This window comes from Haliotis rufescens, unplaced genomic scaffold (assembly GCF_023055435.1).
Source record: "Haliotis rufescens isolate VD_foot unplaced genomic scaffold, xgHalRufe1.0.p SCAF_6, whole genome shotgun sequence".
Taxonomy (NCBI): Eukaryota; Metazoa; Mollusca; class Gastropoda; order Lepetellida; family Haliotidae; genus Haliotis; species Haliotis rufescens.
The window spans coordinates 49,481,366-49,605,247 of record NW_025964334.1 but is presented as its reverse complement, the minus strand read 5'-3'; the positions used below and the strand labels follow the sequence as shown (position 1 = coordinate 49,605,247).

The window sequence follows — 123,882 nt, the reverse complement described above, 5'->3', positions numbered from 1 at the left end:
GGGCTGAAAAGGATAAAGAAATAAGTGGTAATAAAGAGATTATTACACTCGCATGGGTATCATACTGATTTTACGAAATTACCTCGAACACGCTAAATATATTGATGTGTGTCATACTGATTTTACGAAACGAGTGTCATCATTCTTGTATTTCCCGAGCGTGTTCTAGGTAGTTTCGTGTGTATGTGTATATATATATGCAAAATACTTGCTCAGATGTCATTGTGATCCTAAATCCTGAGAGCCTGCTTGTGCTTGTTATGAATGTATTAATAATATGTGATTCATTCATACAATTCTGTTTTCCGTTTTGCTTTTTACGCAAAAATCGATTTTACATTTAATTTCATCGCGAATGTTAAATTGTAATTAGGACGCTTAACATAAATACCTAAAACATTGGAAGAAGGAAAGACGGGGGATCTAGTCTGACATGTATAAGTGCGTATCAGAAATTGTGTCATCTATGTTTATCTTTCATCCCGATCATGTTTTACTGATGTAAATCCCGATCAAACAGTATGTTTTACTGATGTCAATCCCTATCAAACAGTATGTTTTAGTGATGTAAACATGCCCTGGTCAAGAACGAAACACTTAGTAAAAGTATTGTATTTGCCTGTATATTACATTAACACATTAACAAAACGAACTTGTACTATATATGTTGCGGTCATATCAGGCAGCCTCCACAAAACAACAGAACAAACGGTTGTAATCATGACTACATATATATATATATATATATATATATATATATATATATATATATATATATATATATATATATATATATATATATAAATGTGGGTGTGGGGGTGGGTGTGTGTGGGGGTGTGTGTGGGTGGGTGTGGGGGTGTGGGTGTGGGGGTGTGGGTGTGGGTGTTTGTGGGTGTGGGTGTGGGTGTGTGGGTGTGGGTGTGGGTGTGGGTGTGTTGCTAGCCAGAATTTAAGTTTAAATTTAGTTTGTTCATCCTATGTGACTTAATGTTCTGAGAATCGCAATGAAATATGGATAAAGTTTCTTTTGCTTTTAAGTATATATTGAAATCTCGTTCATCAGTACCCCCTTGAAGTTGGAGACCTCCTGTAGTGGCATCTGTATTGATGCAAGCCTCATTTGTAGTGTGCACCTATGGAAGCACATCAACACCATCCTGTTCAACTATATACGATTTTAAAGCAGTGTCCTGGTTGCTTTGTATAGTGTAATCTCGGATGCTGAAATAAAGAATTATTCTTCAAATTCAAATTTGTTTCCACAATTTCTGTATTTGTTTGTAACGCCGCACTCTGAAATGTTCCAGCTGGATCACCGCGGACTGCGAAAAATCCAGCCTCGGCCGGACATTCCAGTGATTGATATTATGAACAATAATCCACGCTGTCTAATGCGGATCGTAGCTCATGGTGTTAGTCAGTGATCTAGATTGTTGTATTTACAGACCCTATCATACACCTGAATTATTGTTGCCAATGGTGTAAAACATCATTCACTCGCTGTCAGACACTATCACGGCCCAGAATATTTGTCTTGTCTGAAAAACATCACTCCTTAAATTGTCGTATACAGAAAACGTTTCCATGTGCCACGCTCATAAACTGAAGCGGAAGAAAAATCGCAACACGATACACGGTATAGGGTTCTTAGGCAAGGGAGATCACTCGTGTCACCACAGCGGCCAGAACATCACCTGTGGTTACCAACTTGTCAATACCGGTTGACTATGAATGATGATACGACTTGCAATTTGGTGATAAGTGTATTATACTACTTCATGATCAGGTGCATGTATATCTGAGTACATCGAAATATTTTGTTATTAGCTTATTGTTAATTACTCCTCTGTATACTCAAGAGAAATTTCTCGTAAAGATTTTTTAAAATATTATGCCCAAAGTTATTTCTTAATTGCAAAGTGGGGAATTTCTTAGTTTCCAAGAATATTGCCAAGTTTTGATTATTTTGTTTGCTTGTAGTGTGATGTTTGTTGTTTAAATCGGTGATTGAAATTGAGCATTGATCCGCGCGATGTACAGATCGAACCCGAATCTTAGGCGTGACCAGACAATCCGCTTTAGTCGCTCTTACCTCCAGCAGTAGAGAGCAACAGTTATATATCCCAGCTTTATCACAGGCGTCACACGTTGAACCCACGTGAGAATTCGAACCCGAATCTTAGGCGTGAATCCTTAAAGCAACAGGCTACCAGCATACACCTCAATCCACGTAGCCGTCGCACACGCAGTGCAGATGACTGTGCGTGCGTGTGTGTGTGTGTGTGTGTGTGTTAAAATGCATTACTGCGGGGCTTTTTTTAGTATTTGCAATTCGAAACATTTCAAGAAGGGTGTTTGTAAATATTTTATGTCCGCTTCACTTACTTTGTCAGCCGGCGACACATTGGTCTGCGATGGTCAAACCAGTGCGTACGAGAGTACCGCTGTTAGCAATATTCGAGCAGTTACACATTCAGCGCTAACATTGAGTCGGTACAGAATCTGGGAAGTCCGCTTGGAACGGACCAAAAAGAGTCAGCAAAGACCTCGTGATGACGCCGTCGCCCTGAACGTGACCCGACTGCTGTTCCTATTTGTCTTTGTCACAGAGTTCGCGATTGTCTGTTTTTGTTAATGATGGACTTCTATTAAACTTATTTGTTACGTAGAGCAAGAATATGACATCTTAGTTACGACGAGGGAGAGTTGCTTGAGGTGTCTTTGTAAATTCTAGACATTATGGGGGAGGATGTCAAATTGGGGCTACACTTCATAATCTGCCAGGGGCGGTCGGGTAGCCTAGTGGTTTAAGCGTAAGTTCGTCACGCCGAAGACCCGGGTTCGATTCCCGACATGGGCACAATGTGTGAAGCCCATTTCTGGTGTCCCCCGCCGTGATATTGCTGGAATATTGCTAAAAGCGGCGTAAAACCATACTCACTCACTCACTCACTCATAATCTGCCAGCAATCCGTTAATCGTGACTACTGGGTCCCGCGAGGTAACTGTATGTGCATTAACCATGCATCAAGGTAAATTAGGGCCAAGGCATTTTTCTGTTGCTGAATATATGAACATGAATATATCAGTGCAGCCAGTCGGTAAAAATCAAAAATTGTCTGTAGCGAATGTATTTCTGACTCTTGTGATGTAGCAGTGAACTTCACTATGTTTGGATTTCGTCACATCATAAATAAATTAATCCCTGTTTGAACCATTGTACGATTCCGACTAGAGAATGCGCATGTGTGAATTACTATCAAATAGTGTGAGTGAGTTAGTTGGGTTTAACGCCGCTTTTAACAGTATTCCAGTTATATCACGGTGTGTCAGCTAAATGTAGGAGGAAAGCCCGAAGTGATGTAGGTCTCAGACGTTTACCACTTCGGTGAAACCCACGAGCACGGGTATGGTGCTGACAAACCTAGAAGTATAATCGGGGCGAACCGGGATTCGAACTCACAATCATATATTTCTGCCGTGCCAAAGGGACGCAACTCTGCACAGCGAATCGTGTCGCCTTTGACGACTGGGCCACCCGTGCCCCCTATCAAATAGTGATGACACCAGGTGTTCGCGTAAGGGGAGCGTTTCCTGCCAAGCCGGTGCAAGTAATGTAATTATTCTCTCATACAAGAAACACGGCATCCTAGACATGACCAGTAAGCCGTGTCACCAAGTGATTACTTGTGTGAGCGGGTTTAGGTTAATACCGCTTTGAAGAGTTCTTCAGCAGTATCACGACGTGTCAGATTGATGTGGGGGGGAAAGCCCGAAGTGGTGCAGGTCTCAGACGTTTACCACTTTAGTGAAACCCACGAGCACGGGTATAGTGCTGACAGACAAAATTAGGTTTAATCTTTGCGGTACTCAACACAGTTTTAATTGTATTTTAGTTGTCAGAAATGTGTCAGTTTATTATGTGAATGTACAACGTGACGTTCAGTTATTTGGTGAGTCACGTCCACTGTTATCATGGGATACAACAAAGGTCTTAATGGGGACGAATACAGGATTAGACCCGCGAAAATATGGGTTAGAATGGGTCTTCAGCAACCCATGCTTGCCGTAAAAGGTGACTGTGCTTCTCTTAAGAGGCGACTAACGGGATCGGGTGGTCAGGCTCGCTGACTTGATGCATGTCATCGTATCCCAGTGACGTGGATCGATGCTCATGATGTCAATCACTGGACTTTCTGGTCCAGACTCGATTATCTACAGATTCGACCACAGAATTTTAACAGGTAGGGGACGTAACTCTGTTATCGAGTGAATGAACTATTTCGGGCGTTAGTTCCCAAATCATGACAATAAACAGAGAATCTCACGCGAGAGTTGATAGAAATTACAATATAGGAGGCTTACCGAGGATATTTTTCCTTTTATCAACGAGTATTGATATATATGAGCTTGTAGATCTAGACACGGGGGTTCTTCCATCGTTTTCAGTTTGTGAACAGCTGTAAAACGGTATGAACCAGAGTCTTGTTTGCGACTAAAATTTAGTACAGCTAAACAGCTTCAGTAGCAGAAAGATTAATGATGTTATTTGGTTGTGACGTCATGGTAACGATGACGTATCAAAGTCTGCAAATTATTGTGATGAACCGTAGCGATATCTTCTAGGAGATACTCCTTGATCTTACCGAAGTGATATCTCCTGTGTGAGTCACGTTTGGATGATAAAAATCAAAACTTGGAGAAGCGGCGTTAAACTCCCTCTCTAGGGCACGTGTCCGGGTGGATATACGAACGTTTCACTGGTTTGATTGGGTTCATTTGTGTTTGTGTCCCAATAATTGGAGTTTCAGAAACAAATTGAACATACAAAATCATAACATGGGCTAGGTTTAACCACACAAAGATACAACTATTTGTCTTTATATATTTTGTGAATCGAAGCATTCAGTTCAAACAACAACTTGATAGATGAAGCTGTATACACAAGCGGACAGCGCTTAAAGGATAGAGCGTCTGCCCGGAGAGGGATAGAACTGTCACACACATACACACATGCGTGCACGTTGCTATACAAGTGCAATAATCTAAACGGGTGAGTGAGTGAGTTTTTACGCCGCTATTGGCAATATTCCAGAAATATCACTATCAACCCTACCCATGTGACCAACAAACGAAAGGGGGTTTGAACTTGGTTGAAGTAGCGATAAAGCTTGCCTTGCAAGAATAGCTCTCTAAATTCTTCTGTAGCTTAATTAATTGATCATGGTTTAAGTAAATGAGTGGATTTTGATTTTTAAAATGGTATTGATCTTTCACAAACTAAATCCATCGTAAGTCTAGTTTTCTATAGCTTCTCCTTTAAGCTAGCTATTTTTGTTTAACATTTCTGTGTATTGTATTTCAGTTTAATCGCCGAGTTTTAGCTTAATGTCGGAGGGTAAGGCTTGGGTGGGATTTTTTACCTTGATTAAAACCCATGCACACGGACATGGCAAAGCCAAACCCAGAATGCGAATACACGATCACTTAACGTCACACTCGCATGAATCTTGGATTCGAACCCCGACCAGTGACGCAACTATACGCAGCGAGCTCCGGCGCCTTAGCGGGCCATCTGCCCTTTAAGATTAAGGACGTCAATTAAATTTTAGTAGTATTGCAATCGCTTAAAATAGTTGGGGCCTCGTGCTCGTCACGTCGAAGACCCGGGTTCGACTGCCCACATTGGTACAATGTGTGGAGCTCATTTCATCTTCATGTAATACAGTTCATGTTCATGAAATACAGTTCATGTTCGAGAAATACAGTCCATGTTCATGTAATACAGTTCATGTTCAAGTAATACAGTTCATGATCATGTAATGTTCATCTTCATGTAATACAGTTCATGAAATACAGTTCATGTCCATGTAATACAGTTCATGTTCATGAAATACAGTTCATGTTCCAGAAATACAGTTCATGTTCATGTAATACAGTTCATGTTCACGTAATACAGTTCATGTTCATGTAATGTTCATCTTCATGTAATAAGATTCATGTAACACAGTTCATGTTCATGTAATGTTCATCTTCATGTAATACAGTTCATGTTCATGTAGTGTTCATACTTCATGCAATACAGTTCATGTTCATGTAATGTTCATCTTCATGCAATACAGTTCATGTTCATGTAATGTTCATCTTCATGCAATACAGTTCATGTTCATGTAATGTTCATCTTCGTGTAATACAGTTTATGTAATACAGTTCATGTTCATGTAATGTTAATCTTCATGTAATACAGTTCATGTTCATTTAAGACAGTTCATGTTCATTAAATACTGTTCATGTTCATGTAATACAGTTCATGTTAAAGAAGTACAGTTCATGTTCATTTAATACAGTTCATGTTCATTAAATACTGTTCATGTTCATGTAATACAGTTCATGTTCAAGAAGTACAGTTCATGTTCATTTAATACAGTTCGTGTTCATGTAATACAGTTCATGTTCATGTAGTAGTTCATGTTCATGTAATACAGTTCATGTTCATGAAATACAGTTCATGTCCATGTGATACAGTTCATGTTAATGAAATACAGTTCATGTTCATTTAATACAGTTCGTGTTCATATAATACAGTTCCAGTTCATGAAATACAGTTCATGTTCAAGTTCATTTAATAAATTCCATGTTCATGTAATTCAGTTCATGTTCATAAAATACAGTTCATGTTCATGTAATACAGTTCATGTTCATGTTATACAGTTCATGTTCATGTTATACAGTTCATGTTCATTAAATACAGTTCATGTCATGAAGTACAGTTCATGTCACTTAATACAATTCATGTTCATGAACTACAGTTCATGTTCATGTATTACAGTTCATATTCATGAAATACAGTTCACGTTCATGAAATACAGTTCATGTTCAAGAAATAGTTTATGTTCATTTAATACAGTTCGCGTTTATTTAATACAGTTCATGTTCATGCAATACAGTTCATGTTCATGAAATACAGTTCATGTTCATGTTCATTTATTACAATTCATGTTCATGTAATAGTTCATGTTCATGTAATACAGTTCATGTCCACGTGATACAGTTCATGTCCATGTGATACAGTTCATGTTCATGAAATACAGTTCATGTTCATTTAATTCAATTCATGTTCATGCAATACAGTTCATGTTCATTTAATACAGTTCATGTTTAGAAAAAAAGTTCATGTTCATGTAATACGGTTCATGTTCATGTATAGTTCATGTTCATGAAATACAGTTCATGTTCATGTTCATTTAATACAATTCATGTTCATGTAATACAGTTCATGTCCATGTTCATTTAATACAATTCATGTTCATTTAATACAGTTCATGTTCATGAAATACAGTTCATGTTCATGTTCATTTAATTCAATTCATGTTCATGCAATACAGTTCATGTTCATTTAATACAGTTCATGTTTAGAAAAAAGTTCATGTTCATGTAATACGGTTCATGTTCATGTATAGTTCATGTTCATGAAATACAGTTCATGTTCATGTTCATTTAATACAATTCATGTTCATGTAATACAGTTCATGTCCATGTTCATTTAATACAGTTCATGTTCATTTAATACAGTTCATGTTCATGAAATACAGTTCATGTTCATGTTCATTTAATACAATTCATGTTCATGTAATACAGTTCATGTATATTTAATACAGTTCATGTTCATGTATATTTAATACAATTCATGTTCATTTAATACAGTTCATGTTTAGATATACAGTTCATGTTCATGTAATACAGTCCATGTTCATGTAATACAGTTTATGTTCAGGTTATAGTTCATGTTCATTTAATACAGTTCATGTTCATGAAATACAGTTATGTTCATGAAATACAGTTCATGTTCATGTAATACAGTTCATGTAATACAGTTCATGTTCATGTAATGTTCATATAATACAGTTAATGAAATACAGTTCATGTCCATGTAATACGGTTCATATTCATATGATACAGTTCATGTTCATGTAATACAGATCATATTCATATAATACAATTCATGTTCATGTAATACAGTTCATGCTCATTTAATACAGTTCATGTTATGAAATACAGTTCATTTTCTTGAAATACAGTTCATGTTCATGTAATACAGTTCATGTTCAAGAAATACAGTTCATGTAATACAGTTCATGTTCAAGAAATACAGTTCATGTAATACAGTTCATGTTCATGAAATACAGTTCATGTCACTATATCCACAACCAATGGTTGCACTCTTAGTCATCCTACTTCCCTTAGTTTTAATTAAAGTTTACATGATACTCCCCGTGGAGTGTTCGGTGTTTCCTTCCAAGAAGCTGACCATTGGACAACTGATGTGGTCTCACTCTTCATACGGTTCTCAAAAGATCAATGGCCGAATTTGATCATGTTTCACCCCTTCAAGAAATGTCAATTCGTGTTAAGTATCCTTGTTCCACACTTATTAGTATTACCTAAATTGTAAAGAGGCATAGAGGCGTCACCACGACCTGACCCTACAGCTTTACAGACAATCCCCAACAGATATAGTAATACACTGCCAAAATACAATTCTTATTAACTTTGATGTCCAAGAAGAAGGATTGCCATCTCAAACTGTCTGACATGCAAGACTTTGTACTGAAAGCAATTATCTTCATGTTAATGATTACAACGAACCATTTTGGTAAACCACTGTAAGTTTCAAGCATCATTAACAAACTGCTCCTATTTCTTCGCGAAGGAGCGTTGTCAGTTACGTGTAGTCATTACGGCACCAGCACTGGACACATGTTAACATTGCCTTAACATGTAAAGCGCTGAGGTAGTAATTGCCTTTCAATACACTATAGGCGCTTGCTGTATAAACATTGTTTAAGAAATTACTAAGAATAGAAGCACCACGTGGCACCATGTCCTGACGTCCTAAGAGGTATCTTAAGCTTTACCTCTCCTCTAAATCAAAATTATTTATTGAAATGCACCAAAGAACGGTAATGCTGTATTTACCTACAAGATTTGAGGCAAGTGAAAGTACAGCAAGATGTCAAATATGATGTATAGCTTCATCAGGGAGTAATTCAAACGTCGACCCTTTGCTACAAAACAGTCGCAAATCAATGTTTAGCTGACACAAATTGTCTATCTTACTGATAGTCGTTTTAGATTGTGTGAATGTGAAAGCAACTTTATTAAACAAAGTCCAGCATGAAGTGAAATGTCAAAGATTAGGACATCTTGCCCATCGTTGTTCTGAGAACATGTACAATTATGGTCATCTGTAGATTTGCTTCAGTCAGTTTGTCAGCATCAAGACTATACTTCATAATTCAAAGAAACAGGGGTAATAATAGCTCCAATTTTGGGCCCGAATTGCCCAGGCGGATATAGAATTACGCCAAAAATGTATGGGAACTTTGTCTGGATGGCTAGAATTAGCCAAATGATTTCTTCATATTACTTGGCCGATGTCGATAGACTTGGCGGTAGGAATCGCTCTGGCACTTTGTACCGCCAAAAGTCATTTGATTTCTACATGTTATTGATTGGTACGTGGCTCTTTATTCGAGGCAAAACATGGATGACGGTGAACCTTCATTAGCCGGTGATTGAAGCTTGAGTGGTGAATACCTTCCCCCACCCGCTCAACCGTTGTCTTTCATACGTCTGCCACCACATTAGATCTGATGCAGTTTTAAGTAGCTTAGACTTTTTGAAAATTCGCAATTAAGAACAAAAAGGGAGAGAAGACCTAAGGGGGGTAACTCGTGAATTCCCCTCAAGAAACAAAGAAGCGGAGATCGTTAACCGGTAATTCGATGATGCCCTTTTGCGATAAGAGTGTCTTATTGTCGTAGGTGAACAAGGATAGGACGTAGATGCTTTACATACCGACGGTTTCATATCTAGTCTCTGTACATGTATTTGCTATGCTTGGTTAGTTCAGCGATGATAGCGCACTCCTAATGAACAGTACGAGCAGACGACACACCAATCAATACTTTCGACAGCTGCGGCGCGGGTCCCGCTCTACCCACGGTTTAATAAAGATTCCTCGCCCGGTCCAGAGGTTATTTCAACAGGGAAACCTGGTCGCCCAAGGGTGCCTAGCTCTCTGATTTGCCAAAAGAGAAAAGCCTTTTCAAAAGTCTAATCTCAGTTCCTTTGGATGGGTTATTGAATTGTTCCGTTGTGGCTACACAGAAGACCGCGGAGGTGGTTGTATGCTCAGAGAAGGATTTTATTGCATTGGCGGACAGTTCAGTAAACTTGTAGAGATACTTCAAAAGTTTGGAGCACGCTTTCACGGAGCGAGGCGACTATCACTCTCCCATTGGAAGTCTAAAAACAGTTGCACTGGCTCATGGATACTTGCGTTTTGAGCTGTCGCTACTTGAAGTGGAGTATGAACTAGGAGGAGACGTAAATGAGGCGAGAGAATGGATGTTTTGAACTTGGGACTTCTTATGACAGGTGGGTGGACGATGAAGAGCGTTGTGACTGTTAAAGAGCATTCCTCATTAACACGTCTCTCGAAAGTTTAATTGAGCGTAGACATTCCTCGTAAATAGTTTTTAATAAATTGTGCCAGGTTTTTTTTCGATTGCTTCATGAAAAATATATTTTGAATGATTAATTACTGTAACTGGTTTATCATTACGTGTGTCAATGACATTTATTTGCATTTCTGTACTGATATTTTCCGTTTCAAGTATTCTGTATGATGCAATCGGAGGGTGTCAGTTTTTAATCGTGAAGGTAAGATTAGACTGTTCAGTTTGGACATAACATGTATCATATTGGTTGAAACGAGAACGATTAGGATTTGATTATCAAACCTGGATAAGAAATGTATAGACATTAACCTTTAATGATTTTGAATTCGTATAGATGAGGATACGTATATCAGTCACTTCTATGACGATTCGAATTAGTGTCAAGTTATTTAGATCATATCAAATAACGCCATTTATTTTCCTACACATGGATTATTTATTACCTATAACTGAATAGACCTATATGTCTGTTGATAGTACGTTCGTACCTCAGTATGTTGACGTACATGTAGAAGAAAGGTTTCAAGTTCAACTTGCAACGGTATCGTAGTGAACACCTAGCTGTGATTCCGTGATTTCATTGAACATACTTATTATGAAAAGTACTGAACACAACGTGTATGATTACAAAATGCATTTCGTCAATATGTGTTGATCGTCAACCTTAAGCTAATTGGGCATTGTAAGCAGCGCTTATCTGACATCGATTTCGTCTACATTACCTCATTAAACATATACATGTCTAATTTGAAGACCAGAACTGATTACGGCAAGCCAAAAACTATCATGGGACTAGGACGGTTTCCGGCCCAGCTCTCGGGACTCATTAGCATCCATAGATCACCGTCAGTACCTGGCCAATTTACCAACGCCTGTCATCCTGATTTCTCTTTGAAGTAACGCCCTGTAATTCCCTTCTCCTTCTTCGATTCACTCCCACACTGATGTCGGTTCACTTAAAATCTTCTTTCTTGTAACAATCCTGTAAAGTTTTATAGTCATGCATTACATACTCCATATACTATTAATGGACGATACACGTTACGTACATTTTGTGTCATTGGAAATCCTGATGTCTTCATTTTGAGCAGTGGAAAGCAATGACGAATGAGATAAACTGAGAGGTGTCATCAAAGAAAGTATCAGGGTGTCCGAGCCAAGAGATATATGACAGAACATCTCTATATGGTTAAAACAAGTGGACGGAACGAGAATTTAAATGCCACAAGCGAACTGAATGTTTTGGTGAAGAGACAAAATACTTTCGGAGTGATTTTCGTGAAATGTGTGTATAGTATAGTAGCAAGGGTTTGTCGTTGATAGCTTCACGTGAAGGTAGAGTATAGAACGTTGGGACTATATGTAGAAGAACATAACTTCTATTCATCTGGTACATGTCACAATGTATGTGTGTATGTGTGTGTGTGTGTATGTGTGCGTGCGTGTGTGCGTGCGTGCGTGCGTGCGTGTGTGCATGCATGCGTGTGTGCGTGTGCGTGCGTGCGTGCGTGCGTGCGTGCGTGCGTGTGTGTGTGTGTGTGTGTGTGTGTGTGCTTCCATGGCAACGTGCACGTAACGTAGCCCTGCCTTGGCAATGTACGTGTAGTTCAGGCTTGGCAATGTACGTGTAGTTCAGCGTGGGTAATGTACGTGTAGTTCAGCCTTGGCAATGTGCGTGTAGTTCAGCCTTGGCAATGTACGTGTAGTTCAGCCTTGGCAATGTACTTGTTGTTCAGCCGTGGCAATGTACGTGTAGTTCAGGCTTGGCAATGTACGTGTAGTTCAGCGTGGGTAATGTACGTGTAGTTCAGCCATGGCAATGTGCGTGTAGTTCAGGTTTGGCCATGTACGTGTAGTTCAGCCTTGGCAATGAACGTGTAGTTCAGCCTTGGCAATGTACGTGTAGTTCAGGCTTGGCAATGAACGTGTAGTTCAGCCTTGGCAATGTACGTGTACTGCCTCAGCCACAGCGTTCCGATAATGCTTCTTAGTTTCTCAGATCCATAGTTGAAACGTCTAAGACCTGCAGCACTTATGGTTTTTCTCTTACTGTATGCTGACACGATGGAATATAAATCAAATACTGCTGATAGCGACAATGAACTCACTCACACAGTCTAACTCTATTATTGTTATGTTCAATGAACTTTAATATCACCATGATCAAGTAGGAAAAAAACGACACAAAATGTAACTGAAGATAATGCTGTACCATGCAATGGAAATATGTATTATTTTTATTATGACCTGCCTCGAACATCCTTATCTTTGCACATATTTCGTACCTTGTACCTTGTATATACTTCGTGTATCACATGTACCTTTCACCTACTTCGTGTATCACATATACCTTTTCACAAATTTCGTGTATCACATGTACCTTTCACATTTTCGTGTATCACATGTACCTTTCACATACCTCGTATATCACATATACCTTTCACCTACTTCGTGTATCACATGTACCTTTAACATACTTCGTGTATCACATGTACCTTTCACTTACTTCGTGTATCACATGTATCTTTCACATACTTCGTGTATCACATATACCTTTAACATACTTCGTGTATCACATGTATCTTACACATACTTCGTGTATCACATGTATCTTTCACATACTTCGTGTATCACATATACCTTTAACATACTTCGTGTATCACATGTATCTTTCACATACTTCGTGTATCACATGTATCTTACACATACTTCGTGTATCACATGTATCTTTCACATACTTCGTGTATCACATGTATCTTTCACATACTTCGTGTATCACATATACCTTTCACCTACTTCGTGTATCACATGTACCTTTCACCTACTTCGTGTATCACATGTATCTTTCACATACTTCGTGTTTCACATGTATCTTTCACATACTTCGTGTAACACATATACCTTTTACATACTTCGTGTATCACATATTCCTCGCACATACTTCGTGTGTATCACATGTACCTTGTATATATTTCGTGTATCACATGTGCCTTTCACATACATCGTGTATCACATATACCTTGAATTTATTTCGTGGATTGCATGTGCCTTTCACATACTTCGTGTATCACATATACCGTACACAAACATCGTATATCACATATACTTTGTATATACTTCGTGTATCACTTGTACCTTGCACATACTTTGTGTATTACATGTACCTTTTACATACTTCGTGTATTAAATGTATCCTTCACATACTTCGTGTATCACATGTACCTAACACATGCTTCGTGTATCACATATACCTTGTATATACTTTGTGTATCACAAATACCTTGTATATACTTCGTGTATCACATATACCTTGTATATACTATGTGTATCACATGTACCTTGTATATACTTCGTGTATCACATATACCTTAGACATACTTCGTGTATCACATATACCTCGCACATACTTCGTGTATCACATATACCTTACACATGCTTCGTGTATCACATATACCTCAGACATACTTCGTGTATCACATATACCTCGCACATACTGCGTGTATCACATACACCTTTCACCTACTTCGTGTATCATGAATACCTCGCACACACTTCGTGTATCACATACACCTTTCACCTCTCCGTGTATCACATATACCTTAAACATACTTTGTGTTTCACATGTACCTTTCACATATTTCGTGTATCACATGTACCTTTCACCTACTTCGTTTATCATAAATACCTCGCACACACTTCGTGTATCACATGTACCTTAAACATACTTCGTGTATCACATGTACCTTTCATCTACTTCGAATGTCATGAATACCTCGCACACACTTCGTGTATCACATGTACCTTAAACATACTTCGTGTATCACATGTACCTTAAACATACTTCGTGTATCACATGTACCTTAAACATACTTCGTGTATCACATGTACCTTAAAGATACTTCGTGTATCACATGTACCTTTCACAAACCTCGTGTATGACCTGTACCTTTCACATACTCGTGTATCACATGTACCTTTCACATACTTCGTGTAACACATGTATCTAACACATACTTCGTGTATCACATATATCTTGTACATACTTCGTGTATCACATGTACCTTTCATCTACTTCGTGTGTCATGAATACCTCGCACACACTTCGTGTATCACATGTACCTTAAACATACTTCGTGTATCACATGTACCTTAAACATACTTCGTGTATCACATGTACCTTAAACATACTTCGTGTATCACATGTACCTTAAAGATACTTCGTGTATCACATGTACCTTTCACAAACCTCGTGTATGACCTGTACCTTTCACATACTCGTGTATCACATGTACCTTTCACATACTTCGTGTAACACATGTATCTAACACATACTTCGTGTATCACATATATCTTGTACATACTTCGTGTATCATATATACCTTGTACATACTTCGTGTATCATATATACCTTGCACATACTTCGTGTGTCACATATACCTCGCACATACTTCGTGTATCACATATACCTTACACATGCTTCGTGTATCACATATACCTCAGACATACTTCGTGTATCACATATACCTCGCACATACTTCGTGTATCACATACACCTTTCACCTACTTCGTGTATCATGAATACCTCGCACACACTTCGTGTATCACATACACCTTTCACCTCTCCGTGTATCACATATACCTTAAACATACTTTGTGTTTCACATGTACCTTTCACATATTTCGTGTATCACATGTACCTTTCACCTACTTCGTTTATCATAAATACCTCGCACACACTTCGTGTATCACATGTACCTTAAACATACTTCGTGTATCACATGTACCTTTCATCTACTTCGTGTGTCATGAATACCTTGCACACACTTCGTGTATCACATGTACCTTAAACATACTTCTTGTATCACATGTACCTTAAACATACTTCGTGTATCACATGTACCTTAAACATACTTCGTGTATCACATGTACCTTAAACATACTTCGTGTATCACATGTACCTTTCACAAACCTCGTGTATGACCTGTACCTTTCACATACTCGTGTATCACATGTACCTTTCACATACTTCGTGTATCACATGTATCTAACACATACTTCGTGTATCACATATATCTTGTACATACTTCGTGTATCATATATACCTTGCACATACTTCGTGTGTCACATATACCTCGCACATACTTCGTGTATCACATATACCTTGTATATACTTCTTGTATCACATGTTCCTTTCACAAACATCGTGTATCACATATACCTTGTATTTACTTCGAGTATCATATATACCTTGCACATACGCCCCGTGTAGATCACTGTTGGTCGTTAGAGGAGACTTGACAGATCGGGTGTTCAGGGCCAGTGACCTGTACCTTTCACATACTCGTGTATCACATGTACCTTTCACATACTTCGTGTATCACATGTATCTAACACATACTTCGTGTATCACATATATCTTGTACATACTTCGTGTATCATATATACCTTGTACATACTTCGTGTATCATATATACCTTGCACATACTTCGTATGTCACATATACCTCGCACATACTTCGTGTATCACATATACCTTGTATATACTTCTTGTATCACATGTTCCTTTCACATACATCGTGTATCACATATACCTTGTATTTACTTCGAGTATCATATATACCTTGCACATACGCCCCGTGTAGATCACTGTTTGTCGTTAGAGGAGACTTGACAGATCGGGTGTTCAGGGCCAGTGACCTGTACCTTTCACATACTCGTGTATCACATGTACCTTTCACATACTTCGTGTATCACATGTATCTAACACATACTTCGTGTATCACATATATCTTGTACATACTTCGTGTATCATATATACCTTGTACATACTTCGTGTATCATATATACCTTGCACATACGCCCCGTGTAGATCACTGTTGGTCGTTAGAGGAGACTTGACAGATCGGGTGTTCAGGGCCAGTGACATGGTTTTTTGCATGTCATCGTCCCCTTATGGCGTGAATGGTTGCTCATATATATCACTGCATTATCTGGTCTAGCCTCTAATTTTTACAGACCGTCGTCATATAGTCAGAATTTTGGATTTGTTGAATTGCAGCAAAAACAAACACACACAAACCATTAAACAGATCCACAGTCTAACCCAAACCAGGGTTATGAAATTGAGACAGTATCAAACAGCAAAATTGCATTAATCGTTTTTCTGCCTTGCCATATCAACCATATTATCACATAAACATATACACAGTTTCCGTATAAATTCAATAACACGAATTAGAAAAAAAAACATCTGCAGTCATCGCCCTTTATATTTCTGTATTCGCTCAGCCAAGCATTAGAACAATGCATTAAGCTCTTGAAAAATCATTATCTGTATTTTTTATGTTTCTTTATTGTTATCCCTCGTTGTTCTGGGACTTGAGCCCATGCTGAGAGGATATCGGTTCACTTCAAACACACTGCAGCCCACTTCCTTGCTTCGCTATTAATGCTGGTTTTATGTCTTCACGTGGATTGTAAACTGTGGCCAATTTGAAAATCGAAAATCTTTGAAACACCTTTAAGTACAATTCTGTGTTTTGTTTGGAGGAACGTAGCTCTGTGTTTTCGGGAACATATCAGGTTTCTAATTTAAACCCGTAATAAGGGAAATACAGTATCGAAATATCGTTAGTTGCTTAATCATTATGGGGATAGCGTCCAATGATCGTCTTGATCACAATTACCAGCCATTGTAGTTTAACTTATACAGTGTTGGGGGATTTTCGCGTTATCTCTTTCCTTGCATCTAACAAAACATGTTCCTGTTGGATGTCCTTTCGGCGTGCATAATGTATAGTAATATATCCACCCAGTTAGACGCATTGTTCCGATATATTACTGATTTGTTGTATCCATGTATGCAAGAAGGATTAAATTCACCTTTGTCTCTAATGTCCTAATTATAATGCCATTAGAAAAATTTGATCAGTTAGAGCTCAATTCTCGATATAAACAAATCTCTATGGTGATATTCCATGCTCATTATTACCTAACATATTTATATTCAAAAGTCTGCAAAAATATATTGTCAACATGATTATGATTTATAATCATATACATCTCGTATTATACATGTGTTGTACCCTTTACAACATCTCACCAGATGACGTGTTTACGTCATTCATCACAGCAATAGTTTATGTAATTGTATTAATTACTGATGTGACTATTTCATGGAAGTATCGCACTTTGTGTGCACTGTATTCATTGCAATAGTTACCCGTGTCCGCTTTCTGTATAATCTTATGTTTATGGAAAGGTCTTTTTTAAGTTGGACAACGTTTAATCCATTTGACATTGTAATGTCGATAAAATATATCTAGAACAAAACAGGATTAACACCATACAATGAATACCATATTGAAGCATGTAGATAAATTCGCAAACTTCTACGTGTACAAATTGATAGCATTTATCATGACTATGTCAAATTGTACAAATTGGCATCCAAAGCAACATAAACTGTGTGCATGGGAATAATGATGACAGGTTACTAACCGATTGAATAGGTCAAATAAATACAAATTCCAAGAGGAAAAACCGGACATGTTGAAAAATCGAAGCAAGCATGTTCTTCAATGGGACTGTATCATTAAGCGAATCTTCAGTTGACAGTTTTTTCGGCTAACACACTCCATCTAAAAACAAGAAGACGACCACAATAGCTGCGACTTGTCTCTAACAACCAATGTCTCATCTTGTCGGTTCCTCTAATGTCAGCATGGACTTGGGAGAAGTTAGGAATTATTTTAACACGCTGTGTGGCTTCTCTCGATATTGTACGCTGCTGGCATTGAAGCACGTCGTAATTGAAAGGCGTGTTGTATTGTAGAAATTGCAGGAGACGTTTCCTGTGGACTATTTTGGAATGTGGAGCTCCATATAGAGCACGAGTGGCCTTATGGTTTAAGACGGTGCGAGTCGATATTTAGATTGTCTCCCTTAGTAATGCCAGGATCCGCTGGTTGTGGGTTCGAATCTCGATTTCAGACTAACGATACATGGATTAATATAGAGTTTCGGATAACAGATAAGCCAGGTTATAGAGAATTTAGAATAGTTCATGCAGATGGGTTCGTTATAGAGAATTTCAGATAAACGATACGCAGAGGGATAGATAGTTTCGGATAACAAATTTGCAACTTAATAGAGAATTAACAATAGTTTACGCGAATGGGTTCGTTTATAGGGAATTTCACATACGACGATTCGTGGAAAGTTTCGGATAACGGATTGCCAGACGGATAACGGATTATGGAGAATCACGCAGATGGGTATCTTTATAGAGACATTCAGTTTGACGATACGTAGATTCATAGTGCCCGACTACATGTGGTCGGGTTAAGGGAGTTCTTCAGATCAAAGACGCTGGTTTATAGAGAGTACACACGGAATAAGATTGGATGAGCATAACGCCCATCATTATTGAGAATCCCGTCCACTAATCCCTATTAATGTTACTTCACGTTGTTCTATTAATCGGCGCTCCAAAGAGAATCTTCACGCACACACTAAAATGTTGTCCACGTAAATGTAGGACTAATATCCAGCGCATGTTGTGTACATTTCAGATCTCATTATCCTTATTAAGTGTTAGTCCAACACCGACTCTTGGAGTAATTTGTAAATGGCAATTTACGCCGTGTTTAGCAGAATTGCAGCAACACCGCGCATGCGAATTCATACATACATGTACGTGCATACATATAAACGTATATACGTACGTAACATACGCACATAAAGATATACATATAAACATATATACGTACGTAACATACATACATACATACATATAAACATATATACGTACGTAACATACATACATACATATAAACGTATATACGTACGTAACATACACACATACATACATACATATAAACATATATACGTACGTAACATACATACATACATATAAACATATATACGTACGTAACATACATACATACATATAAACGTATATACGTACGTAACATACACACATAAAGACATACATATAAACATATATACGTACGTAACATACATACATACATATAAACATATATACGTACGTAACATACATACATACATACATACATACATACATACATACATACATACATACATACATACATACATACATACATACACAGCAGCGTTAAAGTTAGGGTTGCCCTCCCATACCACGCAGTGATGTTAAACTAAAATGGTGTTTAAAGCGGGGTTAAAGTTCCGGCTGTCCTCCCATTTTAGGCTGACAGACCGTGATGAATCTTAAATATTGTTCAAAACTCACTCACAAATTTGATTCATGGTCGGATTCGACTCCGGTTTTAATAGATCATGGATGAAGATAGCATTATATTGGTTAAGTTAATCTAGTTTCAAATAAACAAACACGATCTTCTTGCGCCATCCGAATGCCCCATCTTCTCCCCCTGCCTCCAAGAGCTTCCGCATCCCCATCCCACCTCTCATTACTTTCATCTCCCCTCACAGCGTCCTACCATGCAACATCCACGTGTCTCTCCAGAATCCAGATTAACCTTGCACCTTTCCCCGACTCGTTCAATAGCCAGTCAACTTATATTTTCATTGAAAAGACCATCAGATAGCCCTAGCTCAACGCTGACACAAATGAACAAATTGATTTGGCCACGGTGGCTGGCTATCTGAGCTTTTATCGTGAGTTGTCCGAGAGATACTGTCTTAAACCAGCAGGGCTCGTAGTTGGACTATGCTGAGTCTGACAGACTCGACAGCTTTAGTGCAGAGGTTTATATAACACGTCACTTTCAACTAGGCATTTGATTGCTAGCCAAACAACTACTGATATTTATTCCTGGTCGCTGTCAATTGCTACAGGAAGGAAAAGATTTCTGATCAATGGAAGTTGAGCCAATATTGTTATTTCATATTCGCCGCAGGAGAGTTACTTGTCTTTGATGGTAAAAGTCATATCACTTGCTTTGGGATGTTAGTCTCTCTCTCTCTCTCTCTCTCTCTCTCTCTCTCTCTCTCTCTCTCTCTCTCTCTCTCTCTCTCACTGTCTCTTTCTCGCTCTCACGCTCACTCTCTATCTCTCTATCATTCTGTTTCTCTCTCACTCTCTCTCTCCCTGTGTCTCTCTCTCGCTCTCACGCTCTCTCTCTCTATTTCTCTATCATTCTCTTTCTGTCTCTCTCTCTCTCTCAATCTTTAAGCCACAAACAATATGAACAATTCTTTAAAAAAACCATATGAAATATGGCCCTCTTTCTGGTACTTCCCTCAATTATCAAATCCTCGTATATTGCACTACAACCTCATCACAGACTGCCACAACCATGACATGCGTTATCTACAACAGTCGATTTACCATCTGTATCTGTCAGCTTGTGTGCCAGCTACACCGACCCTCCGTAACCTTACATGCTCTACAGACACAGTGTACTCTTGATCATGGAGCTAAGCTGTGGCTACCTATTCCTCAGCCGCATACAGAACTGTTTCCAACCCACATGATGTTTCTTTGGGAACAACAACTCCTTCAACAACCATGCCCATTGCTGGCCCAGTTGGGACTTTGACATTTTTTATACGTATTCTGACCCATTTCGATTTGTTTCTTACGGTATACACTGAAATTGTGAGGACGACACTCCAGTAACGTCTTAAATTGGTTTGCTTGTTTATTTGTTCGTGTGTTGTTTGATGCAACACTCAGCACCATTCCAGCTATATGATGGCGGCCTGTAGATAGTTGAGTTTGGACCAGACGATCCAGTGGTTGATATTATCAGCATCAACCAAGTCCCCGAGTGTGATCGACAGATCTATTAAGTCGCCTCCTACGACCCGCATAGTTTGCTGGGGGCCTATTCTAACCCGGATACCTGAATCAAATAGGTAGTAGTGATTTAGTGATAACACCTACAGACAGCATGTTTAGTTTGATACTTTAAGCCGCAGTCAACTAGTGTGTGTGTGTGTGTGTGTGTGTGTGTGTGTGTGTGTGTGTGTGTGTGTGTGTGTGTGTGTGTGTGTGTGTGTGTGTGTGTGTGTGTGTGTGTGTGTGTGTGTGTGTGTGTGTGCGTGCTTGGACTAATCCGGACTAATGCCGAATTACAGTGTCAGCCTACGAAGATACCATGCCGCAGTTTAACATGAATACCCCACTCTGACACAGTATACTGACTCCGAGCCGATCAGTCCTTGTTTTAGACCCTTAATGCCGATCTTTTAACGTCTTTTAGTATGACGCGGCCGGGGATCGAACCAAGGACCTTCCGGGCAGACGCACTAGACCACGGAGGCGGTCACCAACTGATGTGTGTGTGTGTTTCATATTAAAATACTGGCCCACTAAAATACAATGCCGCAGTTTTAACTTATACCCCGCTCAGACACTATACTGTCTCCGAGCCGACCAGTCCTTGTTTGAGCCCCTTAATGCCGAACACAAGGCAGGGTAACAACAATTACCACCTTTGAACGTCTTTAAGTATGACGTCTGAAATTATGAATCTGCCGCTCTCTCCACCTTGACTGCGGAGGCGGTCCTTACGACGAGAAATACATGTTGTTGACCTATGCATCCCCACGTAGTTCATCCTGCGTGTAGCAAAAAAAAGCGGACCATTAATATCTGGTCAATAATCAATTCAGTGTCAGGACAGAGTGAGTGGGTCGCTTTACGCGTTTTACCTATATTCTTGCCATATAACGGCGGGGGACACCAAGATTAGGCTTCGCTTATTATATCCATGTAGAGTATTGAAACCCGACGAGCCAACGCCTTAACATCTGGGCTAACCCACCTCACCTGTCAGTTAAGAGACTCGCACTCATTGTTGTTGTATTCAATTATATCGATGACTTATGAAGTCGTAGCTAGTATAAAATGAACTTGGATCCCGACGGTGACATCATCACATCTTATAATGGAGGCTGTCGGCAAGCCCAGTGGTTAAAGAGTTAACTCGTCACGCCGAAAATCCGGGTTCGATTTCCCACATTGGTTCAATTTTTGGAGCCCATTTCTGGTGATATTGCTGGAATATTGCAAAAAAGCGTTAAAAGAATTATGTCTCAGTGTACAGAGCTGTTAAAACATTTTATTTCGCGTGTTCCGAGATGCATTTATATAGCGCCATGACAGTCGGTATCATGGTGTCCTTTCATCGCTCCACGAGAAGAACTGAGCCAATAAGATGTTTAATCAAATATCGTCCATAAAATCAATTACATACATTTGAGACGATTTCAAATGCAGAATAAACATTGAGTCATTATTAAAGGACAAAGCTAATGGATTACATTTGCTAAGATCTTAATACCATGTTCTTTGCGCCAGTTCTATTTCGTTAATTTGATATCAGAGAAAACAGCACCAACTTTAGCAGGCATGGTTCATAATGACATGACGTCCGCAGTAATTCTGTCAAACGCTCAATAACAATTAATCTTTCAGAACTCTGATTTCAATGTTCTTGAGAAATTTCACTCAGGTCGATTGTAAAACTAAACCTTCAAGACGAACTATTTAAGTCTCAACGTGTGTGGGGCCTCTGTCTAGTGTTCACCGATCACCCATCACTAAAAGCATAGCGTAAAGGTATTTCCGTAAGTTTTCTCGTTGCTATGACAACGTGCGTAGCCTAGCATGTTCATGTAAATTAATCCACGCTTTTTAAGTGCCCAATCCTCTCAATGTTACATGTCCTACAACGACGTTTACATACGTTCAATTATATCCTTTTTGTATTATTACTGCCATTATACGAGTGTGGACCACCACTCGAGTTTTTGGAACGACCTGCCGTGGATCTTAATTCTGTGATCAGTGTTCAGAGTAAATCTATAAAGCATGAAGTGTCAATTTAAATCTCTGATTTTTATTCTTTCAAGCCTCTCGATAATCTGGAATAGATGTTGGCTTTACATCGTTATTGTTAGAGAAAGCTCAGTTAAATGACAATATTTTCCAGATGAAAGAAAGATAAATCCTTTAAAGTCAAGGGTTACATATTTTTTTTATCATTTTTTATTATTTTTATTATTTTATTTTGCGATTTTGTAATAAAGCAGGCAATGTGAATTGTTTAAAGGGACTAGGTTCAAGCCTCATTTCGCAATATTCCAGCTATACGACGGCGGTCTGTATTTAATCGAATCTGAACCTGACAATCCAGTGATTGACATAACGATAATCGATTTGCACAATTGGGATACGATGACATATAACGAATTATCTGTCCCTCGTGAAATAATTGAAGCTATTGAAGGGTTTCAATTTTTAAATTCGGTATTATATCAGTGGACCTAAACCTAGTAAACCTAATATATGTACGGAAAAATCGTCTTCGATGTGTTTCAATGTGACGCGTTGATGTTATTGGCTATTGTTATTTATAACAATTGTTATTTATACAAATGCAGATAATCCCTACTTTTTTAGTTTCAAGTAGGTTTTTCTATATATTCCTCAATGACATTATAAGAGAGAAAAAATGAAATGAATTGTCAACTGTGCAGAAAAACGTCAGTAATAGACAGCCTGTTGCACAGATGACGTAATGTAAACAATATGTGACGTCATGAACAAGTGATGACGTCATATGGTATTTCCTCAACAATAACGCACTGTGACGTCATATGGCTTCACTTAACCAATCAGCATTATGAATCGCTAAAATGCACATGTGAAAATATCGGAAAGTAAAACACCCGACCATTCTACCCTTTTGGGGGTAAAATAAGTTTAATCCTCAAGTGTGTAAAACCTGCACAATTATCCTCAAATGTTCTACTTACAGGCGAAATACTCCTCATACAGATGTTCATGTAACGGACAATTAAATCATGTTTTATGTGAAACAATATCGATTATTCGAAATGAGGAGGAATGAACCCATAGCGTGATCATACCCATTGTACGCGGATCCAAACGGATCCGTGTTATCACGTTAATGTCAGTGAACACAGGTCACTGCACCGGTTCATTTATTTTCCTCCAAACCCACCTCTTTATGGTTAAGCCTCTCTTGTTGTAAAAAGTACTTAATCGTGCTTAAACTACATGCCGATCCTCATGATCATTGACTGCAACATAGTTCATAACAAAAGTAGAAAATTTGACAAACGATGAATCATTTAATAACAGTGAGTGAGTTGGGTTTAACGCTGCTTTCAACAGTATTCCAGTTATATCACGGCGTGTCAGCTTAATGTGGGAGGAAAACCCGAAGTGATGCAGGTCTCAGACGTTTACCACTTCGGTGAAACCAACGAGCACGGGTATGGTGCTGACAAACCTAGAAACATAATCGGAACCGGGATTCGAACCCACAATCATAGGTTTCTGGCGTGCCCAAGGGACGCAACTCTGCACAGCGAATCGCGGCGCCTTAGACGACTGGGCCACCCGTGCCCCCCATTTAATAACAGTCCTACATGATGTTACTTGTCTTTGTTTGTTTGTTTGATTGATTGTGTGTTGAACGCCGCACTCAGTAATATTCCAGATACAGGACCGCGGCCGGTATATAATAGAGTCTATTTCAAACAATCCGGTGATTGATGTTATGAGCCACGATGATCCACGTCGTCGGGGTACGATGACACGCCGTCAGTCAAGTAACCGAGCCTGACCATCCGATGCATTAAGTCACTCATACGACCAGCACATACTGCAATTCCATCCCGAATCCTCAGTAATATAATTTCATGTTAATAACTTATGTGATGCAAGTACGTTGTGTATATTGCATGATCGCATTCATGGTATAGCCATCGTGGCGGTATTGGGTGTACTCTTTGCTATCTGTATATGAGTGTCATTAGGCATTGCTCAAAAGCTTCCTATTCAGGTTTGCAATGATTTCGTTCACATCCTTTGAGCTTTGTGAACTGGTCGTGTCATGATGACGAACCCATATTTCAACGTGTTAAGTTGGTTGGCTGGTTGGTTGTTTTACGCCGCACTCAGCAATATTCCAGCTATATGACGGCGGCCTGTAAATTATCGAGTCTAGACCAAACAATCAAGTGATTGACATCATGAACATCGATCCACGCAATTGGGATCGATGACATGCATCAACCAAGTTAGCGAGCCTGACCACCCGATCCCGTTAGTTGCCTGTTACGACAAGCATAGTCGCCTTGGGTTGCTGAAGACCTGTTCTACCCCGGATCTTCATGGGTCCCACATGTTCAGCTCTTTTGGCCCAACAAAATGTTTATACTCAATCTGACAACCATGCAACAAGTAGAAATATATGTATGTCGGTATGTGGAACTGAATATAGATTTAGATGTATGTCTGATCCAAGTGGGTCAAGCTCAAGGCCAACATACTGAGCATGACCAACACCACGTACTCCCATAAGATATACAGTCAACCTTCTAGGGACGTTATTTCTTTTGCTTCGGAATGATTTGCGAATTCAGCTGGTCTTTTCGGCGATTAAACTTACACGATGAAACCCAAAGCAATAAATATTTCCCAGTTTTCGGTCCGTCTCCTCTCCTCAATAATCATACCACAGGGAACAGTACAGGAGAATCACCAAACCCATTCTCACACAGTGTCTCAGATGTTTCAAGTGGCCAAGTGCTCTTTGTGAAGAGCTTCTTTCTGCATACGAGTATTTTCATATTTCACCGAGGTGAAGTACCATCGGGCTTTCAGGTCTATATCATCCCTTAATTGATTTTTTTCTATGGCGAAATACTGCAAAACGGCGAAGTGTCATGAAAAGGCTGAAATAGATCTTTGGTATAAAATTAGAACAGTATAGATCAATGTGATACATTAGCATCTACCACCCACAGCGTAGTACGCTCCCATAGAACACGAGTAATGAGTGTGTTCTACGTAACAAAACTAATACAAGTTGAAATGTCAAAGCCCTTCTACCATCATAGTACTCTTTCATTCCGCTTCAAGAACTCTTTACTGATGTTAATCGTCTGAAATATCTAATGTCATTGTGAATGAATTGATTTATTATCAAAAGAACACTCCCTTGGCGTTTGCCTTGGGATGGTCTAACGGGATCTTTGTCTGTATCCAACAATGGTTCTAACAGACCAAGACGCATTTATTCCATGCACGCATAATGGTTGTACAATATAATCATCCCTATCTGATAGTCCATACCAGGTCACCCATATGTCTGTGTAGAGACGGCTCATGATGTACACTTTTCTTTGATATACAGTATGCCGTTACAATGTAACGGTATTCTTCTGCCTGGTATCTTCCACCATCCAGCCTCTCTGAGTAAGGGGATCCGAGTATGGTCGATGAACACCCCGGGGCATACCTATAGCCATTCCGTGTACAAACACTCAGACTAGCCCGCTCTCCAGACACGAGGGAGGTGTAGAAGTGATGGATATTGAACAGTATTGATCACGCACCTGTTACAGTAACTTCAGGGTTGCACTTTGGGACTTAATTCCTGAAATAATTGTGGACTATCTAAATCATTTTCTCAAGTGATTTGTAATTTTGATTCCAATTCTGCTGCGATATCATGACAGTTCTCCGTTTGTTGGTTCAGATCATGTAGATGCAGAACCAAAATGTAATTGACCATAAACCAAACAACCCCGAAAAGTTAGTTATTTCGCCATAGCTTCGATTACAGGTTATCAACACGCTCCATCTGTTATGGTGGACTTGCATGAATACCGCATTAATCAGCTGTGACAAAACGTGGAGATAAATGGCCATATTTGATCGCCATTTAACCACTTCCGCCATCAAATGGCGTTTAATCTTGGAAGCCCAGAGGAACGTTGTCAGCATCCAGTGTGAGTTGACGTGACAGAACTTGTTCCGTTACACCTCATTGCGTCCATAAACCACGCCGATTTAGAGCCCATTGCGTAATTGTTATCTGGCATATGATGCCACGGACTGATAGCGTCTCATTTCATGATGCTTAATACAAGCATGTTGAAGAAGCCTTTAATTGCTGTAACAAGTGTGGGAGACAAGCATAGGCGTTGCCAGCATATTTGCTTGGAGTTGAGAGCAACGATTATACCTTATCACGTCATCTAGAACGCGTGTCATTTCGAATGCACTCAAAGGGCTATCGTTAGATGAATGGTTAACGTGTTAATTCGCAAGTTAACGCTCGATTGTGTCATTCTTATTCTCTCAATGGTTCATTTTCATTATTGCTGGAACGCTGAATAAGCACTGAGGGTCGGAACACTCTGATAAAGATATCGTCAGTGTTATTATAACTGAACTTTTCAACATCACAAGTCTGTACATGTGCATAGTTCTTGTAGTATTTCCATTACTTATCGTTTCATGACACCAAGGCTATCACCAAAAGCGTTCTTATGATACTGGGGTCGGCTTGGCCCAAAGTAACCTTTGCTTGTTAGAGTCGGCTAAAATGGATTGGGTGGTGACGTGACTGGTTAACGTGGTCATGCCATCGGTGACTGTTTTTTCTTGTCCACACCCGGGGAGGTGGGGTGGCCTAGTGGTTAAAGTGTTCGCTTGTTTCCGAAGGCCCGGTTTCGATTCCCCACAGGGGTAGTGTGTGAAGTTCATTTCTGATGTCCTCTGCCGTGATATTGCTGAAATATTGGTAAAAGCGACGTAAAGCCTAACTCACTCATTCATTTATCCATACTCGTCTATTGGCAGGCCGCTGTGATACAGCTTGCATATTGTTGTGGCCTTAAACATCATTCACTCACGTATTTAGAAGGTCAGTGTGCTTTGAAACCAAAGTGAATGATACAAGAGAAATATTTATATTATTCACACTGAAGGAAGAAATACAATGTGAAACAATAACCAAGATGGGAGTCTACTCAAAACACCAATCACCCGTTTCGCGAACACCTTGTGTCACTAATTATTAGCGATCCAATCATATAGTTTTCAATACCACGTTGCCTTTAACGCCCAATGGAATATGTTTCAGTGGATAATCGGACCCGTAAAGATCCGGGGTAGAATAGGTCTTCAGCAACCCATGCTTGCCGTAAAAGGCGACTATGCTTGTCGTAAAAGGCGACTAGCGGGATCGGGTGGTCAGGCTCGCTGACATGGTTGATGCATGTCATCGATCCTAATTGCGTGGATCGATGCTCATGATATCAATCACTGAATTGTCTGGTGCAGACTCGATTACTTACAGACCGCCGTCATATAGCTGGAATATTACATACAATAGTGTTTATCAACTATTAGTTAAGGAAATCTTCATCCCCAAAGTATATACAGCTACTATAAAACAATTTGTCTCATGACTTCTCTATTCATATACCGTCAAGGCTAGTCAAGCGAAATTCATTTGATGTTTACAAATTGGAAGTGATTTCACGGTTGTGTCCAGAAGAAGCGAGCTTGGTGAATGTTCTCTTTAGCAGTGGTAACTGTGAAATAAGAGAGCCTAACGAGGAACGAGTGAGTGTTCTCCAATACTCCCGTCACTCCACTGTGTACTTAGCAGGGAGAGAGACTCGGTGTAGATAATATTGTCCGGTGGCAGGACTAACAAGTCGTGTCATTCCACACCGACATGCGGTAAACTTGTTACTGATCTATAACCACTTATAGCCACAAACCAGGAATTCAATTAACCGATTGACAGAAAAATGGGATAATTGTGCGAAATGTATATTCGATCATTGATCTTTGCTCATAACTTTGGGATTTGTTTCGCCGTTGGTCAGCGATGTAAATGGAGCCAAATCTTAGGATGATTGGTGGCCGTGGCTCTCATTGGCTTTTAGAGAGGATTTACAATCTAATGAACTCAGTGGTCAAGCTTTGATAGAAAATCTTTAACAATCGTTAGTTGATGAATCCCTTACCCGCCATATCAGCCTTGGCGAAAGAGGGTCCACTTCATAGCTGACCAGAGGTTGTTATGGCTGAAATATGTCTGTGAACCATCTCCTGTCTGTACTAGTGACACAATATACTTGAACAGGCAAGTGGCGCCACAATTGGACTTCTTGTCAGTTTTGTATCTTTGAAAAGAAATGTTAAACATATTTTGTCGCATCATTCAATATGATATATTTAAATCAGTACACCGTTCACTGTCGCTAGTAATGTACGTAGCATCTGGATGTATAGAGAATCAAACCACAGTGTATTTTGATATAAGTGTATATATTAATTAAAACAAATCAAAATGTACATGTATATCTCATGTAGGTTATATGTTTTTTTCTCGAAATCATACAGCTTTTCTTATGAAACTAACATTTAACAAAAAAAACGCTGAATCATGACATCTAAGCTAAACCGAGGAACAAAAAATGAATGAAACTATATCTCTCGGTTGACTTTATCACGTTGGATTTTCAGTTGAAAATATCTTAAGTTTCTTAATAACTTAGGCGATATTTTATTTAAAACATTAACTGTACTGGCGCTTAGTCAGCATAGTAATATTCTTTTATATAATTTGATTTAAAACTTTTAAAAATAACAAAAGAATCGCATAATACACTGCTGATGGGTATCTCAGGCATCTTATCTTTGAAAAATATAAAAATATTATATTTACTTTTTTCGGCACAAAATTTACATTTCAAACATGGCAGGTGTCCTGCGGCTGCAAATTTACTTCTTACCCCAGGCTGAGTTCTTTAAATTTTCAAATATATATAAAAACACCTCGATATAAACATGTAGAAACTGAACAATAAACGCTCTCTGAAATACATACATAGTTCCTTTCGAAACTAAATAATAAACACTATGTTAAAGACATACTGCTTTCCTTACAAAACTAAACAATACCCATACCGCGTCATTGATTGATCTAAAAGACGTACCACCTTCCTTGCAAAACAAAACAGACCGATCATTTTTTAAGACATCCCACAAAAGAATGTACTTGTTTCTCCTGGCATCTTGAAACACGGCTATCAAACATTTTATTTCAAATAAAGTTTATTGCACTGTGAATTTGAATAATGTTTAAACAAAAGTACTCATGTATTTAATACAATATTGTAACAGTTTTATTTTGTTTGCATATTATGCTAATCTTTATGTTTAAAAAACACAGGGTTTACTAAAACCACCATTGCCCTCTGTTAATAAAGATTAAATGTACGCCAACTAATAAAATGCATAGATTTTTGTTAATATGATATCGAGTCCGACTAGACAGTTTATTTGTCAATCTACATGATTGAGTGACTGCAGAGTTGCGTCGTCTTCAACACATACCGAAACAGTAAATGGTAAAATACAGAAGAGATGAGGCACATTCCATTTTATCCCGTCGTTCGATATTCTATTAGTAATCATTCGGAATGGCTCTAAAATGGTTTAGTGGGTCTCCTTTGTACTGAATACATCACAGTTCCTTCTACCAATACTTTTTAGCAATTACATTTAAAGATCTCATTCTAAATGTATAAACTGTTTGAGTATATAGAAAGAAATGATATTTTATTCATTGAGTATGTTCCAATACCAAGAGATGAAGTTCCGAGACGGTGCACAGTTCATCATGGCACTGTTTCAATCGTCTTACCGCTTACTATATATCAGTGGTTTTATACATTTTAACATACATGGCTTGGAATGATTGACCAATTTGTCTGAGGCGGAAGCCACGGAAGAGGATACCTTAAAACCTACATCGTGCGTTATTTGCCCATGCATGCACTATGTACATCTTTCCAAATAATAATGTTGTCCCTAAGTTCTGTGGGCCTGCGGTGACTCGCATAAGCGAGGGCTATACTTTGATGTTTCAACGAGAAATGTAGCGTGTCTAGAGGTTGTGAACACGTTGTAGCATAAAAAGAATTCCCATGGTTACCGTTCTTTGATGCATGCATTTATGAAGGGAACAAGCCAAATCGGTCTCAGTAGTCAGAATACATCACAAGGCTATGTCTCACTGGCAGCATAAGCCGAATCGTCGAGTGAACCCATCATCCAATATGGACGAAATCACAAGTGTATCATTACACCATAGACTTACAACGGCCTGGACTTACATAACGCCACACAGCCAGCATGGAACATCTGTCATCTTTCAGCTGATGATACAAGGACAGGAATGGGCATGATGTTTAGTCTTCGAGTTACCCACTGGAAATCCAAGTTAGCTGCCAATTTTCTTGTTCAAGTACATTCGTTGCCTGAAAGTTAATTGTCATGCAAATTGTGACTGCTTTTAGTTTGAACGTTCATACTGGCTGCCACGCAGCGTTAATTCTGCTATGTAATGCTCTCATATATTAGACAATAAGGCGCTTACGTGTTCATTAAACAGTACGTGTGATTTGTATAGAATATGGCGTGTAGCACGGATTAAAAGGAATGCCCGGTAGAGATTACATTTCCGTTACCATTTCTTCTTAAGTCTGCTTGATGCGCAGAAATGGTTTTAATACATTATTCGTAATATGATAACCCAGTGCGTTGAACACGTTGGCTTTGACTATTCAAGGCCTATGTACTAGTTGCGTTACACGATCCAGCGGATCCTGGTAATTTAGATACTCAACTCTTCAAGGCTAGATGTAGTATATCAGATCACAAGGATACTCAAGCCTCCAAGATACCCAGATGACCAGATCCTGGATGGTTGGTTGGTTTGTTGTTTAACGCCGCACTCAGCAATATTCCATCTATAGGACGGCGATCTGTAAATAATCGAGTCTGGACCAGACAATCCAGTGATTGATATTATGAGCATCGATCCACGCATTTGGGATCGATGACATGCATCAACCAAGTCAGCGAGTAGCGGATCCTGGCATCCAAGAAATTCCGTGAAGAATACATTTAGGTCCCCACTACATCCATAATGTTAAAAGTCAAATACGGAGGATTGAGATTTTTGGTGTAGCCTGAGGGATTACATATCATATAACATGAACCATGTGTTTGCCCTCCGAGTGGATTGTTAACAAGCCGCTGTGATATATCAGGGATATATTTGGTGGCGAAAATAATAGTCTCTCAATAAATTAGATGGACTGGAAGTAGAGCAGCTCGTCAACAAGAGTGTATGACAAGAGGGAAGACTTTAACTTTCCAAGTCAGCTTTCCCTTTCAAAGTAGAGATAATTAATGGATAACAACTTCCTTTTTAAGTGTAAAGGCGACGTTCCGGTAAAGATCATCATACCGTTGTCTGTATACCGACCCTGTATACCTTGCTTGACAACGGTATGAGGATCTATACCGAAACGTCGCCTTCACTGTAAAAAAAGAAGTTGTTATACATAGATTATCTCTACTTTGTCATCAGTCAACTTCTAAGTAATGCTTATCAAAGAATTCAACTTTCCCTTTATGTCGAGCAATATTCCATCAGTTCTAGCCAATGGTGTCTACATTCCACAACATTCGAGGTACAATTGAGCAATGTACCCGTGAAGATCCGGGGTAGAATAGCTCTCCAGCAACCCATGCTTGCCGTGAAAAGCGATTATGCTTGTCGTAAGACTCGACTAACGGGATCGGGTGGTCAGGCTCGCTGACTTGGTTGATGCATGTCATCATATCCCAATTGCGGGAATCTATGCTCGTGATATCAATCACTAGATTGTCTGGTCTAGACTCGATTATTTATAGGCAGTCGTCATATAGCTGTAATATTGCTGAGTGCGGAGGCGGCAAACAGTTCATGAACAAAGAGCATACAACGTTAACTCTTCCTCAAAAGCAATTTGATCTGGCATACAGCATTAGTAAAACTTTCACAAATGTTTTATGGCAGGCATGTGGAGGAATTCCAAATTTGACCCATCAGTGACCAAAATGTTTGATTGTTTGTTGTTTAACGCCGAACTCAGCAATATGACCAAAATGATGTCCATTCCAGGATACGCTCACCTTTCATAACACACGTGCCTGTGATAAAGTCGAAATCCTTCTCTTGACTGCTTTTCTCAAAGATTTCTTATGATTATGGAAAGACTCTCTTATTTAGATATTCTGGATTGGCCTGGGGCCATGGAAAGAGATAACGGTGACTGAATTGAAGGACGAATCTGTTTATGAATCCAGGTTTGTCATCAAGGTAATCTACACACATCCAAACCAAGTGAGATACAGATATATATGACCTAAACGGATTGTTTCACCTGCATGGCGGAACCGCTACTAAAAAGTTTTCCAAGTGAACAAGGCAAAAGTTTACAACGTATGCTTAGCTGTGTTGCGTAATGAAGGTTGGGTCTAGAGAAGTGTTAGTATAGTCTTCTTCCATCCTGAAACAGGTGCCCGTTGATTCAACACGACACGGAATTGGAAGTAATACCATTACCGCTCTCCTTAAACACCCAGCTGAGGAAAAAAACATTCCCGACAATCGAGAGGAACCTCTTCAGTAGGTCCCGTGGAAGGCGGACAGACATGTTTTTCGATCGCTTTTCCCTAAGAGCTCTTTTCAAACCACTTGGAAATCGCCAAGATCGTTTTGGTCTCCTTCAGATTTAAATTGATGGAGTCACGTACCGACTCGTTGAAAAAGACATAATGATTGTCTCTTTTCTAGAAGTGTCTGTTTGTAAAAAGCAGATTGGGCTCACGGGGCTGTCAGTGAAAGAAGCAACCCTTCCTTCCCAGAAACACCCGTCAATGTGTTTAATCATCCACCATGAAATAAGTAGAAGCTGATTGAATTCGGAAACCACAAATAAATCCGAAGTTTATTGACGTACCATTTTAAAATAATAACCATGCATGGGTGGGATATTGGATGATGGTCGTCGTGATCCTCTGGCCATATTGAGAAGTTCAATGTACATGTAGTTTAATCATGGCAGATGTTGTAAATTTCCAAAACACTTTACATGCGTTACTGAATGAAATATTTGAGGAACAACGTTCAGCCTAAATTGGTCACAGAGGCTGTAGGGTAGCCTAGTGGCGATAGCGTTAGCTCGTCACGCCGAGTTCGATTCCCCACATGGGTTCGCAAAGTGGGAAGCCAATCAGTGGAGACGCCGCGATATTCTTGGACTGTGGCTTAAAGTGGCATAAAAGACTAGTCCCCAACTTACTTATTTGGATATAATGAATTCAATTTAATGAAACACTATTATAGCCATTTTCAGTGTGTCTATATTTACTCATGAAGTACGAGTTAACTGTTACATACCATGTTGAAATGTGATCACGTTGACAGCTCATATGGAAAACATTATCTGGCGTAAACAACATATTCTTGTTATTGTGTCAGTATACCAGACAAATACCGCACGTACTCGTCTGAACTCTGTCACCTTGCTATACATAATGTCAACAGAACGCCAGGGCAAAATAACATCTGATTGATTTCTTGCCTATCTGAATGTGTTTCGTAGTGTTTCAGTGTATGTAATTTATTTACACAAGCAGCAAAAGTCTTACTGAAAAACATAAAGTTGTGCATGTATTTGAAGTAAATATTGTATCGATGGTGATCAGATATACGCATAACACCCCTCTAATTTGTTTTGAAATAAATGTGTTGTTCAAGCCTTGGACAACCGTCAACCATTACCGTTTACACGTGACTTATGTTACCACCAGGGGTTGGGTGGGCGGGTTCGTTTCATACATTTCAAAACACGATTCCAAAGCCATTTAACAATTGGTCCAGCTTTGTGACGGCTGTCTGTAAATAATCGAGTCTGGACCAGTCAAACCAGTGATTGACATCATGACCATCGACCCACGTAATTGGGAATAATAACATGCATTAACCAAGTCAGCGAGCCTGATCACCCGATCCCGTTAGTCGCCCCATGTCAATCCACAATATCTAAATAAGAGAGTCTTTTCCATAATCATAAGAAATCTTTGAGAAAAGCAGTCAAGAGCAGCATTTCGACTTTATCATAGGCATGTGTGTTTTGAAAGGTGAGCGTATCCTGGAATGGACATAATTTTTGGTCGTCATATTGCTGAGTTAGGCGTTAAACAACAAACAAACAAACATTTTGGTCACTGATGGGTTAAATTTGGAATTCCTCCACATGCCTGCCATAAAACATGCTAACGCTGTATGCCAGATCCAATAGCTATTGAGGAAGCGTTGTATGCTCTTTGTTTATGTGCTGTTTGCCGCCTCCGCACTCAGCAATATTACAGCTATATGACGACTGCCCATAAATAATCGAGTCTAGACCAGACAGTCTAGTGATTGATATTATGAGCATCGACCCACTCAATTGGGAATAATGACATGCATCAACCAAGTCAGCGAGCCTGATCACACGATCCCGTTAGTCGCCTCTTACGACAAGCATAGTCGCCTTTTACGTCAAGCATGGGTTACTGAAGAATCTACCCCGGATCTTCATGGGTCCATTTAACAATTGACTCGCAAAATATACATGCCTAGTTATATAGTCAAAATACATTATACGTCATAGAAACACAAGTAGTAAAAATGGCATGTCCAATGCAAATAAAAATAGCAGTATAAAACACAACCGATGGCTTATATTTTATACAAAACATGTTAATGAATGGCGGATTGTATCTACTCCACATTTGTGAGTACATGTTTAGATCTGTGTATTATTCAAGCTGTGGATGTTGGTTGATCAGTCTTAAACTATGGTCACTGACAAAACAAAACTTACTTATTCCTATAAAGGCTATTCATTTGTGAATAAGACGGTTATTCTACTAATGCAAATACTAATACGGGTCTTCAGTACTCTTAAAATATTTTGCTAACAAGCTTTTTACAAGTAGATTATTTGTCGGTGACCTTGATGTTTAATGGGAGTGTTGACAAAGGTATTAATAATTCATCATTCACAATTGCAAAGTGCCCTGTAATCAAATGCACCGAGGGAGGTGAAAGACGTTGGGATATTGGTATCGAATGAAAACGAACAGGTATTAATGACGGCATTAATAATCAATGGTTAAGGATTCTCAATTACCAGGTATTCATTTCAAATCAAGTCCTGAATATTGCTCTCAAGTGCCTGCCATGTCTTAGAAAGTGACCCTAATCATGTTCGTAAATCGCTCAAGGTCTACTGAAATGGTGATTTCACCATAGGTACCTTATATTCTAAAGTGAAGGGGGCGGTGGGGTGGTCTAGTGGTTAAAGCGTAGACTCGTCACGCCGAAGACCCGGGTTCGATTCCCCACATGGGTACAATGTCTGAAGCCCATTTGTTGTGTCCCCCGCCGTGATATTGCTGGAATATTGCTGAAAGCGGGGTAAAACCATACTCACTCTAAAGTGAAGTTGGACCACGTGCATTCTCGGCGCTGATGTTACATTGAAAGATCTTGGTCTTTACTGAATTTGTCAGAGAAATAATTTCTTGTTATTGTGGGTTTACATGTATATCAAGTAAAACAACTCAAATATATTGTTGTTTAGACATTGACAGTTGCTGCAAAACTTACGACAACAACAAACACGCGATGCAGCAGGACAGCCGCCACAGAATCTTGATAACCAATCTTTACTATTCAATATTATTAAAAGCATATTATAAGGATACAACAAATGAGAATGTTTCAGAAGTAAAGTTTCAAGAATCCCCCCATTTTCATGAATATCAATGAAACTCCAAAGCGTTAATGTTGTGGAAAATGTAAGTAATCTGGATCAAGAAATACGAAAGCAATTTTTTTATAATTTCAGGTCTATCGTATGTCGAATGAATGTTATTCCATCATTATTTCAAAGCGATAAAACCCTTTCCATAATAAATCTCTATTGAAAGCAGAATTAATTGTACGATTCCGCCTACATGTATATCGTAACATGTATTTATGAATAAGTGAATTAGTGATGATACCAGGTGTTTGCTGAAAGGTGAGCATATCCTACCCCACGGGCGGCACCGTCACAAACACATGCAACGGCAAATCAATTTTTTGCTTGAACAAACAGGGGACCATATGGTACAAGTCGAAATAGGGAATTACGTCGGAAGTTATTTTGATCACTGATTTGGAAAAGAAATCGGCAGCATGTCTACCATGAAACGCTTTGACAGCTTTAGTGAGGCCTTGAATGTTGTAACATGATCAAACATTTTTGAGCAAACGTCATATGACGTTCTTTGAAATCTTCGTTGAAAGAGTATGCTAGATTCTACCTCTAACTTCTACCTTGTGAAATGAAGACACAAAAGGTTGGAACTGATGGACACTATTGCTCGACATAAAGCAGTTGGAAAGTTGAAGTCATCCCTTTTGTTATACAGCCCCATGTATAGTTTTTGTATCACTCTGATTCTTTATGCCTGAATGTAGATATGAAATAGGTAATAACGTGATTACACCGGTCTCTTCTTTTTCTTGTTCACAGGGGAAGATCAGTGGAATTGGCTTCTTGACCATTATTTTAACGATTTCAGATCATCGGTATCCCTGAAGCTCACGTTAAGCTTCCTCGCCAAATTCCCTTCTTTCGAGTTTGCAAATCTGAGCAGAGCTTAATGTGCAGTTTGTGTCCATAGGACTGCCTACTTCTTACCTAAATGTCTCATGACTACGTTTTACACAAATGTTATCTATGTCGAAGTCCAGCATTTTACATATTGTTTTTCTCAGTAAGTTTCCCAGGAAGCTTTGACACATTATCTTGAAACTTTGAAGATAGAGAGAAAACTATATCTGTGATCACCACGTCTAGATATACTTGCATCTCAATCATCAATGCAAAATGTCATCAGCTCCAGACTTTTGTGTCAACATTTCACAACTTTCGAGGTAAAATTGATCACACTCATTCTACGAAGATTTCAAAGAGCGTCATACGACTCTTGCTCAAAAGCTGCTTCGTCAAGGTTACATCATTCAAAGTCTCAGTAAAAAGTGGTTTTATAGATGAAATGTAGAGGTCATTTCCAAATTTGACGGATCAGACCAAAACGATATCTGATGCAATTTCTATTTGAACTTGTACTCGTGTTTTTTTAACAGTTTACTTACCTTGTGACGGGACAGGATATCCTCGCCTTTTCGAAATAACCTGGTATCATCATCATTTGATAGTGATTAAAAAAAATACTTATGATATAGTCGGAATCGTATAATAAACTCTGCGTTTAGCAAATATGTGTTATTGATATTATTATTATTATTATTATTATTATTATTATTATTATTAACAATATATGCCGTTAAGAACTCCATTACTTTAGATAACAACTGCACCAACATATTGCTTACTAAAAACACGTGTTTTGTCATTTTCCTAATAATTCATCGTTCTGCAGAAGAATGTTTTATTTAGTTGATGTCGTCATATCTTTTCTTTTACGTAGACCCTTCTCTGTAATAGCCAGACTGGACTATTTATATATTTAAGTATGTGTGAAATATATGTTTAGGTTGGAAGAAAGGGACTTGAGCTGTGTGTGTGTGTGTGTGTGTGTGTGTGTGTGTGTGTGTGTGTGTGTGCGTGTGCTTGTTCTGGTACGGACTAATGCCGTTTTATAGTGCTAGTCCCCTGAGATACCATGTCGCAGTTTAACGTGGATATCGCACTAAGACACAGTATACGGATTTCGAGCCGACGAGTCCTTGTTTTATCCCTTTAATACCGAGTACCATGCAAGGTAACAACAAGTACCATCTTTTAAAACGTTTTGGTTTGAAGCAGCCGGGAATCGAACCACCGACCTTCCGCTCTCCTGGCAGACGCTCAACCCATCAGACCACGGAGGAGGTCGGTTTTATACGAAAACATGATGACGCAAACGCTAATGTCAGCCATAGATAACATATTTTATCAGTATCAAGGCAATTACATCCTACTATCTCCAAAGATCCCTCAGGAGATTTTTTTCCACGTCTTCTATTTATAAGCCGTGCCCTGTGACACGTGGTACCTTTCTTCATCCTATATTTCCATCCCACGTCGATCGATAAAGCTATTATTAGAATAGTTTTCTATTAAGTAAACGGCTTATAATGCACCACATGGTTCGACTAATATTCGATCTAATAATAACGCGGAATGATAAAAGTATCATGCAATTTCATAGAGTAGTAAACTATGTACTTAACCTGTCAAAACTTACAGATGGCTTCTGAATAAATCCGTCAACAAATTCACTTTAACCTTATCGTATAGCTAGATATAATGTTACGCTTCTGGGTATATTGACTAAAGTTGCACCAGGGCACAGACAGGGCATTTGGAAAGAAGTATGCTCGTCACACAGAAGAATGAAAAACCAGGCTCCGTTTTTAGCCGAGCAATTACTACCTTCACACCTCTGTCAATACATTTTCCACAATGTATAAATGTTTAATGAGAGCAATACCTCTCGTCAAAGATAAAGAAAGGATGCGGGTCTATGTCTTATATCGACCCACGTGGACAAGGGCGAAAGGTGAAACTGACTATAATTATTATTCTATGAGTACTTTAAAGAATACCCTCATGATGTATAAACCCTTTCTTCACTTCTCTTTTGTGTTATACATATTACATAGATGTGGCTTAGGGCAATAATACTGTCACTGAAACCTTTTGGCTCCGGAAAGTGCTTAACACAAAGAGTACCTTCATGATGTATAAATCCCCTTTCTTCACTTCTCTTTTGTGTTATACATATTACATAGATGTGGCTTAGAGCAATAATACTGTCACTAAAACCTATTTGGCTCACGAAAATGCTTAATACAAAGAATACCCTTATGATGTATAAATCCCCTTTCTTCACTTTTCTTTTGTGTTATATACATATTACATAGATGTGGCTTAGAGCAATAATACTGTCACTAAAGCCTATTTGGCTCCGGAAAGTGCTTAACACAAAGACTACCTTCATGATGTATAGATCCCCTTTCTTCACTTCTCTTTTGTGTTATGCATATTACATAGATGTGGCTTAGGGCAATAATACTGTCACTAAAACCTATTTGGCTCCGGAAAGTGCTTAACACAAAGAGTACCTTCATGATGTATAAATCCCCTTTCTTCACTTCTCTTTTTTGTTATACATATTACATAGATGTGGGTTAGGGCAATAATACTGTCACTAAAGCCTATTTGGCTCCGGAAAGTGCTTAACCATCACAATACAATCAGGTCACCGTTAGTTGATTCCTTTCCCTTGTTGCAACAGATCCACAAATATACATATTAATACGCCATTGTGGCCAGCTGATCCTCAATGCCACATTGTAAAGTAAATGGGAGTGTGTGCTGAAATGTGATGCTTGAAACACGTTGTTAAATGAGATTGGATCCCGAGCTTTTCACTGCTAAGGAATACTTTTCTTGTAGGTATCTTGTTTTGGCAATCCCCACATTGATACTCGACTTGTCGAAATGGACACCACACTAAAACAATATTATTTCGATCAATATTTACCAGAACATTCGTTCGAATTCGTTCTGCTGAACAGGCGGAGTCAGTTACCACAAAAACATGTGGCGTCATCTATTCTATCATGACGTTATGATATTCCAGCGTGACGTCATATTTGTCTTATCTGTTAATATAGGAAGAGAGTGGCAAAGAAAATAACTAAAACAATTTTCATTTTACAATGTCGATAAACATTTGTTTCAGACTTGAGTCTTCTTGAGTATTCGATACCTGCAAGTTTCATTTGTAGCAAAATCAATCTATATGTAAATTTCCGACGGCCTTAACCAGAGTTTTCAAGTCTTAATTCTTCAGGGAATCGATGAGTCAAAACCACCAGAAACGTCCTAATAAGACCGTGTGACACGTCTTCTGATAACTACATATTAATTTTTTGACACACCAATCCAGAGCTTCGAACACGGCTAACCAGTCCATCTAATGCTGCTAAGTCACACATGGTAAAGTGATGAAATTGTGTCTTAGGTCATACATGGTAAAGTGATGAAATTGTGTCTTAGGTCATACATGGTAAAGTGATGAAATTGTCTCTTAGGTCATACATTAGGTCATACATTAGGTCATACATTAGGTCAACAGGAAGACAGATAAAACTTGCCATATGGGCCTTAAGAGTCGTGACAGATGGCGTCACATTCTCCCACGCAATAGCAACCAAACACGTGTCTACTTCCTCATATATTGCAGAACATATCAAACATTCAACTTAACGTCATAAAACGTTCTTCGTTGTGGAATTGTAACATAATGGGCGACAAAGTGTCTCTGTGACATTTAATAACCTGAAAATACCAGTGCACGGAGTGTATATACATATGGTGTGTAGGTGTACAAAGACTGATTATAATGGGATGAGTGGAGTGTAGGTGTCTTTATCTTGATGTGGCAAGCTCCATGGACATGACACAGTGACCTGTATTCACACAATTGATGGATCGATTCATATTATCAATGTATTCATATACTGGCGTTCTATATGGGGCTTGTTTAATCATGTACCGATAATTACCTCATAAATGTCAACCAGTTTCGACTACAACAATGACCTAGACATATAACAAAATCCAAATCACAGACATAGGGGCTTAAGGTTATTTTCATGCACAGTTTTAAGGAACGTTAAGCAGAGATTTGTTACAATTATGATAATAGAAAAGATTTTGTCTCCTTTCTACAAAGTGTGCGAACCCTATGCAAACACACATACTTAAAAATAAATTAACTGAATCAATTTGTATTAAGATGAAGACATCCAAAGCAGCTTTAACTAAGATGTTCGGAGATTACTTGACACTGGATATTAACTTTAAAAGGACTTTCTTCAACATGTAGAGCCATTTTTTTTAAATTCTAATATTGAATCTTTAAATGTAAAACAAACATGGTCAATGCGCATCCAACAAATAATTTCATAATGTAAGATAATTTCTTGAAAAGTATAAACCGATTTGGTAATGGTTTACATAAATATGGAAAGAGATACGAAGACTTGTAATATGTGACATTTGCATATATAAATAACCTGTTTTTCATAGCAAAATTAATTTGATTCTCTATATTTCAAGATATACACACGGTGTGACAAGATAATCGTTTAAAGTCATTTGCAACTAGAAACATAATAAAAGAATAATTTCTCGGCATTTCTGTTGTGTGCATTACTATATATCAACATGTATTTATCATTTCTTAAGATCTTGACGTAATGCATCCCCGAAAATAACCAGCATGTAAAACATGAAAAGCGAAGGATACAGTAACGTTATTCTGATACAAACGTTAATCATTTTGTTGATGTGTCCATGTGATGTGTTTTCTGAAGTGCAGCCTAGCGTCTGTGGTTCTGTCAAGGTCATCGCCATGTTTACATAACAGATCATTTACTAAAGCTACGTCAACACAGCGCGACATAGTTTCGTATCTTGTTTACTCCGGCACTTACAAGTGAAATAATGTAATGTTCTCCACGGACTAAGATCTAATAGCATTTATACCATAACAAGCAGTGATAATTATATTTGTAAACAGGTATTATAGGAAATTGTATCGTGTAATTGAAAGATTGAAAATGCCAAGGACATGGATTGCCCTGCATTATGTATTTGTGCATATACTAGTAATGTTAATCTGTAAATGAAGGTTCTGTGTACTGTTATGCCAACGCTGTAGTTTGCCTGTAGATGATAAGACATGACGCAGATTGAGAGTTGTTGGTGTTCTTTATATCTGACCTGAGTGCTTTAAACCAAAACTTGAATTAAAAAAAGTCCATGACAACTTTGGTTGAGGATATTATGATCACTGTTTAATTACACTTTCTTGTCTTTCTTTTTTTAATTCATGGCTCCAGAAATATATGTAGTTCAACTTTCAGAAAATGAGGAAACTTTTCCGCGTTCAATGACACTTATACCAGCTGTGAGGTGAGGTGAAATGTGGTTTAACCTCGCGTCAAAGGTTATTGCACATATATAGCGGCGCGCGCGCGTGCGTGCGTGTGTGTGTGTGTGTGTGTGTGTGTGTGTGTGTGTGTGTGTGTGTGTGTGTTTGTGTGTGTGTGTGTGTGTGTGTGTGTGTGTGTGTGTGTGTGTCTGCTTGGACTAATCCGGACTAATGCCGAATTACAGTGTCAGCCCACGAAGATACCATGCCGCAGTTTAACATGAATACCCCACTCTGACACAGTATACTGACTCCGAGCCGACTAGTCCTTGTTTTAGACCCTTAATGCCGAACCCCAGACAGGGTAACAATAAGTACCATTATCTTTTAACGTCTTTTAGTATGACGCGGCCGAGGATCGAAACAAAATCCTTCCGGGCAGACGCACTAGACCACGGAGGCGGTCACCAACTGTTGGTCAAATCATCACAGATGACTTCTCTATTGTTGATAATAACCAACTTCGTCAGTTATTTAATATGGACCAAAATATCGAACTACAAATTGGGATCAAAACTTTAAAATCATTATAGATTCTGTCGAAGCATTTCCAAAACAAACAGGCCAATAGAGAAGATGAACCTTTTGAATGTCTGTCAAAGTTGATTAAGTCAGTGACGATGTCATTGGTAGAATGCACAAACTGTGAAGGGGAAACCGAACTGGAATACACACATTCTGTGCAGGACAGCTGTCATCCTAAGTCTGGCTGCTCTACATGAAGACTTTGTAGTGTTTCCTCTGACAAGGCCTTTAGCATAACCATTATATGTAAGCAGCACTACAATTATTGTCTAATCAAAAAATATTGTGTAAGTGTCATATCAACTGTCACATGTAAAGCTAGTATTTTAACTGAGGAAGACAAGATTGTGCATTCCTCTTTTCTACTGGATTCCAAAGCTCCATAAAATCCGTACAAAAATATAAGCGACAAAAACTTTCAATACTCTAAACTCTGCCAAAAGTTTTATGGTATACATCGACTTTCAGATTCCGACGATAACATGGGCATGAATTATTATCAATAAGTGATGAAATCAGGTGTTCGCGAAAAGGTGAGCGTATCCCGCCCCACCGATGGCACCCATCACAAACACATGCAAACGCAAGTCAATTGTTCACGTGAAAAAACACGGTAACATGTGGTGCATGTCTACCATTAAAACTTAAAAAAGCTTTACTGAGGTATTGAGTGTTACAGGGTTACAACCCTGATCAAACAACATTTTAGCAAGAGTTATATTGTTTTAGAATGTTGGCTACAAAATGTCCCAGTGTTATGTCATTGATGTATTATATGCTTTTTAAGGTGTGCAAATCTAACAAACACTATCCGTTACGTCTGTACAAGGACATCTGTCTGTACAGAGAAAGTCAGACCTCAGTTCTTGTAATTATAGGACGATTTCAAGAGTGTCCTAATCTAATGAAAAGAGTTAATTTCCGTTCTTCTTGTCGGCACCTTTCACGTTCTTGTACAAAGCATAGAAAATAATTATTGGCGAAGTAAATGAATGGTTGTCATTTTCATTACATTAAAGGACATCTGTCATTTTTTTTCATGATCAAAGAAAATGAACAGGAAACATATACAATTGTGAAATGACTTCGCCTGTCTGCTTTTGTGTGTCATTACCATGTAACTAATTTATTGTATGTCGTCACTAACACAAACAGAATCCAGAGCAAATGAACATAATCATGCATTAATTATTTGAATATTCTATCATTTAGTCTTAACATATTTATTACCCACACCTCATGCGAATAACATGTATAAACGTGTCATATTTTTACCTGATATTGATTGTAAATACATATTGCTGAACATATTTTGCTACATATAATTAATCAGTAACTAATTATGATTTGTAACAACTCATTTGGAAGTCGAGAAAGAATGTTATTCATCATCATATATGTGCAGTAATATGTCTGCGGTATCAGGTCGAATCTTACATGCACAGTGGTATGTGTCAGGTTGAATTTAACTTGTACATATACAGTGGTATGCATTCGATGTCAGGTCGAGTGTCTGGATATAGTGATATGCCCACAGTTAAATGTAAATTGATGTCTTCGTGATGTATCATTACGTGAACAATCCAGATAGAAAATTTACGAGCGTGGATTTTGCAAACTTTCTGATTCTCTGACACTGTTTTTTGCATGTACTTCCGTATTTCCATATGCACGCGCACATAGTAGGTTTTCATTTGTCACAAGACAAAGCGATTTTTCCCATAAAGATATTCACAGAGTCCATTGTGTGTGGTGGGGACAGTATATACCCAGGAACAGCGATGTAATTCGCTGTGGTGCAATGACACTATGGACCCGATACTGACGCCACTTTTCATGCGCAATACCCGTAGGCGTCGAATGACGCATATGCTCGGAAGACGGGGTTAACCAATCACGCTGTGTTAGGCTGGTGGGTACTGGTGATTAAATACGCACCCATGAAACCAGGATCTCCACGCATCCCCTTTTTACCGTGTACATTAGCCCAATAGGCAGACAGAGTTAATTCACTGGCATTCCATTTACTTCGCAATGTGATAGCAAATATAGTACCATGATGGTTTAGTATGTGTCAAAGCTGACCATGACTTCATGAATCACCAGGCAGAATAAATTAAGCGTTTACAAAAGACAAGGTCACGAAGAAGTTATAAAGTCGCATAGTTCATAACGTTCTTACCTTTTTAAGCGCGGTGTTTCTGTATTATGCTAAAATTGTAAATTGACAAATGACAACTACATTAAGTAGTTGTCATTTGTCAATTTACAATTTTAGCTTAATTGTAATACTTTGTAACAATTGATGATAAATCCACGGCTATGCCGACCCTTTCACATAGCTCGAGGTCAAAGATCAACTTCAGATCTCTTGTTGCATATGGAATAATGTGTAAGAAATTATAACTACAAACAATGTTTCAGGTAATGTTTAATTGCATACGTTCAGCAACGCGGACCAGAATGCTCAAGCCATCTCATTTAAATCTCTGACACCGACATAAATATCCCAGTCCGATATTGCCGCCACGGAAAATGGACTTATCGACTATAGCACCTTGAAGCGAGGGTATCGGCTTTCGGACAAGCGGCCCCGAAATTCGAGTCCTATAATAGGCTAAATTTTAATTACGTTTAGTTGTCCGGGAGCTCATTAGATGGTTTCCATCGACCTCCTCCAGCTGGCCTCGTAGCAGCCATTGAAAGTCAATGACACGTTTTCATAACGTTAGGTCGTCTACCGTACCAGATAGTTCTCGCCTTTGATGAAGGTGCTCGAGGAACTTGTGACATTAGAATATCCTTCGTCTGCTTGAGAATAATTGTCGTCTGCTTTGATCGTTATTCGAAGGATGAGTCTAATTACATTTCACTGGCTTGTTTACGTGCCCATGTCATTAACCGGATTCGTTGAAATTAGACATGTGATTAGTTCCTTGTCGCTGGACACACATAATGAACTCTTCGTTTGACAGATAGGACCTGTTGGGTGGGTGAGCCCCCCACCAAACTTCGCGGACATGCTTCTGGTCCGCGGGTTCCCGGATGATAGACACACGGGACAAGGTTCAGACCAACCTATCGATACCTGTCACAGCCACTTCTTCAACCAGTGACAAGGATACGTGAAGTTGATGTTGCTGTAGGAGAAATAATCTACGTCTTTAATGAGCCTTAATAATCGACGGGTATATATCTCATGTTAGCCAAGAAACTGTGTGTCAATGCATTCTTAACTAACCTCATTAAATTTCTGTCGTTGCGATGAAAAGCTTTTGCGGTATTGGTTGGATGAGGTAGCACGCAGATTTGCCGTTTTGTCGCCCTATGTGTGTGTACATTATGTAAGTGCATTCAAGGAATAATATCTCATATCAGGCGATGGGACTGAATTATTGATAAAAGAGATGTGTAAAACCCTCCTTAGTCACTGAATAATCTACTTAAATAATGATCCAGCGGGGATTTCAGATTAGAATTAGTCCCTGGCAATCGTCACACAAGTAAAATGTGTGTGTGTGTGTAGGGTGGGTGCTGGTGTGTGTGTGTGTGTGTGGTGGTGGTGGGGGGGGGGGGGGGGGGGGTGGGGGGTCAGCCTTGTGACTAGGTTGGCATGGCATCGTATCCGATAGCTAGGATCGTTGCTCACAATATCAATCACCGGACGGCCTTGTCCAGACTAGATTATTTACAGACCGCTGTCATATATCTGGACTATTGCTGAGTGTGGAGTTAAACAACATATAAACTTAAACTATTTCTCCATCACCACTAACTGAAATAGCTAAAATATTTCAAACTGCATTGAACCCCCGTCAATCCGGATGTCACGACTCACAGTGCTTTCGCTCGGATATGCAAAACACATAATTAATACAAAGTAGTGCCTCCTCACTGTCTTAAATAATCGTTCGTGTTTCTTGATTAACGGGGGAGGCTAGGCTTGGCCAAATTGGCAGCATTGCATGTGTAATTCAAGTCATTTGTTTGTCTCCTAACAATGATGATGTTTATCAGTCTAACAGTTAATGATCACCCTACGATTACCCTATTGTTACCCTAAGATTGCTCCTAGAGTCAATGTCTCGTCCAATGCGCGTATAACAACGTCTAGACCTAGACTGGAAATCGTCAACAGACCGCACAGGATAAGTCTTCTTGAACAGGGTTTATGTCGAGCAATATCCCTATAATATCTCTGCAGCATTTGGTGTTCACATTTCACAACTTTTGAGGAGCAGTCGAGCATGCTTTTTCTACGAAGATTTCAAAGAGCGTCATGCGACTCTTGCTCAGAAATTGTTTGACCAACGTTATAACATTCAAGGCCTCAGTAAAGCTTTCAGAAATGTTTATGGCAGGTATGTGTGAGTCATTTCCAAATACAGTAAACTACGGTTATAACGAACTCAAAGGGACTACTAATTTTAGTTCGTTATAACCGTAGTTCGTTATAAGTACATATACAGCATAACTACAGCATATAGTCGGGACCAAAAAGTAAGTTCGTTATATCCGTCAGTTCGTTATAAGCGTGTTCGTTATAACCGTAGTTTACTGTATGACGCATCAGTGACAAACAATTATGGCCAGTGCAATCCCCTAGTGTGACTTGTGCCATATGTTCGGTGATATTTAGATGAATAAGGGACTCGCCTTTGCATGTGTTTGTGACGGGTACATTCGGATAGGGTGCATTCACCTTTTCGTCCTAGTATCATCGCTATTTGATAGTGATTCATAAACAAATGATCACGATATGGTCGGAATTGTACAGTCGACTTTTACTTTTGGCACATATTTCTTATGAATATGGAAAGGCTTTTGCCGCTTTTATTCTCTACAGTCCCTTCTTTCAATGCCTCTGGTACTCAGAGTATGGTAATTCGTGGGCAGAGTGTTAAGGGTAATGCAGGAACCGCCGAGTGTGCTACTAGTACAGATCCTCCAGGCCAGATATCACATAAAGAATATACATGTTCCCTTACAATTTTACACAATACCCATCGAGGAGGCATTCAAGCAGTTTAACCTACACGTTACCTCGTCAGAGGAAAGCTATATTTGTGCTTGGATATAATTAAAATGCTAACACAGTGTGGGCGAATTATGGTTAATAAATCATCAGGACCTGTCAGACTTGGTATTTTAAATAATTTACAGAAACCACCACAAACACAACTGCGAACACAGTCAAGATCGTTCAGTACAAATATGCAGAAAATGCCAAAATACTTTTCTGACAATGGATCTTTAAGTGCATAGTAATGTTTATTGTTTTCTCATATATTTAAGAGACAGAGTGGATACAGATAGCAAGTTGCTTCCTGCTAAGCATCTTTTAAAGCGAGAAACATGGGAGAAGGATCATGTTGTCTGCAACAATATGGTGATAAGAATCAGCTCATCACATTACAACATGATTCGCCTCTTCACACACTGGCCAGTGCAGAGCTGTTAAGTCTGATAACAAGCAGCAGAAATATATTAAGTTAGCTTTCAAATTCAACCTGGAGATTATATATATTATACGTTTTCCGGGCTCTAGTTGTTTCAAAGAAAATAGATATTCTGGATACTGTCAATGTGTATTAAACATACAGATCAGTCCTATTCAGCAATGGAATGTTGCCTTTCACGTGATATATTGTACAAGAAATAGTATAGTGCATTACATTATATTGTATACATTACATCATTTTTCATTTATTAATCGTTAACAGTAAAAACCTAGTATCAGTCGATTTGAGGAGAAATCTAATGTTTGCAAGTTTCGGTAATTTCAATTCCACTTCCAGCTATACAAAATCATTTTTTTTTTAGAAAAGAATGTAATTCTCTTTTAACTTTTCTCATCTTTGTCAAGAAATGTCATTGACAGACATATCAGTGGCACTTTAAATTCGCGTTCGATCGACTGATCATTTAGGAATATTTCTGAACCCATTATTCAATCTGGATCATGCCTAGGGAACACAGTGCCGATAAAATATATTCACTGCATGATAACCTCACTGTCCGACTAGACCGGTAAAGATCCGGGGTAGAATAGGTCTTCAGCAACCCATGCTTGCCGTAACAGACGGTTATGCTTGTCGTAAGAGGCGACTAACTAGATCGGGTGGTCAGGCTCGCTGACATGGTTGATGCATGCACTTAATAATGTTTGAATGTTTATATATATAAATATAAATGGTGAATGTTTGAACATGTTCGCTATACCAGTATATGATATATACTGGTATAGCGAACATGTTTAAACATTCACCAGCATACATTGTCTATATCAAGTGAAATGTTCTTCAAGTGGTTGGGCGAACACTCAGTGAGTGATTGAGCGAGTTAATATTTTTGGATATTTATATATGTATATCCAAATACATCATATCAAATGGATGAGCGAACATTTGAGTATAACTAATAACAGACATGTCAGTTCCCCTACTGTTTCATGTCGCCAAATACAATAAGACAGTCAAATTGTAAACTTCGTTTTAACTAAAATGCATTTTAGATAATCTAGAATGCCTCTGCTCTTTGAAATAATGACACACGCAATGACATCCAATATCATAAACAAATTTGTTGGAAACTTGGACCTGCATCTTATTATCTGACAAAGACACAGATATTGTATAAAAAATTAGTTATTTTTAAGAATGACATAAAGGCCGGCACAGTTAAGAATCTCTTCCGGGAATGTCGGGGATAGAAGTTCTGAGGTGCGGGTTCTCCTTGTAAGTCTTTTACAAAAAAACAATTTGGGCAACTATATTGGGTAAAGAAGTGTCTGCATTGAGTAACCTTCCCTGATAATATAATAAGCACCACAGGTCTTTCAGATAAGATGGGAACCCATTCCGACAAGCATGTAATCCAATTGTTCTGGCCTTACGAAAACTATTGATTCTGTAAAATGGGAACCTAAGATGAAGAAAAGTTTATGTAAGGTGAAGAAATGTTTATGCAAGGTGAAGAAATGTTTATGTAAGGTGAAGAACAGTTTATGTATGATAAACCACCACTATCTGGATTCAAGCATGTGGCACTTTTTCTTTGCATGTATTTTTCCTCTTTGTTAACGTTATTTCCACGTTCGTGTTAAGTGTTACTCTGCCTATAAGTGTCTGCTTTCATTCCAGCTATGCACATTATTGATGATGTAGCCAGCGCTACTACAGACGAGGTGACAGAGCCGTGTCTGTCGCTGAGGAACAAGCTGGGCGTGTATACTGCCCCTGTCGAACACCTGGAGGTACGACTGCCTTCAGAGGACCGATTCAACCTTAAGCCTGTCTGCAGGTGAGACATACCACTATATGTTGTATATAAAGTGAGGGGAAGTAGGGGGAAGGATAGAAATGGAAGCATCTGCCTTCAAATTGTATGGGTGGCGGGTGGCACATTAGGACTGGACATGATTACCGTTTTCGCGAACACCTGGTGTCATCACTGATTATCAGTGATCCTGAATACATGACACTTTTTTATGAATAGCATCTTCTTTTATTCTTTGTACGACGTTTCAGATGAAGTAGCAAGAAGCAGCGCTGAAACGTTGTGCAAAGAATAAAATAAGTTGCTATCTATAAAAAAAAGTGTCATGTTTTCATGTTCTCCCAACGTCTAAATGATTAAAGACTTTATCAGTGATCCACTCATGTAATTTCACCGCTACATTGCCTTTTACACCCAATGGAATCTGCCTGATCAAAATGTTGGTTTTTTTAGCAATCGAGTGACACACCATGGCATTTCTTGATACCATGTATCGATACTACAGGGCAAACGTAAGTCTACATCCATGTTTGATGGTGGCTAAACAAAAAATAGTTATTCGATGGAGATATTTGCATCATATCAAGGAGTATCTCACAACAGGTGATGTGCACATGAGGTCTCAAGGAGCATGGGGGTCATAATTTCAATCCAATTGTCCAATGAATGCTTTCTCTTCCCGGCAGTTTATGTTAAATCTAGCAGTACATTTCAATCTGATCTAACGCAGTATGTTTCATATTACAGTCGGTTTTTAATTATCGAATTCATTTTGTTATAGACCCAACGAAGGACTATCATTTTTTTTAGTTATATCACAGAGTGAAATTTGATAGAGTCGATTGTAAGATTGCAAACAACTGGAATGATTTGGCTGATGTTATAATTTCAAAGATTAAAAACCTCTTTGTTCAAAGAACCAATTTAAAATGAAACAAGAAATAAATATCATGTTTGATTCCAATAGTGTTCATTTGTATATGCAATCAATTTTATCTTTGAGGATTACGATGAGCACTTGCTTCTCCCACAATTCAAAATGTCAAAGAATCAGAGCATTTGTCCCCTGTCTTCTCTCGTTGATGCAACCTGCATGTAACTAATTCGGATGCAGCTCTTGGGAATACGGTCATAGTTAAAACAAATTTGTAAAAACATGGAATTGTAAAAAACATTTTTTTTATTTTTAATAAGCGTCCTTTCTCTATACAAGCGTGATTGGTGGAGTTTCGAATCTGATGTGAATTGTAAAGAAACACATTAAATGCAATAAACTCAATCATGTAAAAAGGTCTTCGAGCCTTGAAACCCGATATAAGTATTTGTATCACCCCCGAACATAAAGAATTCCAAGACACCCTCAAACTCAGCCCTCAAACTCAGTTTTTTACATCTGAAAAATGCTACTAACATGACCATGTATCAAACGGTAACGCTTGTTACCTACGGCGATCTCGGGGATGACGAAAACCTCGCGTGAACCATAAGGGCAAAATATTGTAGAATAGAACCATACAAAGGGTATATTCCCAGTATTGCCACGCCTATAACGAACTGTACGCTATACCCGACATCTGTATATACCAAGGTTCCCATCAACCCGGTACGTTAACAATGGACCCGTGAAGATCCGGGGTAGAATAGGTCTTCAGTAACCCATGCTTGCTGTAAAAGGCGACTTTGCTGTCAACTAACGGGATCAGGTGGTCAGGTTCGCTGACTTGGTTGTGCATGTCATCGATCCTTGTTTCGTGGATCGATGCTCATGATGTCAGTCACTGGATTGTCTCGTCCAGACTCCATTATTTACAGACCGTCAAATAACTGTAATATTGCTGAGTGCGGCGTTGAACAACAAACAAACAAATAAAATGAAACTAAATTTCCCCAACTTGCCACGTATGTATCTGCTACCAACATCGAATGGCCAGTAACAGGGTTTTTATGAACTGAAAGTTTTGCTCTCAGAGAGACAGACTTCTGTTAAAGGGCCTCCCACGCATTTTCCTTGAGCACAGTTTGAATCTACAGACATAAAGGATGTTTTTACATCATTTTACTCTACTTAGAGATTGTTGCCAAACGTGCACCTGTGTACATCGACAATGAGTTTACCACGCGAAAGAGTTTCGCTTGGAACAGCCTTAATGCAAGAACTTGGCATCAGTAATTTTGTAACTTTGAAATACCTTGATCAACTTAAATGTAAACATATAATAATCATATATAGGATTAATGACTGGCTCCGTCATCAGGTTCCCATCTCCAGCTTTAGGCTAAATAGTGTAAGAAGTGCAATGCCTGGAGCTAGGCTGACATAGGCTAGATTTCAAGCTTTCAAAGCGTTTTATGGTAGACACGTGGAGGACATTTCCAAATTTGATGCCTCGGTGACAAAAATGGCATCTGATGCAATTCCATATTTTGACTTGTACAATTTGTTTCAGTGTTTTCAGGTGAACAATAGCAGAAATTGTATATGGACGCTTCATTTAGTAGGGATTTTCTTTGATTTTGAAAATGGTTTTACATGAATTTCGTATTTGCTCGAGTCTAGTGCCCCGTTATGTCAATTTGCATTTCTCAGTTTCTGTTTTGTATACAGCGTTTACTCAACAAGCTAGCAGTGGCCTAAGTAATAACAAGAGGTAGACAAAACGTCCTCTGCTGATTTCGTTATTCGTAAGGTTGTCGACATGTATATAGAAACATGAGAAAGGAAATAAGTGGCTGTTCCTTGTAAACTGACGTGCTTCTTCTATGTAGATAATATGTAGTGAGTGGGTGAGTGACGTTTACCACTTTGTTGAAACCCACAAGCAGGGTATGGTGCTGACAAATCTACCAACATTATCAGGGATGAACATAGGTTCCTGACACGCATAAGGGACGCAACTCTGCACAGCCACCCGTGCCCCCAGTTACATATGTAACATACCTTTACCGTCGTGTACGTCTTACGTTCGACCTTCTAAAGGCAACCTCTTCACTTTATGTATGTACTTTATAAGCTGGAGCGAAGCTTGACATATGAACATTGGTTTTGCCGTAGATAAATGTTGGCATAGTGTACACAGTTTATAATCAGGAACTATTTTGAAAATATATGTTTTCACATCAAGTATATTCATACTGATAGATTTGTGGAGCAACATTAAGTGGTATGTCAAAATATTATCATTCATCGATTAGACACATGCCCGTCATATAAAATGTAATTTAGTTAAAATCAATGCACAAAGCTCACAAACCGCCGTTTGTCAAAACATTCCAGCACGTGTCTAAATAAAGAGAGAACGTCCTCCACGAACACACTGATATGAAGCCATGGATATAACCAACTGAAGTTTAGATTATTTGTTCAAACTCAGGACGAGATAAAGCCACACGTGTTGTTACACTCGAATCGACAATCCTAATCTTGTTCCAGTGGTTTCACGACACAGTTGTGACGTTCATACATGAAGATTAGCGAGACTTGTCAATCTGGTGGCGAACACTGCCGGGCGTGTGAGGGGAAGACTGGTGCCATCTCGAAGTTTGTTAAAATTTCGGATAACCTGAGCGTGGAGAGTGAGTGGGCCAGTTTGTGAGGATGTTTGTGCGTGCGTGCGTGAGTGTGTGAGTGCGTGCGTGCGTGAGTATGTGCGTGCGTGAGTGTGTGAGTGTGTGAGTGCTTGCGTGCGTAATGTGAGTGAATGAGTGAGTTAGTGCGTGAGTGAGTGTGTGAGTGCTTGCGTGCGTAATGTGCGTGAGCGAGTGAGTGAGTGCGTGCGTGCGTGCGTGCGTGCGTGCGTGAGTGAGTGAGTGAGTGAGTGAGTGAGTGAGTGAGTGAGTGAGTGAGTGCGTGACTTATGACCTACAGAAAACAAAACTACGCTGGTAGGAGACATTTACCACTTACTGATGCCCCTGGTAACAAACCAAGGTTCATTATCAGGACGAATGTTGGATTCGAACCCACCCTCAACGGATTCTCTTAGCTGAGGGTCCCAGTCCTTGTAAACACACAGCAGGTTCTCTAATAATGAAAACTAGGTCACATGTGGCTTCACAAAGAAGGGGGCGTTGGGTAGCCTAGTGGTTAAAGTGTTCGCTCCTCGTCCCGAATACCCAGGTTCGGTTCCCCACATGGGTACAATGTGTGAAACACATTTCTGTTGTCCCCAGCCGCGATATTGCTGGAATATCGCTAAAAACGGCATAAATCCAAACTCACTGCCTCAGATGAAGGAGGTGATATCAATGGTGAAATAAACAACATTGAATAACCTTGAGGTCATATTTCGAGATAACTGATTTCATGATGAAGTCAAACCTCCCAGTACATGGTTTGTTTTCTCTCTTAGAAGCATGTGATTTATTTACATACTAAACTTTTAAAATAGTATCTGATTGATTTTCTGTCCTTGATATTATTATTAATTCTTGGAAAGGAGATACGTGTCAGCATTGTTTGTAGAAAGAAGGGCGTCTTTTGGTCCCATGGACCGAGTGTCTTTTCGTAACGAGAAATATCCAGGTACTTTCACCAAATGGCTACAATTTGTGAAGCCAATACTTTGCGTTCAACGCCTTGGCACAGATGCAATTTAAACCCGCCGTAAAACCCTACTCATTCACTTGATAACATGTGTTTACCATCAGCGTCAGCGTCACTTGTGCGGAGTTTGAATCTTTTAAAGGGTAATTTACACTCAAATGGATTTGGTTTGGTCGTTGACGTTGAAGTGCCAATTTAAAACAACAACACGGGCAATCTCGTGTCGTTTTGTTGTCAGTTAACTGTTCTCGGACATCTATATTGTGATTTTACTCTCTTGACGGTACCGCGAGCTTGTGTTCTTTGACTTTGTCTCATGATTTTGGGAGGATGTGATTTTAGTATGGTGCTTCGTGTTAAGACGAAGGATTCCGTGCGTCATTGTCTATTGGCTTGTAGTTCTTCGTTCCATCTGTACCTCTGAAATGCTCCAAGGCACCAAGGTAACGGTAAATCGATTCCTCAGACACGTTTCCGATTCGACGATGACTCAAGAACGAATGCGCCATGACACCCATTACACGGTACCTCATCACTAAACTGTTAACGAGATCTGCACATGTTGCACAAAACCACACAAAAGAAATTATATCATTATGCTTCGCTGCATCAATTTATGCACGATTAAAATGATATGTAGTGAGTGAGTGAGTGACGTTTGCCACTTTGATGAAACCCACAAGCAGGGTATGGTGCTGACAAATCTACCAACATTATCAGGGATGAACATAGGTTCCTGACACGCCTAATGGACGCAACTCTGCACAGCCACCCGTGCCCCCAGATATATATATATAACATACCTTTACCGTCGTGTTCGTCTTACGTTCGACCTTCTAAAGGCAACCTCTTCACTTTATGTATGTACTTTATAGAGCTGGAGCGAAGCTTGACATATGAACATTGGTTTTGCCGTAGATAAATGTTGGCATAGTGTACACAGTTTATAATCAGGAACTATTTTGAAAATATATGTTTTCACTTCAAGTATATTCATACTGATAGATTTGTGGAGCAACATTAAGTGGTAAAAAAAAAGCTCGGAACTTAAAACATTAATTTCACTCGTGACATATTTCCGTAATCACTCGTACCTCGTGGGTTATTCTATAATTATTTTTAACTCAAACTCAAAAGCAAAAATAACCACTTAAATATAAAAATAGTGTATTCCTGTTGCCAAACTTTGAAACCCGTATGCACCTTGTGCCATTATCACGTTTTAGAATATGCAGATAAGTCACGATGGCCCTGGTTCTATCAGACAATCATTGACAGTAATGCCATTTAGTGGATCATCGTGTAAGATATCGCTGTGTCGGAACACTTTCTTAAGCACATACATTAAGGCCAGCGCTGTTGTCGTGCTGAAGCTCAGGTGTTTTTATTATATCCCCATTACCGCTTATTGTAGAACTGATATTGATGTCAATGGGTGAGAAGAAAACAGCTGATCTCACATACCTAACACGCCACCTGGTGACGGATTCCAGAATATATTTGTTCATCCTGAATGGTGTACTGAATGTACACATCCCAGGTTGATCTTGTAAATATTGGGTATTGTGTTTCAACAGACAGCTATCGATGCGTACTTGTCTTATGATGCAATTTGACATGTAATCTCGGGTTGCTGGATGAAATGACGTGTTAATGACGATATTGCTTCTATCACTGCCACTGGGTGAAACACTATATTTGCATACTTGGAGAGAACGTGGAATTAACGTGTTTCAAACGCGGGATGAGTGACCGCAAATTTCATAATTTCCTATACACAATGACTTCTTTTCCATTGAGTATATATATTGACGTTATAATACTGAAATTATGCTGATGGGGGCGTTAATATTTAAAAAAATAAAAAGGGATAAAACCATTTTCCTAAGAAATCTCCACTATAAGCAGAGTCCATTGTACGATTCCGACTATTTCATAACCATGTGTTCATGAAGCACTATCAAATAGGGATGGTGGTAGGTGTTCGCGAAAAGGTGAGCGTATCCTGCCCCACCGGTAGCAAACGTGACAAACACATGCAGAGGCAACTCAATAATGGATCTGAAAAACCACGGTACATATGGTACAAGTAAAAATAGGGAATTGCATCGGATATAATTTGTGTCACTGATGCGTCAAATTTGTAAATATCCTCCACATGTCTGCCATAAAACATTTTGAAAGCTTTACTGAGCTTCACCTAACGAATAAGAAAAAACTGTCTAAATGTCGCATTCAAATTAATAGTTGTAAAGCAAATTCACTTGTGTCAGCATTTATATCAGAAATAATCATGAAACAAAGATTTACCTAAAATGTTTTGAAAGCCGTTTTGCCGTGTGAATGTTGCATTTGATGACTCACATCGTTTTGGGTTCTCGTAATTTCCGTTAACAGAAGACAACAGACTTAGGAAAGATAGCTAATTTACACATGTGTATAAAGAAAATGTTTTTTACCAAGCATGCAGAGTGCATATGTAGTAGATAATGGTTAATCCGGACTCAGTGACAGAATCCAGATAAACGAATTCAGAGTTATGTCCCCGACATAGTTATGCCCTGATGTAGTCGAAAACGTACAATGGACGCTGTTTTAGAGAGATGTCTAATGGTGTGCAGAGAGTGAGTGACTCATAACTTTCAGAAAGCTAAACTTACGCGGGTTGGGTTGGTTTATCACTATTTGAAAATCACTATTTAACAAAGCAACGTACACAACAAATAGATAGATCTATCCACGCAATTTGCATCGATGACATGCATCAACCAAGTCAGCGAGCCTGACCACCCGATCCCGTTAGTCGCCTCTTACGACAAGCATAAGATAGATAGATAGATAGATAGATAGATAGATAGATAGATAGATAGAAGTTGACATCCATAAATACTCTTCCTTATGTGTATCACTTCTACATGCCTTGGTTGATGCATGTCATCGATCCCAATTTCGTGGATCGATGCTCATAATAGTAATCACTGGATTGTCTGGTCCAGATTCGATTATTTACAGACCGCCGTCATATAGCTGGAATATTGCTGAGTGCGGCGTTAAACAACAAACCAACCAACTAAAGTCTTTCGAAGACTTAATAATATATTATATAGATATTTATCATCAAAAACTGGCTCCCACGGGACATATCGCTTGATTTCACCCTACATTGTAGATGTCGCTTGCAGACCATTGTGACATCATTGGTTACCATTACATCACAATCAAATGACATCACTAATGGCTCTGCTACCGACGCTGTTAGCAGTACTTTTTACACTTAAAGACACTGCTTATTACTGTCTACAAACGGAAAGAGTTCGAAGAATGATGTTGGATGATAAATAGAATCTCACCCTTGTGTCTTTTGATATCAGATATATCAACACTCGTCGATAAAAGTGTACTCTTTTATCGACTCGTGTTGATATATTTGATATCAAAAGACACTTTGGCCAGATTCTCCATATATATATGTATATGAATAGATGTATAGATATAGATTTAGATATAGAATATATAAAGTTGACACATGTAGAACAATGCGTGTCGTGTGATTATTGTGGGAATTTCTTTACATATATATATCGTGCAGAAGACGAGGTGTCAGTATAACTTATATCGAAGAAAATGATATTACTCGTTCCTCAACATAGAAAGTACCTCGCGATCGAAACAGGATGGGTCTGCCGTACAGATTGTGTTAGATGTGAGTTCGACTGGGAATCAGGCACTTACGTCCGAGTCATTCTGTCAATATTAGAGGGACCAAAGTGTTTAACGTCTGCGACTTGAATTACTTCGGCCTTTTCAAACAAAACTCACTCACTCACTTAACTAGTAGTTAATTCAAAACGTCAACGCCAGAATATATTTTAATCAGTCCCGTATATGTGGCGAACATGTTTCCAAAGTGCTTAAAAGGAAAATATATGAATGAATCCCTGAACATCAGTGCAGGATATTGTTATTGTATCAATAGGTCTCCTGTACCTTTTCCTTCTTGCTTATCCGCTACCATAAATTAACGAATACGATATACATTTCATTATGCAGCGTTTCATTTTATACTCTTATCGCGGACAAAAGGGCAATTAGCAGCCAACTTCTAATCGCCTCCATGGCTCTATTGACTTCATAATGAATCCTCGTTAAGCAGAATATCTGGGAACCATCTACGCCATATCGCGATATCCGGTGTTCTGGACAGCCGGAGTGGCGATTTTAGACGATAAGCATTCTGACTTGGAAATGATACCGGCAGATGTAAATTTTGTCGTCTTAAAGACAAATCTAGTTTATGACTTCGATTTAACGTTGATTCAATGCATGGGGGTAAAGAAGGGATTTTAAACTTACTAAACAGTACAACTTCAATTCCTAAGGCAATGTCTTGTTATGTAAAGCGGGGTAGGTTTAACGCCGTTTTGTTATTTCGCTTAAATTACTCTGCGTCATATGAAAATCGCAGAAAATTATGAAGGTTGTAGGCGTTAGCCAAGGATCTTTATTGGGGTGAATATGTAGATAAATGCGATAAAAACATTTCCATAATCATCAGAAATGTCTTCTTAAAGCAGAGTCCATTGTAGGCTTTCGATATATCATAAACATGTGTTTATGAATCACTATTAAATAGTGATGACACAAGGTGTTCTCGAAATTGTGAGCGTATCCTGCCCCAACGGTGACACCCTTCACAAAAAAACATGCAAAGGCAAGTCAATTCTTCATCTGAACATGTGGTACACGTCAAAATAAGGAATTGCATCTGACATAATTTTGGTCACTGGTGTGTCAAATTTGGAAATATCCTCCCCATGTCCACATGAAACTTGAATGTTGTAACTTTGATTAAACAACTTTCGAGCAATAGTCTCATGACGCTCTTTGACATCTTCGTAGATTGTACCTCAAAAGTTGTGAAATGTAGACATCAAAGGCTGGAACTGCGGGAACATAAACGAAGGAACTTTGGCAAATTTAGACCGTCCCAACAATTAGCATGTAGATGTTCCTTCTATTTCAACAGAAGAAACCATCCAACAATTATGTCTATTTCGAGACGTCCCTGTCCCGATGCTGTGTCCGTCAACAAGCGCCTGTGTGTGTGTGTAAATGATTAACGCCCGGCATGCAATATAGCTAGCTGTCACAGTGTTTTTGTCACATTAGTCGGACGAGCATCATTCATGTTTAGCGCCCTCCTTGCGTTACCTCAATCAACCAAAAACTAATCTTTGAGGAGCGTCAAGTTACTTTGTTCAGAGCTGGAGGTTAATGGCATATCACCAAATGACTTTATTAAATTCTATTGATCAAACAACCTTTTTAGCCAAGTGAATGTATTTGCATGAAAATTGACAGGTTTGTGGGCTGTCTGCAGTAATTTCGGCGGTGAAATGATTCAGTTTGGGTTATTCCTGAATCCGGCTCTTCTTGCAGCACTGGCTTTAAACCGGCGTCATACTAAACTGAATAAATAACATGGTATATGTGCTTTTTATATCCTACTTATATCCTATGCATAAAATGCATGATGAGTTAAGGTAAATAATTTTATTGAAACATCCATCTCATAGTTGTTTAATGGTTAAGAAATAATTGGATATATGTACATGTAGATCCATAAGAAGATATTTTCTTCACAATACGACAAAAACTGCCAGGAAAAAGAAAGTATACACATAAAAATTGGATTTGACCAAAAATTTACAAATGTTATCAAAACGTTACTCGGCTGGAAAAACGCGCCGAAACATCGCAAACTTAAGGTCGATACCACAGCCATGATACCCGTATCAAACACATCACCATCTAAAAACTATTTATTGTTTTTTTCAATTATAGACACCAAACATAGGTGTATATTTTACAGTTTATATTTCCTTGTTCGTTTCTAACGTTTCGACTGTGCAGTCCACTTATTTTAATAAAACTGTGGCACTCGAATCGTTGAACTTGTATATGATCACTTCTGTGAAGCACGAGCATTGGTATGGTGCCGACAAACTAGGGATCCTAATCCTTGCGAAACTCTCATTCGAATCTCCGTAATACCAGCGCATCCTGGTAGATAAGGGGAGATAACTCCCAGGAACCTTTTACAGCCTGACCACAGGTACAATTCACACCGTATGTTTGGAATAGAACCGGGGAACCTACGTTTAAGCGAGCGAACGCCCACTCATTTTAATATTTGACACCAATAATCATATCATTTGCAACCAATTCATTATAAGTGTCAACTGTCTGTGCCTCTGCACAAGTGACCCGGCCCAAACTGTGTCGACCCGTGAAGATTCCTGGGTAGAATAGGTATTCAGCAACCCATGCTTGCCGTAAAAGGTGACTATGCTTGTCGTAAAAGGCGACTAACGGGATCGTGTTGTCAGGCTCGCTGACTTGGTTGATGCATGTCATCGATCCCAATTGTGTGGATCGATGCTCATGATGTTAATCACTGGATTGTCTGGTCCAGACTCGATTATTTAAAGACCGCCGTCATATAGCTGGAATATTGCTAAGTGCGGCGTTAAAAACAAACCAACAAACCAAACAAACTGTGTCTAAGCACAACAGTTCATTGTCCTGGCTTCGAAACACTTGATTCGAAACACTGATTTCCACCGATTGCAATCCTTAGTTTGTCAGCACTACCTGTGCTTTTGAGTTTCACGAAGTGCTACACGTCTCCGACAACCGTCACTTTAGGCCTTCCCCACGCTTTCCTTGCCGAAACATTCCTGAAATACTCCTAGTCCACACTCAACCACACCATTGTCTTACGTTCTGTAAGAGTTAATGACGGATATGCGCTTTCCGGGCATTTTGTGGACTACAAGGCTGAAAAGTATATACATTTTATGACATATTATCATTAAAACTATATTCGGGATTGTTTAACACTTAAAGTGAATTTAAGAGAATGTTTTCAAATGAACACCTTTGCGCTATGATTCTATTACATAAATCCCATGATTGCTGCAAATAGAAGGTCTTTTAATGTGTCCATTGAATGTTATGTGTCTGACGGGTTTTTTATGGGTGTCTTGAAAATCAGTCGACTGTTGGTGCAATCTTATGACGCCAGAAATATGAGGCAATGGATATCAAACACGCCACTTCGTAAGACAGAGAAGGAAGAAAGATCGCAGCCATTGGCAAAGATCCCCCGATGTTTTAATTGCGCCATGATGCATGTGACATTGGTCACGCTTTTAGCACGTGCCAAACGAGCGTACGTGACCCTATCAAGGAGATGGGCGGCCATGTTATGTAGTAACGACCAATGGCGGAGTTGTTAGCCGCGAGTTAATCATCAGTTTATAATATGTCTTTTGTTTGTGTGTTTTGCAGACTGTATGGGGATTACACAAGTTGCATGGAACCGCATCAAGAAAACATCACCCAAGATATCCAACAAAGGCAGCAAAACCTTGACGCCGTATTTCATCCTCTGTGTAAGGAGCATTTCAAACGTGAGTGCTTGTAGATCAATACTTCTTTCACAACTATTACGACATCTTATATCTAACGCCATTTTCGCAAAAATAAAAATAATTGGAGCATGATTTAATTAAGACACCAGCAATGGAAGAATTAATGAATTCCTCGGCTAATATTTGACAAGATGACAAGAACTCCTTAAGATATCCAGTAAATGCTGCCCTCCCCCTCTCCCTTGCTAAATCAACAAAACATGACTGTTGGGCATTAACTCCAGGACAGGTTTGGCGGTTTAAATGAACTCTTGTTGGCGGTCTGTCGGCTACTCTGCTCTGTCAATCACCCGATAAGCTGCCATGAATGACTAGTTCAAACATTGGCGACAGTGAGTCGTCAAACATGGCTCACTGTTCCTCTTCAGCGTGGACCCTACACGCAGCAGTCGAGTCAACATTAGGCTTTAAACACCAATAATAGGACACACTTAACATAGCTGTAATTGCGTAACCGACAGGACAGTCGATATAGAGAGGTTCCGACGTCCAGAAAGACCAAAAAGAGAGGTTCATTTTCTATATTTACATGAGAAAATGTCCCTTAAGTGTAGGCACATTATGAATAAAGATGTATGTGAGCAATATTTCTATGCATTTCTTTCATTTCAAGTGGCATTGAGGGTAATAAGTGTGTCTAGAAAGCTGCGATACTCACTTACAAATCAGAATATTTCAATATAGAGTATGTGATATATATTAGTATTAGAACCTAATGAGATAAAATAACGTCATCAATAATCTTTGAAATATGACAATAAGGAGATCCGGACCTGACTCGTTAACTATGTTACAAATTAAACTTTCATAAGTCTCCTAAAGGGATGCAATTACAGGCCGACATTTTTATACTGGGGTAAAATTAGTTGGTTTCCTGGTACAAAAATCAATGCTGCCTGACATGAAAGGCATTTACGAGCTCATTTGTTCCTTCTTCCGCATGGGTAGGCAGCGACCAGAAGGTGAAAAAACTCAGACTTAGAAAATAAGACGTGTGAGGCGTCATTTTTGCGAACACCTGGAGTCAACACTAATTCTCAGCGATCCATTCATAGAATTTTCACCACTATTTTGTCTTTTACGCCTAATGGAATATGTTTCGACAGAAGATCGAGACTGATTATTCTTTGGCGTTGACTTTTTATATTTATCATAATCGTCGTGTGATATTATGGTGCCGCGGCATCGTGTTTTTAAATCAAACTACTGTTCAAAGCGCTGTCAATCCATCTCATTGCTCCTGTTTGCAATGACGTCATCTCGAAGTCATCACGACGTACCTTCAGTTGGTATTCTACTTGACATTTGCCTGCAAAATTAGAGGTGCTTGCTTTCCACGTACGCCATCCAAAACTGTATTCACACCAAGCATAATTCTTTTCCTGACAATGTTGCCTTAAGTCACAGTAAGCAAAATATATATCACTTCGGCCTGCATCTCGTGAAGATCCGGGTAAGAATTAAGGCGACTAACGGGATCGGGTGGTAAGGTTCGCTGACTTGGTTTATTCAAAATACACGTCATCATTGCGTAAATCGATGCTCATGATGTCAATCACTGGATTGTCTGATCCAGACTAGATTCTTTACAGGTCGCCGCTATCACTGGAATATTGCTGAGTGCGGCGTAAAACAACAAACAAAATTACAAAATAACTAGACATCATTACAGTTAAAATTTGATGTAAATTCCTTTCTGTTAAACTCCCATTATACCTTAAACCCCGGGCACCCCAGTTATCTCCACCTGGAGATGACGAACAGTTAATCATAGTTGGCCTCAGCAACCACAACTAAGAAACCAGAGCACTGTAGGTGGGAAATCATTAACAAACCCACACTTCTAATATCAATAAACTCACCTTTCTTTATAATATTTGTCAGGCGAATTCTGGCGAAGGAGACCACTATTTTTGGTTTGAATATGAGTTGCATTGTATAACCTTCAAAGTCCTGCAGAGCGCAATGACATTATGGTGACAGGTCCCAATATCAAAGATGGCGAGAGATTTGCTGGGTTCGGAAGTAGGCTCGTGTTTGCCACGTGACTGACTCCGGACTGCCGACGTAATTCCTCGCCTCATAAAAACATCAGCGCAGTTACCTAAATCATACAGACCGATAGTAAGGCTTAATATCCGAAATAAAAAAATATCGATTTTTTTTCCCTGAGAATTCCTGTCAACTTGGATCTTTGCTCCGTAAGGTTTATATGGCGAAGGGATATAGAGAATGTTGGACAAGACTTGTATTAGGTGACTAAATCGTGTGTGATAATGATAAATATTGTCTTAAGCCTCTGTTGTTATTGCTGCCGTATCAAATAACAAGCACTGTTATGTTTGATTAGATTGGATATTAGCAGTAAATTAGGCGTTATCGCCTGCTTGATGTTATAGGTGGCTTTGATGATGGTGTTGGGCAAACATCAATGGATGACGGTCCTAAATCTGACGGGATATGATTGTATGACTAAATATCAAATTCGGATAAAGTCATCAAATTGACACGCCAAGCCACATTTACTAGGATGCCGTGTTTGATTGTGTCACATGGCTTCTATAAACCCCAGCGACATCTTTAGTGACAAAGAATCTTATTAGGTCTAAGGTTTATGCATGATGCAATGTGCCCTACACCAGCATCTCCATCTGATATTCTATCAGCACAAACCTGTTACGTGTGTGGGAGTGGTTTTGGTTTTGGCTTTGAACAGTATTTCAGTTTTGTCTCATTGCGATGAAAGCCCATCGTTCACATGTAGGAGACTGTTATCACTTTGGCGACACCCCAAGCATGAACATTATTTGGCTTTATCTGGGATTCGAACCACGACACAAATAAAGGGAGCTAACTCCGCATAGCAAATGCGGCTTCTTATTTTTAGACTAATGGAACACTGACTTCGAGTGAGTGCGTGTGGTCTTACGCCAATTTTAGCAATATTCCAGCAATATCACGGCGGGGGACAAAAGGAATTGGCTTCACACATTGTAACCATGTGGGGAATCGAACCCGGATATTCGGCGTGACGAGCGAATATAACCACTAGGCTACCCCACCAGCCCCACTGCTATGTTTACAATAATACAGTATTTATATATAACGGTATTTCTTTCTATATATTCGTCTTTCAGTTTTGTTGTACCATTCTTTCAGTGAGAGACGACCGCCTCCGTGGTCTAGTGGTAGAGCGTCCGCCCGGAGAGCGGAAGGTCCGGGGTTCGATCCCCGGCCGCGTCATACCAAAAGACGTTCAAAGATGGTACTTGTTGTTACCCTGTCTGGCGTTCGGCATTAAGGGGCTAAATCAAGGACTGGTCGGCTCGGAGTCAGTATACTGTGTCTGAGTGGGGTATTCATGTTAAACTGCGGCATGGTATCTCAGTGAGCTAGCACTATAAATCAGCATCAGTCCGGACTAGTACAAGCAGCCACACAAACACACACACGTACATGCACGTCGCTATATAAGTGCAATAATCTTGGACGCGACGTTAAACCCAATTTCACCTCAACTCAGTGAAAGACACAGAAAATAAAGAATGTACACCCATGTTTGATGGTGGCTGAAAATGACAAACACAAGAAATAGTGATGTATTTCATACGGGTATCATCGTTGTGTTTTTGACCTGAGGTTTGCAGTGTTTCGTCGACTGTTCTCAGCGTAGTAACAATTAGATAACGTTTGTAATGTTTTGGTCAAATCCAAGTTTCAAGTGTATGCGTTCTTTAATCTGGCATTTTATGCCAAATGTCATCTTGCAGGAAGAAAAATCTCATCATTACATTGTGCAAGTCATATCTGGCAGGTCGTTCGTAATCGGTGTACAAATTTGGTGCATGGTTATTTCTAATGTAAATGCTGACGCAAATAATTTGCTTTGCAACTTTTAATTTGAATGGGAAGTGTAGACAATGTTATATTTTATTCGTTATGTAAAACTCGACGCATCAGTGACAAAAATGATGTCCGATGCCATGCACTATTTTGACTTGTACCATATGTTCCAGTGTCTTTTTATGTGGGCAATTAGTTGACTTGTCTTTGCATGTGTTTGTGACGGTTGCCCCCTGTGGGGCAGGATACGCTTTTCTTTTCGCGAACACCTGGCATCATTACTATTCGATAGTGATTCATAAACACATGCTCATTATATAGTCGGAATCGTACAATCGACGCTGCTTTTGGCACAGATTTCTTATGAATATGGAAAGGGTTTTGTCGCCTTTATTTATTAAGAATCAAGGGAACAAATACTAGTTCAAGGCCTCCGACTGCCTTCAGATTCCGATGTAGAACCTATTATCAAACACTCAATAATACATTTGACACACAGCACATAACATAACACTAGCTTTGGGTCGTACTAAGTTGTATCGCGGCGTGTCAGCTAAATGTTGGAGGGATGGACAAAGTAAGTCAAGCGCTGTTATTTGCTGACAAACGAACCTCATACTCCAGGATTAGGACGCTTATCGGATCCTGGCACTCCTAAGGAACACAACTCAGTGAATTGCGGTGCCTCAGACCTTATAGCTGGTTATCACAAAATAGAACAGCGACAAAACCCTTTTCAAGATCTTCTGTAAAATTACCTGTAATGTGTCATGACATAATGTATTCTTATAGGACACAGTACCTTGCATCTTAAGTCCTTCACTCAGCTTCAGGTTTCACAATACCGACCCCACTTTCACCACCACAAAGGTGTTCCAGTTAGTTACATCATATGTTCACCGTTGTTGTTTTTTAGCCCAAACAACATTTTTAAATCAATGATCTGACATTCATGCCTTTTAGCCACAGTGATAAAATGACCCTCTTCCACTGGATGCTATCGTAAAGCCTTTGATGACTTCAGAATGCAGTGGTCCGCTAACTGAATAAAACCATGTAAAGAATCTACAGCCACAAAGACAGAAGCCGGTCTTCCGCGATATCAATACTTAACGTGTATTTTTATATGATTACGGGATATGACTGCGAAGTGGTGAACATTTCTATTCAAACCTCTATTCATCATATCCAATTCTATACCTCTTTGAAGTGGACTGATGTCCCGTCAGCTGTACACATAATAATAGACAACATACCTTTGATACTATTCTTTGCCATCAACATCGAGCTCGAGCTCGCTAGCTAGCTAAACAGGTGTGATTATCTTTAATGTTAGACCAAATACCTTTGACGTTTGTGATTCTTATTAATAATCTGAAATTAATACTTGGGCACAAGATGTTTCTTCATTTCGTGGCAGCTAAGAGGTATATAATCAAGCAGTGGATCCTTTTTGCCAATGTTTCAAGCTTATCGTATGTGACGGACTTGTGTTAGTGTGTAGATACACTGCAATCCGTTGTCTGTATACAGGCAATGCGGTGAATGTGTGTGTGTGTATGTGAGCGTTTGTGTGTGTGTGTGTCTGTATCTGTGAGCGTGTATGTGAGCGTTTGTGTGTGTGTGTGTATGTGAGCGTTTGTGTGAGTGTGTGTGTGTGTGTATGTATGTGAGCGTCTGTGTGTGTGTGTGTGTGTGTGTGTCTGTATCTGGCAGCGTGTATGTGAGCGTTTGTGTGTGTGTGTGTGTGTGTGTATGTGAGTGTGTGTATTTGTGTTTGTGTGTGCATGCATATGTGTGTGCGCGTGAGTGTATATGTTTGTTCGAGTGTATGTGTGTGTGTTTGTGAGTGTTTGTGTGTGTGTATTTGTGTTTGTGTGTGCGTGCATATGTGAGTGTATGTGTGTGAGTGTGTTTGTGTGTGCATGCATGTGTGGGAGTGTATGTGAGGTGTTTTATATATGCGGTGACCACTATATTTCCATTCTTGTGTATATGGGAGTGTGTTTTTGAGTGAGTGTGTGTAAATGTTTGTATTGCGTGTGTGTTTCTGTGTGCATTCATGTGTGTGAGTGTGTTTGTGTGTGTGTCTGTATGTGTGTGTATTTGTCTTTGCGTGTGCATGCATGCGTTCGTGTGAGTGTATATGTGTGTGTGAGTGTATGTTAGTATGTGTGTGTGAGTGTCTGCTCGTGTGTGGAGGGGGGGGGGGGGGGGGGGGGGAACGTTGTGTGTCTGAGTGTATGTGAGTGTGTGCGTGTGAGTGTCTGCTCGTACTTGTCTGGACTAAAGCCGAGTTTAAAGTGCTAGCCCACTGAGATACCATGCCGCAGTTTAACTTGAATACCCCACAGTATACTGCCTCCGAGTCGACCAGTCCTTGTTTTAGCAATGTAATGCCGAGGGCCGTTTGGTATGACGCGGCCGAGGATCGAACCCGGACCTTCCGCTTTCCGGCCGGTTTTTGAATTTTATGAAGTTTCCAGGATAGAATCATGTTCAGTTTAACACATTTGTTTTTGCCATGCACAAAGTTTAACCTTTCGAAGTGTATATTCTGTTTTGTTCCCCTACACGTGTGTAATATCTCCAAGCATTTGACTATATGAGTGTTGTATATCCATGAGCGACCTTTTCGTTATATTTGTCTCTGTATAAATTGTGGTAGATATGCTGTGTATGCCACCGAAGTCTTCCAATTTGTTTTGTAAAACTTAGGGTCGGGTTTTATGCCACTCTAGCTGTTTCACGAAGGGGTTCACCAGAAATGGTCTTCACACATGGTACCCATGTGGGGAATCGAACCCGAGCTTTCGGCGTGACGAGCCAACGCGTTATCCACTAGACTACCCCTGCTCTTTGGCGTAGCCACGTCTGCTTCTCTGTATTTGTGGTCGGTATACAACTCCGTCTTGTTAATGGGATTGCTCTAACGACTTATATTAAGGCATTGCCGATATGAGTCAGTACAGCCGGGAAGTGTATATTTAAAGTCAAATCGCAAGCATGCGGCGTTACGCGTCAAGTAGCAATTGAATTAGTTCCCAGTTTAGGGCAGATCGCTCACTGCTTTCCGCAAATGAGACCTGCGTAACAACAGTGTGCACACTAACCTCGTTGAAAGCTGAGCAGAGCAACAATATGACGTCATGATGGAACGTCGTCGCAGTTTAGGAATGGCGAGAAATGCGTCACAAGGCAGTCTGTTCCTATTAGCTAAAGAAATAGTTCATTATCAAATGAGAAAAGAAAGCGCTTTCAATGTGAACGTTTTGTCCCTGTCATTGACGTAATATCTGGTTTTGTGAGACATTTGCCCTTAACATTTGCCCTATAGCATTCGGACCTAGTCGGTGTATATACATACAAAACATGAAGGTCTGTCCAAATTAATCAGCATCAAATATGACTAAGTATTCACATATTTATGCCATTTTTATGTGGGTATACGAGGGGTCACTGAAAAGTTTTGAGCCTAACTTTGATGGACTGCGTTGGTGGACTTGGTTAGTAATTATTTTTCAACATAATACCCCCGAGTTCCACCCACTCCTGCCAACGATGCAGACATGACGTCATAATCATATGCTTGCCAGACAGTTGTTTCTTCATTTTTGGGAAAAGGCGGAAATCTGATGGCGCTGAACCTGGTGAATACGGATGGTGTTCTTGTACACAGGCGCACTGTTCTGGTGGAACAAGGAAGGCGCATCCTCCCCTTCAGATGACACTTTGCCCTTCTGGTTTGAGATGGGGTGGTCGGGTAGCCTAGTGGTTAAAGCGTTCGCTCGTCACGCCCAAGACCCGGGTTCGATTCCCGACATGGGTACAATGTGTGAAGCCCATTTCTGGTGTCCCCCGCCGTGATATTGCTGGAATATTACTAAAAGCGGCGTAAAACCATATTCACTCACTCAAAGGGAATTACTCATAACCATCTGTTATGTTTTTTAGGATGTTCATTTTTCCGATTTTAATACGGATCCAGTTAGGAGTTGTTTATTAATTTTCTTTTTCACACCACACCCAGTAATATTCCAGCTATATGACGCCGGTCTTTAAATAATCGAGTCTGGACTACACAATCCAGTGACTGAACTCATGGCCATCGATCCACGCAATTGGGATACGACAATATGCATTCAAGTTAGGCAGCTGTTGGGTACATGTCAACGCCTAAAGAAAGATACATGCCTACATGTTTCCTGTACACCTATATATACTAGTATCCAGGAGTTCCTTGATCTCTACACTGTTATGTCTATATAATTTACAGAATGGTATTGGTTTACAAATCCCCCGTTTAAGCTGTTGTTTACCCTCATCCTTACATATTGCTTATATCCATCTCCCTAGACACGTCCGACACCCTCTCTGTAAGGTTAATGTAATCTCCAATATTTCCGTGCTCAGACAGTGTAACCTAAATGTATTAGTAACACACTACCCCTAAACCCTTCTGCTTATGTAGATATATAGATAAAAGACGGTATTTGAGCATCTGTATTCACCGCACGTAACGGGAGCGATGAGGGCAAATTATCAAGGCAGTTTGGATCTGGTGGCGGAGAAAGATTTGAGCAATTATCGACCATTGCTCGGAAGAAAAAGCAGCAAGGATATCGTTTGAGACGTCAGTATTCTGCTTTGTCGATGAAACTTCGAATATTTGATTTTCCAGCATTTCTGGTGGTTAAGCCGACGGGTGTTTATTTTAGTCTGCTATTAGTCTTCAACAACGGTCATTGCAATTCTGTGCTGCTGTCATTTATGTACGTCCTTAGGGGACATCTCCCATCACTCTTTATAACATGTGAAGGATGTTTATATGCCTTACTCTATTTTGCTTTCTGTACTTTTTTGTTTTTGTGTTTTTGCATTTCCGACAATGATTGATTTCCGTTGAAGTGCATGATATTTTAGGTTTAAATGTCAAGTGGCACAGCAATGGACCAGGCCGCCGGTGGACCTCGGAAGATGGGTTTTCTGTACATGTGTTCAGAAACATGAAACCATCCTCTCATGTCCTATAATACGCTCTCGTTCATTTGTTTCTATATTTCATATTTATATTTCTGAAATATGTTAAGAAATTATAACGACGTATTTCATTTTATTATTTTGAAAAACAAAAAAACAAAACAAGGAGCATATTTGGTTTTAGCATCCAAAACTGGCTCCCACAGAAGATATCGCTTGGATGAGATCAAGCGATATCTACAGTGCATCACAATGCTTTGCAGACCATTGTGATGTCATTTGTTACCATGACGTCACAATCAAATGGCATCACTAATGGCTCTGCTGCTGAAGCTGTTAGCAGTACTTTTACACTTAAGCACTGTTTATTACTGTCTACAAACTGAAAAAGATGAAAGAATGATGTTGGATGATAAATAAAATCTCACCCTCGTGTCTTTTGATATCAAATATATCAACACTCATTGATATATTTGATATCAAAAGACACTCGGGTAAGATTATCTATATTTCAAACATGACGACATGTATAACAGCAAACAAGTCAACTCCTCACCAAGGTAACTTTGTGCTGTCCAACAGACAAATACTGGTCGAACTATCATGAAACATCGTTCTGGCAGCCTTTCAGGTGTTCTCAGCATCATTAGTGTCTTGTGGCGAGACGACACTGAATTGCTGCTAGTTCTTGTAATTAAATACGACAGCCGTAGTTAAATTTCACAGCCTTGAAAGATCCTCTGATTCACAGACATAATATTGCTGACGACTCTGTACCAATCTTACAGGTCACTGTCGGAGTCATGATGAACCAAGTCAAGCCAGACCTATCACCTGGTTACTGACTCGTGCGTCTCGGGCTTGTCAGAGACCTTCATAAGCTGGCATTTGCCTACCCATGTGGTTTGGGCGATCATTATTGCCGATCAGGAGACCGGGTTTGATTCCATATTTAATATGTTTAATCCCATCGTTCCAAGTTCTGAGATACATTTTACTTTTAAAAAACGACGGTAAAGTATGCGTCGATTTATATGTAGTCTAGCCCAAGGCGCCAGAACTCGCTTGGCATAGATGCGTACAGGCGTGCCAAAATCCTATGATCGGGGGTTCGAATCAAGGTTGTAGCATCATACCGTGGGTTTACCAAAGTGGTAAACGTCTTAGAGTAAACTTACTTCGGACTTTCTTCTCCCATCACGCCAGAAATACTGTTCAAGACGACGTTAAACCATACTCACACACAAACACAAGAGCAGATCATGAAATATGTTTGCCTCGTCGGTACAAACATGGGGTCCGTGATACTGGGGCGTAGTCATTGTCGTAACGAAACGTTTGTAGTGCTTCAGTAATTAACTGCTTGCCATCATCTGCTTCGAGGTGTACAACAATGACCTGTTGGGACCTGTGAACAGGGTTATGAAGAGAACATACCACGGATTATAAACGGATTAAATCTAGGATTCGAACCCTGAATCTGACAGCTTAGAGATTTAGCTATATGCTGAGATTCTGCAGCCTCACAAACTTGTATCACCCGAGAACTGTCAGAATTGATCATATCAACAAAACCGTATCCTTAAGCTCTGAACAGTCTCCTATCAGCTAAGTGTAAGGTAAGCATCATTCTGCGTGACGGAGTTTAAGAGAAATGTAGATGAGTGTACCGAAACTAGAATATGGCGAAGTCTTGGCGCCATATTTTGCAACACCGGCAAGATTCCAGGAACTTACCAACATGGACAGCGAGATGTTCGGCCTCGGATAACCAGATCTTTAGAACTACATCATCAAGCGACACGGCCTTATAATTGTGTCCTTGGCAGTACGCACTTCTCCTTGAAAAAGCAGATGCCTGTTGCAGCACCACTACATCATTGTCACTGTCTAGCCGCTTGTTTTTCCTGGATTCTGTCTTTACATACTTCTGGGCAGAGATTTCACAGCGGATGCCGAGCCGTTAATTGGTATGGGAACATCTTTACTACAGTGAGGTGGATGAGTGGGTTGGTGGGTGGCTTGGTGTATAAGTGCGTGTATGTGGGAATAAGTAACTGGGTTAGTGCCTGTGTCATTGTGTGGTTGTGTGACTGAGTTGATAGGTGCTTGAACGGAATAAGGTCTGTGAGTTGATTGGTTTGATGGTGAGTTAGTGTCTGGGCGGGGGTGTCTGTTGGGTGGCTTAGTGTATAAGTGCGTGTATGTGGCAATAAGTACCTGGGTTAATGTCTGTGACATTGTGTGGCTGAGTTGAGGGGTGCTTGAACGGAATAAGGTCTGTGAGTTGATAGGTTTGATGGTGACTTAGTGTCTGGGCGGGGGTGTCTGTTGGGTGGCTTGGTGTATAAATGCGTGTATGTGGGAATAAGTACCTGGGTTAGTCCTGTGGCAATGTGTGGTTTGGGTGGCTGAGTTGAAGGGTGCTTGAATGCAATAATGTATTTTTGAGTTTGTTCGTTTGATAGTGGGTTCGTAGTCTGGAGGGGTGCGTTTCTGGGTGAATAGTGTTTGAGAGAATAGGTGGTTGAGTGAGTGAAAGTGTGAAGGCCAAATCAGTGTGTGAGTGTCCAAAGGGTTAACTGAGAAGTGAATTAATAGATGCGCGTGTGAGAAGTTTGGTGGGTAAGTCAAATAATTTATGAATTGTTTGACTGCTTTAACCACAGGGACTTGAGATTTGGGGAGTGGGATTTGGCGAGTAAATTCAAATACCCCTGTATCAGTGCAGTATCTAGTTAGTGTGAATTGTTTTATACAAAAACATCAAGGCAGGAACACTACGTATTTTTTTCTGATCAGGAGTCGAACCCTTGTTTTTCGCGATCGGCTTGACGATGTGACTTTTAAACCACCTGGCCACCTAACAGTCCATGTAGTACTAGGGACAGACATCATCTTAATCAACATCGGGTCATCTGTCATTTACATAGTGTGCCTGAAGAACAAACGATCAGCACTACCTATTGTCCCCTACTGCACTTGTATAGAGTTATTTCAAGGGAGACATAACAGACACGTCTAGACTTTATAGTGCACGACACAAAGGCGTCTGGGAATATGGTCAAAGAATATATGCCACTAGGGCCATTATTGCAAAAATATGTAGACATAATCTGATACACACGAAACTTCAACGCAAAAATACATACCTTTTACTGATGCGAGAAATTGGTCGATTATAAATCTTTGCTACATATTTCTGTATGACACATTAGTGGCAGAAATGGGTTTTTCTACCGTTGCAGTTCTTAGAAAATTCGATCAATAAGAACATGCAACATTAGATGTCTTCAGAAAACTTCACCATTCGTTATTAAAAAAAATTAAAATATGGTGTAAAGGGTTATACAATTAACGGGGGCACGGGTGGCCCAGTCGTCTAAGGCGCCGCGATTCGCTGTAAAGAGTGCGTCTCTTGGGTACGCCAGAAACCTATGAATGGGGTTCGAATCCCGGTTCGCCCCGATTATGTTTCTAGGTTTGTCAGCACCATACCCGTGCTCGTGGGTTTCACCGAAGTGGTAAACGTCTGAGACCTGAATCGGGCTTTCTTCCCACATTAAACTGACACGCCGCGATATAACTGGAATGCTGTTAAAAGCGGCGTTAAACCCAACTCACTCACTTACTTATACAATTTACAATATGTACACGGTCTATGTTATGTGATCTACGCATGCGTGGCCTTGAAAGAGGGTCGCGATAAAGTTAATACCATTTATTTATTTCGAAAACACTTATCTGAAAATAACGTGCACTAGATGACAATAGATAATGAACAGTAAGGTTTGGAGCATCACATCCTTGTAATTAGAGACTCATTAACGGAGAGCACACTGTCATCTTCCGCATCTCGATGGATACCCTGAATTGATCGGGGAGTGCTAAATCTCGGGAACCATTGATCAGCAGAGAATGTAAGAGTAAATGGAATAAATTGAGATTAACAAGGGGAGGGTTGGAGGTTTATTGTGAGGTTGTACCACTGCTAAGTGCTCGTCGTTGCTGATGGACATAGAACTTATTCTTTCATGATCAGTTAAAAAGTATGGATATATGTCGTCGAAAATAATCGTTGACCATGTAAATATGTCAGGCAATTTCATCTACGTCCAACGTATTGAAACTCCATGGAAAATACACCATATGGCAAGTTTAAACGTGTCCCGAGAAATATTTCATATCTCTTTTACACACACTTGACATTTAGAGAATAGTGAGTGAGTGAGTGAGTGAGTGGGTGGGTGGGTGGGTGCGTGCGTGCGTGCGTGCGTGCGTGCGTGCTTGCTTGCGTGTGTGCGTGCGTGAGTGAGTGAGTGAGTGAGTGAGTGAGTAAGTATGGGTTTACGCAGCTTTTAGCAATATTCCAGCAATATCACGGCGGGGGACACCAGAAATTGGCTATACACATTGTACCCATGTCGAGATTCGAACCCGTGTCTTCGGCGTGACGTGCGAACGCTTTAACCACTAGGCTACCCCCAGCTCCCCCAACCCCACCCCCGCCCCCGCCCACGCCCCTGCCCCCGCCCACGCCCACGCCCACGCCCCCGCCCCCGCCCACGCCCACGCCCACGCCCACGCCCACGCCCACGCCCCTGCCCCCGCCCACGCCCACGCCCACGCCCACGCCCACGCCCATATCCCCGATAGGCCACAAATGGTATCCATATAGGTAATCGAACCCTAATCATTGGCTAAACGGGTTAACAGCTTGACTGCCCAGTCGCTGATATACAGTCATGTACAATACTAAGTTCTCTTACTTTTCTAGAGAGAAAGTCCTTAGAAAGTCACTCGGGTGACGTCATGGCTGCAGCTGCGCTCTTTGTGCAGATGTTTCTTGGTATTTCTGACACATATTAATTTTGCATAGCTGAGAAAAAATAAACTTTGTATATTACTGCTTTGTGTAGGGTGTGTTTTGTGCGACAAAGTAATCTATTCACTTGTCAATGACGTCATGCTGAACAATTGTATTCATCTTGAAATGAATATTCAGTCAGCTATTCTTGGAGTGGCTACCGCCATGAGTGGGCACAGTTCGTCGCGGTATGGTAACAACCGACTTTGAAGCGAATTAACAGTCACGCATCTGCGTTGATTTTTAATCATGTATTGACTTAACAATTGCACAGCTTAACAACAACTTCCAGCATGTTTACATTCAAACATGTTTGGGATTAGTTTGTATAAGCGACCTTCAATCACTTAATGTTAAAGACTTTTTTTATTATTTCTTTGCAGTATGACACCTTTGGAAATACTTTAGAATGTTACACCTTTGATGCAAGTTTTACAGTCACATATTTTTATGCGACTTTAGAAGCACTCGCATTTGAAGCACTTTGCAATCACACACTTTTGAAGCGATTTTGCAATCACACACTTTTGATGCGATTTTGCAATCATACACTTTTGAAGATACTTAGCAATAACAGTTTTTTGAAGCGACTTTACAATCACATACTTTTGAAGCGACATAACAATCACACACCCTTGAAGAGAGTTTGCAATAACACACTTTTCAAGCGACTTTACAATCACACGTTTGAAGCGCTTTTCAACCAAATTAATGACCACTCTTGTCTTTGACGCTGTGTTACAATCACACATCTTTCTAGTGACTGTACACTTTGCCATCCTTGTAGGGAGTTTACATTCCCGCTAGTCACTAAAGCGAATGTATATCTTTAAAGTCACATCAATACCAGACATCTTGCATTATGCACTTTTGAAGATACTTAGCAAAACAGTTTTTTGAAGCGACTTTACAATCACATACTTTTGAAGCGACATAACAATCACACACCCTTGAAGAGAGATTGCAATCACACACTTTTCAAGCGCTTTACAATCACACGTTTGAAGCGCTTTTCAACCAAATTAATGACCACTCTTGTCTTTGACGCTGTACAATGTGTTACAATCACACATCTTTCTAGTGACTGTACACTTTGCCATCCTTGTAGGGAGTTTACATTCCCGCTAGTCACTAAAGCGAATGTATATCTTTAAAGTCACATCAATACCAGACATCTTGCATTATGCAATGACATTACAGTTACATATCTTTTCTTATTTTTATTTACATCACATCAATTTATATTTGCAAGGACTCGTGCGAAGTCGATATGTAGCGACTTTTGACAATCAAATATTCGTGTTGACTTTACCATGGCCAGTTGGGCAGGGCATGTTCAAAACTTTCACGAACGCTTGAAAATCAACGCTGCCGTTCAGTCACGCAGAAACTAAAGATTATCAATCTATCCTCCAGTATTCGACAAAGAGACATTGGTCAATATTCCTCTGACATTAACAGTCGGTACCCACTTTACAGAAGAAGTGTTTTGCCAATAATCAATAACTTAAATGTTAAAAAATATATAATGTATAACATTGTCAAGTTGACTTCATATTTTTTGTTTTTAACGCAGTATTATTTACGATCTGATGCTCACTTAAATATAATTTGCAAACTCTTCTTATAATCATAATGTATTCCATGTTCAATTCGAACACATAGCAACGACGTTTGATTCACGTTCATATTTAAATGCAGGGTATCATCAACTATGCATTGTTATTCAACTGATTAGAATGAAGATATTAATATATTCATACATTAACATTCTATCATCCGAGTATGCGTTTCAAAGTAACTGTTTATGACCGTAGTATTATCCCTTAACAGTCTAATATCCTACACATACATCTAAGGAGTAAGCTGAGATTACATTACAATCACATCTCTATTGTGTTCTCAAAAGCCGTAAAGTTCTCCGTCGTGCCACAATACCACATTATCGTCTCTTTCGATCTTCACATGAATATTGACCAGCTGAAATAATTATTCCTTTTTCGATTATGTACATCGAATGGATATTGTCATCCCAAGAAATATGTAACAGCAAATCTGAATATTTCCTCGAATCGGTATTTGATATTGCGCCTTCGGGGGGCCATTTCGATTTCCTCCTTGTGGAGGAATTAGGTATCGATCGTTCTCCTAGATTCTTTGTCTCCAGCCGGAGACGGGGAATAACATATCTCGGTATTGTATCTACAAAATGCTAGCTTTCCTTATCGATAGAAGTTGGCGTAGTCAGTTCGCAGCGTACCATGGTCTTTCGTGCACAGCAAAAAACTTTGAAGCCCGATCATATTTTCTTTTAACCTTTTTTTTCAGAATACATTAATGAACATGTTTCTTTCATTTCATGTGTTATTCAATCTATTTTCAAAGTTAACAATTGTTGAAGATTAGTTTGGTAAAAAAAATGACAATGAATTCAGAAGATCATGTTAATGTCTCTTAGCAACGTTATATATAAGACGATAGAAAAATTATTAGTAATACCATTTTTTGGCAAATGAATATAAAACAAAAAGTCATTGCATTCTTTTTAATTTGTACGTTTATATTTTTCCCTTTTTTTGTTTTCTTTTAAGATCTTTGTTAGTTTTTTTATCTCTTAATTGATTTTATTTTCGCTGTTCTATTGTTTTAATTTTTCTTTGGGTGGGGGGGTAGTTTTGGAGGTGGGAGTTGTGTTTATGTTATGTTTCTATTTCTCTTTTTATGTATGTGTTTTGTGTGGTGGGAAGTGTGTAGGAAGGTCACATGATTGCCAAGGGAGGAGGGATATCTTACTCTCAACAACAAAATCAGGCAACCCAGGCTTCAACTTGACAAGCAGTGTCATAGAGATGCATTAACGTTCCATCCAATATGCCTTAACTAACAAAGTGCCACATCCCCGTCTGCTCCCAGATAGCCTCAGCCATGAGTGTCCAGTTCCAGAGTTCATCTTGTAATGCCCCAACGTGATGTCCAGGCTAGATTGACCACTACCTTAATGTAAGATTGTCCGACAGTACCCCTAGACCCGTGTCAAGGGGCTCGTCCCGAGGGATTAAAGATCTAGACTCATGCCCCCGAACTATTATAGGAAAAAGATTGGATTTTCTATGATAGTAATAACCAATTGATTGATTACACTTAAAAGCGCTTTTCATGTGCCATACAGATCCTGTGCCGAATTTTGGCCTCTCTTTTCCAGAGGTCTTGGCGATGTGGCATGTCTTGTAATAGCTTCTCTGGTTCAATCTCTTAGGCCCTCATAAATACAGGGGACCTGCTGGCCTCCATGTCCTTGCCGTGAGACGTGTGAGGCAACAAGCTATCTTATTTCAATATATAGCTGTCAATCAACATCTTAAGGGACTCGGTTTTATCTTGGAGGCTGATTATAAAGGATGAAGCATCAAACACAGACATGTTTGTGAAAAATGGACTCACATGATAGGTACATGTTTGGGTACACGGGATAATGGATCATTCACTAGCATGGTCTAATTACGATATTGACTGCAGTACTCAATCTTAATTTATTATTTGTGCATTTGGTCCACTTGATGATCTGTTAATGTGTCATCATAAAGTCACGATGCCCCTGTCTCTTTGTATGATTAGTCCTTTGACGAACACAACGCAAACCGTTATGATGAAAATTCATTAACAACGCCAGCAATCCCACTTATTGACATTTTTGCTCCCGAGTGTCGAAGACAGCCTCCATGGTTTAGAGGATAGAACGTCTGCCCGGCGAGCTTGAAAGTCGGTGGTTCGGTCCCTGGCCAGGTCATACCAGAAGACGTAAAACGATGGTACTTATTGTTGCCCTGCCTTACGTTCGGAATTAAAGGGGCAAAATAAGGACAGGTTGGCTCGGAGTCAGTATATTGTTTCTGGGTTGGATATCCATGTTCAACTAATCAAAGTATCTGAGTCGGCTAATACTATTAAAGCTGCATTTAATAGTCCCGACTAGTACAAGCACAAACCCAAAATCAAACAAAGTGCAATAATCCTGAAAACGACGATAAACTCCATTCCACTTTACCTCACCTCTCCTCATCTCAAATCCATCCTTTCTACTCTCTAAGGATTTCGGGACAGAATAGGTCCACAGTAGTTCAATGTTGTAACAGGCGCCGATTCCAATGGTATATATAGTTTGTTATGTCATCGTGCCCTACGGCGTGGGTCGTTGCTCATACTATCAACCACTGGTCGGTGTGTCTGAACAAGACTGGATTAATTACATATAGATGGAATATTGTCAAAAACATGAATCCCATCTCCCCACAGATCATATCTGTCATGAAAGTGGGCAGACATTGCAATGTTACGTGAAGTATTACTCAAATATTTACGAGATTTATAGGAACTAAATTACAGAAGAGATAACTTGATTGATTTTTACTTAAGGAATCGGGGCGCCCTCGAATTGACCGTCAATGATTGTGACGCAATATTCAACTTTCAGCACTTCTATTTGACAAATTGGCAAGAACAGAAGTTCAACATATTGTCTGCAATTTGTGTACCAATCTTAAACCAAGGGAGTTAACTAAAAATCTTTAACAAAGGGAAATAACTAAGAATCTTAAACAGCAGTCATTGACTAAGAATCTTAAACAGCAGTCATTAACTAAGAATCTTAAACAGAGGATATAAACTATGAATCTGTAGCAACGAGAATTTATTATGAATCTTAAACAACAGCCATTCGCTAAGAATCTTAAACAAAGGGAATTAACTAAGAATCTTTAACATCGAGAATTTATTAAGAATCTTCAACAACGGGCATTAACTAAGAATTTCAAACAACAGTCATTAACTAAGAATCTTATCAAACAGACATTAACTAAGACTCTTAAACAACGGCCATGAACTGATTGTTCTGAACAACTATTAACTGAAAATCTTATAATAAAGAACAGTCATTAACTTAGCTTCTTAAAGACAGACAGACAGATTTACTTCGCATGTGTGGCCATGAGGCCAATATTACAATCATGACATTTTGTTGCAGGATAATTCGTCGTGGAGCACCACTTGTATACTGATCAGATTGTAGCTGATTAGATGTACACAGTTTTACTTATAGTCAATGTATCATCCTTCTTTCAAATATCGTATAAACAAAAACTGCAAGTCTGGGAAGAATGTGGCTATTGTTGTTGTTCATTAACTGTACAAACTTTCTTTGTGATGGATACGTATAATAATAGTTAGGCAGGTATTTGATTCTAATATCTTTATATACTGGAAATATTAATAAAACATGGTATTCATCTTCTTGGTAATATCTGCAGAAAGGACACCTCGATGTTAAAACATCATTATCATTATGAGCTTTTTAAACACCACTCTTGAATTGATTTTCGTAAACTATTAACTGAGAATCTTAAACAACAGCCATTGAATAGGAATCTTAAACAACGTTCGTGAACTGAACATCTTAACAACAACCATTAACTGAGAATCCGAAACAAATAATTAACTCAGAATCTTAAACAACAGCAATGAACTTAGACTTTGAACGACAGTCATGAACAGAGAATCTTAATTAACAACAGCCATTACCTGAGAATCTTAAACAACAGTCATTGAACGAGTCCCTAAGACAAAGGTCAAGAATTGAAAATTGAAGTGAACAATAGTCATGGAATCTCAAACAACAGTCACAGAATCTCAAACAAAAGTCATGGAATCTCAAACAATAGTCACAGAATCTCAAACAACAGTCACAGAATCTCAAACAAAAGTCATGGAATCTCAAACAACAGTCATGGAATCTCAAACAACAGTCATATAATCTCAAACAACAGTCACAGAATCTCAAACAACCGTCACAGAATCTCAAATAACAGTCATGGAATCTTAAACAACAGTCATTGAACGAGTCCCTGAGACAAAGGTCAAGAATTGAAAACTGAAGTTAACAACAGTCATGGAATCTCAAACAACAGTCACAGAATCTCAAATTACAGTCATGGAATCTCAAACAACAGTCATGGAATCTAACACAACACGCATGTCATCAGAAACCGCAACAATGCCTGAATATGTACATGTAACAGTACATACACACCCGTTTGGGTTCACGTTCCGAGACAATCATAACTATATTCAGTACACCTAACTGTAATGCGCCTAAACACAAACGATTTACAACATTCAGATGCATGTAAATGAAGAACAATGCATAATGCACGGAGAAACACGATACGTTACTCAAGCAATATGTTCTTCGCATGTACATCACATGTATTTGTGTCTCTGCCCACACAACACAGAAAACTCGGCACAAAAAAATCGAAAGTTGTAACAAACGGTGAAATATGTGTTGATCCGACAATCTCATTTCTTACAAACTACCCGTGACCTTTCTACCACACTGGCGCGACCTCTCATTAAACATTCATGAGTTAATTAGGCTACGAGAAGCTGCACACCCTACCCCATAAATGTCAATCCATTCACAACAACTGAAATAGATGCCAAATGAATTAGCTTTCTCTACTTTTTGTCATTTCCAGACATGCGGCGAATTAGATACAAACTCCACGAGCTGCCGTGTAATTGATACTAGCTTACAGAAAATCAATAACCGTTATTATCAGTCGGGTCGAAACGCTTGAAAACATTAAGGCCGTCATCATTTGGTAATGAAACAAAAACTATTGGAAATGTTAAACGGCGTTGCCACGTGTAATTGACTACTGAAACATTTTAACATCTGTCAACGTCCCCGTGTCACGCAAGTGTAGTTGAAACAGAGATTATTTCAACTGAAAAATGTTTAATTGATGTTCTTTTATCATTTGTATTATAAGGAACCTTTGTTGTCTGTATATTTCCAGTATGAGCTTCACACAAAAGCATTAAGATTTATGAGTGAGATAGGGCGGTTGGTGCTTAAAGCGTTCTCACATCACGCCGAAGACCCGGGTTCGATTCTCCACATGGGTACTATGTGTGAAGCCCGTTTCTGGTGTCCCCCGCCGTGATATTGTTGGAATATTGCTAAAAGCTGCGTAAGCCTACACTCACTCACTCACTCACTCACTCACTCACTCACTCACTCACAGTGAGTTAAAGCTCTCATGAGCGGAAGGATTTCGCACAACATATTCGTATGGCGAATCGATTTCGTGTCATCGGTGTGATGAACCAACACATGAACCACATGACTACCCTCAAAATTATAAGATTCATAAAATGGATAATTACAAGGCGGTCAGTGAATATTAACTGTATATATAAAGACATTCACTGACAACAAAGCCAGAACATAATAATACGTCAACATAACATACATAAATACATACAATGTACATAATGTATTGATGGTCCATTGAAACATTCAAGAACAACAGTGTGTTCAAGAAGAAAACTTATTTAACACAGTTCTTCCATCTTCAATGCCGTTTTAGAAGCGTACAGATTAACAAGTTAATAAATTCCAGTTAATGGTTTCAATCGGGAGTCAAGATGGCCCCAGCGATATCCTCGACGCTTGTCCAGCCGCCTTCTACACCGCTTTGTACGACGATGAGGACGATGATAACTCGCCATCGCTACAACGCTAGATTACTTCAGTTTGCACAAGGGTCTCATTGTGGCCAAATTGTAGCCTCTGCGTCCTGGGTATTTGTTCAGAGTAGAATCGGGCAGTCTCATAATAGAGCGATGGATAAGCTGGAGTCCCGTCTGCGGCTTCACGGCGATAATGTGCTCAATACAACGCTAGCAGATCTTAAGCAAATCACTGCTAGGGGAACAAGAGATTTCTTCAACCGGACTTGCATTTCCACTGACTGTCTGCCGACATCTGTTTCACTTAACAGAGCCTCCCTCGACACTGATGTTCCATCTAACATACGTTTAATTGCTGAAGTTATATGTTCTACATATAAATAAACTTTGACGACTATACTGTTGGTTGTGTGCTACTTGAGATATGACCTTGGCCGAAGAGCTTGCTAAGCGCAGTCTCACAATAAAACCATATTCCTTCGGTGACTCATCCATATGTTTCAAATGATTGGAATTGCGATTGTAATGTTTTGTAATATTTTCAAATTTCTCCCCCAAAAAATATAAAATCGTTGGAGTAAAAGAAAATATTTCCGATAATAACAAAATATAAATAATACTTTAGAGTTATAATTCAAAATGTCTTGGAGGTATGCATCGTCGTATCACCATCACATGAAGAGAAAGGGTCGAATCAAATTGGAGCGACAAATCCGACAAAGAGACAAAACATTGTATGATATCATATATTCACACTGATGACATAGGTTTTCGCCAAACCGGTGTTTTATCCTACAGATGCGGCGGCATGGATGTATATCTCACTCATAGACACAACATAAACCTTTGTTATTGATCCTTACTTTACTCTGTTTAAGCCGAAGTCGATGTATTTAGATCTAAGAGTCGACATGTCAACAACAAAAATATATCATTATTATTATTATTATTATTATTATTATTATTATTATTATTATTATTAATTTTATAACATGGCAAATATGCAGAACTCCCTTTCGAAATGTCACACTTGCATCCCAAGTGCCAAGTTGTCCGACTCGATGACTTAGGTTTGGTACCTCCCAATCTGTTGGCTGACACTGGGAGAGTACCCGGGTTTGCTTCCAGGAATACAGCCCTTCTGACAATTTGGCTAATGCAGAAGGCTGCAGAGTTGGGGAGTCTTCACATTCTCCGAAAAGTTCTAGGTGGGTTTGACTTGGCAGCGCTTCCTGGGGGAAGTCCCATTCGCTGTCTGGTTTGCGTGTAGAGGGGGCAAGGGTCCTGAGCTGATGATGAGCCTAACCAGCCTGACTGTGCCAGGATCACCCAAACCCTCTTTGCTGCATTTTTTATTTTAATCTGTAAATAATAATAATAATAATAATAATAATACGATATGCAATAGTTTTACCTAGGTCTATAAAAAAATCCGGAGTGTCCTTTTTCGGAAGTTGCATGGCACCACCAACTGATTAAAAGTCACAACTGTAATAAGACGCGTTATTTTAACAATGAAACTCGGCAAGACCAACTTAATGAACACCACTGTGATGAAGGTTTTATCTTGGGGAAGCCAATATCATCCTTCAAGTAGTATCTTTTACATGTTAATTACAAACATTATTTGTTATTTTAAATCAAATTCAATCTAATTTAAATGTATGACTATCGTGCTGACGTAATTAAATTCCAGTCATTATCGCGGGATTTAAAAAATAAACCTGTAACATTACACTTAATAAAAAACAAAGTTTCATTTTACATGTTACTTTCGTTATTTTTCATAGGCAAAGAATCGCGACTTTCCGAACATAAACGGAACAGTGGCCTCACGTTTACGTAAAAATATAATAGCTGGATCCCACGACAATTCAGCAAGGCATAACACCACGTCACATTTGTTCAGGCCGAGTTGCAGCTTCCGGGGTTATGACAAAAAGCATCCCTCGCACCTGTCCAGAGGAACCATTAAATCCAGAAAGAAGTGCAACTTTCACCCCTACAACTTCTCCTGCAGTGACGGCAATCTCTTTGATCTCTTTTAGTCATTGATTGGTTCTATATTTAGATCCATAATCATGCGATCGACCATTCTCTTACAATATACTTGCTATTCATTGGGCACCGTTTGGTTTCTACAGAGCGGCAGTCCAGTTAACATATTACTCCTAACGTCAAGCTTTTCATGTTGTCTGATCGTTAAGATGACTTAAGCCAGGATTTGTTCCATAAAGCAAAAGAGAAAAACGCATTTGTACCGCAAGCGTAACGCTGGAGACTTTAGCTTTTCTTATCAATAGCATACAATGGCTGTGATTTCATTAGCAGCGGCATTGATTACGTTAGGGAGACGTTTAAGTGATAAACTGTTATATACAATGCGTTGTTAGGAATGGTTGCGTTTCTTATGTCCGAACCGACCTACAGGCACATTGAACAAGAGTTAAAGGGTTCGTTTGGATCCTTAAAGGTGGATCATTATGTGTTTTGTTGACATGGTTCACGTACAGATAAGCTGACTACCAAAGGAAAGTATACCTCTCAGTTGATCTACCATGTTTGATTTTCAGTTGGAAATACCTTAAGTTAGCTATATTTTTAATGCAAGAAATGAACTGCATTTGAGTCAGCACTCAAAGAATTCTTCTACATGGATTAATTTTGAAAATATAACTTGATTTAAAACTTTTAAATTTAAAAAAAAATCTTATCCGACAGTTTATCTTTGAAAATAAAAAAGGTTCTTTTCGCCACAAATTTACATTTCATTCATGATAGGAATAATGTGGTTGCAAATTCATATTTTACCCCAGTCTTCGTTGAACCAATATATTTTTACACAAAATTACCCAGACACACGTTACTTTTAACGAACTGTTGCAGGAATGAGTGATGGTAAAATACACATAACCACGATTAACAACAGTTCTTTCAATTTTATTACATAAAAAATGTAAAACAGTTCTTTCAATTTTATTACATAAAAAATATACTCGGTAGACTTTCATTTTTCCCCCTAGGTTTTATTGTTTATTAAAAATAAATTATCAGTATCGAGAATGCGAACATAACACTTCCCTCATAGACACAAGTGAGTACGAAAATAAGGATAATATTTACAATTATGAAGTTGTTATCCATAAATTCTTATCCTTACTTAGTACTCCAACTTCTAAATGCCAATCAAAGGAGTATTAAAATGTTGGTGTTTGTGTACATATTTTGAAGGTTCTAAAATATTCAATTTTGTTATATTCTATGATAAACTGTCTTGCATGCATTCGTGTGACTGGATTTCTGGTGCGTTACCTTACTGTCTGGTTTGTTGACATGCCGCCGTCGCACGGCAGGAGGATTGTTGTTCGGCGTCAGGCAACACAAACGTACTTTTTATGTAGATTGTGTGAATGGCGGGTGCTACCGGTAGGGCAGGTCATGCTTACCCTTTTCGCGAACACATTGTGCCATCACCGATTTTCAGTGATCCATTATGTAATTTTCAACGCTATTTTGCATTTTACACTCAATGGAATCTGTATCGTCGGATAATCGAGACTGGTTATTCTCTAGCGTTGACGTTTTTTCAGTATTTGTACGAGTGAGCTAATTTAGCGAAGTTCCAAGATATCACGACTAGACGACCAAGCATTGGTTCACACGTTGTAATCTTGCAGGGAATCGAACCCGGGTTTTCGTTGGGACAGGTAAAAGCTTTAACCACGAAGCTATTCAACCTCTCCCTTACACTGGCGTATTGAAATGAAATTAGTCCCAGACACACTATATGTTACGCTGCACGCGAACACGTTATTCAATTTGAGTGTTATTACTCTGCAAATACCATCGCTGGTCAAAACCAACCTATGAAGGTACTTTCTGATAAGCTCCATATTGAATCATTTCTAATTATACGGATCACAAATCCACGATATAAATACTTGAAGCATGTAATTTGGCCGATACCTTATATGATTTACTAATCATATTTCCCAACATTGATCATTTATTTTCATTCGACTATCTATTTTCGCTTAAATATCAGTTTTTCAATTTCCTGAAATCGACAAATTAGATTTTATACGGTACCTTTCATATTTGTGGTTGACTTCCCATGTACAACAACAAAATGTATATTTCCAGCAATCTCAGATATGTGAAACCAGAAAATATTGATTTAGGCCGTAGGTTAACAACAGATAGAATCGTATAATTATCCACATATTCGTCTTGCCCATCTCTATGTAGCCAGACTGGAAACAGGATTTTGAAACATACAAAACGTTACCAACTTGGTAATTCTTCTCATAATTCAAAGCAAACAGTTTAAAAGTGCAACACTGATTTGAAATAACACGCTGTTCAAAATAGTCCTGGCTAATTGCATCATACACACGCTACCTTATACCACAGTATGACGTTAACGCCTTCGGGTAATAGATTACGTCTTGGCGAATGTTTGTTGTAAACATGTCTGCCTGCCAAGTGGGCAATCCATTCAAATCTATATCCACGTGCACGCACACACGAATACTCCATGCCTTAGAGTAATGATTAATGGGCGATGTCTTCATGTCACAAGTACTGTGCCACTAGTCCTGCACCATGACTGTGGAAAAAAAATTATTTTATGAAAAAAAAGTCTAGAAACGTATACAAAAGCAAGTCTAGCCAGCTCTAGCTAGCTCTATTCCACATATGAAATCAGCATATGGATTTTTTATTTTTTTTAGAGACAAGAAGGATATTGTGTAAGATTTCAGAGACTTAATGTTAGTCTACTGTGCCACAAGCATGGTACTTTCTTTATTGAAAATTATATTATTTTGGTTTTATTGATTGAGATTATCTCCCTAATTTAATTTGAAATTATTCTTTCAAATAATGTAATAATAGTAATGACAATGATAATAGCAACAACGAGAAATACATATAAATACAAGCTCAGTTAGTCTATATACACACACATTGCCGTACACGAAAAAGTGGACAACCGTGAAGACACGCTCGTTAACACACATGAATCATAACATAAACAGGCACACACACGAACAAGAACTTGAAGACGAACACGTCCATGGGTACTTACAAGACCATACACGAACACTTACTTGACGACGAACACATCCATAAGTATTATAAAGTACATACACGAACACTTACTTGACGACGAACACATACATAAGTATTATAAAGTGCACACAAGAACACTTACTTGACGACGAACACATACATAAGTATTATAAAGTGCACACACGAACACTTGACGACGAACACATACATAAGTATTATAAAGTGCACACACGAACACTCACTTGACGACGAACACATACATAAGTATTATAAAGTGCACACACGAACACTTACTTGACGACGAACACATACATAAGTATTATAAAGTGCACACACGAACACTTACTTGACGACGAACACATACATAAGTATTATAAAGTGCACACACGAACACTTACTTGACGACGAACACATACATAAGTATTATAAAGTGCACACAAGAACACTTACTTGACGACGAACACATACATAAGTATTATAAAGTGCACACACGAACACTTGACGACGAACACATACATAAGTATTATAAAGTGCACACACGAACACTCACTTGACGACGAACACATACATAAGTATTATAAAGTGCACACACGAACACTTACTTGACGACGAACACATACATAAGTATTATAAAGTGCACACACGAACACTTACTTGACGACGAACACATACATAAGTATTATAAAGTGCACACACGAACACTTACTTGACGACGAACACATACATAAGTATTATAAAGTGCACACACGAACACTTACTTGACGACGAACACATACATAAGTATTATAAAGTGCACACACGAACACTTACTTGACGACGAACACATACATAAGTATTATAAAGTGCACACACGAACACTTACTTGACGACGAACACATACATAAGTATTATAAAGTGCACACACGAACACTTACAAGGGCAGGAACGCGAACTGGAACACAAAAGTGAACATACACATGAACACTTGCATGAACACACACAAGTCAAATACGATCAGGTACATGACACACAAAAATGGATACACACGGACACTTACGTGAACAACAATAAGTAAACACTATCAGTATGATCATAATAAATACACGTACATCCTTACGTATACTTTAAAGAACATGGAAACGCACAGAAACACAGAGAAGAGGATACGAATGTGCAACTGTAACGTGACCACGCTAACGGATAAAAACACAAATCTTGACACGAACTTGGACTTTGACATTGACTCGACACGAGTACCATCTGCAAACACCAGCGAGTATAAAGACAGAGAGCAACAGTTGTCGATACCTCATCGAGAGGCACGTTGTTAGAAGATTGTTCACATCCGGTCTCTGATGACCCTTGGCACTTGATCAACACGTTATCATTAGCTTTATGTGTCCTTTTCGCATGTGGATTCTTGGTCTTTGTAATCAGAGACTTCACTTTATGCACAAGTCAAATTGAGCTTAATATCCACACTTGACTTTGCAGAGGAGTAAAGCAATGTATTGATAATCAAAGTCACCAGACCTGGTCGACTGTCTACAACATTGGCCGGTAATCCGATTCATTGACATGTTTATTGTTACAGGCTATATGGGGCATTACGACTGCTATAGAAGGATGAGAAAATACTATGGCAACTGCCGCCGGAAACGTCAAAGTAAACTACCGTTAGGAGCCAGGACTCCGCGTGGCCACTTCTGGTGCAGGTTGGTATTCGAACATTAATATTGTTCAGCCTGTTTAAGGACCAACCATCTTCGTTGATGGGTAACCTTTTCATAGTATATCGGTTGAGAGGCAGGGGAGCTTATGGTTTATTCGTTGTCATGTCATTTCTCGAGTCCCCATAGTACGGAAGCGTAGTTGGGCCACGGTGAAATTTTCTTTTTGTCTAAGTATCTCCTACTTAGGACTTAGTATCTTCTACGTAGGACTTAGTATGGCCTAGAATCACTATCTCCTACGTAGGACTTAGTATCTAAGGAGATAATAAGTCCTACGTAGGAGATAGTAAGTCCTACGTAGGAGATAGTAGGTCCTACGTAGGAGATACTAAGTTCTACGTAGAAGATACTAAGTCCTACGTAGGAGATAGTAAGTTCTACGTAGGAGATACCAAGTCCTACGTAGGAGATACTAAGTCCTACGTAGGAGATACTCAGACAAAAAACATTCACCGTGGTCCTACTACGCTTCCGTACTATAGCCTCTCCCTCTAACCTACGTCTATTTCTCTAACTTGAAATCAATGGAACGAGAACAAAGATATGTACAAAACTCAGAAATATTGAAACCATCTTGACAGTAATACCAATTATTAGTAAACTTATACATCTAAGCATATTTCTGTGATATATTGTTCTTTATACATGTAACATTCACGGCGACCTGTGAGAGAGTTAAGATTTAACGTCACATCGGCATTCTTTCAGCCATATCGTGACGACACGGCGACCTGTGAGAGAGTTAAGATTTAACGTCACATCGGCAATATTTCAGCCATATCGTGACGACACGGTCCCTGTGATTGAGTTAAGATTTAACGTCACATCGGCATTCTTTCAGCCATATCGTGAAGACACGGCGACCTGTGAGAGGGTTAAGATTTAACGTCACATCGGCAATATTTCAGCCACATCGTGAGGACAAGGCGACCTGTGAGAGAGTTAAGATTTAACGTCACATCGGCATTATTTCAGCCATATCATGACGACACGGCGACCTGTGCGAGAGTTAAGATTTAACGTCACATCGGCATTATTTCAGCCATATCGTGACGACACGGTGACCTGTGAATAGTCAGACACATCTTTCGATGTCAGCATCAACAACAATCCACGTTGTTATAGTGCGTTTGCACACTTTCAACCAGACCACGCTCATTATCGTTGTCGGCTCTTGTGGCACGAACAAGGTGCATGTAACTCCGTAATCATCAAGAGGCTTCTCTGTTGTTGTTGTAGTTGTTGTTGTTGTTGTTGTTGTTTAACGCCGCACTCAGCAATATTCCAGCTATAACCAGTGCTTGATGTTATGAGCAACGATCCACATCGTCGGGGTAGGATGACACGCCATCAGCCAAGTCATCGAGTCTGACCATCTGATCAATTTTGTCGCCCATTACGACCAGCATAAATTGCTGGGGACTAATTCTAATCCGGATTCCCACGGGGTCAAGCTTGGTCTTAATCACCCAGTGCTTTTATGGACTAACATTACAATTGTTTAGGTAAAGCGACTTAACCCTTTCCATATCCAATAGAAATCTCAGCATAATGCAGAGTCTATTGTACAAGTCCGACTATATCATGAGCATGTGTTTATGAATCACTATCAAATAGTAATGGCACCAGGTGTTCGCGAAAGGTGAGCGTATCCTGCCCCACCGGTGGCACCCGTCACAAACATATACAAAGGCAAGTCAATTGTTCACCTGAAAAAAAAACCGTGGGAACATATGGTGCAGGTCAAAATTGGGAATTGCATCGGACATCATTTTTGTCACTTATGCATCAAATTTGGAAATGTCCTCCACATGTCTACCACGCAACCATGATTCTGTTACATCCTGTACCGACCGCGTGTGTCGTAATACTAGCAAACAAAGGTTCAACTGCGTCTGGGTTTTTTTTGCTATAGAAATATGTTAACCAATCAGTTTACAAGAATGTACTCGTAGTTTTGGAGAACTCTTTCTCCAAATACAATTAAAGTGTGCATGTATGTTATCGTAAAAATCAGTTTCATTTGTGCTCAGCACCACCTTAAGCTAACAAACGTTATCTTGCAAAATGAAACGCACCTCTCCAAACCAAAACGATCCGATTTTATGCAAGAAGCATTGTCTTAAATCGAAGATCCTTACAACGCTGTCTGCATAGACCCTATAAACCAGTGAGGGATTTTAATAGAGCTGCTTGATAATGAACGATACATCGGAAGATAAAAATCCTTCACCTAAATAAGGAAGGGTTTTCAACCATTTCACTTTCACATTCGTTTGGCTAAGATAGCCAATATAAACTTGTTCTTTGAGGTACAAGAATCTTATGCAAAGTTTGCAAGTCTGAAAGTGATTTAGACGGCGTGAAGGCCCCCTGTGAGGTATTGTGAGACTAAAGTATTGGGTTAAGTGAGAGCGGCGTGGCATATAAATTATCATGTTTAAAGCATAAATCTGCAATGTCGAAATCCGATCGATTCTTCGGAACACTTGACCTATAGGCCTCTTGCAGGGCGTTTTAACCCGAATCCTCAATTTAACTTCAGTATGAGAAATGTTACATTTCTATTAGAAAATATATACTGCAAAGCTTCTTTTAATTAATCTTCATACGTGTTCTTAACCCAGTCCTAAAACGTACCAACCTATAGTTAGGACACGTCATTAAGTTTTTCTCAGAACGTTTTGTTCCGGGATACATGAATCTTTCGTCACTGTTTGCCTTTAAGGACGAAACAATGTATAAATACCAAAATCCCTCCCATGTGGTTTGATAACCCAGCCTCTTGCCAGTGAACTGACGAATATATGTAACAGGGCTGGTGAAATATATATGATTAAATACTGGTGTTAGTTTTCTGGTTTGAATAGAATCACGATTGAAAACGTATGTTTCCGACAGGATATTAACACACCCTCATTTGTTCCGGCAATATGTTGAAGTATTTACGGTAGCATAATTAACAAACGAGACTTCAATGTCTCTATATTAATATATATTAGAAAACCGCAATGACAATTCTCCCCGGGGTGCCATTCAGAAATACCAACACTCCTAAGAAGACGAATACTGCCTGACGTGTATAAATACACCGCAGGGATGGGTCCAGCTCGTTTGTGTCTGTCAGGTGAATAAGCTTGGTGACAAAGAACCCAATCCCTAATGATCAACTTAATGTATTTACGTAGTGGGATGGAGGTTTTGATGTAACCTCAGAAAGAAACAATATCAACTAATAGGACAAAGACTAACACGCAGGACATAGGAACTACATGTAGCAGTCAAGCTTATGAGAACAATTGAACAATTATTTAACATTTTTTATGTTTTTTTTATAAAATGATACAAGCGTTACTAAAACCTTAATGGATCATTATAGCTCGGTAATTTGATCTTTGGCGATAAGTGGAACCAGAGCATTCGTTTCTTATAAAATAACCAATTACTTATAAGTATATGAAACTTTATACTTAATGTGTTCTTGAACTCAAACCAACCCTTGGTTTGTAATGTATTGTTGTGTGAACCTGTTAAGACATTTACAACAGAGCTTGCAGGGGAACAAGGTTCCTAATTGGGTATACATTACCAAATAGTGTTAGTGTAACGTTACTTACTCGCCACAAATGACCATGAGGGTCACATCCTTGTCCTAGAATCCATGAAACACATGTACTATAGTAGGCTTGTATAATAACTGATGTTTGTATGTGACTCTACCACTGATTACACCTATAAATCAGCTCGACGTAGTGATGAGCTATTGTTATTTTCTGTCTCATATTTTACTTACATATTTGATTTATGAAGCATAATAGCATGGTCCAATGTATATCATATTTGTGTATGAAGAATAGATTTTATGCAGTTGTTGTGTCATGTTGCTCTTATGTCTCCCTCTCCTCGTTACATGTACTGCATTGTCAGATTATTACGTATATTACCTGGGTTACTGTTTTTGATTTAATGATAGTCGTCCACAGTTCATTTGGATTAAATGACAGTTTTCAACAGTTCCCTTGGATTTATTGACAGTTTCTCATCGATCACTAAGATTTAATGACAGTTTCCTGTCGATCACTAGGACTTCATGACAACTTCCCGCTGTTCACTCGGAATTAATGACAATGTTCAATCATTCGCTAGGAATTATAGACAATATAATTATCCACCGTTAGCTATGATTTAATGGCAATTTTCATTCATTCCCTAGGAATTATTGACAGTTTTCAACCGTTCGCAATGATTTGATGACCATTTCAACTGTTTCACTGTTTTAATGACAGTTTCCAACCGTTTCCTGGGATTTAATATATGCAACCATTCGCTTCTATTTAATGACAATTTCAACCCTTCGCAGGGATTCCATTGTAGTAGCTCGCCCCAGGTTGTTGTCGAATGTTCATTATGCTTTCATAAATGTCCACTGTTTACATGGACTCACACGTTGAGTGACAGGGATATATCGCGTTCTAGTGACTCGTAACAGTCGTTCAACAAGTACTTGGGTTTAGTGACAATGGTCCATCGTGTACTGACGTTGGGTGACAGGGATTTATCGCGTACCAGTGATTAGCAACAGTCGTTCAAAAAGTACTAGGGTTAAGTGACAATGGTCCACCGTGTACTGACGTTGAGTGACAGGAATTTATCGCGTACCAGTGATTAGCAACAGTCGTTCAAAAAGAACTAGGGTTAAGTGACAATGGTCCACCGTTTACTGACGTTGAGTGACAGGGATATATCGCGTACTAGTGATTAGTGATAGTCGTTCAACAAGTACTTGGGTTTAATGACAGCTAGCCATTGTACTGGTGACATTTTGTACTAGGATTTAATGGAGTAGTCAGATGTTCACTAGGACAGCTGTCCACTCTTTAGTAGGTTTTCACGCCAATTTTCCCTTGTTCACTAGGTTTTGATGGCAATTGCCCACGTTCAATAAGGTTCACTGACAATGGTCCAGGGCTTAGTGACAGAGACTTCCTATACCAGTAATTGGTGACAGTTTTCTTCCATAAACTGGGGATTAATGTCGAACGACAACTGTGTGTGAGATTTAAGTGGGCAATCGTGTGTTCGAGTTAACCAGGGATCAACCAGGTAGTTTGTGACATTGGTCCTCCATGATCTAGAGTTTCGATACAGTGGTGCGTTGTGTTCGAGGTGTTAATGCAAGGGGTCCGCATGTAATAGTATTCGTGTTTCGAACGTGTACGTGGGTTACGCGGAAGGGATCCAACGAGGACTCGGGGTTAGTGACAGTAGTTTGCGTGTATCTATGATTTAATGACAGTTATCCATCTTGGGTTCAATAACAATGGTCTACCATTTAGGATTTAGTGGCTTGCTTGTGGTACGATTGGGTGAGATGGCAAAACTATGTGACGATGCTCATAATACGCCCCGAAGGCGATGATCGTTGACTGTGATGTCACCTCATGCTTTGACGTAATATTCACTCTAGTTTGTGGGCGGTAGGGTAGCCTAGTGGTTAAAGCATTCGCTCGTCACGCCGAAGACCCGGGTTCGATTCCCGACATGGGTACAATGTGTGACGCCCATTTCTGGTGTCCCCCGCCGTGATATTGCTGAAATATTGCTAAAAGCTGCGTAAAGTCATACTCACTCACTCACTCACTCACTCTAATTCACTCATTTCCCATCTAAAACTGCCTTGCTTATCTTGCCCTCTTGGAATCTCATTTCACTTTTTCTCGAAAATCGTAAACTAGTTTTTGAATGTTTCAGGACAGCTTCCTTTGAACTTGAAAATGCTAAAACATTGTTGTTGACACATGGCGAACGATCGACTGAGTCGACTGTAAAGTAGAACACAACATGGGCATACAATAACACTATCTGATCCATTTGATGTTCAATAAGGCCCCTTAATTAGTCAATTATGAGGAAAGTGTCCCTTTTATACATCCATACAATTGAATCCTGATCTTGTAAGAATTAGTAGTAATTCCCCTCAGTGATTCGTAATTGTGACCCGGCCCCCGTCGGGTCTCACATTTCACTGAATCACAGAGCTCGACACTCTTGTCCTTAGGAAACTCAATCGAAATTAGGGAACACTCCGGAAGTTAAATATCATGTTTTCTGAACCCCAGCTGTGAACGGGGCACCAAAGGATGGTCATTGATCAAAGTCCCGCCATTTAATCCCGCTTTTAGCCTTAAATAGTCTTTTCTACCACATGCTTTTCCTTACCCTGACGTGACCGTTTCAGCTTGATCGGCCGAGGCTATTGCAGAACCAATTTAAGAGGGCAATAGGTCCACATATCATATTCCTCCTTCCCAAAACTGACATGTAGTCAATGGTATGTAAATGGTGATCCGAACGGAGTTCTTCTTCACAATAGGATTTTTGATTAGACCAGTTGAAATATTTCCATATTGGTAATTCGCCATCTGATAGAGTGCCCCACGCCGAATTGACTGTAGTAATGATGTTCATTGTAGTCAAGTTTTTATGTTAAAAAAAAATTATACTAATTCTTTTCTATAACATGATTATATTACAAGTTTGAAATGTTACACGTGAATAGCGTAAAATAACTGTTAATATTCGCATTGGAACTGTGCAGATTAACTGTTCATATGTACATGTATGTGATATGTGAGGTGGATGTTAAAACCCAGGAGAGCCCGTAGGCAGCTTGGGTTGTTTACTCCCCAGGGAGATCAGAATGATAACTGGAATGCAAACGGATCCACTGGTCGGGAAACAATTGAAACCGCATTTGATCAGATACTAGTACCTCGATACCTGCGGTATAAAATAATAATAACAATAATAATAATAATACTTCACTGTTTTAATTCTCTTGTTGATGCCGGGGATGTTCCGCCTTGGTTCTGCAAAGGGCGAACAATACTTCTCCCAAAGAAAGGTGATCTGACTGACCCTAAAAACTTCCGCCCAATTACTTGTTTGAACAAACAGTACAAACTATTCACAGGGTGTCTTACAGATCTCTTGTCATCGTACTGCGCTTCGAATGTCATTATCTACAGTACATGGAGCAGAAAGGAGCCAGAAAGGGATATTGGGGTTGAAAGGATCAATTGCTGGTTCAGAAAATTATCCTTGAAGAGGCTAAAACCTACCACCGTAACCTCTCAATGTGTTGGATAGACTACAGAAAAGCTTATGATTCTGTACCTCACGAATGGATTTTGAAGTCACTGGAATGTATTGACCTCCCCGAGCGACTACTTGCTTTACTCAAGCTTTTAATGAATTGCTGGTCAACTCAACTTGAGATGTATTCGCAGGGGCAGGTGGTGACTTCGGAACCCATTTCTATTAGAGTAGGAATATTTCAGGGCGATTCTTTCAATACTTTGCTTTTCTGTTTGTCATTAATCCTTTAAGCTTTTTGCTTAGCAAAGAGGGAGGTTATCATCCTGGACCTCCTCAGCACAGATCCCCAACACCCCTTACTCGAATCCTTAACATGGATGACCTTGAAGTTATTGCCAATGGGGGATCCACACTCAAAAAACAGATTCTCTTTGTCGAGTCCTTTTCTAATGATATTGGCATGTCCTTTGGACTCGACGAATGCAACATTCTTCATCTGAAACATGGCAAGGTAGAAGAGGAAGGATCAGTCAGTTTACTTAGAGGAGGAGTTATTGACCATCTCGTGGAAGGCCAGGCCTATACGTACTTAGGAATGCAGATAAGGGACAATCTCCTGAATGCCCATATCAAGGAACAACTTCGGGCAGAGTACAAATGTAGAAAATCTTGAGTCCAGAGCTGAATGCTCGCAACAAAGTCAAAGCCACAAATACTTATGCTGTGCCCGTCCTTTCATATTCTTTTGGTGTTGTTGATTGGACGAAACAAGAAATACAGGGTACTGACACCCTCACACGAAGAATTATGTCAGACAATAGATCCCACCACCCACGCTCTTCCCTCAATCGCTTATATTTACCAATAACGTGGTTTGATTAACGTTGGGGCTCTTCATGATAGAATTGTTTTGTGCACTTTTGCACACATGTATTTGTCTGATGATCCTCTTGTGAAGCATGTCAAGACTCATGATGAAAACAAGGCATTCCACTGTTTTCTAAAACGAGCCAAGGATGTGGGACATAATCACAATTCACGAGTTTATGTGCAGTGTGTTGAGAAGATCAGCAATCCTGCAGAGTCCTTTGCTTGGATGAAGGCGTCTGGCCTGAAAAGTGAAACAGAAGGCTTTCTGTTGCTCAGGACCTGTCATTTCCACTCGAAACCGTCAATGTGTGATTTTGCATGAAATGTAAATAGGAAATGTAGATTATGTAAAGAATTTAATGAGACAGTCCAACACATTGTCATTGGATGCCCAACTTTGGCACAAACACAGAATCTTAAACGACATGATGGTGTAGCTCGATCATTATATTACCCTCTTCGCCATGTTTGTGGTTTTGATACAGAGGTCCACCCATGGTACGACCCGGAATATGCAGAGGGGGTCATGTAAAATGATAAATACAAAATTCTTTGGAATAGGCCCATTTACAGCCTCAATTGTATCCAGGTCAACAAACCTGATCTTGTCCTTTTTGATAAATCCAATGAAATCATTTATATCATTGCATTTTCTGTCCCATTTGACACTAATGTGATTGACAAGATTGAGGAAAAACATGGCAAATATGCGGACCTCGCTTTCGAAATGTCCCGCTTGCATCCCAAGTACCAAGTTGTCCGACTACCCATTGTCCTCGGTGCCTTAGGTTTAGTACCCCCCGGCCCAATCTGTCGACTGACATTGGGAGAGTACCCGGGTTTGCTACCAGGTATACAGCCCTTCTGACAATCTGGGTAATGCAGAAGGCTGCAGTGTTGGTGAGTCTTCACATTCTCCGAAAAGTTCTGGGTGGGTTTGACAAGGCAGCGCTTCCTGGGAGAAGTCCCATTCGCTGTCTGGGCTGCGTGTAGAGGGGGCAAAGGCCATGAGCTGATGATGAGCCTGAAGTCTGAACCCGATAATACAGTGACTGATATTATGAACAACGTCGGCTAACACTAATACGCAATCAACCAAGTCCTGACCACCGATCCATTTAGTCGCCTCTTACGACTGAGGATCAATTCAAACCTGGACTTCCCATTGGATTATCAGTCCCTGCAGTCTTCACATGATATATTAATGAGTCCATTAAGAAACAGCGACCCCTTTAGCCGGAATTCTGCTAATCAACGGATGATTCAATTAGTAACGGGACCGTCCGGATTAACAGGTCTTTCCTGTATGGGATACAACCCACCTAGCCACTACTGCTATCAATCGGTATTCATCCTACCAATAAGGTTTACTGTCATTGCAATTGCAGTGCTGATATATCTTATACCTTTAGTAGTGAGGTGGATTATACACAGCTTTAACCATTATTCCATCAATGTCACGACGGGGGACACCAGTATGTGCTTCACACAATATAAGTATACTTTTAGTACCTGCAATGTAGTGAGTGTTTGTGTTGTTATTCGTGTGGGCAGATCATGGCTTAAAGATGCTGAGTATTGATTACATGTTGACGAAGGACAACCTGGACAATTTACTTCTTCTTTTTTACCTTAATATTGCTTCAGTTAATTAACCCCCGTCGATGGTCGGAGGTGTTTTCGATTGTGGCGATGGGGAAGCTCATGGAGTAATTCGCTGTACATAGTGTCACCCCTTAGCCATGACAGGATCCGCTAATGAAGCGTTCGATCGCGACCCGATTGTTTTAATTTTTATTTGTCAGCACCAGTCCTGAGATAGTGGGTTTCACCAAAGTGATAAACATCTTCGTCACTTTGGGCTCCTCTAAGAATACGCTGACAAGCCATGACGCTACTGAAATCCATTAAACCCATTTGGATAAGTTCATTGGCATGTACTATTACATCACTCCCACTGTTCATATTTCATGTATTACGTCATAGGACGCAATAGTTTACCCTTCAGTAGCTGTATGTATCCACCATTAATTTTATGATAAAATGAGTGAGTGAGTGAGTTTGATTTTACGCCGCTTTTAGCAATAGTCCAGCAATATCACGGCTGGGGACACCAGAAATTGGCTTCACACATTGTACCCATGTCGGGAATCGAACTCGCGTCTTCGGGGCGATGAGCGAACGCTTTAACCACTAGGCTACCCGACCTCCCTACGATAAAATGCCTGCATTCTCATACACACATGTACGTACGACATTCAGAAAGTTAAAGCGTTTGCTCGCCATGCCGAAAACCTGGGTTCTATTCCCCACATGCGTACAATGTTTGAAGCCCATATCTGGCGTCCCCCTCCGTGATATTGCTGGAATATTGCTAAAAGCGGCTTAAAATCATACAAGCTCAGAAATTATATGTACTAGTATATTGTTTGTTTTTCTATTCCGCAGGATAACGAACGACTATGTAACCTGTATGTACAGCGTCACAGCTTTAGGATGTTCCATCGACGCTGCTCACACGTATCTTGTTCTCGTCAACGGCACATTGACGTCACTTCCTCACACAGGACCCGTATGTACACTGAAAAATCCATTGGACATATTGAAAACCACAACTACACAGAATCCAGTGACGTCACCACACTATCTACTTCGGTTGTCCTCGCCATATTCCGGAAGATACCCAGCTGCAAGGTCATGGGCGACACAAAGTTGTGAATATCAGCTGTCTTTAAGTATATTCTGCTGCTTGGTAGTATATATCCTCAGGAACTGTCGTTAGAAAATCTACCTGTGCATGGTTTATATATATATATGTATAAATGAGAATGACATTCTGTGTTCAACATGGACTTCCAAACTGGTTGCAATCATACAAAGAAAAACAATCGGACTCGACATTCGGATTCCCTCGGTCTTTTCTGACAATGCCCATGTTCGTACGTCACAATGCCGCAGTAGAGCGTACGATACATGCGTTTATCTCATACGAATCTGTTTCATGAATACGGTGTTGGTTTAGGCACTTGCGGCCTAGCCCTAACGTAGCTGACTCATGTTATAATGCTGGGTTTTATTTAGACACAGCAACAAGAACCACGATACATATGCATTGTTAATTGTTGAGTGAGTGGGATTAACGCCGACTTATATTACTGACAGTCAGATCTAAATGACGTCGTAAAACCTCACAACGCGTTTAAGGCACTAACGAACCAAGGATCATAAACAGTGACAATCTGGCTTTCTGCGGATCCTGGCATAACAAAGAGGACACAACTCGATGTACAGATCTTCTACCACCTGTCAACGCGTACCCTCATTATAAAGGAGATGAGGAGCTTGAGGTTCCATCTTTCGGAGGAGATTCGTAGATGGGCATCTTCCGGAATCATGTACCCCCCCAAAAAGGGAGGTTAAGACTTAATTGAACACGAGCAGATGACAGAGTTGTTCTGTCATAAATATAGGCTTGTAGTACAGCTATTGAAGGGACAAAAACAAATAACAATAGATACAAAATTAATAATAACCGTCCTTTCTCGTCACGTAACGAAATAATGTAACCATAATATGTGGTACCGCTACTCATGGAGGGAGGGAAAACATTATTTTATTATTATGATTGTAAATATCATTGTTATTATCAGAATCTGGTAACACTTGCTGTTACTCGGGTTGTTATTTGTTTGACTCTAGTCGTTCTTTCTACGTTGATACAGGAACCGCTGATATGGTTGCATTGTTGTGTTCTGTATCTGATAAATCGACTCCCGTTATCTCGCATGTATGCACGTCTCGAGGTTGCCTGTGATATGTACTACACTGGGACATAACTTCGGAACAAACCGCTCGTCAAAAACAACGTCATTCACCAAGGACTTGCAAAATATTTACTTTGACTGTGGGGTTGGTAGAATTGTTAATAGCGGAATAACCATGCCGAAGACCTCCTTAGGGGCCTACCGTTTGATATTATGGAAGGTAACGGTGGAGGTCGGCTGTAACAATAATCTGTTCGCCAAATCCTGGAAAAAAATAATTTGTCATCCTTATTTGGATCCGTAATAGGTTTGCTGGATGTTCTGATGATTAATGTGCTGTGGTCATCCTGTCAGAGAAACAAACTGATATTTTGAAGCGATATCCCCGCAACTACAGTTAGTTCTCTTACCATTGACGCCTAAAATGGCCTCTATATTAATATAATATGTGTGTTTATCGTAAATGTAATCCTCAGGAATATTCTCATTCGCATAAAAACAAAGCCTTAAAAAACCCGGACCTCCAGAAGCTTCAAAATCATCCAAACATACAACGACAACGCTTGGTGTCCAGGAGATATCTTACAAGTAAAAACGAGGATCATGACATTTTCAAAGTGTGCCACGACTTATCAGGTAACTAGGTAACGAGGCACTTGCATCTTCGGGTCGACTATCATAAAGAATATTTCTTAAACCAGCAAGTGGTCGAAAATGCCATTGGCACACTCTAATGCCAAGTGTTAATGACCACCAATTCCCATACAAGGTGACATCACTCCACGTGACCAACTCATGATGGGCACTTCCGGTGGAAGTGACCCTTGGATGAAGCAGGTCATGGCAACAAGTTTCGAGATAACGGAAGTTCGACATGTATCAGAAGCCTTTGCCTACCGATGTTGTTGTGTTGTTGTTATATTCTCGTTTATACAACTGTGTGTTCCAAACCATGTGATACACCTTTACAGAATCTATTCATTCAAATGTTCATGTTAGAGTTTTAATAATTACATAGTTAGAGTGGTTAGTGATTTACAGCTTGTACGTAGAGGAGGCTCATATGTTTCATCAGTAATAATCGCAACTCATATTATAGAGGAAATGATAGAGTTTGCAAAACCCCATCTGTAACCCCAGCGACGACATTCCTTCAATACATTCAAAATCGTTTCAACCATAAAGATAAATGGTGTATGCATCATTGAGCTTGATTATATGCAGAGTCTATGGTACATTGCCCTTTCCCTCATCCATGCGTTGTAGAAGGAAGCGTGTTGCAAGCATTGTGTATAGAAGGATGAAGAGACCTGTGGCAATGTTTGTCACACTATATGTATTGTTATTATGTCTACTAACTGTAGCAAGTGTTCGTGTATATTTTAGTAAAGAGTGTCAGTTATGTTTGTGTCATTTTTCCTATTTTTATGAAATGAAGGACGTATTTCTTGTGCCTTGTTACCTCAAGGTATGACCGGGAAAGGAGTTGAAGACCAATGCCTATGGAATGAGCCATGATTCAAAAAAAAGAAAGGCGTTGTCTTTATTACTGAGAGAAACATACCTAAAAGGTATATAAAATGGGGTAAACCTAATGTGTTTTCAGATTTGTGTTTGTTATTAAGTATTCGATACCCGGATATTTGATTTGGGACCCACGATGTTGGCCGGATCTTTTAAAAATTAAAATGTTAACATCTAAAAACACATAACGTTTATCCACATTGTAAAATACAAGGTTTGCCGCAGCACTCCTGGCGTCACTCTGGGATGCTATGACGTCCTGATATGATGACCTGATGTGTATTGTGGATGACGTCATACAATTCCAACGAAAATAACTAAATCTAAGTATTGATCAAACTTAATATTTAATTAACATGATATCCATTTCGCTAAGCTGAATGGTACGGGGCTTTCTTTAAATTTGGAATTGAGTGAGTTTGTTTTTACGCCGCTTAGCCATATTCCAGCAATACCGGAAATGGGCTTCACACATTGTACCGTGAGTGGAATCGTTCCTGGGTCTACGGCGTGACAAGCGAACGCTTTAACCACTATGCTGCCCCACTGTCCGTTAGGATTGAGAAAGAAATACTCTTAAAGAAATGTATTCAGTGCAAAATTCGAAAGATCTTCGTGATTCAATCGATGTAACAAATTGCAGTACACTGTGCCATTCAATACTACGTATTTAGTAAGCAAACCAAAAATGCCTCTAACAGGTCCATCGACCGACACTACTGAAGCACGGGCCAAGGCTAGCACTGGCAAAAACAACCCTGAATCTCCGTCAGCAACACAATGCTGCTTTAACGGAGTCTACCAAGTACAAAAGCAACGTTCCGTGAGGAATTTTACCGCCATGACTGCTGTAGCTCTGAAACTACTACCTCGACTTATGCTTGTCGCAGAGTTAAGATCAGTTCAGGTCCTAACCACCTGGCAAACATCCATCAACAAGTGGGGACCGAGTCGTTTAAACTGAACTACACTTACGTCCAGAATGTCCACAACGACAGTTTAATATTGAGGAGCTCGGGAGAGAGGATCAATAGGATTTTCAAGATATCCAATTCCATCTTTGAAAGGAGCCAAACATGTGTTTTGTACCAATAACTCAATTCCTCAAGAATTCCAGGGATCAATTTGACGCAAAATTATTTTTCCTGATTTTATATTTAGAACAAATAATATTTCTCATCCCTTTGGGACCTGTCAGGGAACCTTTCTGTTCACATTTTTAAATATTCCCAGTGTCCATGTAAAGGAACCAAACGGTTGAGGAAACGGAAATCACAATGCAAAGTACCTTCAAACAAAGATGCGCGCGATAATGAGATCAAAAATATGTTTCTGGAACAGTCACCAACGTTAACAGTTAACCCAAAATGCAATAATGCTTGAACACAAACCAAGCATGAAGATATATCGTCAATATTCCCGACAATACTGTATCCATTTCTGATTAGAAATGTGATGCCATGATTCCTAAGCAGAATGGATTGAAAGACTCTAATTCAACCATGAAAGTTACAGCAAGGCAAAGGTTAGGAAATACTGAAACACAACCAACATGCCGACCACCAAGGCACACCCTGAGGAAGGTACATCGATGAATTACGGCCCTGTATATGTTACCAGTACCGCTATGGATGAAGCATGTTACCCAGGTATCACAACACAGTATACATATTTGTCATAATTTCAAAAAATGAGTACCACCTAAACACATGTACAGCTTTTCAAATTTCAAACAGGGCTATAACATGTAAAATATTACACTGCACTTGAAAACTGGAATTGACCAAAAGAGCATACGTTATTAAACGTTTCTAGAATGAAAACTGTCGCCGAAAAACTTATGGTCCAAAACACAAATATGATACTTTCAAATACATCACAATCGAATAACCATTTCTTGTTTGTTTCATTTTTAGCCACTATCAAACATGGGTGTATACTTTCGTTTGCCCGGCAGTTGAGGTCAAGGTGTTTGATTTTGAACTTCTTCTACATGTGAATCATATATATAATGTCATTCTTGTAATCAATAGAGGATTATCGAAAAGAATCGTCCCCATTGATGTTCAGCGGAAGGTGCCGGAACCTAATTCTCCGCCTCATTTCGTGGTGCTAATAAAAGAAGAAGAAACTGCTGCGAGAATACCACAGAATATATTGTGCATCCTTTTACCTGCTAAACACAGGCAAGGGAAATATTCACATGCGTCACAGATAGTTAGTTTCTGGAAGAGGAATGCAGTTGCAGAAACGATGTTTACAAGACATCCATCAAACCCAATACCTCTCGACAGAAGGAACCTAAAACTGCTCAAGCTGAACAATGGAACAAGGAAAGCAGTGTATCAACTACACACAACGGAAATCCCTGAAGTACTTATCAGTCTTAGTTCTACAAGCCCACCATTCATAATTATCAGAATGTTAAAAGCACTTCCAATCAACGCTGTAGGCTTTTAACCTCACTTTCCAATGCCAAATAGCAGAAATTACATACCATTTAGGCATAACAAACCTTTGTTAATGACTGCAGCAGGAATAACATCCTCTGAAGTAATTAGAAACCCTGACATAGCATTGACGTATTTGAAATAATATCTTTCTCATAAACTCGCCTCCAGCAAATCATTCCTATAGGGCGAGAAAAAGAAATTCCTAATAAACGTGCAACGGCTTTTGAGGTCGTTCAGAAAAGGCAGTCACATTTGCAGCCGTTTCAAATTACAACTGGCACCTTTGAATTGGTTTACTTTTGAGTTAATTTTAGACACGAAATGAACTGAATACAACTGAGATGTCAGAAGGTCATGCGGTTTGTTTGAAAGACAGTTCCTGTAACTGTCTGTGATTTTCCATGTGCCTATTGACCTATATGCAAGGCTTCAACAACTTAGTCGATAAAATAATTTTGCGTGAAATCATATTTTCTCCAAACGAGAATCGGCATATGCGTGCCTTCCCACGCCGGGCGTAGTATAGCGTTGTAATTATTGTAGCTGATTCAATAGATTCTTAACTACTTGCCACCATAATTGTGAACTGTACAGCAACACAACTCATCGAGGGTGCTACAATTAACTAATCGATTACAAGATGCGGGAAAAAATAATTAGCACCGAAAAAGCATTTTATCTTTTTTAACTTTTTTTTAACAATAGACATGCTCTCTGATCTCAGCGAAAAGATATTTGTCAAAGGTTGATCTGAACTAATTGCAATTGAATAAAGTTGTTGGTATTGACAGAACTTTTTATCGGTATTCTTCACCTAGGCAATCAGAAATGTTATTCGTGTTCAGGGCCCTCTTTTTTTACGAGCATAAATACGGTTTTGAAAAATCAATGCCTCACGTCACAGTTTAATTTCAAGGTCGTCTTTTATTTTGTCCACAACCACAAAACAAAAAGGTTAATGAAATTTTGAAAAACATATTTGAATACCTAAATTTGATTTGAGGAAATAAACAGTCCTATTGTTTCAATGTTTAAAATCTTGGAATGAATTAGTGCCTTGTTTTTTCTTAAATTTTGATAATCAGTATCTTTCTGTTGTCAATGTATAACTGTTTATAGATGGTGAGTGTGTGTTACTTCACAGTAATTGTTATTACAGTGAAGGGGAAGATACGTGTTTGTATCGACCAGTGAAGAGAAGATACATGCATGTACGGACTAATGAAGGGGAAGATACGTGTATGTACCCACCAGTGAAAGGGAAGATACATGTACAATGTATGTACCCACCAGTGAAGGGGAAGATACGTGCTTGTATCGACCAGTGAAGGGAAGATACAGGTATGTACGGACTAATGAAGGGGAAGATACGTGTATGTACCCACCAGTGAAAGGGAAGATACATGTACAATGTATGTACCCACCAGTGAAGGGGAAGATACGTGCTTGTATCGACCAGTGAAGGGAAGCTACAGGTATGTACGGTCTAGTGAAGGGGAAGATACGTGTATGTACCCACCGGTGAAAGGGAAGATACATGTATGTACAGACCAGTGAAGGGGAAGATACATGTATGTACAGACCAGTGAAGGAGAAGATACGTGTATGTACGGACTAGTGAAGGGGAAGATACGTGTATGTACAGTCCAGTGAAGGGGAAGATACGTGTATGTACCGACCCGTGAAGGAGAAGATACGTATATGTACCGACCAGTGAAGGGAAAGATACGTGTTTGTATCGACCATTGAAGGGAAGATACATGTATATACCGACCAGTGAAGGGGACGATACGGGTATGTACCGACCAGTGAAGGGGAAGATACGGTTATGTACCGACCAGTGAAGGGAAATAACGTATATGTACATACCAGTGAAGGGGAAGATAAAGAGAATCTCACCAGAGTGTCTTTTGATATCAAATATATCAACACGAGTTGATAAAAGTGGGAAAACTCCGAGGCTTGCCAAGGATTCTTTTCCACTTTTATCACGAGGGTGAGATTTTATTTATCATCCAACATCATTCTTCCAACTTTTTCAGTTTGTAGACAGTAATAAGCAGTGTCTTAAGTGTGAAAAGAACAGCTAACAGCTTCAGTAGCAGAGCCATTAGTGATGTCATTTGATTGTGACATCATGGTTACCAATGACGTCACAATGGTCTGCAAAGCATTGTGATGCAATTTCATTGCAGCGATATCTCCTGTGGGAGCCAGTTTTGGATGATAAACAGGTATGTACGGACTAGTGAACGGGACGATACGGGTATGTACCGACCAGTGAAGGGGAAGATACATGTATGTACCGACCAGTTAAGTGGAAGATACGTGTATGTACGGACTAGTGAAGAGGACGATACGGGTATGTACCGACCAGTGAAGGGGAAGATACCTGTATGTACCGACCAGTGAAGGGAAGATACGTGTTTGGATCTACCAGTGAAGGGAAGATACGTGTGTGTACCGACCAGTGAAGGGGAAGATACGTGTTTGGATCTACCAGTGAAATTGTGTGTGTGTACCGATCAGTGAAGGGGAAGATACGTGTTTGTATCGACCAGTGAAGGGGAAGATACGTGTTTGGATCTACCAGTGAAATTGTGTGTGTGTACCGATCAGTGAAGGGGAAGATACGTGTTTGTATTGACCAGTGAAGGGGAAGATATATGTTTGTACCGACCAGTTAAGGAGAAGATACATGTATGTACGGACTAGTGAAGGGGAAGACACGGGTATCACTTCACAGAATAGAATAGTAAACTCTCGTGACACACGTTCTTAGCAATTTCCACAACAACTTTTCAACATAAGTTACACTTTACTTTTATACTTTACTCGTAAGCCTTAAAATATATATGAGCGACAAATCTCTTTCCATAAGCATACGAGTCCGTTGTATGATTCCGGCTATATCATAAGCATATGTTTATGAATCAATACCTACAGTGATGAAAAGGTGAGCGTTACCTGCCCTACCGGTGGCACCAATCCCAAACACAACATCTCTCTACAGTTTACACATCTATAAATTCCTAAGACATGTAAGACAAACAGCGGGCTTTTCCTCACACATTAAGCTGACACGCCGCGATATAACTGGAATACTGTTAAAAGCGACGTTAAACCAACTCACTCACTCACCAAGACAGACCGACAACGCTCTCAGAGCACGTGATGTTTAACACAATTACATGCCCAAACAGACACAATTGAACGACATCATTCAAACCAACGTCTATTTCTTGAACGAGGGGATTCAATGGTGTTTCCGTTACATCACGACATGTCTGCTAGAGTTGGAGCAAAGCCCAAAGTGACGCAGCTTGTGCACGTAAACCACTGCGGAGAAACCAGTGTGGATGGCTATGGTGCTGACAAGCCGAGGGTAAAAATCGGCTTGAACCTGGATTTTACAACACCAGATATTTGAAACTAATTGCAGAGCCTTTGTCAACTGTTCGTACATGTATGTTCTTCAGACATGTTTCCAAACACTCTATTTCCATATTTCTACAACGAGTTTATTGAACGGTCTTATTTGTGAGATTACCCCTATTACCTTTTTTTATATAGTGGGCGACACTGGGTTTAATACCGCTTAGAACAATACGGCATGTCATCTTAATGGTAAGAGGCAGAGTTTTTACGCTCTTGGTGATAAACACTAGCAGTGGTATATTGCGGGCAAACCAAAAAATGTTCTTTATAGTAAGGTAGATGTACTCTGTATTCCATTCTTAGTGTTGCTGAATATTGAGTATTGGTCCACTTAATCATCTTGAATAAGCGCCTAAAAGTAGTATTCATACCTAAACAAATGTTTTACTTTTCAGAAAAGACAGCCAATTTAATTTTCTTTGCAAAGTAGGTGCGGAGGTTAGTCTAGTGATTAAAGCGCTCGTTCGTCACGCCAAAGGCCCCGAGTTTGATTCCCCGGTACAATGTGTGAAGCTCATTTCTTATTCATGACATAGCTCGAATATTGCTAAAACGGCGTTTACTCACTCACTCACGTTGCAAAATATTTCGAAGGGCTTCTGTCTGTTCCAGCGATTGGTATTTCCGGGGACCTGGGGGATGTCGAGGCTGAAAAGTTCTCCAATATTCTCCATGCTGGGGCCCCGACTAAATTGAGTACCCGGTGGTTAAAATAGGTGACCTGACTTTGTGCATCCTAACTCGGTGCCATGGTGCTGTCCACCACTTCATTTAGCTTGAATATTGCACACTGTACCCAAAAACAATTTTCACCCACTCACTCAGTCAAGCAATAACGCAATCACTCACGCAATCACTCATTCCAGAGAAACACTTGTGCGAATGACTGCTGTCTTACAATGTTTTTCTCATCTGCCTATACCAAATAATTTCTTTTAACAATTCTAATAAAAAGGTATTATGTCCTGAACAACTATTATCACTTAATTACCCTTTTTAATCATCATTTACATTATATTGGTTAAATTTCAATTATAAGACTGATGCCTGATTTTTATATTTTTTTAAACTATTTGCATCATCTTACAAATTAATGAATGATCCCTGTTTTGAAACATGCTCAAAGCTTATGAATATTAGTTTTAGGGTAAACGTGCAATGTATTACTCGACAAACAAACGAATTCCAAATTAGATTAGATTAGATTAGATTCATCTTGATTGATACCTTCTGGAAATGCCACTGTGCTTTGCCTTCCAACCGCCATAATCAGCAAATTATAGAACCAATGCTTTTGATCATGTCGCCAAAATGCACCCTGTTATTCCTTAGGCAAGAACGGCAAACGACCATGCCTCTACTTCGACCATTAACGGATCGATACTAATTACTATGTCATAGTTTATTATCAATGTAGTTCCATTCACGATACAGACCGGCTCATGTCAAAGACGTCTCCCACGTCCCAGGGCAGCGACAGAGTTCGGTCAGTAAATCACTCTCATAGTGGTCAGTCACGTGATTGGTGACGTCAGTGTTAAGGTCGTGTACCTTTCAGATACAACCGTTCAATCCGTTCAACGTGTAAAGTTGAACATGTAGACACGAACGTCGTCTTGGTATTGCTACTGAACTATAGTTCCTGCACTGTGTACTGGTGATTTGAGCTTCCTCTGTTGCCTCTTAGGTATTGTTATTGTGGCAACTGACCGCCTCCGTGGTCTAGTGGTAGAGCGCTGCCCGGAGAGCGGAAGGTCCGGGGTTCGATACCAAAAGACGTTAAAAGATGATACTTGTTGTTACCCTGTCTAGCGCTCGGTATTAAGGGGCTAAAACAAGGACTGGTCGGCTCGGAGTCAGTGTACTGTGTCTGAGTGGGGTATTCATGTTAAACTGCGGCAAGGTATCTCAGTGGGCTAGCACTATAAATCGGCATCAGTCCGGACTAGTACAAGCAGACACACACACACACACACACACACACACACACACACACACACACACACACACACACACACGTTCGTGCACGTCGCTGTATAACTGCAATACTCTTGTTAAAGATGTTAACCCCAATTCACCTCACCTTATTGTGGCCACTATGCGGTATATATTCTTTGCAGTATTGTTGCAATGCGATATTCCTTGTGTATAGTCTTTACGATAATCCTTACTGATCTGTTTCTTGTTGCATACGAATCGGAATTTCTGCTCGGAGTGGCAAAATCAAGGCAAGAGGTTTTACTAAAGCTTCAGGTATATCGATAATGTGACTTTAAATAATGGTCCAATATCTACTTCCCTTCCACTGATTTACCAACGTGAACTAGAAATAAAAGCGACCAATCAAGCGAAATCACTTCATCTGTTTGATATTTATAATTAGGAATATGCATAAACAGTCACAAAACATTGTGCATTGTGACAAAACCAATGTGACGGTATTCCATACATTATACATATGATTCCTTTATCTGGGCCAAGTGACAGTATTCCATACACTGCACATATGATTCCTTTATCTGGGCCCAGTGACAGTATTTCATACACTGCACATATGATTCCTTTATCTGGGCCCAGTGACGGTATTCCATACACTGCACATATGATTCCCGTTATCTGGGCCCAGTGACAGTATTCAATACACTGCACATATGATTCCTTTATCTGGGCCCAGTGGCGGTATTCCATACACTGCACATATGATTCCCGTTATCTGGGCCCAGTGACAGTATTTAATACACTGCACATATGATTCCTTTATCTGGGCCCAGTGACAATATTCGATACACTGCACATATGATTCCTTTATCTGGGCCCAGTGACAGTATTCCATACACTGCACATATGATTCCCGTTATCTGGGCCCAGTGACAGTATTCCATACACTGCACATATGATTCCTTTATCTGGGCCCAGTGACGGTATTCCATACACTGCACATATGATTCGGAATCTTTATCTGGGCCCAGTAACAGTATTTCATACAGTTGCGTATGATTCCCGTTATCTAGAACCAGTGACGGTATTCCATACCCTGCACATATGATTCCTTTATCTGGGCCCAGTAACAGTATTTCATACAGTTGCGTATGATTCCCGTTATCTAGAACCAGTGACGGTATTCCATACACTGCACATATGATTCCTTTATCTGGGCCCAGTAACAGTATTTCATACACTGCACATATGAATCCTTTATCTGGGCCCAGTGGCGGTATTCCATACATTGTGCATATGATTCCTTTATCTGGGCCCAGTAACAGTATTTCATACAGTTGCGTATGATTCCCGTTATTTGGAACCAGTGACGGTATTCCATACACTGCACATTTGATTCCCGTTATCTGGGCCCAGTGACAGTATTCCAAACAACTTTCAACTGGCAATGTTGATTGGTATTAACAATTTGAAGTATACCTTTTTTCTGAAAAGAAATTAATATACTTTTATGTCAAAGTATCGCCTTGGCCCCTGTAAGTTAACATTTTATTCCTTTATCTGGGCCCAGTGACGGTATTCCATACATTGTGCATATGATTCCCGTTATCTAGAACCAGTGACGGTATTCCATACATTGTACATATGATTCCTATTATCTGGGCCCAGTGACGGTATTCTTTAAATTGTACATATGATTCCCGTTATCTGAGCCCAATGACGGTATTCCTTACATTGTACATATGATTCCTGTTATCTGGGCCCAGTGACGGTATTCTTTACATTGTACATATGATTCCCGTTATCTGAGCCCAATGACGGTATTCTTTACATTGTACATATGATTCCTGTTATCTGGGTTAAGTGACGGTATTCTTTACATTGTACATATGATTCCCGTTATCTGGGTTCAGTGACGGTATGACTTACATTGTGCATATGATTCCCGTTATCTGTGCCAAGTGGCCCCTGTAAGTTAAACATAGCATGACTGTATTGCTAACACATATCCGCTTGAATGGTGAAATATTGGAACAGAGGAAAGCGATATCTCAACATAAAGACGACAAAGTACGCGCTGTGTTTAGGTGATCAGGAAGCAACTAACCATTACCGTATTGCACAAAATAATATACCGATCTATACAATGCGCACACAAGTATCGGCTTTTTTCAATATTCAAGTGTAAGACACAAAGACTGGGTTTCATACTGTATCGGCAGGGGGATGAAAACCGGATTTTTGACGTGACGAATGCACGCTGTCCAACAAAGCTACCGTGTACTCGTCACGTACACAAGCAAGAATAACAAGATGGACACGGGAGCATAACGCCAAGGCGGAATATTGTGATGAGTTCAAAAGAGTTCATAGAGAATTACAAAGGGTAAAAAATATTGCGCATTATTCTATGCAAATTGAAGTGCACGAAAATCCCAATAAAAGAAGTATAAATTGTCTAAATGAACGGTATCAAGAAATTTGAAAAAATAAATCCATAAAATATCCGAGAATTTAATACATATCCTGCTTCATCCGCCTATGCATATTTCTTGCTTCCCAAACATAGTAAAATGGGGTTAGGGTTAGAGTCCCAAGTTAGAAATTCATGAAAACGAAAGGTTTCATGAGAGAAAAACATCTTCTTCAGCGAATTGCAGACAGCCAGCGTTTGAAATTACTGACGATTGTGGTCGATTAAGTGACAAATCAGACCATTTGACTTTTACAGGATTGACAATGATAGGATACGTTTTCGTCCGAAAATGCCCTTTTCCCTTTAGCATTTTTTGTCGAAAAATTCAGATGGGATCAGCGAACTATAAATCTGATGGTGTAGTGGCCGTTGGGGACGGCGGATCAATGGAGTAGTGGTTCGAAGCGAACGCTGGTTCCCCTTCGGTGTTGCAGGTGACATTTCAGGCAAGGCCGGTGCTTCCATTTCTAGAATCACTTCCATACGCACACTCAGCCGGAAAAGACGATTGTGGAAATTAGCTACATGAACTTTGTGGTTGGGAACATGTACATTCCAGATCTGTCTTCCAATCAGTCGTTACCGTTAAGAGATTCCGCCAAATATGTTTAATCAAAGTTATGGGGCTGAAGGATCTAAAGATGAATTATGATGTTGTCGCTTTCATAGATTGTATTCGAAATAATGAATCGTTTCATGAAGAATGATATTCTTTTAGGTTATGTTTAGTTATATCTAAATATCATAATCCTGATAAGATTAGTGTATCGCATTCGTCAAACGATGCTACACTTGTCTGTCACATTTCGCATCATTTCTCACTATAGAAAATTACGATTATTCAATTCGTATAGATCCCAGTGATGTTCGGATTAACAAATGCATGGGTTATCGAATAAGGTTACGGAGTAATGTCCTTGTACACGTATACGTTCATTGCAGTAAAGAAAGGGGGGGTTCCGGACGACCGGGCTCGGTTTAACGAGGTTTTGCCGTACTGTGAAATACTGGCATTGAATGTCTGTATTGCTCGGTGGTTATAACCTGTTATAGCCCACAGGGTGCTATACACTTGGATAGTGGTCGAATGAAAAACTGATATGACGAAAATCAATTCGGGGACTATGTATTGGTAATAACCAGTGGCCTTCGCGTATCAACATACAGGATATTCTCCCTGGTAATTCTACAGCGGCTATTGACGTGATTGACGGTATCTTTTCGGATTGTTTTCACTCCCATATTAAGGCGATCGATCACACTGATTCAGTACTAATAAGTCACATGTTCGCGAGTTGACTAATTTATATTGATGAGCGATGCGGAATTAACAGTCAACAATGTAATGCTCATAACGTTCAATGAAGTCATTACCTCGCCAGCTTCATTGACAGCCTCCCCTCCATTGCATCTTCCCTCCTTGACCTATGGCCACTTTCTTGACCATCAACTGGACACATAACCTTCCTCCGCCCTCCTTCCACTCCTACCATCCACTCCCTTCTCGGCCGATGGGTTTGTGTAACCACATCCAATTCGCATTGGGCCACATGTCGCTCAGCGGTCAAAGGGGAGGGAATCTGCCGCGGGAAGGATCTGATAGGTGTGGGTTCGAACCCCAGATTCGCCCTAGTTATCATATTTGGCCTGTCGACACGTACCTGTGCTCGAGTGTTTTACCAAAGCTGCAACCTGCGTAACTTTCTGACCCGTCTCGCACGTTGCTGTGATATGCGGTAATTGAACCCACATGGCGTTGAGAACGTCTTCGTAATTAATAAAAGCGACAGAACCCTTTCCATACTCATAAAAAATACCAGGTGTTCGCGAAAGATGAGCGTATTCTGCCCCACCGGTGACACCCGTCAGAAACAAATGCAAAAGCAAATCAATTGTTCACCTGGAAACACACGTACCGTTGAGAACGTCTTCGTATACGTAATTAATAAAAGCGACAAAACCCTTTCCATACTCATAGCAAAAAGGTAAGCGTATCCTGTCCCGACACCCGTTAGAAACACATGCAAAAGCAAGTCAAGTACCTAAAATATCACGGGAACTTATGATGCAAATGAAGATAGGGAATTGTATGGGACATCAATACTTATTCACCCAATATTTGACACTCACCTACTATCCCCTATCCGCAGCAGCCGTACAGCTGAAGCTTACAGACTGTGTATAAGAGAGACACACTGATTACTCAACTGCTACTCACTGTTAGCCCCCACCCACACAAACTCTTAATACACTTAAGTATTTACACCCTATCTACACCATCCACACATTACATTATCTGCACTACAAAAACCATATTCCCTATCTACAGTATCTGCACTACAAACGCTATATTCACTATCTACAATTTCTACACTTCAAACACTATATTCACTATCTTCATTTTCTGCACTACAAACACTATATTCACTATCTACATTATCTGCAATGCAAACACTATATTCACTATCTACAGGATCTCCACTACAAACACCATATTCACCATCTACATTATCTGCACTACAAACACTATATTCACTATCTACATTATCTCCACTACAAACACTATATTCACTATCTACATTATCTACACTTCAAACACTATATTCACTATATACATTATCTGCACTGCAAACACTATATCCACTATCTACAATTTCCTCACTTCAAATACTATATTCACTATCTACATTATCTGCACTACAAACACTATATTCACTATATACATTATCTGCATTAAAAACACTATATTCACTTTCTACAGTATCTGCACTACAAACACTATATTCACTATCTACAGTATCTGCACTACAAACACTATATTCCCTATCTACAGTATCTGCACTACAAAACCCTATATTCACTATCTAGAGTATCTGCACTACAAACACTATATTCACTATCTACAGTATCTGCACTACAAACACTATATTCACTATCTACATTGTCTACACTTCAAACACTATATTCACTATATACATTATCTGCACTGCAAACACTGTATCCACTATCTACAATTTCCTCACTTCAAATACTATATTCACTATCTTCATTATCTGCACTACAAACACTATATTCATTATATACATTATCTGCATTAAAAACACTATATTCACTTTCTACAGTATCTGCACTACAAACACTATATTCACTATCTACAGTATCTGCACTACAAACACTATATTCCCTATCTACAGTATCTGCACTACAAAACCCTATATTCACTATCTAGAGTATCTGCACTACAAACACTATATTCACTATCTACAGTATCTGCACTACAAACACTATATTCACTATCTACATTGTCTACACTTCAAACACTATATTCACTATATACATTATCTGCACTGCAAACACTATATCCACTATCTACAATTTCCTCACTTCAAATACTATATTCACCATCTACAGTATCTGCACTAAAAACACTATATTCACTTTCTACAGTATCTGCACTACAAACACCTTATTCACTTTTTATATAATCTGCACTACAAACACTATATTCACTATCTACATTGTCTGCACTACAAACACTATATTCACTATTTACATTATCTCCTCGCAAACACTATATCCACTATCTACAATTTCTACACTCTAAATACTATACTCTTCAAAAAAAGAAACTTGACATAGATGTAAAACCACATTTTGCCAAATATCTAAAATAACTACATTAAATTAGAACCAAATAAGTCAAACAGAAAGATGATGTGTCTATAATTCGCGAAAACACATGCAAAGCACATAAACGTAGCGTTTGGGGATCAATTTTACAGCTTCATCCAAACGCAACCGCAACGTGCAGCACAGGAATCTGCATTTAGGCATTGCAGGCCCCCCTGCTGAATGGGTATACAAATCCACATCAACGGCTGTTATACAGTCCTTATAACGGCAGTAGAGGCGGTGACAGAATGCCAAGACTGAATGCAGCTCAACGGAACAACGCCATTGGGAGATTACAAGCTGGAGCAACTCAGCAAGAAGTGGCCAGGCACTTTGGCGTATCCAGACAGACAATCTCCGCACTGTGGACCCGATACAACAACACCAACAGAGTTGTCGACAGACCAAGGTCAGGAAGATCAAGGGTGACAACCCAAGCACAAGATCGATACATCCGGCTGCGACACATCCGAGACCGCACTACCACAGCCACGTCTACAACCACACAGATCCCTGGGGTACGCAGAATATCAGATTAAACGGTACGCAACAGACTGAGGGAGGCTGGACTTTTTGCACGAAGACCTGTTCGACGTCATGTATTGACCCCACGTCATCTGGCGGACCGTCTGCTTTGGTGCCAACAGAGGGTTAGATGGGCACGTGCAAGGTGGAGAAATGTACTGTTTACTGACGAGTCCCGTTTCCTACTCACACGTTCTGATGGGCGCGCACGTGTCTACAGACGTCGGGGTGAACGTAACGCCCCCAACTGTGTGCAGTAGGTTGTCCCATTTGGCGGCGGGCGTGTCATGGTATGGGCCGGAATTCATCACGGTGGTAGGACGCCTCTCGTGCATGTGGTAGGTGCATTGACAGGTGTGCGTTACAGAGACTTGATCCTACAGCCTTACGTTCTTCCTCACGTCAACGTTCATGGCGGACAATTCCAGCAGGACAACGCTCGACCACATATTGCACGTGTTTGTCAGGACTTCTTACAGCACAACAACATCCAGACATTACCTTGGCCAGCCCGGTCAGCAGATTTGTCCCCGATTGAGCATCTGCGGGACAGGTGGATCGACGCGTTCGCAGAAGGAATCCACCGCCCCAAACACTTCCGGCGCTTCTTGATGCACTTCAGTATGAATGGCAGCACATCCAACAGCGTGTTATTGACAACTTGATTGCATCTATGGGTCGTCGGTGTCAAGCGGTGATTGATGCACGTGGTGGGCACAACCGATACTGACATTTTCTGTACCCCTGTGACATTAACTGTATCGTGTATGTGTGTCTGTCTAGGTGACACGATTAATGTTTTGAACATTGTGTACATTGATCTTCAAACAGTATTTCAGTTATGGTTTCTGTGTCCTATTTTGAAACAATCGCATTATATTACATTTTGAAAGTCAGTGTCAAGTTTCTTTTTTGAAGAGTATATATTTACTATCTTCATTATCTGCACTTCAAACACTATATTCACTATCTACATTATATGCACCACAAACACTATATTCACTTTCTACATTATCTACACTTCAAACACTATATTCACTATATACATTATCTGCACTGCAAACACTATATCCACTATCTTCAATTTCTACACTTCAAATACTATATTCACTATCTTCATTATCTGCACTACAAATACTATATTCACTTTCTACAGTATCTGCACTACAAACCCCAATTCACTATATACATTATCTTAACTGCAAACACTATATCCACTATCTACAATTTCTACACTTCAAACACTATATTCACTATCTTCATTATCTGCACTGCAAACACTATATTCACTATATACATTATCTGCACTACAAACACTATATTCACTATCTTCATTATCTGCACTGCAAACACTATATTCACTATCTACATTATCTGCACTTCAAACACTATATTCACTATCTTCATTATCTGCACTGCAAACAGTATATTCACTATCTACATTATCTGCACTGCAAACGCTATATTCACTATCTACATTATCTACACTTCAAACACTATATTCACTATGTACATTATCTTAACTGCAAACACTATATCCACTATCTACAATTTCTACACTTCAAATACTATATTCACTATCTTCATTATCTGCACTACAAACACTATATTCATTATCTACATTATCTCCACTACAAACACTATATTCACTATCTACAGCATCTGCACTACAAACACTTTATTCACTATCTACATTATCTGCAATACAAACCCTATATTCACTATCTACATTATCTACACTTCAAACACTATATTCACTATCTACAATTTCCACACTTCAAACACTATATTCACTATCTTCATTATCTGCACTGCAAACACTATATTCACTATCTACATTATCTGCACTACAAACACTATATTCACTATCTTCATTATCTGCACTACAAACACTATATTCACTATATACAATTTCTGCACTACAAACACTATATTCACTATCTACATTATCTGCACTGCAAACGCTATATTCACTATCTACATTATCTACACTTCAAACATTATATTCACTATGTACATTATCTTAACTGCAAACACTATATCCACTATCTACAATTTCTACACTTCAAATACTATATTCACTATCTTCATTATCTGCACTACAAACACTATATTCACTATCTACATTATCTCCACTACAAACACTATATTCACTATCTACAGCATCCGCACTACAAACACTTTATTCACTATCTACATTATCTGCACTACAAACCCTATATTCACTATCTACATTATCTACACTTCAAACACTATATTCACTATCTACAATTTCCACACTTCAAACACTATATTCACTTTCTACATTATCTGCACTACAAACACTATATTCACTATCTACATTATCTACACTTCAAACACTATATTCACTATCGACAGTATCTGCACTACAAACACTATATTCACTATCTACAGTATCTGCACTACAAACACTATATTCACTATCTACAGTATCTGCACTACAAACACTATATTCACTATCTACGATATCAGCGCAATCTACAGTACACATGTCACCTACGCTATCTGCGTTATCTATACTTTTTACAGTATATACTCGTATGTTATCGATGCTATCTACGCTTTCTGTGCTATCTACAGTATCCACATCTCTCGCCAAACATTCTTTGACAGATTGCCAGTTTGAAAGGAAACAAGATCATGTCAGCGAGCTTGAAGTTGGAGAGGCTGCTCATCTGTTCCTCGTTCGCGATGCAAATGCATTATACACTCATCGTGCAGTTCATATAGAAGATATTTTTAGGCACGTCATGAAGAAAATATAGCTCGGTTGCACCCAATGACATTTACGTTGAAACATTAAACCATAAATAACGTTGAAAACTTTTATTATATTTGATCAAGTAAAATCCTTTTCTTCCTATTTAAAAAAGGGAAACGAAGATTGAAGGAGGGTTGAAATAGGGTTTAACGTGGCGTTCAAAATTATTACACTTATATAGAGACTTGCATGTATTTCTCTCTGTGTGTGTGTGCGTGCGTGCGTGCGTGCGTGCGTGCGTGCGTGCGTGCGTGCGTGCGTGCGTGCGTGCGTGCGTGCGTGCGTGCGTGTGTGTGTGTGTGTGTGTGTGTGTGTGTGTGTGTGTGTGTGTTGGCCTACTAAGATACCATGCTGCAGTTTAACAGGAATATCCACTCATACACAGTATACTGACTCCGAGCCGGCCAGTCCTTGTTGCCACACAGGGTGATAACAAGTGCCATCATGTAACGTTTTTTCGTATGACGCGGCCGGGGTTCGAACCCCGGACCTTCCGCGCTCTCCAGGAGGACGCTATTAACAGTCTAGTGGTTGCAAATTAACATATGCCTTAGCATGTGTTGGTGGAGGGTGCCACCGATGGGGCAGGATATATTCACAATTTCGTGAACACCTGGTATCATCACTACTTGAAAGTGATTCATAAACACATGTTCCTAATGATACAATCGGCTCTGCTTCTGGTAGTGATTTCTTTTGTATGTGGTAAGGGTTTTGTCGCTTTTTACCCCAGTCTTCTTTGAACGAATAATTCGTTCAAAGAAGACTGGGGTAAAAAGCGACAAAACGTAATCTGAGGCAGGGTATTTAATTATTACTTACCCTGCCTCAGATTACGTTTTACAAAATGTTGCAGGAATGAGTTTTGGTTCAATAAACATGGTCAAATTTTACAACAGTCCTTTCAGTTTTCAATTACATAAAAAACTAAACTCGGTCTGCTTTCTTTTGCCCCCAGTTTTTTTCGACAAATTTCAGCATCTAAATGAAAATAAGAATCATATACATTTGTAAACTCAACTAACGGCAATACATACATGAAAATACAAAAGCAATATACATGAGCATCCATCAGCATGAAAGGGTCACTGACATCACCTTTTTCAAAGCATGACATCATATCTTGAATAAAATGATAATACTTTACTTGATTAAATCATTGTTTGCCGAGTATAATCATTATTAGTTGTGAAAGGAAAAACACAATCCCCTTTTTCTTATGTTTCACCGTCCATCATCAAGAGACATTGCGGAACAAGCAGACATTTATACAAAAAAAATATCATTGCAATAATCCTTTCAAGTTTGATATAATATCTCACTTTTATCCCAGATAAACTGAGGAACAAAAAACTCTTTACCGTATGATTTTATCATGTGTTTGATTTTCAATTGAAACCATCTTATGTTAGCGATATCTATAAAATTAAGTACTGGCAGCCTATTCACGAAGTTGTCTTAGCTAAGACAAATCTTAGCTAAATGAGACTAAATTTACGACCACCACAAGAGCTATTCTTCAATCTGGCCAAAACCTATCGCAACGATATCATGAGACACGAGTGCTCAGACAGTGAGGTCTTTTGTGACAAAGGTAAAATAAGCTGAGTGTTTCGTAATGACGTCATCGTTATTCAGGAAATTCCGTATTTTGAAGGTTTGTTTACATTTGTTATTAAATCTTAAATATGTTTTAAAGATAACCATGTGAACAGCTGTTGAAGATAATATAATGTTGTTGATGTTAAGTTGCTGCCTCATTTTATTGTCCTGTACGGTTGATCAATGAAATATATTATCGTAAAGCTGGTGTCTTTTCAGAAATAAACAACGAGCGGGAGTTGTTTATCGTACACAATAAACCCCCAGTGGCGTCATCCTATTGTTCTCCAGTCGGGTTAAATCTCATAAAGATGTATGTTATAATATCCCTGGGATCTTCCGTTTAAATTGTAACAGCTTAATGTTTCTCGCAAGAATTTTGCATTTGAACACAATGTAACACATTGTAATGAAATGTTTTCTCTATATTCCAGAGGATTGAACACGCAACCTTCGTAGCAGCACCCAGTGACTGCACAACTTGGCTACAGAGGCACTGATAAGTCGCAATGCTTTTTCAAATACTATACGCTTGCAACAGATATTTTACGCCCGTTTCCTAAAGTTCATGGTAACATGAAAATGTTAAAAAAAAGTTGCTTTAAGTTTCGGTTTACAGGTTAGA

General features: G+C 39.5%; 1 protein-coding gene across 1 annotated transcript; it reads left to right on the top strand.

Moving 5' to 3' along the window:
• Positions 1–9,915: 9,915 nt before the first annotated feature.
• LOC124112144 lies at positions 9,916–104,249 on the top strand. The gene is made up of 5 exons (XM_046472122.2): positions 9,916–10,440; positions 50,936–51,095; positions 62,968–63,089; positions 90,977–91,097; positions 101,532–104,249. The coding sequence occupies exons 1-5, from the start codon at positions 10,407–10,409 to the stop codon at positions 101,863–101,865; spliced, it is 771 nt and encodes a 256-aa protein (XP_046328078.1). The 5' UTR covers positions 9,916–10,406; the 3' UTR covers positions 101,866–104,249.
• Positions 104,250–123,882: the final 19,633 nt, after the last annotated feature.

What these genes read in the sequence shown, in the direction of transcription:
- LOC124112144 (XM_046472122.2), top strand. Translation starts at nt 10,407, where the DNA reads ATGGATGTTTTGAACTTGGGACTTCTTATGACAG. An exon ending in AACCTTAAGCCTGTCTGCAG is followed by an intron (nt 51,096 to 62,967) that starts GTGAGACATACC and finishes TGTGTTTTGCAG; the next exon opens with ACTGTATGGGGATTACACAA. An exon ending in CGTGGCCACTTCTGGTGCAG is followed by an intron (nt 91,098 to 101,531) that starts GTTGGTATTCGA and finishes TCTATTCCGCAG; the next exon opens with GATAACGAACGACTATGTAA.